Source organism: Hemicordylus capensis, chromosome 5, assembly GCF_027244095.1.
Source record: "Hemicordylus capensis ecotype Gifberg chromosome 5, rHemCap1.1.pri, whole genome shotgun sequence".
NCBI lineage: Eukaryota > Metazoa > Chordata > Lepidosauria > Squamata > Cordylidae > Hemicordylus > Hemicordylus capensis.
Window position 1 is genome coordinate 78,873,155 of NC_069661.1, and position 144,179 is coordinate 79,017,333.

The 144,179-nt window shown below is 43.5% G+C and overlaps 2 protein-coding genes and 1 long non-coding RNA gene across 7 annotated transcripts; 2 read left to right on the forward strand and 1 right to left on the reverse strand.

Annotated features, from left to right (window-relative positions):
• Window positions 1-22,116: 22,116 nt before the first annotated feature.
• Window positions 22,117-52,584, reverse strand: FBXO8 (F-box protein 8). The gene is made up of 6 exons (XM_053256166.1): window positions 52,359-52,584; window positions 38,111-38,447; window positions 33,563-33,689; window positions 31,282-31,400; window positions 25,923-26,119; window positions 22,117-22,761 (listed from the first exon to the last, which is right to left on the reverse strand). Exons 2-6 carry the CDS (start codon window positions 38,437-38,439, stop codon window positions 22,574-22,576), a joined length of 960 nt encoding a protein of 319 aa, XP_053112141.1. The 5' UTR covers window positions 38,440-38,447; window positions 52,359-52,584; the 3' UTR covers window positions 22,117-22,573.
• A 30-nt stretch (window positions 52,585-52,614) lies between these two features.
• Window positions 52,615-89,308, forward strand: CEP44 (centrosomal protein 44). Of its 5 annotated transcripts, none has more exons than XM_053256164.1 (11): window positions 52,615-52,833; window positions 54,735-54,865; window positions 55,412-55,559; window positions 56,889-57,035; window positions 65,170-65,274; window positions 72,935-73,063; window positions 73,799-74,014; window positions 75,619-75,694; window positions 86,271-86,392; window positions 86,708-86,745; window positions 87,434-89,308. In XM_053256164.1, the coding sequence occupies exons 2-11, from the start codon at window positions 54,777-54,779 to the stop codon at window positions 87,480-87,482; spliced, it is 1,119 nt and encodes a 372-aa protein (XP_053112139.1). In that variant the 5' UTR covers window positions 52,615-52,833; window positions 54,735-54,776; the 3' UTR covers window positions 87,483-89,308. The 5 variants fall into 5 exon arrangements, with proteins under 5 accessions (XP_053112139.1, XP_053112136.1, XP_053112140.1 ...); XM_053256161.1 differs by lacking the exon at window positions 52,615-52,833 and adding an exon at window positions 52,840-52,991; XM_053256162.1 differs by lacking the exon at window positions 52,615-52,833 and adding an exon at window positions 52,998-53,252.
• Window positions 89,309-134,291: 44,983 nt separating this feature from the next.
• LOC128327847 (uncharacterized) lies at window positions 134,292-139,062 on the forward strand. Its single transcript, XR_008308832.1, has 3 exons — window positions 134,292-134,439; window positions 137,648-137,711; window positions 138,859-139,062. It is a non-coding gene; the product is annotated as an uncharacterized LOC128327847 (long non-coding RNA).
• Window positions 139,063-144,179: the final 5,117 nt, after the last annotated feature.

Here is a 144,179-nt window from a genome sequence, read left to right on the forward strand (position 1 = left end):
GAGGAAGAGCGGGATATAAATGTAATGAATGAATAAAGTGACTGCCCATAGATCTCTTATCCTTCCCAGGGTGGCCCTCTTGCAGATGTTGGCCTACAACTCCCATCATCCCTGGCTATTGGCCACTGTGGCTTTGGATTATGGGAATTTAGCTTCCATTAAGATCAGAGAAAATGCAGGCTTTACTAGAACAAACCTGATCGCCCACTCCCAGGTGCCATCCTGGAAGCTGATCTGAATAACACTGCAGGGCAATGTGCATTTCTCAGCCACCTCAATCCCATGGGCAGGACTGTAGCTATAATTGAACAAAGGGATGGCGGGGACACATGTACCTGGGCCCCTGAGGGGGGCAGGTAGTGGCTGTGCAACACCTTCCTCTTTTCTCTCCCCGTCCTGCCTCGCCCAAGAAGAAGATGGTCGAGCAAGGCCCATCTTCCCTTTTTGTCCCAGGGCCCACTCCAACCTTGCTACGTCCCTGTCAAGTTTAGCCCATGTCATTCCCAGAGATACAACCCATTCCCATTTTTAATCTCTCTGGCACTAGTCAATATAGTGCCAGAGCCCTGGTGGAGATCTGGATGAGACTTTTGATTTGGGAATGGAATTCCTTCATAGGAATTCTGGAACTGGATCAAACGAATAATCTCCCTTGGAAAAGGTGGGTGAGGGAAGGAATAGATATACAATTTGTTCTGACTGGGTTTCTCTGCTTAAGGAGAAAGGGATGGGGATGGTCTTTTACTAATCTATTTTGCAAATATGCTTTGTAGATATTTTGGGCAGTATCCAGACTAGTTTGTCATGACTGAACTCCACTGAAGTCAATGAGACAAATCGCTCATGATCAGAGGAGGTACACCTAGGCAGTTTTAGAGCCTGGACCTAAAGGCCTTTGGAGCCCCCCCCCCCCCCCCGCAAATTAAGCATCATTTTTTAACACGTAGGTTCTTGAGGACACAAACCCACACCACCCAGGACAGACTAAAGAGGATTTGGGGTCCCCAGGGGGTGTGGAGGCCCTGGACTTCAGCTCTGAAGTCCAGGGGTAAGAGCGCCTCTGCTCATGATTCCCATTAAGTTCAATATGACTTAGTCATGACTAAATTTAGCCTGGATGTTGTGGTTTTTTTGTCTTTGCAGGCTGCAATCCAAAGTGTGTTTATAAGAAGTAAATCCAGGTGAACTCTTTGGGAGTTAAACCCATTTCTGAGAACACCAGGTTTAGGGGTGCATTATATCTCCAGAGGCTGTTTACTGTCTGTTTGAAGCCAAAACTATGTAAGAAGTTCTTCATGTTTAATTCCAATCAGTTTGGAGGTTGCGGCCAGAATGCCTCCATTTTTGGATTCTGCCTGATGCATTAGGACTGCAAGTATCATAAGACAACCTTGTTACCTTGAATTTTAAAAAGGAATCCACTTTAAGCTCTGTCCACGTAGGTTATAAACAGTGTTCTTTCTAATTTTTTTCATCTGGGCGTGGAATGGGTTTTGTTCTGGTTGGCAGTATCAAGGCATAGTGTGCACATGTGCATTCACAGTGGGATCAACCTGAGTGGGATCTAAAATTAGCTGAGTGGACATTAAAATAACAACTCACACCTTAGAGGGAACATTGGTTATAAACATCTACTAGTTAACAGGATTGTGCATCCCTTAGTCATCTTTAACCATCCTGTTGAAGTCCAGTCAAGTTAGTTAAAGGGTGGGCCCTACACCTCTCCCCCCGCCCCGCCGCCGCACCCTATGCTCAACCCCATGCTCATGTATAAACTACATATTCTAATCTGCATGACCATGTTGATTATATGGGCTGACATGATGAGGAAAATTCCTCAAATTAGTCAAATTGGCAACCCATAAATTAATCCCTGATAACTTGGCAAAGAGGCATCTTTTAATGTGGTGATTCTCTTCATTTAGCGGGGGGAGAGTAACTGGCCCTATCCACCCCCAGCACAGTACTTCCAGTGACTGTTGCTGGTGTCTATCTTGTGTTTATTTTTAGATTGTGAGCCCTTTGTGGACAGGGATTCATCTTATTTATTTATTATTTCCCTGTGTAAACTGCCCTGAGCCATTTTTGGAAGGGTGATATAGAAATTGAATGAATGAATGAATGAATGATTGAATGAATGAATAAATAAATAAAACAAGTTCGGCATTGCAGAGACTGAGGCAGATGGTTCCGGGGTTTTTTTAAACCAAAAGGACTCAAAAAGTATGATCTCATTGGGTATTTAATGTGAATTAGTTATACTGCTTAAATAAATAAGGATGGATCACTCAGGGAATCTACCAGATCTTTTCTGATTGCTATAAGCAAATAATTCTGAGGGGGGGGGGCTACATGATACAAATACAACGAAGGACAGTGTTAATCACACAATCAAGAGAACAGAACATGAACAGAATTACCCATTTACAACAGAAAATGGACTAGACTGATGATAGCAGAAAATCTGATTTTGATCAATTTGCACTGGGCTTTCCTCAGCCTCACTACAGCTATGTTTAATTAGCATAGCCATAGCACAATCCATCTTTTTTTAGGCTGTATACATTGGATCCTACATAGGAATCCACAGCTTTTTGTATCTCTCCAACAGTAGATATCTGCCAACTTGTGATAACACTTCATATATTTGATGAAGTAGACTCTAGTCAATAAAAGCTTATGCCTCAATAAATCTAGTAAGATGTCAGATGACACTTGGTTATAAGGAATCTGATCTCACAAGATGTGTTATGATGTCCGCAAGCTTAAGTGACATTGAGCCTTCCGAAATTATTAGATGCACATAACTAATAATATTCTATGCCAGATTAACCCACTAGCAAAGGCAGCATTTGCTATGGGCCCTGCACTTTCAAGGGTCCCGCACTAAATTTTCGCATTGCAAGCTTTTCTCCTATTCCGCCCCTGGCTCTTGGAAATTTCTTGTCATGCTCGCTTTCCTTATGATGCTGGATGAGATGGTGATGCCCATGTGCCACCGCCCCGCCCCTAGTACCCTGAAAGGTGCTAATAGCCGTATCCACTGTTTGCACATTAAAATAGTAGCTTTTTAAAAAGCCGATCCAAGGAAAAATGATCTGCTGTTAATATCAGAGCAAGATTTATTCTGGGGATGAATTTGAATAATAATATATTTGTTTTCATTTGTTTCATTCATTCATTCATTCATTCATTCACAACTCAGTGAATTACTTTACTATGCAAGTAAATTATGTTTTAATATTTATGTGCATTTTTAAAATTTAGGGCCCCTTTATAACATACGCTACAGGCCCCGCACTAGCTTAATCTGGCCCTCATAATATTGTATTCATTTGTTTAAGAAGATGTCTATCATTCTTCAAAACTGAATTCAAGGTGGTTCACAACATGATTAACACAATAACCAATAATCGCTATCCAAATAGAATCTTCTTATTCCAGGGCCATATATCTCTGAGTTTCAGATGCTGAAAGGTCATGCCCTTACTGTGAGATTCAAGACACTTGTTGCTGTTGGAAGCAGAATGAGAAACAATAGGCTCTGCTCTGATCCAGCAGGACAGAAGAGCATGCTCTAAAACATGAGTTCCTTATTTGTCCTGTGGGGAATTTCTCTGCCAAAATAATAATATCACAAATCATTGCTTTTGCACAGGGCCTGCTGCAGCCCTTCATCTTGGACTCCCCTGAGTAGCAAGCGAGTGCTCTGCTTAGCAGACCCTCCGTGGCACAACTGAACCAGGACCTCAAAGGCAAAGATTTATATGCTGGTGACACTGGCCAAATGGACAAACATCAGAGGTTACATTGCAATGCTGCCCTGGCGTTAAGCAGTCTAGCTTTCTAGTAGCAAGGACATTTCTTTGCAAAGAAATTTAAATCACATTTTTAAATATAATAATTTTTAAACCACATTCATAAAATCAACACCATGAAGGCCTAGTGGTTGGTAATTACTTTTTTAAAAGGCTGCAGTCCTCAAAGTTGTATACTTTACTAAATATATGTGGAGAACTTTAAAATCCCTAGTAATAGTTTTAGTTGTATGTATGTATGTATGTATGTATGTATGTATGTATGTATGTATATCCCAGCTGTTAATCAAAGCAGATAACAATAAAGAAATACAAGATAATGATAAGTAAAACAAAGCATGACAGAATAAAACCACCAGCACTAAAAATAACCAATCACATCACTGGGTGCAAAGCTAGCCAGTAGCATGACCAGATGCAAAGGATGACAGGCTCTTCTGTCTTCTCTAATATTTGTGTTGAAGGAGGACTGTCCTTCTTCTCATCATCATCCTGACCATCCCACCTGAAAAACTTAACTTTACAACTTGTCCTCTTCTACACAATGCCACAGAAACTCGGCTCTCCTTTACACCTGATTGCCCTAACTGCCCCGAACAGCATCCAGACTAGGCTATGCAAAACAGGACCATTTCACTTTGGGGACCCCTTTGGAATCTCTGAAGCATCCCAGTTTGTTTTGGTCCCTGCTCTGAGGGGATCTGCTTTGCTTTGAGCTGAACCAAATGGTGGCTCAAAGCAAAGCTTCTGTCCCCTGCCTGCCTGCCTACTTATTAGGACCAGCAGGGGTGAGAGGGAAAGACCTTACTCTTTCTCTTCATGAGAATGAAGAGTCATCTTTTGTGGCATGACTCTTAAAAGGATGTCCTTTTCCCTTTTGCCATGGAGCTTCAACTATGGCTCCAGGGATTTGTAGCATTTTCTGAGGCTGCATCCATTTGAAATATGTCACTTGTTTATGTGGGATGCAAAGCAAAAAAGAAAGAAAGCTGTCTATCATAAGTATATGTTCACACCGATGTTGGACTCATATCTGAATTTTATTTATTTATTGTTTTACTGTTAAATTTATACCCCACCTTTCATTAAGAAAATCCCAAGGTGGCTGGGATTTCCATTACAGGACAATGGAAATACAAACAAAACCCCATTTGAGTCTGCAATCCTGTATGCACTTACTGGGGAACAAGCTTCATTCAACACAGTAGAACTTATTTCAGAATGAACAAGACTGAACAGCAAGGGGCTCCTAGCAGATTTGAATAACTCATTAGAATGTATGCAGTCATCTGGGGATATGGTAGCTGCTTGTAAGAACTGCATGCACTGGCCACCTATGAGAATGCACAGCCCTTGGGGCAGAGACCTTTCTTTTCCTTATGTTACTTTATGAAGCCCCATGTGCTACTGACATATACAGAATCATGCTTTTAGCATTCTTCACTAACACATTTCAGGTGGGCTTGTGATGGAGAGTAAAAAACGGGGTGCCAAGGCACACACTCATTCCCGGTGTCCACCATCTGGCATGATTGTCTGAATCATCCCTAATTGTGTTTGGCGACCAGAACTTTCCTGTACTTACGGTAATGATCAAGTTTATAGAAGTGTCCAGTTGCTTTGCACTGACCTCCATTTCAGATGAATTGTGAAACAGAAAGCTCAGGGTTCTTGTCCCATCTTCACTGGCAAGCTTCTTAACTGGAAAGGCTCTTCCCAGGCTCAGAGTTGCTAGGGCAGGATGATTAATTCTTCCTGGGCCAAAGTTGCAATCCCGGGAGGCTGTTTTACTTAACTCTGCTTTATGGCAGCCGCTCATGCCCTTGATGCTACTACAGATAACCGGCAGGCGCTCTGAGAAAGGGAAGCAGACAGGCCTGCCCTGGAGACTTTGGGGGAAAGATTTGCTTGAATATCACTGAAAATCTAGCAAGAATTCAAATGAGGAGAGAGAGAGAGAGAGAGAGAGAGAGGATCAAATCATTTAATAATTACCTTATCGTAGTTGAGAAAAACACATACTGAAAGTTGTGATAGGTCATTATTAACAGCATGGATTTAGGCTTTTTCTGGACACCTGTGTTTTTAACAGCTGTCTGATGTGAAGAAATTCAACAGGTAAAGCTTTCTATATAACTATATCATAGAACTGCAAAACATTTAATGAGTCAGCTTTTAAAAGTTATTCTTCATACCAATACTCATAAAAACTGCAGAGGGCAAGCACCATCTTAAAAGAAGGATTCTGCTTTTTATCTCATGTGTAGAAATGACTCTTCTAAGAAAAATGCCTACGATCTCTCTCTCTCTCTCTCTCTCTCTCTCTCTCTCTCTCTCTCTCTCTCTCTCTCATATCTAAAACCAACAAACAATGCTTCTTGCTTCAGAAGAAGTCAGAATAATGCTTCAGAAGAAGCAACAATAACTTGTTTTTACCCAGGTAAAAATGGATGCAAATGTAATCAGTAGACTGACTGACTGATCAACCGAGATTCGTATGGTTAGCACAACCCTATCCACATATCTTGGTAGTAAGTCCTACTGTGTTCAGTGGGGCTTACTTCAAGTATGTATAGGATTGCAGCCTTAGTTGGGTGACAGTCCTACTATAACTCGATGCTAGGCATCAACCTGGAGTATTTTTTCACATTAAACAGCTGTGACAGGCACCAGAAATAGGTGGCAACCCTACATGGAGTGGTTGCTATTATTATTAAGAATAATAAAGCACTGTCAATGTGCTTGCAGCATTAAAAGGTATAAAAGCAGAGGTCCCTCCTTGCCCAGAGGACTTACAATCAAAACTTTGACATAGGAGAGATAACAGTAGAGGTAGACACAGGAAGAATACAGGTTTTTGAGTTGCATGCACTTGATCTTAGTTACAGTAGGATATGGGGATTACAGTATCACAGAAAAGATGGGTTTTGAGGAGGGAGGAAGAAAGAATACAGGTGTTCTGGGAGGCAATTCCAGGTGCAGCAAGGGATAAAGGGCGGAATCATCTGAAGGAGCAGAAGACCTCCAGACAGCCTGGCATGGTTTGTCTGGAAAAGCAAAAGTCGTAGGTGGGAATGATGTTGAGATGAGAGCAGAACAATTGGCTGGACAGGGAGGTTTTCTCTCATAACTCCTCTCTAATTTCAATGGGGACCGGGGTGGGGGACACCAGGGATAGACTGGGACTTCTGTTGGTGTACCGATCACCCCGCTGCTGAACAGAGTCCCTAATTGAGCTGACGGACTTGGTCTTGGGCTTGGTGTTGAGTCCCCCAGGCTTGTGGTGCTGGGGGACTTCAATGATCATTTTGGGACCAATTTGTCTGGGGCAGCTCATGACAACTATGGGTCTATCTCAAGTGGTTTCGGGACCGACGCACATTGCTGGTCACACACTTGATTTGGGCTTTCACCCTGATCAGGGTGGTGTTCTGTGGGTGGGGAATCCTGTGATTTCCCCATTGTCATGGACGGACCACCATCTGGTTAAGGTTGGACTCACAATCACTTCCCACATTTGCAGGGGTGAAGGACCTATTAGGATTGTCCGCCTGAGTTGGTTATTGGATCCAATAGGATTCCAAGAAGCCTTGGAGGGCTCTGTTGTTGAGTGTTGGCTCTATCACTGATCCTGTTGATGCCCTGGTGGAGAATTGGAACAGCAAACTCACTGGGGCAGTAGACATGATTGCTCCTAAGCGTCCTCTACAAAGTCCAACCTGCTTCAAAACTGGCCCCTTGGTATACAGAAGAACTATGGGGACTGAAGCAGTGAGGTAGACTACTGGAGTGCAAGTGGAGAAAGACTCAGATTGAATCCGACAGATTGCAACATAGAGCTCATTTGAAGACCTATACTCAGACAATACGTGCGGCAAATAAGCGATTCTTTTCTGCCCATATTGCATCTGCAAGTTCACGTCCGGAGGAGTTGTTCAGGGTTGTAAGAGGGCTAGTATGTGCCCCTCCTCCCTTGAATCAGAATCTGGAACCATCGATTACTCGCTGTGATGTGTTTAATGAATTCTTTGTGGAGGGAAATCTCTCGTATTTGGGCTGACTTAGACTCCATCTCCACAATTACTTCAGTGTATGATGTGGAAGTGTCCAGCAACTCCTCATGCGATTAGGTTGTATCAGTTCCAGTTTGTGACTCCTGAGGATGTGGACAAGCTGATTGGAACAGTGCAGCCTACCACCTGTTCTCTTGACCCTTGCCTGACATGGCTTATACTATCTGGCAGGGTGGTTGTTGTAGAAGGCCTGGTAGAGATTATAAATGTGCCTCTGGGGGAAGGTAGGATGACTCCTTGTCTTAAGGATGCAATTATTAGACCGCTTCTGAAGGAGCCTACCTTGGATCCCTCAGAGTTGAGCAACTCCAGGCCTGTCTCCAACCTTCCATGGCTGGGCAAGGTAATTGACAGGGTGGTGGCCTCCCAGCTCCAGACAGTCTTGGAGGAAACTGATTATCTTGACCCATTTCAAACTGTCTTTCGGGCTGGCTATGGGGTGGAGACTGCCTTGGTCGGCCTGATAGATGATCTCCAATTGGAAATGGACAAAGGTAGTGTGACTCTGTTGGTCCTTTTAGACCTCTCACTTTCAATACTATCGACCATAGTATCCTTCTGGAGCGTCTGATGGGGTTGGGAGTGGGAGACACTGCTTTGCAGTGGTTCTGCTCCTACCTCTTGGGCAGCTTCCAGATGGTGTCCCTTGGAGACTGCTCTTCTTCAAAATCTGAACTTTTTAATGGTGTGCCTCAGGGCTCCATAATGTCTCCAATGTTGTTTAACATCTATGTGCAACTGCTGGGAGAGATCATCAGGAGATTTGGTGCAGGGTGCTATCAGTATGCTGATGACACCCAAATCTATTTCTCCATGTCAGATTCATCAGGAGAGGGCATAACCTCCCTAAATGCCTGTCTGGAGTCAGTGATGGGCTGGATGAGGGAAAACAAACTGAGACTGAATCAAGATAAGATGGAGGTACTCATTGTGCACGGTTGGAACTTGAGAGACAATTTTGATCTGCCTGTTCTGTACCAGAAGGAACAGGTATGGAGTCTAGGGGTGCTTCTGGATCCAAGCTTCTCCCTGGTGTCCGAGGTTGAGGCAGTGGCCAGAAGTGCCTTCTATCGGCTGATACGCCAGCTGTGTCCATTGCTTCAGATGAACAACTTCAGAACAGTGATACATCTGCTGAAAGCTTCCAGTCTGGATTACTGCAACACGCTCTATGTGGGGCTGCCCTTGTATGTAGTCCAGAAACTACAGTTGGTCCAGAATGCAGCAGTCAGGTTGGTCTCTGGGTCATCTTGGAGAGACTATATTACTCCCGTATTGAAGGAGTTACACTGGCTGCCAATATGTTTCCGGGCAAAATACAAGGTGTTGCTTATAACCTATAAGGCCCTAAACAGCTTGGGCCCTGAGTATTTAAGAGAACGTCTTCTTCATGATAAACCCCACTGCCCATTGAGATCATCAGGAGAGGTCCTTCTGCATTTGCCACCAGCTCGTCTGGTGGCTACTCAGGGATGGGCCTTCTCCGCTGCTGCCCCGAGGCTTTGGAATGTGCTGCCTAGTGAAATAAGAGCCTCCCCATCTCTGACAGCTTTTAAAAAGTCTTTAAAGATGCATCTGTTCACCCAGGCTTTTAATTAATATTGTTTTAATGGTTTTAATGCTGTTTTAAAATATTGTTTCAAAAATTTAAAATTGTTTTAATGTTTTAAACTTTTTGTTTTTGTTTTAATTAATGTTTTACTTTTTCTGTTTTTATTTTGTTGTAAACTGCCCAGAGACTTAAATTCTGGGCGGTATAAAAATATAAACAATAAATTAATAAATAAAACTTTACATGCAATTGAGATGGTTACGGTTAGATCATCACTTCCCAGGATGGATTTTTTTTTTTTGCTCATGAGTATGCACTCCCATGTTCCCATCTATTCCTGCATCTACTTCTGCTTTACATTACAATAAACCGAGTTTAGTTGTGATGTCTGAACTGCCTGATCTCAGTTTATACTAACCTACTTAACTGAAATAGATGCTATTCCCACGATCCCTGGAAAGCGGGCTAAGGGAGCTTAGCCCACTTTCCAGGGATTGTGGAAACCACCAGGCTCACAGGCAAGCCTGGTGCTCCCAAGGCGGCCAGCCCTCCCCCTCCCCTTAAATGAGGTTAATGGAGCAAGTGCTCCGTTAACCTCATTTTTTTTTGCTTGTGTGCTGCTACAGCACATGGCTACACACAAGTAGACCCCCAATCAGGAGGCTGCAAGCAGCCTCCCAGGCTAGCAGGGTCTCTCCAGGATGCCCCACGCACTCACGTGGGGCATCCTGGAACTTCCAGGGGCTGCACAGCCCCCGATCCCCGCAGCCCCCTGCTGGCTCTATGACGGAGCCAGCAGTCATGTGGGTGGCTGATCTGCCCACCCAGGGCTGCCTTTTGATCATCTGCAGGGAGAGCAGGCTAAGCCCGCTCTCCCTGCAGACCCGGAAGAAGCTGTTCTCACCGATCATGAGAAGAGCTTCATAAACTAAATCTGAACCTAAGGTTTGAAGATCATAGTTTATTTCATGTAAGTAGGTTACAATAAACCTAGATTGGGGCTATTCACACGATTAGCAAAAATCGGGCTAGTTGAGCCTAGCCCAATTTTTGCTAATCGTAAGAACCACTGGGCTCAGTTGCGAGCCCGGTGGTTCTTGAGCGGCTAACCCGCTCAAGTAGCCCGCCCCTTAGCCCGGGTTTGCTAAGTGAGTGCTCCGCAAAGCAGGGATATTGGATCGTGAGTAGCTCATGAGGAGACCCCTGGAGGGGAGGCGAAAAGCCGCCTCCCGGCTCCAGGGGTCTCCCCAGTATGCCCTGTGTGCTTGCGCAGGGCATACTGGGACTTCCGGGGGCCGCATGGCCCCCGAGCTCCCCAGCCCCTGCCGGCTCCATCTCGGAACCGGCAATCATGTGGGTGGCCGATCCGGCCACCCAGGGCTCCCTCTCTGCTCATGAGCAGGGAGAGCAGGCTTAGCCCGCTCTCCCTGCTCATCCTGCAAAACCGGGTCTCACGGATCGTGAGACCCGCCTCATTGTATTGTTGATATGTCACAAATTATTCTGGTTTATTATAACCTAATTCCAGGGGCAGCCCTTTCATGAGGCAAGGTGAGATGGCTGCCTCAGGAGGTAGATTATTAGAGTGCCTGTTAGGAGGCAAGATGCCCTCTGCTGCCATTAGAGCAGCTGCTCCAGACCAAACTGACCATTATATGCTTTGCAAGAAGAGCCTCTCATCACACTCCTTGCAAAGCTTGCAAGAAACACAAGGATAGAAGAGGAGACTGCTGGCAACCTACCCTCCTCCTTGTACTACTTCTAGAACTTTCCAAGGTTGGTTTTGAAAGGGGGCTAGCCCCAACCAGGGGCCTGGGGCAAGGTAGCATTTGGTGCCTCACTTCAGGTGCCACAATACCTTGGGCCACCCTGCCTAAATAAGTAGACATAGGAGGGGAAAGTATCTTCTGCCGAACTCTGGTGCTGTCACACAGAACAAGGCTTAACCATGGTTGCATGTTACATCTGAATTAGCCTACATCTGAAACTATGTAGATTGTGAGGCTATTCTCACGATGGGGGAAAACTGGGCTAAGGGACATCAGCCTGTTCCCCCCCCCCATCGTGAGAGCCACCGGTATTGCGGGGGAGCCCCATGGTTCAACAGCGTCTATCCTGCCAAAGTAGTCCTCCCCTAAAATGAGGTTAGCGGAGCAAGCACTCTGCTAACCCCATTTTCTTAATCGTGAGATGCCGCAGTGCGGCTCCATGCTGCAGCAACTCACGAGAAGACTCCTGACCAGAAGACTACAACATTTGTGCAGGGCATTCTGGGACTTCCGGGGGCTGGGCGGCCCCCAATCCCTGCCACCCCTACTGGCTCCACGACAGAGCTAGTAATCATGTGGGCAGTTGATCTGGCTGCCCAGGGAGGGTGGAATGCTCATTTACAGAGAGGGTGAGTCGGCTCTCCCTGCACAAGCTCTATGTGTGGAGAGCCTCATTGAGTAAAGGACGCCCTACAATCTTAATCAGTCCTGGCCCACTGGTGGCTGGTGCCCATTGAGGCTGGTGCCCATAGCCCGATTTTGCCCCATCATGTGAACCACCAGGCTCAGCTGTGAGCCCAGTGGTTCCTAGGCAGGTAACCTGCCTAACTACCCCTGCCCTAAAACCAGGTTTGCGGAGCGAGCACTCTGCAAACCTGGTTTTAAAGATCGTGAGTAGCCATGGCGTGGCTCCACGCTGCAGTTACTCATGAGTAGACCCCCAGAGGGGAGGCAAAAAGCCGCCTCCTGGCTCCGGGGGGTCTCCCCGGTATGCCCTGCGTACTCGCGAGAGCTGGCAATCATGTGGGCAGCCAATCTGGCTGCCCAGGCTCCCTCCCTGCTCATATGCGGGGAGAGTGGGCTTAGCTCTCCCTCCCCGTGCACTCTCCAAAACCAGGTCTCACTGATTGTGAGACTCGGCGCAATGGTTCTCTGTTCCACATGGGTTCACAGTCAGGGTTGTAGAGAGGTTGATCAACCCTGGGACAAGAAGTGAAGATGGACACTCTGCCCTTTCCTTCTCTCTCCCTCCCCCGCATCCCCGGTCTTTGCTGTAGAAAAACAACATGGAATGAAGAAAAACAAAACATGATCAGCATTCCCTTTCTCTTGCTCCTATGCCAAAACTCCAAACCAAAAAAAACATACACTGATAAGGAGCAAGCAGGTTGCCAATGAGTCAGAGAGATGAGAGAGAAGAACAAAGAGGGTCCCTCTCCCTCATGGTCCCAGAGACAGTTGTGTGTCCCCCACTCCCTATTCGATTAATGCTAGTCGCTTGCTCATGGGCAACAAACAGACCACAAGGGAGACACCAGTAACAGCCACTGTAGAGATGCCATGTTGGGTTGAATGAGGACAGTTGCTCCCCCGGCTAAGTTTAAGAGAGATGAGACTTTAAATGGCAACTCTTTGCACAGTTAGCACAGGGTTTAGTTTGTTCTTCCTGTCCAGATCTTCACAGTTGACATTATTCAGGCAAAAATCTTAGGGGTAGGTTGGCTTTTTGCTGACCACTTGGGTAGAACTGAAGCTACATAGTTAACTGTGAGCTAAAGGACTAGAGCAGTGGTTCCCAACCTAGGTCCTTTGTTGCTGAACTACAACTTCCAGCATCCCTAGCCACAATAAATTGGAGCTGGGGATGCTGGGAGTTATAGTTCAGCAACATCTGGGAGACCCCAGGTTGGGAACCAAGGCTCTAGATACTTAGAGGCTATTCACACGATTGTTGAAAATTGGGCTAGCCTCCACTAGCCCAATTTCCTACAACCGTGTGAATCACTGGGCTCACCTGCGAGCCCAGTGGTTCTTGAGTGGTTAACCTGCTTAAGTTGCCTGCCCCTTAAACTGGGTTTGCGGAGTCAGCGCTCCTCAAACCCGGTTTTGGGGATCGTGAGTAGCTGCAGCGCCTCACGGGTAGGCCCCTGGCGGGAGGCTGAAAAGCAGCCTCCCGGCTCAGGGGTCTCCCCAGGATTCCCTGTGCGCTTGTGCAGGGCATACTGGAGCTTCCAGGGACCACGTGGCCCCCAAACTCCCTAGCCCCCGCCAGCTCCATCACGGAGCCGGCAGTCATGTGGGCTTAGCCCGCTCTTCCCGCAAAACTGGCAAAAGCGGGTCTCACTGATCGTGAGACCCGCCTCTTAGTGTTTTTGACCTGAAATCTGAAAATTAAGCAGCGGGGAGGGATCTGAAATGGGAAAGTACAATGTTAGCTAATCCATGGTGATTACATCTTTGAATTTAACCTCTTTATTCAACCAGACTGTGCATATGTATATAGATATGTCTAGTTAAAGGCTTTAGCTTGCAATGTTTTCCATTATTTCCACAGTCCTTTGATCACAGTGTTACATTCAGGATAATAATGCATAAGAGATGATCTGCAGGATTTGATACCCAGGTTTATGTGTGATTGAGAGAGAGAGAGAGAGAGAGAGAGAGAGAGAGAGAGAGAGAGAGAGAGAGAGAGAGATATTTACACATTCAGATTTGTTTTGCAGAAAGTACATATGAAACTCGACTCAGCAACAGGCTCCCTTATTTAAATAAGTGAATGGCAGAGAGAATCTTATTTTCCCTGATCCAACATAAGCTACATTTTTGTTTATGAGGGGGGAAAAAGAGACATGTAATTTATTTCTCCTTTTTATGAAAAAAAAAAAAAAACTCCACTCAGTACTGATCACCCAGCATCAAAACAGAGCAATTTAAGTAACAAATGGAGGTCCTGAGGCTCTGAACATGTAAGTATCTGAATTTAGCATTTAACTGTCAGCAGCCAAAAGACAATACCATTGACAAGTACCTGGCGCTGGCTATCCAGCTTTATTTTTTCCTGGAAAGCTGTTTGGGGCGACAGTGTGGCGTCCGAGTTTCCCAGGTTGTTGTGCTGACATACTGCAGTGGCGGTAGAGGGCAGGAGTCTGACAAAATCTCATTAATCATTTTAAATTAAATCCAACATTCCTCTCCAACGTCGCCAAGGAGAAAGCCAACTTTTACAAATGAAAATGCCTTTGGAAAACGATCCGATATCCCAGCCTTTTAGTTTTCCAAATAAACAGATTTGCGATGAACACACAGAAAGGAAATAATGTTATTTCTAGCCTAACCTAACGATGGGGCCTAATTTTCAGGCATTGCTAGCACTTTCCTCCACTTCCCCACAACATTTATTTATTTAAATTATTTAGATTTTAAATGCTATCCCAAGAGCTCAAGATAGAGCTTAGTAAAACCAACAATATAAAATAACAAAACACAAAAGTATAGGCGCCCATGTTCGCTTAATCCAAGCCCTGAACCAATTTTTAGCTTACTCATGTTACTTGCTTCTGCAAAATGCTCAGACTTGGACATTGATGAGCTTCCTGCAGGCAGGTATTCCAACTGGGAAAATGCCAGGCTGTGAGTTCTCATCTTGTGCAATTGGTATCTGAGGCATGAAATACCTGGTCAAGAAGCAGATGGAGTGGAGGTGATATATTTAAAGTCTTAAGGGCCCAAGGGTTCCTTATCTGCTTCTGGAAAGAATAACCTCCAGGTGACCGGGTTTGATCAAGGGGAAGAGAAATGTATCTTCTCTTTGAGGCCACAAGCATGGCTAGCATTGGTATATGTAAGCAGGCAAGAGAGTAAAACATTCTTGCGGTGTTACACTTTTGTGGACCTACCTGCAAAGGCTTTACCAGCAACCAGCATTGCCAGTTGTATACAGGTGTAGACCCCACAGTGTTGCTGTAATAAGCTGCCATTGATAACTACTTCAAAATGCACTTACATAGAAAGGAAGACTTTATTGATTAAATACATAAATAGGTACTCTGCTAGTTTGAATTTACCAGCATCTTTGTGGACAGAGGCTCAGCTAAAAAACGACAAGAAATCTACCAAACTTCACTTTATTGCATCTCCATGCTAAGGAAAGTTTGATTCTGCTGATGACTTAGCTGTTAAATGCACTGGCTGACATTGTAAGAAAGTAGCATATAATAGGAGGGTCTGCAGGGATGTACGAGAACCCTTATGCAACTCCCCAGTCTTGTGCTTGCACTGTTGTGCAGAAGGATGGATATTTTCAAGTGCTGCCTATGCTTTGGAGACTCTCTATACGAGCAGAAACATGTCACTGAAGGTCTGTGACATGTTTCCATTTTTACAGGGTGCTTCCAGAGCATGAGCCACACTTGAAAATACTCATGCTTTTGCACAAGCACTCGGCAGTATTAGCTTTCTTCTGCAACAGCATGAGCACAGAAAGGACTGGAGTTGCTGTACATGGGACCCCAGCATGTTCCTGCAGACCCTCTGAACGAGGTCCCTTGTGCTACAACTCCAGTCCTTTCTGCGCCCATGCTATTGCAGAAGAAAGCTAAAACTGCCGAATGCTGCTCATGCTTTGGATCGCTCCCAGTTCTGGCGCTCCCATTCAGCCCAACCCTACTTTTATCCCCGGCCTTTAGCCAGAGTAAGGGTGCGAGCATAAGCAGCCCGAGCACACACAGAGTTGGGTGCCTAGAGCACCTGACTCTCAGGAGAATTGCATGGTGCACTGTGGTTATCTGGAGGCCGGGACAATGGGTCTCAGCCTCCAATGATCCTTGCTGATCATGAGGGCAGAACACAGATTGTGTGGGTGCACAATGGTATGCCCTACGATTGGTTTTTGCGGGGAAGGTAGGTCAATTCCTGCCTTCCCCCCCACCCCAGTCACGCCTTAATATCTGTAAAAATGGTGGTAAACCTGCATCTCAAGCCAGACTATTGGATCGCAGAGCAAATGAATATGCCACTCAGTAGGTGCAAGGGTATAGATATAATTGAGCGAAAGGGTTCAAAGAATCAGCTCCTGAGAGGCCCCCAGCTTCACCCCCTTCCTATTTTCTTCATTATCTCCCTCACTTTGAGGGGTCACCAGAGAGAGGAGTGAACACGAGCATCTTCTCCCCAGCTATGCCCCTGAGTAGGTGCACGATTCCATACACATTCAGCCACCACAGTGTTTCTGTCCACACATGCCTTGTTTTGTTATAAATGGAATACTAAAGCAAAGTTCATAACCAAACTGGTATGTTGAACATCTGGGTCTAACAAGCCATTGAGTTCAGGATGTGGTGAGGCAGCTGGGTCATTGCTTTGTCCCAAATGTGCACTGTAGATGAGTCTTTAATAACTGATTATGGGCAAAACCGCCCAAATAGTTTTTGTTTCAGTTAACACATTTGCCGCCTAATTTTTTTAAACCTGTACACATACATTAATAGGAGATCTATTATTCTCTGGCTGATAACATCAAAAGCGAACGTAAAAGCACAATGGCACAATCTTGATTCCAGTTACTACTACAATAATAGCAAATAGATACAAATGTCAGTAAATTATTCTTTAACATAAATATGAAAGCAAATAAATGTAGCAGAAACAGGAAATCCTTTAAGTCTGTCTTTTGTCCATTTTAATAGTGCTTTGGAGATTAGAGGAGACAATTTTCCAAAAGCAATAAAAATCCTGGTAATCAAGTCTAAAGCTTATTAGGTGAGATATTTATTTAAAAACAAAGCAGGGAAGGGGAGGGGGGGGAATCCCAAATTCAGTCTGAAATTCACTAGAAAGCAAGGCTGTCTTCCAACAAAACCCAAACCTGCAAAATTTTGAACTTAAGTGTGACTAGATTAGATCAGAGGTAGGACCAGTTTCAGATTTCTTTATTATCAAGTCGAAGCCAAGTAGATTTTCCAATTGGTCACCAAGCATTATTCTCAGTAATTTAAGAGAACGTCTCCTTCGCTATGAACCACACCGCCTATAGAGATCATCCTGAGAGGTTCATCTGCAGTTGCCACCGGCTCGTCTGGTGGCTACTCAGGGACAGGTCTTCTCCATTGCTGCCTTAAGGCTTTCATGCTCCTTGCTGAAATAAGAGCCTCCCCATCTTTTACAACTTGTTAAAAGGCAGTCAAGACACATTTGTTCACCCAGGCTTTAAATCAGATTTACAGTTTAAATAGTTTTATTGCTTTAAATAGTTTTATCGTTTTAAATTTTAAATTATGTTTTAACCTTTTTACTTGTTATTTTTATTGTTTTGTTGTAAACCACCCAGAAACTTGCATTTTGGGTGGTTTACAAATATGCAAATTAAATAAAAATTAATTAAAATTAAAATGTATTAAATAAGACTATATTGCCGTATAAAACGATCATATTGCATAGCTCCAAATGTGTTCTGAAATGATCTCCAAAATATCTACAGGGTCTCAATCTACAGGGTCTTTTCAGTGGTGAATGCACATGGATTAAAAAGAAAAAAGAAAAAGCCTGGCACCATTGTTCTTTCATTCACATGCCAGGTTAAGTCTATGCAATTTTCACAAACTTGTAATTAAAGATGGCTTTTACATCCTTTTATGGCTTGCTGGTTTCCCCCCCGCCCCGTGCCACAGCTTTATTCTTTAGTTCTGATCAGTTGTGCTATTGTTTATTTTTTATTAACAGCTCCTAAATTACATTATGCATTTCTGTAAAGAAGAGGCAGGGTAGAACTTTCTTAAATGAACAAAGATTTGAGAAAAACTGAATTTTTTTGTATTAACAATGAAATCCTAATCTTCCCACATTAAAAATTGTTTCAAAACAATTTTCAAAATTTAAGAGATATGTTCATGCATGTTTGAAGTCATGCAAATAAATTGAATCCCTCCAAATATATGATGGGTTCAACTTGTTTGGAGAAACATGGTAGCCCTGAAATCAGTAATAGTGCTAAAGATTATTTTACAAGCTGAAATAAACTAGATCTATTACATGATATACTGAACACATAATTAATCAAAATTCACACATTTTATACATCTTTGTTTTTCGTTGTCATGGATACCTGGAGAAATTTTAAGACCTTGCTTACAAGTTTAGACTCTGCAACTATTCTCCCTACAATGCAGCATCTGTTATGTTCAAGGCAATGGTTGCATGCCTGTATAAAGCAAGACATGGTGAAGATACTACTTCCATATTCTTACTATCTTCTTTTAGGAGAGACTGTATTTTCATCCAAAATTTAAGTGGACCTATCTCATTCATTCAGCACACACACTTCAAAACACCTGGGTAATCAAACAGAAAGGAAAACAGCATTCTAGTATTTTTAAGAGTTGGATAAAAAAGGTTATTCAGGCGTGAGAAGTACTGTCCCTGCTAAATTCTTCTTCTTCTTCTTTTAATCACCATTAAAAGTACAGGAACGTCATCCTCCTCTGCACTGTGTCATTGTATTCAGGAGCTAACAGCCATATCAGTTTATTAATTATAATAATAATTATTATTATTAATAATTCAATTTCTATACTGCCCTTCCAAAAATGGCTCAGGGCAGTTTACACAGAGTGATAATAAATAAATAAGATGGCTCCCTGTCCCCAAAGGGCTCACATTCTAAAAAAAAAAACCAAACACAAGATAGACACCAGCAAGAGTCACTGGAGGTACTGTGCTGGAGGTGGAAAGGCCAGTTACTCTCCCCCTGCTAAATAAAGAGAATCACCACGGTAAAAGGTGCCTCTTTGCCAAGTTAGCAGGGTTCAGTAACTGCCTAAAGATGCACCCACCCACCCCGCCCTGGCTCCAATGCTATGCAATTTATTGGGCTGTGCTGTTCTTCAGTTCTGCTAGTTCAAATCATTGCTTGCACTTGTACCATTCAGCTTATAACTCACATTGCCCACTAAGACAGCTATAAGCTGTAATGGTACCAAAGGTAAGGAATACTGACAAAGGAAGAGAGATATTTAACTGCTAACATTGGATCCAGAGAAGTGCAAGTAGAATGCCACTCATGGAATGGGGTTTTCCTGCAATCCCTGGCACCCTCCCAAAATGCAGTTCCTTAAGCTTGTAGGGCCATCCAGAATAATGAGGCTCAGAGCTGCAGCAGGAGGTACAGGCCGACCTCGCTACAAGCAGATTCGTTATCCACAATTTCACATATCCACAGTTGGGGAATTGATATCCAGCCACAGAATAGGTGGGGGAAAAACCTGACAAAAAAGCAGTTAATGTTTCATTTCTGCAATTTGGAGATGGAGGTCGTTTACAGTAGCCTTTTTTGTAAAAAGGGAGTCATTTTGTGGCTCATTTAGTTAAAAAAACAAAACCTTTTCCCCATAAACAAATAAAAGAATTTGGACTTCTTGGGGGGCATTCTTTATTTCACCATTTTAAAGTTTTTTGTCTGTTCATTCCACAATTTTCAACCTGCCGGGAATCTAACCTCCCCAATTCCCACAAGGAAATTAACTTGTTATTCGTGGTTTCATTACTTGTGGTTGTAGGCAAGGAATGGAATGAACTAGGCACAACTAAAGAATGTTTCCCACCCAAACTCATGCAAGTGCACAACTCTGTTTTTGTATTATCTCCATTATTTTCAATGATTAGGAAACTTTTATTCTCCAGGCAGCTGCAATTTTGGAAGCATCCAATTAGGAACATAGGAAGCTGCCATATACTGAGTCAGACCATAGGTCCATCTCGCTCAGTATTGTCTACACAGACTGGCAGCGGCTTCTCCAAGGTTGCAGGCAGTAATCTCTCTCAGCCCTATCTTGGAGATGCCAGGGAAGGAACTTGGAGCCTAGATGCTCTTCCCAGAGTGGCTCCATCCCCTAAGGGGAATATCTTACAGATAATCTCTCTCAGCCCTATCTTGGAGATGCCAGGGAAGGAACTTGGAGCCTAGATGCTCTTCCCAGAGTGGCTCCATCCCCTAAGGGGAATATCTTACAGATAATCTCTCTCAGCCCTATCTTGGAGATGCCAGGGAAGCAACTTGGAGCCTAGATGCTCTTCCCAGAGTGGCTCCATCCCCTAAGGGGAATATCTTACAGTGCTCACACTTCTAGTCTCCCTTTCATATGCAACCAGGGCAGATCCTGCTTAGCTTAAGAGGACAAGTCATGCTTGCTACCACAAGACCAGCTCTCTTCCCTTCTAAATCAAGTCCTGTTTGGTACATTGCATCAGCTCTGAGGAGAGAGATTCCTATCTGGGCATTTTTCATTGGGAATGATTATAATGAAAAATGGGCAAACAATTCATTACAATATCAAAATCAACTAGAATTGTATCAAATATTATTGGAGGTTGGGGGTTTGCTGGCTGATTTCTTAATTAAGATCTGGCTTTCAAGAAGAAATTGGTGACTTTCCGGGCAGCTGCAGTGTTTCAAAATGTCACCTTGCTTTTTCTGGTATTGCTTTACAATTTATCTACTTAATTCTGTTTATATACTGCCCTTCCTAAAGTGGCTCAGGGTGGTTTACATTGAAATCAAAAACATATAACAAAACCAAAAACCATTCAAAAGCAGATAAAAAGTTAAAATTAAAACCAGATATAATTAAAAACCAGGCTAAAAAGATGGGTCTTTTAGGGCTCCTGAAGACCTCCAAGGAAGACAATCCTCTCATATCCGTGGGGAGCATGTTCCACAATGCACCAAGAAAGGAAGCAATGTCATGAGACTGTTCTTTTCCTGAGGCATTACTGGGGGTGGGTGGGTGGGCAGGAATTGTTGCACCCTGTAATTTTAAGCCATGGACACCCCCCACCAGGTAATGCACCAGGAAAAGGACACAACATCATGGCACTGTTTCATTTCCTGGTGCATTGTAGGGCAAATTGGGGATTTGAAGCACCATGGCTGTGGCTGCCCAGAAGGCTGCTAATTTCTTCAGATAAGCTGGCCTTTAATTAAAAAGGTAACCCCCCGTCACCAACCCCATCCCAATGCATCAAGATGATGGCCGAGCTACTTATTGACTCAAAATTATCCGGACCACCCATACATCATGTGCATGATATGAGAATGCCTTGGATTGGGGCAATAATTTGGTCTGTGCACAGAACTAGTTTTCCTAGTTCCGTTCAAATTCTTGTCAGGGCAATGAAAATTGCTCCTCTTTACCTTTAAAAACTGCAAGCCGATGGCAGCCTGCCATTACAGTGAGGTCTGTGCCGAGGCTATTTGCATCACCTGTGATGAAAATGGCCTCTGTGCAAGCCTCACTGTAATAGCAGTCATGTTTGCACAGAGGCCCAAAGCTGGCTGCAGGCATGACTGGGCCTGTGATTTGGGAGGCTGGCGGTGGAGCTGGAGGAGCCCCTGCTGCCACCCCAGATGTCATTCCTGTTGTGATAGCCATCTAAATTATTCATTCCCCTCCGCTCCCATCCCTGAAATCACTATTGCCAAAACCCTTTACTTGCGGGATTTCCTTTTAAAGTATGCCCATCAAGCCAGCTTGTGAGTTGGGGCTTCGAGATGGGTGTGTGTGGCTTGTCTCTAAATCGGACTGGCCTCATTCTTCAGGGGGGCGGATCAGCTCAAGGGCAAGCCTTCAAATCTGGCCAGTTTAACCTCGAGCCAGTTTGCACATCCCTAGTCTGTACACAGTTCTACTATAAAGCCCTACTGGTTGAACATTTTTAAATTTCTAGGCACTATATGTTAAGGCACAAAGACAGCAATAGACTTAGTTCTACCAAGCTGGTGATCGTAAATGGTAGTTTAGAATCTAGAATTGCTTGTGTCTGAAATAAATCTTTTGCAGGAATGTGCACACCAAATGTACTATCCAACACAACAACTAGAGCAGCCTCACAATTTAAAGAAACACAAACTCATATTCTAGAGAGAAACAGGAAAAACTTTAGTTAAAATATTTTACAATAAAATAATTATGGTTATAAATCTCTTTAGTTAAATATGTACACATTACATGGTATTTAAAAAAAGAATGAACTGGTTAAAGTGTTCAAGCAAATCTACTGCACAAGTCCACCATCTTGTCAGTTTAAAACCATAATGTCAGTTTAACATTCAGAAATTGTAATGTGTCAGACAAATGGCAATGTTTTGTGCAAATTGTAAGCAAAATTAAGAAAAAAATTCTGCAAAAAATTTTTCAGTTCTCATGGTAAATGGCTAAAAAAAGGTTGCTTGCATACATTTTGATTGCAGACAGAGGTTAGAATGACCAGCACTAATATAACCCCCTTATCTACCAAAAAAAATGAACTCCTTAGATAACTTTAATTTCTTTTAAAACTACAAATTCTAAGTCCTAGCAAATTGTGCTTTTTTTAGGCAGCCACATGGCCTATAAGGTAGATATTGTCATAAAGGTGCCCAACAAAATCTTCGCTAATGTTCTGAGCAGCACGCCGCGTGTTTCGGATAAATTCTCTCTTTGACATTTTATTCTTCACATGAGGGCTAGTAAGATCAATGGAAAGCAGTATCAAAGAGTAGCACAGTACATACACAGCATCTAAGGGTAAAGGAGAAAAAGAAAAGATACTGTTAAGGCATGGCTTAAAGAAAGACTCTGAATGCAATTTACATTTAAAAATATTGAAAGTTTCCCCTAAAACAATCTTTGATTATTCAGGGCACAATCCTTAAAATGGATCAGTAAATATATGGATGGGCCCAAAAGTTCATCAGATCAACAGGGGTGGCTGGCCAGATGTCCTGGAAAACTCCATCATTACTATGGATGTACCAGAACACGATTCAGCTGTCCAAATAGCCGGCACCTCCCTTTAAATTTGAGGGCTTACACAGCCCTTTAATGTGAGGGAGAGCAGGACTGCACCAGCTCCTCCTGTTTTCCACCATTGCTGCCATCTTGGCAACCCCACCCAGCTATGCCTGCGCACCAGCAGGGTGTCTCTCAGCTGCCCCTGCCTGGCGTCGGCATGCATATGGCTTCTGAGCATTTATTCACATTTTGGCACATCCCTAATCATTACTTGCTTGTGAGATAGCTATCCCCACTATCTGGTCTTCTGAACATTATGATTCTATTTTTAGCTTATTAGACTTACTCTCCATGAATTTGTCTAATGTGTTTCTAAGGTACAAATAATTTAAAAGCAAAAAAACAGAAACCCTAGCCATTCATAACTGTTGCCGATCAGGACCACCTGAACTTTGCAATTACCCTGCTCAAACTGATTCACTAAACTAGGTTACACTGTATGTACTATTTTTGGTACCTTTAAAAACAGACTGGATCTTGCTCAATTTTTTTCTCCACATAAGCTCAGACCTAGCCCATGCCTTTGTTTTAGGACATGTTCCTGGCTGACATTTTAATGAAGGGTGTGTATGTCAAGGGAATTTGGGCGTGTGACAGGAGTCTTCATGCAACTCCGCATTTCCCTCTGCAGTACTGCTTGTGCTCCAGAAGGGTTCTGCAAGATCAGAAACACATCACCAAGAGTCAGGAGAAAGGGGGAGTTGTGTGAGGGCTCCCACACTGCCCCTGAATTCCCTCAACGTGTGCACACTTAGTTGGTGAGGATGTCAATCTGTCTGCAATAAGTATCTGTCTAAGAGAGGTAATGGGCACTCCTCAATTTGCAACCATGAATGGACTTCAGATAGCAGGTCAGTAGTTTCTAGCCTTAAGAGATGTAAGTTTTAGGCTGTATAGAAATATGATAAATAAATAAAAAATATAAATACTACTAGTCACTCTTTCTTCAAGGTGTTATACTGTGCCTGAAAGGGGTTAGAGATGCTGAATGGTCTTGAAGCTTATACTACTATCTAAAGCATCATTCTGGAGCGTAAGGAGAAACAGCAATGGCAGACAAAAAAGCATGGAATACACACAAACACACTTCTGAATCGACACCTGAAACCCTGTATGCACACAAATTAGGTTGGTTATTTACTGGAAGTTACAACGCTGTTTCAATTACAACCCTGTGTATAGCTAGTTTTAGTATAGCATACTAAAAGTGGAAGGGCATTTTAATTTTGGTATTCAATTGCTTTATACATAAATTCTAAATCTAAACTTTTACCAAGATGGCTTGCTTGGGGGAGGGGGGTCCCAGGAGCACCCTTACACCTGCTTTGAAGCTACAGGTTTGTAGTTTCCACTTTTGCCTTCTCAGAACTCATGGGATCATGCACTCACCATCTGGTTCACATGAGCTAATTCATGGGGTATGTCATCTGGCACGTAGCTTGGGAAAGGTGGCTCTAGGTCAAGTTAACCCATGACAGCAGGAGGATTATCCCTCTGCTCACCTCCCTGATTTCAATCCAGGTGAGGAAGCCAGAGTAGACATGAATTATTTAAGCACTGTTCTGTGAGCCAAATGCTCTCTCCCTATGTTGGCACATCAGATCAGTTTAATCCTATCACCTTTGCAGGAATGGATATATAAGAGGTAACAAGCTCATCTCCTTCTCTAACAAAAATGCTAATGGCTGGCTTGGGTCATGGGAAGCAAGCTTGTAAAATATTCTTAGACACTCCCAAAGTCTCCTGAAAATACGAGATAAGCTTTGATGTACCCATTTCATTCCACCCTACACAGGTTCCTTAACTTATTCACATCATCGTACTGGTAGAAGTACACCCAGCAAATTTTGAGAAGGACAAGGATGTACTCCTTTCTCTATCCCCACACCTTTGTCAACAGAAAGGTATGGGCAGCATGCTGCCTCAGGGCAAGATGTTCTCTATTTCTAGTCAAGACACAATCAGTATCTCTTCCTCAGATTCACCAGTTTTGTGTCTGTACATTTGGGCATTAGCTACACCACCTTGCTTTGCCCAAACTCTTGTTCCGCTCGTCACCTCCAGTTGGGCCCTATTGCCAGGCCCAATCTGTGCAGCATGCTTGGCTGTAGCAAGAGACTGACCAGACTCCTGAGATCAGACTCCCTTTCTGGCTCTCTCTCCTAGTTTGGCGCTTGGGTCCCCACTCTCTCCTTTTGCCTTCCTGCTTGCCCTGGAGGAGAGAGGTCGCTTGACATTGGTAGAGCTACAAGGGTCCACACACCCCACTGGATGAACTTAGGCTTTACTAATTTCTGCTCCAAAACCTCTTGCTCCTCTCCTCTTGTTCCCCTCCGCCCAAGCCAAAGCTGTTCTCCAAGACTGTGTCTCTGGTCAGCCTTGAGTGGACTTAATTCGGATCTCAAGCCAAAATGCTTCTTCATGCGCCTCAACTTAATCCTGTTTGTTTGTCTTGTTAGTTCTGCTAGCTAAATATTGTATTGCCTATTCATCATATTTCATTTCCTGTACCCCTAAATCCTAAAATAAACCTGATCTTATTTTTGAACAACACACACTCTGTCAGTTCTTTCTGAGACCAAAGCTTTGCACAAATTTATTCTGAGATGGGTTGCTCCATTCACGTTTGCTATTCCCCCACACAAGCCCAAAAGGTAGTCAAGCGTGTTTGCCAATTCCCCAGGAGCAGTCCCATTAATAAAACCTATTTACTTGGAAGCAAACTTCATTAGTTTTATGACTACACCTATCTATAGAGTCAATGTTCTCAAACCAGGCTAGATCTAAAAGAATAGCCTTTGCATATTTACAAAAAGTTATTCAGGTCTCAACAATGAAAAAAGTATTACAAGCCATTTAGAAAACAGACATGCTCCCCACCGTCTTACCTGGGCTAAGGCCAAGCTCTCTCATCAAATCAGGGTTGCAAGCGCAGAATCTGTGTGAGAACTTTGTAATAAGAGTCTCAAGATATTCACCACGCTCTTCAGGGGCATGAATGTGTTTGAAAAACATTCTTAGTGCATTTGGCAAGAACTGGTTTCTGAAGTTGTGCAGTGTTACAAGGTCATCTAACACATCTCGCCTAATTTGAGAAAGGAAAAAGGAGAAAAGAAAACACTGAGACAAATGGCGTTTTAAAGCATTATGGAAGATGCACATTTAGAAGCAGTGTCTAGGATGGTTTGGATGCAGATGGGTGAGCAGAAAAATCTTCCACGTATATGAGCTGAAGTCCAAGTTTTTGCCAATTCCTCCATCCACTGGATCCAGCTAAGCTCCCCAAAAATGCTCCTTTGGTTGGGTGACTCTCTAGAACTGTATGGAATGTGGATGGGGGTGGGTGGGTCAGAAACCCTGCCTTGTGTGAACAGAAGTGTTCTGCGCTTGTACAATGCACCTTTGGATGCAAGGGAAATAGTCTTTCCTTATTTGTAAAGGAAAGACTATTTAATCAGAAGCAGTAGCATTCAGTTCAGCTATACTTACTTAATAGGGACAAAGCCCCATTGAGTATAGTGGGGTTTACTTCTAAGAAAACATACATAGGCAACTGGCATGAACTGAGCTTCTCAGGCTTGGAGGCTGAAGAACTGGGCTAATTTGAGGTGATTAGAGAGGATGTCTGAACTGTCTTGAAAAACTAAAAATCAACAAATTGCCAGAGCCAGATGGCATCCACCCAAGAGTTCTGAAGGACCTCAAATGTGAAATTGCTGAACTCCTAGCAAAAATTTGTAACTTGTCCCTATACCAGAGAACTGAAAAGTAGCTAATGCAAGTCCGATTTTCAAAAAAGGTATTCAGATGTGATTCAGGAAAATACAGGCCAGTTAGCTTAACTTCTGTGCTGGGTAAATTGATGGAAAGCATACTTAAGGACAAGATTATTAAACATATGGAAGAACACGCCTTACTGAAGAAGAACCAGTATGGCTTCTACAAGGCCAAGTTTTGCCTCACTAACCTTTTGGAGTTCTTTGAGTGTCAACAGGCATGTAGATAAAGGTGATCCAGTTGACATAGTATACTTGGACTTCCAAAAAGCTTTTGACAAAGTTCCTCACCAAAGGCTCTTGAGTAAACTTAGCAGTCATGGGATAGGGGACAGGTTCAATTGTGGATTGGTAACTGGTTGAAGGACAGGAAACAGAGGGTAGGAATAAATGGAGAGTTTTCACAATGAAGGGAAGTTAGAAGTGGGGTCCCCAGGGATCTGTATTGGGACCCGGGCTCTTTAATTTGTTCATAAATAATCTAGAAGTTGGGGTAAGCAGTGAAGTGGCCAAATTTGCAGATGACACTAAACTATTTAAGGTAGTGAAATCCAAAAAAGATTGTGAGGAGTTCTAAAAGGATCTCTCTAAACTGAATGAGTGTGTGACAAAATGGCAAATGCGGTTCACTGTATGCAAGTATAAAGTGTTGTATATTGGGAAAAAACTCCAACTTCACATATACACTGAAAGCATAGAAGCTAGAGATCTTGGGGTCGTGGCTGACAGTAAGGATGTGCATGGAACAGGTTCGGAGGCCCTTTATGGGCCTCTGAACTGGTTCAAAAGACCGGTGGCTCGACCGGTTAGAAGGTGGGGGAGATCTCTTTAAGGACAGTGGAGGGTACTATTACCCCTACTGCAGCATTTCCTGTTAGCGCTGCCTTTTAAAATGGTCCGGTGGGGCGGCAGCATACCTCCTTGTCACCCTGGTGCCTCCCCAGACCAGAAGTGACTGGAAGTTGCTGCTGCACATCAGCACGTTGAGCTCGTACACATGTTCCAGTCGCTTCCGTTCTGGGGAGGCACCAGAGCAGCAAGGAGGTATGCTGCCGTCCTGCCGGACAGTTTTAAAAGGCAGCGCTGACAGGGGAAATGCGGCAGGAGCGGTAAGAACACCCTCCCCATCCTTAAAGATGTTTTCCCCAACCTTTGAATCGGCAAGCGCCAGTTCCATGCACACCACTAGTGGACAGGTCACTGAAAGTGTCAACTCTGTGCGCGGCAGCTGTGAAAAAGGCAAATTCCATGCTAGGGATCATTAGGAAGGGATTGAAAATAAAATTGCTAATATTATAAGGGCCTTATACAAATCTATGGTGTGGCTACATTTGGACAAATCTATCAAGGGCTACTATTTAGGCTACCTCTAATCTCAGAGGCAAGATGTCCCTGAATACCAGTTGCGGGGGAGAAACAGCAATAGAGAGGGAATGCCCTCACTTCTTGATTATGGCTTCTTAGAGGCATCTGGTAGGCCACTGTAGGAAACAGGATGCTAGACTAGATAGGCCTTGGTCCTGATCCAGCAGGCTGTTCTTATGTACTTAATGTACAGAACACACAAATATGATTCTTATCCAATGGGCTTCTAAAATCTAGGACAGAACAATTTCAAAAGAAAAAGGGTAGGAAAGAGTATTCTGATACACATACAGGTTTTCAGGAGATGTCATGCATCAATAATGCAGAAGAAACTCAACTGTGAAATCCTAGCAGAAAATGTAACTTGTTCCTGATATCAGGCTCTGTACCAAAGGACTGGAATGTAGTCAATGTAACACCATTTTTCAAAAAGGGATTCAGAGGGGATCAGGGATTGCAAATAAAACTGCTAATATCATAATGCCTTTATACAGATCAATGGCATAACCACATTTTGGAGAACTGTGTACAGTTCCAGTCACTGTATCTCAAAAGGTACATTATAAAGATGGAGAAGGTACAGGAGAGAGCAACCAAGATGACCAGAGGCCTAGATCACCTTATTTATGATACAAGGCTACAACATCTGGGGTTTTTTAGTTTAGAAAAAGGCGACTAAGGTGAGGCATGATAAAGGTCTACAAAATTAAGCATGGTGTGGAGAAAGTGGACAGAAAAGTTTCTCCCTCTCACCACACTAAAACTAGGGGTCATCCAATGAAACTTATCAGGAAATTTAGGACTGACAAAAGGAAGAACGTTTTCAGACAGCACATGATTAATCTGTAGAACTCTCTGCCGTGGTATGTGGCCACCAGCTTGGATGGCTTTAAAAGGAGCTTAGATAAATTCATGGAGGACAGGTCTATGAATGACTACTAGTCTTGATGGCTATAGACCACCTCCAGGCTCAGAGGCAGGATGCCTCTGAATACCATTTGCATGGGAGAGACAGCAGAGAGAGGGGGCATGCCTTTATCTCCTGCTTGTGGGCTTCCCAGAGGCGTCTGGTGGACCACTGTGTGAAAGAGAATGCTGGACTACATAGGCCTTGGGCCTGATCCAGCTGGGCTTGTTTTTTTTTTTTTTGGTAATGTTCTTAAAGACTTTTCACACTAGGCTACATAAGTGATGAGCAATACTCATAAGAACAATAATTCCACTTCTAAAATACTGAAGCAAGACAGAATTGTAAAGCAAGTTTATATAGGCAAAGAAATGCCACCCAAAGGTAAAAAAACAATGGTCCTTTAAAAATCTAATGAAATATGTAAGCTGTGTGGTATTCTACTAGGGTTTGCCTATGTCCATTGGCTGACATGTTGAGCAGCCATCTACTGCCATAAGAGAGCTACGTCCATGTGCAGCAAGGATGTTCTGAGCCCAGCCAAAGTTTTGTCAAGCAGCAGAGTGTGAGAGAGGGTGGGGATTTGGGGAATATTTCTAGTCCCCTTGCCTCCATTAATGGTTTTTGCCCTACAGAAATATGCCCTTAAGGGCCCCACAGACTTCCTCATTTGCCTTAATCCCAATCTCTCCCATTATTTCATCTGAACTCACTGCTACTTTATGTCTGCACTCAAAGGCATACTGCTGCATTATTCCTAGGAATTCCTGAACACCATATATTTACGGTGTGCTTCATCTGAACTTACTACTACTTTATGTTTGAGCTTCATCGGGGGGGGGGGGGGGGGGTTGGGGATTCCTAGAGAGGATAGATTATGCCCATGTGGTATGGGGGAAGCTGAATCCATCCAAAATGTTTGTTGCTGTCCATTATACAGAGATTTAAGATGTTCCTTATTAACTCCTCTTCTGACACCCTTCCCAGGTTGCTCAAGAGATTTTTTATGTGTCCTTTCTTCTTTAGATGTCACCCTTAAGGTGGTCAAATTCTGTTCTATTGCAGTATTGTTACGGCAGCAAGCTTTTTTTTGATTAATTTTAAAATTTTACTGATTATTTATTGGTGGATATTTATCTATATATTTACATATTTCATTGTTCCAATTGTATCTTTCTATGTTATGAGATGTTTTGTTTATGTTATGTTATGCTGAAATTGGGTCACAAATAAAGAACTCTGAACTATGTTTGAGCTTCTATTTCAGTATAAAGGCATACTGTAAAATTATTCCTAGGAAGACCTGTACACCATACAGTATATAGCTAGCATATTTGAAAAACTAAACACCACATGTGTGAACTTGCCTGAGACCTAGAGTGAAGAGTCAATAAGCCAATAAGCAACACTGGCTCTGAACCTAATGTAGCTAAAGAAAATAATTTTGATATGACATGGGAAGGATGTATGTGTGTATTCATACAACTTGCATAACTGAAGGGTCTCTTTCCCTGTGCAGAATTAGCATTTGATGCAGAATAGGAATTCAGCTATAAAGTAGCATCATCATCCAGTGATAGGATAACTAATACTAAATTTATGTTGTTGCAATAAATTTGTAAATGATACCTTGTTGCATAGCGAGCACACTTCATTGGTAAAGTGCAGGGAAAAAAGGAGCAGAAATAAATATGCTGAACTTTGTCATCACCAAGTTATACTACAAGTGCCTCTCATTTACGTGGTCTCATGGATCACGATTTTACATATCTGCGGTTGGGTCTAAGAGACCCAGTTTATTCATGGTTTAAAAAGATTTGGCAAAATTCACCTATCCGTGATTCCCAGGTGGCCAGAAATGACTTCCAATGTCATTTCTGGCCATTTTGCAGCACAGAGCTTTCCCCGCCCCCAACCCTTCCCTGGATTTTGGCAAAAATTCACAAAAATTTGGAAGGTTTGTGGATTTTTTTTGGGGGGGGTGCTGGAGAGCTGAATACTGTGCACTATTCCCTTTATTTCTGCTTTTTGGCCCCCTTTTTAGCTTAAGGATTCCCATAGAGGTACGGTTTTGTTATTCATGCCTACAGGTGAGAACGGAACCCCCGCGAATGACGAGGACCACCTGTATTTGTTTTTACTAATGTCCCATTATTACCCAGTATTTTAATAGGAAATGTGACTATTAAATAAAGTTACCTTTCATCAAGATAGATTCTCAGTTTCTTCCAATTTAGTGTTCTTGTACAGAAGATAAATTTCGCTATTTCCTTTGGTGAATCATCCAATATTCCCTTGGACATAAAATAGTTGACTCCCTGGAACAAAGAAATGTGTGTGTGTATATATATCTATATATGAATATGATTAGCCTCTTTTTTTGAAAAAAAGTTTAATTGAAATGTCAAAACACATCAGATTCAAAGATTATATCATCAGAAATGGTTCATAAGAGTATAAAGAATCTTGAGCTTTCTCATTCCAATATTAGACAAACAATATCCATCCAGGCACAAAAATATCTATTGTGTCCTTGTCCCTGGAATTTTCATAATATGAGAGTTTAATCACAAATATCATGTTCCAAATATATTTTAACTAGTCTAGTCTTTTTGGAGGTGTTGCTTCTTTCCATGCTTTGCAAATGAGTCTTGCTGTTGTTAATAGACAAGCAATCATTGCTACATTGTAGGATGAGCTTTTTATGTTCAGCTAGAGTATTCAGCATGGAGTAAATCCTAATAATGAAGAACTATTATGTTGACATTCTATCAACTATATTTCAATATGCTCAGTCTAACTCATACCCAAACAAAATGAATTGGTGCCATGATGGCTGAGATTTTATAAAACAGCAAGAAACACAATTCCTTCAACAAGCACTTTAAAAAAAAAACCTGTCTCACAATGATGCAGATACAAAATTGCTATAGAAACATATTTATTTAATTTCCTAACTTGGCTTCATGCAGAAATTTTAGCCAAAATGTATTATTATTTCATGTTATTTTAAGAGAGTCATGTTCATATTCTGATGTCTGTAAAATCACATGCAAATAAATGCAGGGCTCTGTGCTTATATATTCAAGAACAGGCATATTATGCATGTTTTGAAGCCCAAAGAACTCATTCCAAATGTTAAAAATATACTTCAGAAAAATCACAGACCCAGCATGCCATTCAATTTGTGATTTATCCAGTTCTTATAAGTTCCATATTACAGAAATATTTCACTGTCTTTTAGTTCCTTAAAGTCTTTACACATGATAATTTGATTTTTAAAACTCTCAAATATCATGAGCCTCAATGTGTTCTTACACTTTAGAAGATCTTTAACTGAAGGGATAATTTTTCCACAAATAAAACATTTGAAAGTTATATCTTATGTCCCAATCCTATGATCTAGTGTTCACTGCCAGGTGGTCTAACACAAGGGTATACCCTGTATTTTCACATGGAAAACTTTCACCAATCCAACAGTAACTGCTGCTGCAGTGTTTGCCATTGCCACAGCATAAAAGAGTGAGGTAACTCACTTGTGTAACAAAGGCCAATAATAGATTTGTTGATATATCTATAGTGTATGACATCCAACAGGCCACTTAATAGCCAGAAATGCCAATGCAACTTCTGCACACCTTTATTTCAAAGTAAGTAGTCCATAGGTCAAGTGGTTCACAGATCAGTGGCTCTACTTGACTTGCCAAGTGCAGGACCTCACTTTAATTATGACAGCATGCCACTGTATGCTGTAAAAGCTGAAGCAGACCTCAAGAATCCGGTAGCTCAATTCAATTTTTTCTCATGCACCATATAACCACAAATATAACCATAAATATAATAGAGTTCTAACATACAGGCTTGCAACCTGCACTTGTAACCTGCAGTACAATTTATATTGAAGCCTGCAATTCTACACATACTGGGAAATACATCGCAGTGAATTCATGGAACGTAATTCCAGACAGACGCGTAGAGGATTGCACTGTTGATGTCTCAAGTGAACTGCTGAGCCAAATTTCAAAGATGCAATCATGTAGTGCACATCTTAGAAAGTTGGCTACTTTTTACAACTTTTATTCTAATACAAACACAGCAGCACAAGTCCACACAAATATCAGTGATGCCTATAAAGTTATGGACATGAAAGTAATGTGGCCCTATGGAGAAAAGCAAAATTGCTCTTCGTCTTGCACCCTTGTTAAAGTAACATTTACCTTTTAAATTGAAAGTCCCTTTTACAACTAAACTTTATAACACCAATAATTCAAACATGACATTAGAAAATGCATGATCAGAAAATTTAAGCCCCTTTTAGCCATGTATAAAAACCCCTGCTCTACATTTTCAGTACTGAAAGTCACACACCATGTGAGTACTTCTATGCTCCAAACAAACAGGATTTGCATAACCCTGACAAATTAACAAGAGCAACAGAACTACTGCCAAAATGTATGAATATTAGCAGCATTCCATTTACCTCTTCAGGATTGGCATTAAAGGTGAGGCTGCCTTCATCCAATTGCATATACAATTTTCTAAAAGAAAATCCAAGAGGCGGATTTTTGTTGTATATGGAACAGTGACCCCAAGTGGATTTGCACAACCTACAAACACAGAAGAAAAAGGATGTTCATTGTAAAAATATGATGCCATGTTCTATTTCATTTTCAGTCTTTAAGAAAGTTACAAGGTTTCAGGATTCCACAGTTGTAAAACAACTTATTCTAGTTATTTCACAGACTAATAATCTACTCCAAATCAAGTATCTTGAGGCATGCTTTTGGTGACGATGGTTTATTATTTGCTTGGTAAACAACAGGAAGATACCTTAATACACTGGATTTGTAGAACAGCAACTGAAAAACTGATTTATGGTTATGACCCAGAAGTGTTAATATACAATCAGTACAAGAGCACCAGAAGATATAAGGGGGTGGGGGAAGTGGAATCCAAACAACATGTGTGCCTAAATCTACATACTGAAGTAGTACAACTGATAAAGGTAAGCACATGTAAGCTTTCATAACACAAGGGCTTAATGGTGCTATCCAGTACTTGCTTTCTCATTAATAATGCAGAGACTAACTAGTTAAGTAATGAAAATATCAGTTGACCCTATCCTTGAATTTTAAAAATAACACTCCTACTAAGCATTAGTAGCGAACAGCTTTTCTTCCAGAGAACTTAAAATTCCATAGAAGAGGAATATGATCCTGTCCAAGTATGTATAGGATTGCAGCCTAGTTTATATATTTGTGGGCCAAACCACGTGAGACTTTAAAGGTGTTCTTTGGCTGTGTTTACGTGCAACTACATAAAACAGTGCACCCACGCTTGTATAGTGCATACACCAGAAACAATGTAAGTTCTGCTGTGAAAATGCTAGTGCGCTGTTTTATGAAGTTTTGCAACTGTGCTCTTGCGCAACACCCCCAAGGCTGGTTTCCATGTGTGCAGCAGCGCTGGACAATCAGGAATGCTGGCATTGCCACGTGCATCATGTAGGCCACTGTGTTTGAAGCAACGTTGAGCTTGGACCTGTGACAGAATCCCCCCAACCACCATTTTTTAATACTAATTTTTAAAAATTCATAATATCTAAGAGGAAAAAACCCTATTAACCCTATTGACAAGATTTACAATAGTTCCAGAATCTAATAAGAATGCATATCCAGTTTAAAACAGCTGGTCATGTAAGTCACAACTGGAGGTTTTTCAAAAGTTGGTTGGTTGTTTTATACCATACAGGGTGAAGAAACGTTGGCCCAGTTCATCAGCCAGACAAACATTTTACTCCTCGAGCTATGGTGGTACACTTGCTATTGGGAAGAAGCTACACCAGTCTGCCACATTGTATAAACACACTCAACGATGATCATATATGCATAAACAAGCATAATTATTCTGTTTCTCAAGACTTCTTATAACATGCATTTGCCATTCAGTGAAATATTACAATGGCTGCCTGCCTTTGAAAATGAATATCATAGCAAACAATATTTTAGAACCAACCTACAATGCCTTTAGTATCTTGGTTTAGATTTAGCACTTTATCTTGGTTTCCTAATTCTAGCTTCTCTGTATGTATGCCTTAAACCACTGGCACCATGGGAATTCTGTGTGGGGTGTGTGTGTAGATAGACAAGAATCTGACATTTTTATTAATTCTATATGCATCACAGTATAATGCAATGTTATCTTTTTGAGTGATCCTCCCATGGATACCAGCTAATCTTCTATGCTAGTGTCAAGTGATAGTATTCTTTTAAAAATGCAAATATATGCATTCTTTGCTGGTAGCTTGCTTATCCTCTTCGCAGGTCAAAGTAAAACTGTATTTACCTGAATCCAAGATAAGGTTTCCCCCCAGATCTTGCTAAATATGAGGGGAATGGGGTGGTCATCTTAAATTCAGAGTCCTCTTTCTTTTGGGTGAATACAGGTATAACCTGTATTTAGCCTTTGTCTTTTAAGGCATCATTTTAAATTCAAAGTTGCCTTCTAGTTGGGTAAATAAGGTACTTGTTATGCTGTTCATAACTCTGCCATAACTTGGTAGGATCTATACTAGATACATTTATGTGGGAAAAACATTGAGTGGCATTGATCCCAAGAACCAAGACTTAGGGCTGACTAATATTGGTGGAGCAATCATTTTCATACAGGATAACTGTATTCAGTTTCCCTGCTAACTGAACAAAAGAGACACCTTTTTAAAGTGGTGATTCTCTTTATTTAGCAGGGGGAGAGCAACTGGCTCTATCCAACCCCAGCACAGCATCCATCCAGGGGCTGTTGCTGGTGTCTGTCTTATGTTTCTTTGGGAACTTTTGTTGACAAGCGGTATATAAATATTCAGCATATCGTATCAAAAGAGACAGACACAACTTGTCCTCAAGAATGAACTGCTGGCATGCAATAATTATGGTGTGAATCAGCCCTACACTGAATCACTGTGTGATCAAAGGCAGCCTGTTTCTCTGGAGGGCAGACTCCATTAAAGTGAAGTTGCAATTGCATCCAGGATTAATGCACACAGTAAAGCCTCTGTGATCAGTAAAGATGCAGATACCTGTATTACATTATGACCAGCTTTCCTTCCTCTAAAATGCATGCTCTCCACTAGAGAAGTGCTTTGAGAATGGGTGTGTGAGCAACAAGTTTTTATCTAGAGTTAATAAATATCAAATGTAATAGCTGAATTATTAGAGAGTCAAGAAGAGAGACACGCAGCATGAAGTTGCGTGCAGTGCTATCTGAGTGAAGTCACTGACTCACCGCCGGCTGCTCGCTCTCTGCAACTTGCAAGTCGGAGCTGGGAGGGCAGGCGGGGCTCTTTTCGACTCTCTCATCAGTACTGGCTGAGCGAAGTCACTGACTCACTGCTGGCTGCTTGCTCTTGCTGCAACTTGAGAGTCGGGGCTGGGAGGGAGGGAGGGTGGGGCTGCTTGTGAGGAGCAATTCCAGGAGGTGGCGCCAGGAGGCGGCACTCGTCGGGCATCATTTTTCACTCAGCTTAGACGAGTTCACGAGTGGATTTCCGCAGCCCTGCATATAACCTAACACACTCAGTCAGTTCAGCCATTACTATAATGTTCCAACTTTTAGAAAACCACTCTCAATATTGGTAAGTTAGCACCACCAAATAGGAGATTCCATACAAGGCTAGTCACTACACAAATATTACACCAATACTGCGGCAGCTTCACTGGTTGCCAGTTTGCTTCTGGGCCATATTCAAAGTGCTGCTTTTGACCTCTGAAGCTGTACACTGCTTGGGACCAAGATACCTTTTGGACCACATTTGCCTATATGAATCTGCCGGGCCCTCAGATCATCCAATCGAGCCCCTCTCTCGGCCCACCATTGGTATAAATGCAGTTGGGGGGGCCCAGGGTTAGAGTTCTCTCAGTAAGTGCACCCAATCTTTTTTTTTTAAAGTGGCACCCCATCTTTGGAATGCCCTCTAAGAAGGCCTTTGTAAGTCTCCCTCTTTGCTTAGTTTTAAGAAGAGCTTTAAAACCCTCTTTTTAAAGGAAGTTTTTAAAGACTGGCTGTGATTATCATCTTGTTTTAATCCTAGCTGCTGTTATACTTTTATCTGCTGCATTTTATTGTGTTTTATGATTATTCGCTGTTTACTCTTTAAAAAAATCTTGGATCTTTTGTTTTTATGCTTTTATTGTAAGCTCCCCTGAGAAGCGATGTGCTGGAGGGGTGGGATATAAATATTATAAATAAATAAATAATAAAATGCTTTATTTCTTCTAAACTTTAATTGTATGAACTGTTGTATTATGAAGAATAGTTTTAATTCTTAAGATATAAAGTTACATAAATTAGATTGTGAACTGCCCAGGGACTTTTTTGTATGGGACTTTTTTGTATAGAAATGTACTAAATAAATAAATAAAACCAACCTCAGTAACTGGGCAAAGAGGCACTTTCCATGCAGTGGTTCTCTTCTATTTAGCAGCATAAAATAACTATCCCTTTGAACCTAAGTTCAAAGCCCTGTTCAGTCACAAACATTGCTGAGAAACCTTGGGCCAATCACATGCTCTCAAGCTACTTCACCAGCTTGTTGGGGGAAATAAAAGCTAGGGAGACAGAACTTTGTGCAACACTCTGAGATCCTTGGAGGAAGGATGGAAAATAAATAAATAAATATGAGCATCTTCCACAAAGGTGGAAAGCACATGCAAACACAGTAACTATCTCTGAAATGCATCTGTGTGACCAGAATGACCACTCCTTTTTTTTTTTTTTAACTCAAAGTCACACTTAACAACTACTGAATTTCCAACACTCTTCCCTTATCAAGTTTAAGTTGGAATTTCCATAGCCAGTACTTGCTCACATGAACCTTAAGAGAGAGTGCAAAAATAGCTTATTAGCCCTCATTACAGTTACAAAGTAACTTTTCACTTCTGATGTTTTGTTTAAACAAGCAAGTGGCATGGACTAGAAATTCTGGATCTAATTGCCTGCTGTAACCTGTGCCCATGACCTCTCATTAACTTACCCTTGCCATAGAAGCTCATCATTAGCGAGATCCTGCCAGACACATGAAGCCAAGCAGAGGTCTGTTGCATTCAGGTATGACAAAATGGTAAAGCTAAGCTCAGGAGGCAACATTTCCAGGTTGATGAACCCTTCTTGTTCTTTCGATTTCCGAGTTCTTAACAGATGGTAAATGTCAATGCCTCCTTGAGTAGGCTTCCGATGGCTGGCGTTTGAAACACTGTTAGCAGCTATCCTTTTACCATGTTCTCTAGAAAGATAGCCTTGCCCTGTATATCCCTGGTGTTGTAGCTGCTGGTTCCTGGCCACTCTCCACAGCCCTTGACCCATCTGCAAGCCTGAAGGTTGTAAACAGGAAAAAGAAGACACAGATTAGTTCTTTTAAAACCTGCTCACTAAATAAAAAGCATCTTTAAAGTGATGGCTCTTTATATTTAGTAGGGAGCAAGCAAATACCCCAATTCAGCCCAGCATCACTGTTCCCTCTAAGGCATGCACACGCCCACAAGTTTTCTGATGTCTGCTCAGTTAATTTTAGATCCCGCTCAGGTTGAATTAGGAAGACCCCACTCTGAATCAGTGCCTTGATTCTGCTGCCCAGAACAAAACTCATTGCTCACAGAAATGAAAAAAAATTAAGAGGGACCACTGCCCAGCATAGCAGCTCTCCAAAGACTGTTGCTGGTGTCGTGCTTGTGTGAGTGTGCGTGCACGTGAGAGAGAGCATGCACACTTGTGACTCATTTGGGTACAAGTAACCATTTATTTATACCTTTTGCTATGTAAACGACTTTAAGAACTTTTTTGCTGTAAAGCAGAATATTTTAATAACAATGTAAAGCAATAAATTAACTCACATTTGTAAGAACAAGAAAACAAAGGCTGCAGTTATGCATGCTTAAATCTTACCAAGCTGATGTACCTGTGTGCAGTATTAAAGTTATTTTCATGCAAAATATTGCAGAATTTAAAAAGAAGAAGAAGAGAAGCATGAAGTATGATTTATAGGAAAGCGAAAAAACTGTTATATAATATCCCTTTTTAGAATAAATGAACTTGCATGTTTAATCATTTGCAGAGACCTCAAACTCTGGACCTCTAAAGACCTCAGACTCTAAGAAAACAATATTAGCTTTCTTAACCTGAACTCCAAAATCCAAGAACAGGTACTGGCATTCTAAAACTTACGATTCTGCTATTTACAAAATAGTGGTCAGATGCACAGAGAGAAAGAGAGTGCTAATACGCAGGCTGTTCAGAACTGCCCATGCCACTGCAGGCATCTGAAAACGTTTTTTAGATGCCTGCAGCAGCATGGGTACGTCTGAACCACCCACATTAAGCTGCACAGCATTCGGCAACTGTGGCCTCGCAAGTTTCATACCCCCTTTACCATTGAAGAAGTGATGAGCTATTGGAAAGCCATCAACTCATCAAGCTTTCAGAAAGCACATACAAGTAACTCAGGTCTTGATATGCAGATAGGATAAAATAATTAAAAGGACAAATCAGCCTTCATGTCAGAAACAATTACAGACAGCGGGAAAAACCACATTTTAGGGATAAGACTGCAACTTGGGGTGTGGGGAGGGAGAATGGAGCAGTTGTCCCAAAAGAAAGAGGTGGTTAGTGTAACTATCTTAGTTTTTGAATAAACCCAAGCCACAGTTAGTGGCAAGCTTCATTCACTCTACAGTACAAAGCTAGGCTTGTAAAGCGCCTCCAATCTGACATATTCTCAAATGTGAGATGTAAACAGTTCACCTAGAAAGACAGAAAGAGGCTTTTCTACAGACCTTAATTAAAATCAAGCAACAAGTGGAGATATAGCTAATATTGGAACCCCAGAGAATTCTACCTACCTATCAGAGAATGGTTGGCTATTTAAAAACCAACCAACCCACACACACTCCTGATCCAAGATTTCAGAAGGCTAGTACTAGAAACCATTGTCAAGTGTCAGCTTGGCATGTCCTAGAGCTGCTTAAATGACCCTGATTATACTGGCACAATTGTGCTAGTATCGTTAAGATGGAGATTGTTTTCAATGTTCCACCATTATAAGCCTTGAACATTCTATTACTTAAATCTCCCCTGCAAATTTGGTGACGATCCATTCAAAAATGGCTTGGATAGAGCAGTTTAAAGTTTTTCTCTTTTGAACAGGGATTTAAAGGGTTGGTGACATTTTTTTTGGACCGAGGAAGTGATATATAAATGATGATTTTGTAGTCCATTTGCATAGCTTCAGCCTTTAGTCTGCATGCCAGAAAAGTGCCTTTTTATATCCCCCCTGGGACCCAATCGATGGTTATTTCACAACTGATCCTCAAAGTTGCATTTTAAGAGATAGAAAAATGAATCTTTAGTGCTAAAAGAGTCTGCACAGTACAAATTTGAGGTTACAGTGCCCACAGCGCTGCCTACAACAAACATGGCAGCTGACTTACCACTCTGCCCCTCCAGTTGCCCTGACCCTGCTCCTCTGGCCCAATGGCCACACCCCAGTGCTGGCCCAATGTAACTGTGCCCTCTTGGTCCTCACTGCTCTGCCCCTCCAGCTGCCCTGCTCCTAGCGCTCAGATGGCACCTGCACATGTACAGCCAGTTACTAGCTTTCCTGCTGGCTACAGGTCCTGCCTCCCACTCCCGCCCCTTACCTGTTCCAGCACGCCCCTCACCCTAGCCGCCAGAAAGTTGGCGTTCCCTACCGGCTGCCCCAGCCTCCAACCCCAGGACTTAGATGGCCTCTGCACATGTGTGGAGGCCATCTGAGCCTTGGGGGTGGGGCAGCTAGCACAGAACACCAGCTTTCCAGGGCGAGCTACATGCTGGAACGGGTGAGGAGTATGTGTATACATGTGCGAGAATGGCTGCAGTGTCTGTGTCTGAGTGTGTGGCTACGTCACTTGTGTACAACTTTTACACTATTTTGCTGATAACACCATCCTGGGGGAAATTAAATCAACGAGAACTGTGAGGTTCATGGGAAATGTCTGGGAAAAGAGTCTGTAGTTTTAGACATGGTTGTTAAAAGCATTGTGTGTTTAAGAAAAAAGGAAAACATGAAGTACAGATTTAAAGTGAACACAAATTACCTGCTGCTTGTTGTGTCCTTATTCACGGCTGAATAATCATGAGGTGGGAGCAACTGTCACTATTATGGAATCCACTAATTTTATTTAATTGTGTTTTTTCAGATGGGGTGTGTGTGACTTTATCTTTGTAAAACCTTCAACTAAGTTTTTAGTGTTCAACATCAGGAAGTTCTACTTTGGGGTCTAGGTAAGATCTTCCCCATAGTGTCTAATCAGATTTTCTGTTTTAAAACAGCTGGTAATCCAAAATCTTTCAGTTTAAGATGATAGTTAAGTTTACATTTGCACTCATGCCCTAAAAAGAATGTAAATTGTGAGGTGTCCATCTTAACTTGCATACTGTATAAGCTATAAATACTTTGTAGAGTCTGGTATATCACGATGGCTTTAGAAATTAGGCTCCATGCACCCACACTTTGCCTTGATCTTTCAGTTAGCAATAGCAATAGCAATAGCACTTACATTTATATACCGCTCTATAGCCAGAGCTCTCTAAGCGGTTTACAATGATTTAGCATATTGCCCCCAACATTCTGGGTACTCATTTTACCGACCTCGGAAGGATGGAAGGCTGAGTCAACCTTGAGCCCCTGGTCAGGATTGAACTTGTAACCTTCTGGTTACAGGGCGGCAGTTTTACCACTGCGCCACCAGGGGCTCATTAGACATTGGGCTGGGGAGGGATGCATCTAGGCAGACATTTAACAGGTGCAGTTTCCTTAATCACTTCCTAGAGATGCCCTTGATGAATTTCTGGCTGATGCAGAACTGATGGAGTGTGGGGATGATGGCCATGTATTTCTGGCCATGGCATATTGTGAGGAAGGAGTATGGGCAGTGAGACAGGTGTAGGAGGGTGTTGCTGGTGAGTGTGACATGGTGTTTTGCCAGGCAGAGTGTAGCCAAAGGTGGTGGTGCTTAGGAACCATGGAGTAGGGTCTGGATGCTAGAGCATCTGTGTGTGGTGTCTGCTGTAGGTAGAGGTATCTATGGTGGTTTCACGGGTGACAGGAAGATGGGCAAGAGATGTGTGTTCACGTGATCAGCAGTGCAAGCTCTGCCACCTTACCTCAGATCCTAGATGACAGATGCTTGCTTTCACCACAGGACAGAACTGATTTCCAGTGTGGCATGGGTTCACTTGATCATACCAGTGTGGGTAACCAGCATTCAAACATTATTCCTGCGATCCCAAGAATCTGCTCAATAATGCTGCAACAGTCCCAGGTACTAGGTGACCCAGAAATTAGATATTGGTGCCACTATCTAAAATAATTTTTATATCCCTCCACATAGGGTGTGGCTAAAAAAATTATTCTGATGCCTTTGACACATCTGCAAGCCATAACATGCCAATTCAAACAAAAGTCTTATCACTTTTCTGGAACTAACTTGGGCTCACACTTTGGGGAGCCTCTAGGGAAGGGAGTTTAACAGTTGAGTGCAGTCACTGAGAGCACCTCTGTATGTGACCTTGCATAAAAAATGTTTCTGTTTTCTGGGTTTATTGTGAGTCAGGGGCATTTTAAATTTGCGAGTCCCTAAAACATAATGAAAACTATTAACGGTTGATACTTGGTGTGTTACAACAACAAACCTGACATACAAACTCCTAACTCAAGGTGTTTTAGAAAAGCAAAGCTTTATTGAAACTACTTGGTGAATGACTCCATATACACACATATTACTACTACTTATGCTAGCCTTTTGCTTCTGTGTCAAGCTGGAGCTCACACAGGCATATCTATATGCTGAAATGAACATCAATTTAATTCAACATCAATTTCCCCCCTTTTCTTCCTCTAGTTTCAGCTGCATCCAAAAAGCTGCAGGTGATGTTCTGCTCATGCAAGGGTGCTTTCAGCTGCTCTTTCCACTACAGTCCCCCATTCTCCATAAAGCTCCCACTAAGGTCAAAGGCTTCTTGGAGTGATATCTCATGAGATGCAAGGGGCTGCACCCCCTTTTTGGTACATATGCACAAGTGTTTTTAGAACTGCAGGTGACAGGGTTGAATACCAGCCATCATTCCCTACACTACAGGGACATGTTTTGGTCAAAGTAAATAAAACATTTTATTAGTTCCAGATTTGAAGGCTACTTACTGAACCAGCTGGTTTAGGACAGCATATATTTTGTTTTCCAGCACTGAATACAAGTAAGGGAGCAATGACATTGCCTATATAAACAAACTGCACTTGGAAAAAGAGTAATGGCAATACATGCTAGGCTGCAATCTTGTACACATCTAGCTTGCTTAAATCCTGTTGCTTTCAGTGAGATTTAAACAACCCAACTGCATAAAGGACTAGAGCCTAAATAACTATTTTTAAGCACTTTTGAGGAAACGCCAGGTTGTTTTTTTTGCTGAAGCTTATCAGTTAGACAAGAAGTCATGACTGAAGCACAAGCATTTAGTAGACATCCAAACTATATCTTCTATTTTAAGCCACTCTGTTCCTGAAAACTATGAGTCCAGATGCCCGAACAGTCAGTTACTTCTGCTGCAGACTGCAATTAAAAACAATATCCTCCCTGAAGTCTAGTTCAGCCACCTTGTAAATTAGGCACCTACAGTAAGCATTTCAATAATAGCTTGTATTTACTAAAAAGGAGAAGGAAAGCTGTGTAAGCTCAGAGTTCCTCACCACTCACTTATTTTAGCAACACTTATGCAGGCAAACTATGAAGAACAGGCTTTTGAGTTCAATCCCAAAGCCCTAAGCTGGTACTCTCTTCTAACCAGTGTTCTCTCTAATTGTTTTCATCTGTGTGTGGAATGACTTTTTGTTCTGGGCGGGAGTAGCAAGGTAGTTCATGCACACATGCATTCAGAATGGGGCCTCCCTGATTCAACATGAGCAAAATCTAAAATTAACTGAGTGGACACCAACAACTTGTGACGCCAGGCATGTGCGCATGCCTTAGAGGTAACACTGCTTCTAACCTGCAAAACAGCATGCCTAGATAATAAAACCTGTTTTAAATATGCTTAAAAGAGAAAGCAGCATTTGGCAGAACACTGTCTACAAACCAAACTACAGTTTTAAAGATCTAAAAAGCACACAAGACAGGAAAAAGGTTATGGCCATTGAGTAAAACAAGTGAAACATTACAAATATGAACTACTGACACAGTTTTTCTTGTCTCCAGAGACCCAGCCCTCCAGAATGACCTGCTGACAAGTAGTCTCACAGCAGAAGCACAAATTGTGTAGGTCAGAAAGAAAGGGAGAGAAGCCTTAAGAGCTTGATTATGAGCCTTTAAACAGCAGAGTTTTGAGACAACAATTTGCAAAAGCACCCTCAGAAACAGACAATGTTAAGTTAAACAGGTGCTAAATCTTACTAGGCTTTATAGAGTAAATGTGCACTGCAGCCATTGCTAATCAAATCAAATCAGATACGAGTGAACATGAATATAGAGACAGCTTGCCCAACTCCCAGGTGAGGGAGATGCAAGAGATCTACTGCAGACATTACGGATTTGGAGAACAGAATGCATGAGGCACTTGTGCCTCTTATTTTATCTGCAAGATCATTACATAAATGATAGACAACCACTTTGGATGAATTCTGCACAGTCCACAGCAAACAGCTGGCATAAGTAAGAACTGAATGACAACAACAGAACAAACTGATTTAAATCAGGTTTGGTTGCCAACTTGCCTGGATGGTTGGTGAATTTGTCAATTATCAATAGCACTTACACCAATTTGCAAGCACTGTAAGTGTTTTGGCTTATTTTTGTAACACAGGCTTCCGATCCTTTGCGGAACCAGATTACATTCTGGCCATAGCCTAGAAACAAAAGATGTGTTCATAACAGCTACTGACAGAACAAAAGCTTCTCTTTTTCAGAACAAAGTAACTTCTTGCTAGGGGTATGCATGGGACCATTTTTTGCGTTTTGGTTCAAATCTTACCCAAACCACCAATCTGCAAATGGCGGTCCGTTCCATTTGAGAACAGCGGTTCAGTCCATTCGATTGTGAATGGTGGTTCGGTCTGTTCAATCAAACTGAGTCGGAACAGTTCAATGGGCTATGCTTGTAAAGGGGAATCCTGCCTCTAAGGGCGGCTGGGGGGCTGTAAGAGGAGGTGGCAGAAAGGTGCCCTCTAAGCCCCAGCACTCTCCCCAAGCAACATGGCCACAAGGTGGTGTGATTCTGGCCTCCATCCAAGCACAGAGGCTGGAACTGTGCTGCTGCCACAAGGGCTGCTCTGCTGGGGGGAGTGCTGGGGTTTACTGGAGCCATCAGCGCCAGTGAGGTGCTGTCTTGCCGCCCCCCCTCCCCAGCTGCCCTCAGAAGCCTTTTAAAGGGAGGATTCCCCTTGGGTTCTCCTTTACAAGCATAGCCCCTCGAACTGTCAAGCTAGTTCATAATAGACCAGGCCCAGTTCAAACTCAGATTGGCTGCCTTTTTGTGGCTGGTTAATGTTTGAACCGGTTCTGCATACCCCTACTTCTTGCAAGCCCAATAAGTAGGGAGCCAGCGTGGTGTAGTGGTTAGAGTGCTGGACTAGGACCGGGGAGACCTGAGTTCAAATCCCCATTCAGCCATGCTACTAGCTGGGTGACTCTAGGCCAGTCACTTCTCTCTCAGCCTAACCTACTTCACAGAGTTGTTGTGAGGAGAAACTTAAGTATGTAGTACACCGCTCTAGGCTCCTTGGAGGAAGAGCAGGATATAAAATGTAATAATAATGATAATAATAATAATTATGCTCAGTACTGCTCTATAGAATGCTTCTCATTTTTAAATTTAAATTAAGTGGCAGGCACAGCAGAGAAATGCTTGACTAACAAGCAGAAGGTTACAGGTTCGAATCCCCACTGGTATGTTTTCCAGACTATGGGAAACACTTATATCGGGCAGCAGCAGTATAGGAAGTGCTGAAAGGCATTATCTTATACTACACAGGAGGCGGCCATGGTAAACCCCTGCTGTATTCTACCAAAGAAAACCACAGGGCTCTGTGGGCACCAGGAGTCGAAATAGACTTGATGGCACACTTTTCTTTACTTTAAGACTCAAGACAGGTAATAAGAATATACTAAAATGCAAGCAAAAATGTACACAAGATAAATGTCATATATACATTTTTATAAAGAGTCTAGTATTGCTTTAGTAAAGTGCTTAAGTTTCAGCTTTTGTGGGGTTCCTAAGCAGGAAAACAGCCACCAAAACTAAGAGGTGCCTGAATCCGACAGCCATATTAGCATAAGAGAGATCTTTATGTAAGGAGAATTAACAGTACAGAATCTTGCAATCCTACGCACTTACTTGGGTTATCAGTGTTACTAAAAACAGTAACACTTTTTTGTTCCGCTTATAAGTACCAACTAAACAGACTGGACAGATAAAACAGATTAACCCACATAACTACAGGCCAACCAATGATTACTATAAAACTATACATTTAAGCCTTTCTGTAGCTTGCCAAGGATTTATCCCCACCCAGCAATTATGCTTAGCTTTTCAGCAATCCAGATGGAAATTTCAGGACCTCACTTTTAGAACATCTCTGGTAAAACCTCATCTTTTATTATAAACACTATCTAGCACAGGCCTGCTCAACTTCAGTCCTCCTGCAGATGTTGGCCTACAAATCTCATAATCTCTGGCTCTTGGCCACTGTGGCTGGGCATTTTGGGAGCTGTAGTTCAAAAACAGCTGGGAGGAATGTTGAGCAGGCCTGATCTAGCACAAGGTAATACAGCAAAGATCTGTAGATTTATACTGTTGGCTTTTGAAACTCGCATCTCTCACCCAGATACCCTCTCTCTTCAATGTACAGGAGTACCTAATTATCTGCGGAGGTACCATTCCCAGATTACCGTGGGTATGGAAACTGCAGCTAATGAATCGAGCCTATGGGATCATGGGGGTTAGACATCCAGACTCAACCCCCCCAACTGCCCCCCCCCAATGCTAAAATGGACCAACTAAAGTGCTCTACTGTGCTCCACAGGCCTTCAGGAGTCCATGGATGCCCCCTGCAAGTCCAAAACTCCCTGAAATTTGGTGGAAAATCACGGTTGTTGTTTTTTTAAAAAAAAGAAATGAACCATAAATGTCTCCCATGCTAAAAATGATGGCCAGAAATGACCTCCAAGGTCATTTCTGGCTACTCAACCTGCAGATACATGACCTTCTTGGCCAGGTTTTTTTTTTTTGCATATGCCAAGGTCGGATGTCCATTACCCGACTGCGGATATGGGAAACCACAGATTTTAAGTCCATGGATAGGGAGGTAAGCCTTTATATACAACACACAGACACACAATAATGTTTTTCCTCTTAATATCTGCCCTAACACCACTGTGGATTATTATAACATTTGTAAATGCATGTATACTCATATGCCTCTGTCACCCCTGCAACTTTCTGCATTTGAAAATATACACCATAATCAATGGAGGCCATCTGAAGGAACGATATATTATTCTGGACACCAGATTGATATTTTTGTCATAAATTCCTGATCCCTTAAATTTATGAGCACACAAATTATATGATAGTGGTATGTCCTTACCAATAAATATTATAGCACTCATTGTAACATGCATTTTTAATGTTGCTATTCTCTTTTGTAGATGCTTTAAAAACTATAGCTATTTATTAGAGTTTACATTTATTATTGTATTATTTGTTAAAGCTTAATTAATAATGTTTTCATGCTTAATTTCTATATATATATTGCAAATTTGGGCAGTTAAGATAAAAACATTTGACCAGAGTCTCAACAGCATTTACTGAAGTGCAAACACAATAATCTGCCCAAATCTATTCAGAAGTATGGCAATGTTCCACAATTTAGACTGATTAATCTGCCACAGCAGCTGTTCCACATCTGATAAATATCTTGATCCTATGCATAGTCAGTTATGCCTAACTTGCATAAGATCAAGCTGTACATCTACAATTCAAAGAACACTGAGACTGCAATCCTACACATGCATCTAGGAGAAAGCCCCTTTGAACACAGGAGAGCTTTCTGGGTAAACATGCACAGGATTGTGCTGTTAGGCAGCAGTCCTAATTTGAAACATGCTTATGCTTGTACTGCACAAGACCAATCAAACCCCAGTCCTAGTCAAGCTCTATGTGAGCTTGACAGAGCCATACCCAAGAAGTGCAAACCATTGGTTGCCACTTTGCACTGGCACACCTGCAAGGTTGCAGCTGTGTAAGAGACATAGGTGGGATATCAGACCAAATGCACTGCACAAGACTCAGTTACAAAGGAAAAGTGCAAGAGGAAGGATGAAGGAGTAGCAATGATAATCTCACACTTATCCATGACAAAACAGGACTAGATCTCATAATGTCCCAAAGCAACACTATGTATTGAAAGCAGGAGTGTTTTACTCAAAACCCAGTGTCTGAAATCCAGACTAACATTGCATGCACTGAATAATGTTGCGTGCAACTGGGCAGACACAACATTTGCCTGTTCTCCCTTCCTTCTGTTAGGGATGTGCACGGAACTGGCTCCCTTCGAGCCAATGGTGGGGCAAGGGTGGCTTTAAGGATGGGGGAGGGTGCACTCCCCTTTGGTGCTCTGCAGATAAATAGTATAAATAGTCCCACGGAGCAGCAGCATACCACCCCGCCCCCACCCCGCCTGTTGCTTCCATGACTGGAAGTGCCTTGTGTGTGTGTGGGTGCGCATAGTGGGTGGGAGCACGTCATGTGTGTGATCTGCATGCGCATGCCTGTGATGCACACAAGGCACTTCCAGTCACAGAAGCAATGGGTGGCAGGGAGGTATGCTGCCGCTCCACTGGACTATTTATCTGCAGAGCGCTGGAGGAGGATGTGGGGTGGAGGGGGAAAGGGTACCCTCCCCCGTTCTTAGCCACCTCCACTCCTACGTTCAAACACAGGGTTCTGAACCTGTTTGGCATACTAAGAATAGAACGCAGAACAGGTTCGTGCACATCCCTACCTTCTGTAGCCCACTTTACCACCCCAAATATGTCCCCGAAGATCTTGTAGTCCTCAGGGGCTTATTTCAGGGAGTCACAAAGGCCTGCAGAGGAAAGGGGGGAAATTGGTGAAAAATGCCCCTTCCCTACTGCATGTACAGAACTTTAGCTGGTATATACAATGTTAGTCTGGGATACCAGTCAGTATTTATGGTCAATATATAGCCCAGTGGAAAAACAGTTCACTCACTCTACAGAGACACAAACAGATGCCAATTATAAATGCCAACCGTGCTACCTCCACTCTTTACAAATATGTAAAGGAAAGCAAAAACACCAGTGCTAGAGAAATTGTACACATAGGTCACAAGTGTAAAAAAAGAAGGGTGCAACAACAGGTTCCAGAATGGATGGCAAAATCATGAATATGCCTTTGGAAAGACACAGTCTTATCCTTTAGTATCGATACATTTTGTTGTAGCGCTCTCAGAAGGGATCTTTTCCAAGCTTGACTCCTGGAATGTTAGGGACTGAATGTAGGACCTTAATCATGCAAAGCATGTGCTCTACCACTATAGGCCTCTCTGCTATAATGGGCAATATATGAATTTGAAGAGGTGACTGACTGACAGATCAGAACAGGAAGTTTTAAAATTTCTTCTGTGTGATGTGCAGTTATACCCATAAAAGTTACATATGGGTATACCTCATTATCGGCAAGGGTTCTGTTCCCACTGTTTTCTGTGGAGAATGAAACTGCAGATAATAATAATAATTCAATTTAATAATAATAATAATTCAATTCAATTAGGCATTGAGTCTATGGGGAATGGTGGGTTAGGTTCCTGCAGGGCAAAGAAGGGCACAAAACAGCAAAAAATGGCAGAAATAGGAGCAAAAAAGTGCCACACCATGCTCTGCAGGACTCTAACTGTCCAGTGCTCCCCCCCTAAATCACCAATTTTGGGGTTTCCCCCTCAAAATATCATGTTAAAAAGATTGGTGGGGGGCAGGAGGACTACAAAATAGCTCCTTGAAACAAAATGGTGGCCGGAAATGACCTCCGAGGTAATATCTGTCTACCTAGGAACTGCGGATATGTGGCTATTAACTCTTTCTGTTATCTGTGTATGCTGAGATCAGGACTCAGGTGCCTATTTTCAGACCGCAGATCAGCGGAAGAGCAAATAGTGGTATCGAGTATAGTGAGGTCCACCTGTACAACTTAACAATTTGCTATAGTGTCTAAGAAGATTTGTGCCTCTTCTTTGAAAAAATATACTAACAACGATTCTGGGGTATTCTTGTGAAGAGGTACATGCTTGTCTTGTATGACTAGGGTTGCCATATTCTGGCTTTCAAAATCTGGGTGCCTAATTTGCATATTATGTAAATTGGCTTGAAAATAATTTTTGAGCAGAATAGTGACTGCATGTTTTGCTCCATAACTCTGCTTCTACAAGGGCTAGAGCGTAGCTTTTTTTCAAAAAATGAAAGCTGAAATCTGGGCGAATCTGGGTGGGTTAAGCAATCTGGGTGAGATGCTTAAAATCAAGGTGAAAACCAGAATTTGGGGGGGTATGGCAACTCTATGTATGATGTTTTGGTGTAATTGACCAAGTAAATCCATTTCTGATACTATATTTTAGTATCCTTTGGTGTCTATTAAAATAAAATACAAAATTGCTACTGCTGTACTACTTGGTAAAATGGCATGCCACAATCAGGCTGCCTTGAAACTACACGTTTTGGGATTGTCCTGTTTAATTCCTGCACATGTAAATTATTTCAGTACTTACTCAACAAATTATTTCTTTATGCTCTAATAGGTTCCCCACTTAAACTATTAATTTAAAGGAGAAACTAATAGCTCACAGATAGTGTCTGGCCACTGAGATGATTCCACCACCTTCCTTTCTTTTACAGATCCTGCCAGAAATGACTTGACTAGCAAGCCAGAGGTTGCCAGTTCGAATCTCTGCAGGTATGTTTCCCTGACTATGGGAAACAACTATATCGGGCAGCAGCGATATAGGAAGATGCTGAAAGGAATAATCTCATACTGCACAGGAGATGGCAATAGTAAACTCCTCCTGTATTCTACCAAAGACAACCACAGGGCTCTGTGGTCCCCAAGAGTCAATACCGACTCGATGGCACACTTTACCTTTACCAGACTTTGTATGGGGAGCGCTGCTTGTCCTCCAGTCAAAAGAAAAGCCTGAGAGACTTGTACACAGCCTCACCATCCTATGTGAAGCAGACAGTACAAGTCTAAAGGCAGGAAGTAAGGAACCAGGGAACTAATTTCTAGTGAAAGGATGTGATCTGTCAGCAGCACTCCAGAATACTTAAGATTCTGTCATTAGGATGTCAATTCACCTGATAACTATTTCATCATAAAACAGCACTTTATTCTGGTCTTGTAGTAGCAAGCATGACTTGTCCCCTTTGCTAAGCAGGGTCCACCCTGGTTCCATACGAAAGGGAGACTAGAAGTGTGAGCACTGTAAGACATTCACCTCAGGAGATGGAGCCGCTCTGGGAAGAACATCTAGATTCCAAGTTCCCTCCCTGGCAGCATCTCCAAGATAGGGCTGAGAGAGATTCCTGCCTGCAACCTTGGAGAAGTCGCTGCCAGTCTGTTAAAACAATACTGAGCCAGATGGACCAATGGTCTGACTCAGTATATGGCAGCTTCCTATGTTTATTCTCAAGCTCTGGACAGTCATCTAATCCTGTGCAAATTTAGGCACGGGTTTGTAGCCATAACTAACTAGACACTCAGTGTGTACCCCCTTCGCCCAGTCCCAGCTCCCAAATCTAGGAGACATGCTCCTCCGGACATACGGATTAGAAAAGCATGCAAACTCCACAGTTTCACTAGTAAGGTAGCGAGTTCACGGACGCAGCTCCCTTACAGAAAGGGCGAGACCGGTTCCGCGCAACTGTACGGATGCTTCCGTACGCCATGCATGGAGAGACTGAAAAAGAGGGGGCATAAATGGACAACTGGTGTGACTTCGCAGAGAGCCCCCTTAAAGCAGTTCCAAACTAAAGTAAGAAAGGTGTATGCGTGCAGGGTGGTGGAGAGGAGAGTGAAGTCCCACCCCAGCCTCACAACTGGCCTCCAATAAGAACTCCGCACAAGCCTTGGCCAATGGTTGCCCAAGGGCCCTGCTGCCCTTTGCCACTTTGGAGCACCGGACTCTTTACCTCTGTTAGCTCCGGTCCCAACCGCCGCCGCGACGAGTTGTGTTCAAATCGGGTGCGCGAGGCTTGCAACGAGTGAGGAAAGGGTCAAGCAGCCTCGTGCCACCGGTGCAGGAAACTAGCTTCCCAATGGGCTTCCGGGTTCCTGCGCAAAAACATGAGTCGTCATCTCTTCCACACGCTCCTGAATGTTGACGTTTGTGGTGGAGGGTGCAGCTACTAACACCGCCGCCACCACCAGTGTTGTTACCGGAAGTGACGTTTGGGCCCATCCCTCTCCTGGAACCTGCGTGCGGATTCCTAGCGGCAGATTCGGCCACCGGCGGGAGAATCTCAGAAACAATGCCCTTTTACCAGCTGAGGGAGGCTAGGCCTTTCAGTCCACAAAATAGAGCATGGTTGTGTGAGACCCTTTATCTGAAGGGGTAGCGTCTGTGGCGAGAAACGAAGGAAGGAAACTACGGGTGCGAAACCAAAGGTACCGCAACTTCGCGCGGGAGCGCTCAAACAGCAGCCAAAGGAGATACCGCCACCAGGGAGCGCGAGGAAGGGGGCGGGGCTTGAAACTAAAGGACAGAGAGGCGAAAGAGTTCATCGCGCCCCTATTGGGGTTTCCAAGCCAAGCGGGGGCCGAAGGTAAGCACCACAGACTGCAGAAGCAGTACTGTAGCATAGACCGAAGTGGTGGCTGCTGCTGCTCCTGCTCCCATTTACGTCTGGCGTAAACCGCTTCATACAGAACTAGTCCTGTACACTCCGAAGGGCCCTCATCGCTGAGTTTCTTGGGGCTTGCTCGCTCCCCGGCAGGTGTGTTTAGGACCGCGAATTGAGAGTCCGAATAGGTGGCTCCAGAGGGAGGAGAGAGCCCGGCCCCCTTGCTGAATCATAAACTGGAAAGTAAGGCTGAAATCTTACGCAGGCTTACTTGGAAGTTAACTCCGCCAAAATCAATAGGATATACTTCGGCGGGGGGAATAGGGAGTGTTAATATGGAATGTACCGTTATTTCTCTCTTAGAAATCTCAGATGGAGGGCCAGTAGCGGCTGGTGGGCAGCGGAGGACCCAGTCACCAAGGCAGGAGCCTGTCCCCTGCTTTCCTCCATGCCAGCGGCTTGGGTAATTTATTCAAGTCTGCCAGCATGGAAGAAAACAGAAAAGGGAAAACAGAAAAGCAAGGCGAAATAATAATATAAAATCTTTATTAGCTGCCCCACAACCAATTGTTCTCTGGGTGGCTTCAACACAATGTTCCCCTCATCCCAAGAAGGGGGGAGGGGAAGAAAATACAAACCAATTTGAAAAATATTTTTTAAAAATCAGATAAATTTAAAAAGCCTGAGTTAAATACAAAGGTCTTCTTCACCTGGAGTCCAAAAGAACAAAAAGGAATGAAGCCAGGCGAACCTCACTGGGGAGGCTATTCCATAAATGGGGTACAACCACCGAAAAGGCCCTTTCCCTTTTCGGTGGAGAAAAGGCAGAAAGGGAATGGCCAGAAGCAGAAGAGAAAAAGCAAGGAATATATTCTTGTGCTCACCAAACAAGTCAGCTAGTAAAAGGTCAGACTTACCATCAGCCATGGAAACCTCCATAGCAGGGAACTTCCTCCAGCCCTTCCTCCCCTGATTATATTTTCCTCTATTGGTCCTACTGGCTGGATCAGCTGCTACACAGCTTCCTAGGGGGCTTCTCTTGGCACTGCCACCAGGAAGAAGGAAAAAATGTGTTTAAAATATACTTCTTTAAACCAGGAAGTGTATTATCCCCATTATTTTAGTTCTTCCTGGGGGCAGTGCTAGGCGAAGCCCCTTAGGAATCAGATTAGCTAGAGCAACTTGAGGAGCAGCTGTTTCAGCCAGTACGGCCAAAAGAAGTTACAAGCAGTGGGAGAAGGGGCTGGAGGATAATTCTTCCTCTGGAGATTTTCCTGGCTGCCAGTAAGTCTGATTTTTTACTAGTTTATTTTTATTGAGGGGGCACAGCCTCTCCTGACCTTACTGACCAGCCACCACTAAGGGCAATGTTTGCCTCCCTCCCCAAAATGCACTTTGTTCTCCCCAGTCCCGTGCCACTACTGAACACTTTGCAGCTTGAACCTATGCAGTTGTATCCTCGGCCGCAAGTCTCGGTGAAATCAGAGATGTTTACTCCTAAGTAACTGAAGGGTTGCGCCTTGCAGTTTCCAACATTAAGACACAATATTTGCAGAACTGCTTTTATGTCTTCACAAGTTCCCTAAAAAACACGCACACTCTTCTCCATCTGAAATGCTTCACTTGTAAATGATGTCGAGGCAAGAATCAGTTTAAACTGGTTTGTAACTTGGATATAAAAACTACCCAGAACATAATCTGATTTTCAATTATTCTGTATTCTAGTTTACGTTAAGTGCCTTTTGTATCTGAAAGAAGGACTCTAACATGGCTACTGGAGATCTAAAAGGAAATTTGCGAAAAATAGAGCAAGGACTTAGGCTTTTAAATTACCCAAGAGATGTGGATTATACTGGGTAAGTGGAGGTGTATATGTATCTTAAAAACATTTTCAACTGTTCCATAGAAATTGGCTTGGTAGGAATATTTACAGTTGTCATAACGGAATATGTTTTTTTTTTTAAAAAACTCCAGTTCTGTCAGACATATGTTCAATACAGAACATACAGACAAACAGAAGACACTGCATATTATTTTATTTACAATATATCTTGATAGCATCAGCTGTTTGCAACATCCTAGTTTGTTGAATGCTTCCTTAGAAGTGGGAAACAAGTACTTATTTGGGATGAGGCTGTTGATTCTGCCTCCATTTCCATTTAAATGGGAAATAATAAAAATTACCAATTATTTCACAAAGACGTGGTTGCAGTTAACAAGGTAATGCCCAGGCAGTGCTTTAATTTGCAGCGCGCCTTACATATGAGTATACACACTAGTATCAACTCTGGAGCTTTAGTGATAATTTGTCATTAAAACGAGTATTTCTGCTGATGTGATGTGTTCCCTGAAGCTTCTGAATTTTCTGTAATATACTATCTAGCACTTTCCCCTTATAACAGATTGGCAAAAGGTGATCCATCTGCATTTTTGCCCATCGTCAGTTATTGCTTCACATCATTCTCAACACAAATAACAGAACTTCTGGTGGAATCAAATGTGGAACTTACAGCAAAGAATGACTCACGGTTTGTTGATGCCATTTATAAGGTATATAAATTAAGGACAAAGATTATTTAGATATACCAGTTAGGGATGTGCACAGAACTGGTTTGGAGGCCCTTTGTGGGCCTCCGAACTGGTTTGATAGGCGGGCGGTTCTGCTGGTTCGACGGCAGGGCTGGGGGGTGCATCATTAAGGGCGGGAGAGGGTGCACTTACCCCTCCCGCCTCATTTCCCCTGCTGGCGCTTGGTTTTGTTAAAGCCCCTTGGAGCGGCAGCATACCTCCCTGCCGCCGCGTCTCCCGGAAGTGACCGGAAGTAACAAACGCACTTGTGTGCACTGGGTACGGGTTTATATGCATGTGGGAGTATAGTAGAGATTATCCACTGTACAGGAAGACCTAAATATTCGCAGGGGTTCTGCTCCTGGCTGCAACTGCAGATATGAAAACTCTGAATATTGAGTCATTGGGGCTATGGGATCGTGGGCATTAGGTTCCCAGTTGCCAGGAAAATGATTGGAAATCGGCAAAATTTTGGGAAGTGCGGGGAGAAGCTCTTTGCCATGCTTCGCTGGTCCCCTAAGTTGTGCTGTGCCCCTCAAATAGCATTTTTCCCCATTTAAAACAAAGCTCTTTTGAGGCTCCAAAACACAAAATGGTAGCCGGAAATTACCTCCTAGGCCATTTCTGGCCACCTATGGATACGTGAGGTTGGCATGTTCCCCTCCCCTTTTTCTCCACGTATACTGAGGTCAGGTGTCTTTTACCCAGCCACAGATACGTCAATCCGCACATAATGAATCTGCAGATATCGGGGTCTGCCTGTATTATTTATTTATTCCTGATTGTCACAAATGCTGTAGTTGGCTCACTATCATAAAATCTGAAATACATTGTGAGAAATCAACTTTAAAGTCCACAACAAACATCATCAATACAAGTCAAACTGCTATGGGGAATTGGAATAAACAAAGCTAAATTGAAAAATAATAAAGTTTCAAATAAAAATGATTTGCATCTCCCACTTTAAATATTAAGGGGGAAACCTTAATTAAGGGGGGGTGGAATTAAGGGGGAACCCCCCCCCCCAAAAAAAACCAAACTTGGGCTTAGGCACACTTCCTCCAAAGAATTCTTAATCACAGGGGCCACAAATGAAATCTATTCAACGCACTCATCTCTTTTTCTCTCATCTTGAATTAGAGATGCTTAAAGCCAGCCCTCAACTATTGATCTTAATAATGTGAGAACCGGAGGTTACAACAATGCAACAACAACAACAGAAAGCACAGCTACTCAGCTAGTTATAGAACAAAATTCTAGTGACTCTGAAAAGTAATTTTTTCTCTTTCTCTCTCTTTGTGCCCTTTGCAGTTTCTTCGTGATCAGTTTCAGTATAAACCAGTATTATCAAAACAGCAGTTCCTCCAATATGGCTTTGCAGAACGAAAAATACAGATTGTTTGCGATATTATTAGTTTGATCTATAAAAGGCATAAAGAATTGAGTAACATAAATAAGGTACTAAGTTATTCTTTTATTTGGTATTCTTCAGGTGAAAATGAGAATAACTAATATTACAGATTTTTAAATATTTAACAGTGATATATAACAATTTTAGGCTGGCATAAAGGTAAAGTGTGCCATCAAGTCGATTTTGACTCCTGGTGCCCACAGAGCCCTGTGGTTTTCTTTGGTAGATTACAGGAGGGGTTTACCATGGCCTCCTCCTGCGTAGTATGAGATGATGCCTTTCAGCACTTCCTATACTGCTGCTGCCTGATATAGTACCAGCAGGGATTCGAACCGGCAACCTTCTGCTTGTTGGTCAAGCATTTCCCCGCTGTGCCACTTAAGGTGACATAGGCTTCTTTAAGTTTAAATTAAGTGGGTTTCTGCCAACCAACATGCAGGCTACTATCACTGGACAATATCCAGTCCAACCTTGTGCCAACATAGCAGGTTTTCAGTCTTTTGATTGTTGTGCTGTTGTGAGATCTGCAGGAGGCATGTCAGCTACCATCCTCTTCATGACTATGTTTTGGCTCAAATGGAGGAAATTGGCATCAAATCGTGCAGACCCATGAATAGCAATAAAAATGCCTTAATTGCTGTGCAGGACAGGCAGCTGTGATGTGGATACACTGGAGAGAAAGAGGGTGGAGACGGGACTCTGAAAATAATGATTTGCTTTATTGAAGGTAATAGGGGTACAGGAAATGAAAAAGTGGTTGGTTAGGCACATCACCAAGTTGCTGTACTACGAAGGGGGATAAAAGTCTATAGGTGAGAGAGAGAAGAGGCTGTGTGTTGTATCTCTGAGACCTTTTGAGTATAGGGTGGGCTAGAAATGTAAATAAATAATAATAATGATAGATAAATCAATAGTGATATATAAATCTACCTAGATATCGCTCGAGTGAATACTCCTTTCTGGGAACTCAATAGGAATTACTGCTGTTGATATGGCATGAATATTAGTTATGTTTAGGTTACGTCTGAGTGGTGCTTCCCTGTATGCTCCATGACAAAAGATATTCAAAGAGGGAAATCGCTAGAGCAATCACCTGGACAAAGGGGAGAGAGGAGCAAACATTACACCCTCTGACACAGACTTGCTCAACTCTGATAACGATGGGGAGGAAGAGTTTTGCTCAGTCTGGAGAACTCTTATCAAACCAAAGGGGAAAGAGTACTGTCATTCCTTTCTCTCCCAGTAACAGAGGGCATCCCTTTAAATCGGTTGTGATGCCCACTTGCTCCATAAGAGGATCTCGTGACCTTCTAGCCTTCTCATGCTGCCTCAGTGTAGCTCCTCCCCAGTTTCGATCCTGTCTTGCTCCCACATGGATCTCTCTTGAGCAGCTCCAGACCTTTTTTCGCCTTCAGGCCTTCCAATTTTCCATTCCCCCCCACCCTGCTGCGTTTGTCTTCATTCCTTCTCCAACTTCCCTTCTGTGGATTCCTTCCTTTAAAAAACAACGCCTCTGTTTTACTTCTTCCATTTCCTATCTACTCTCCTTTCTCTCCTCCTTTCTCTCCACTGCTATCCCTCCATATTGAGACCATGCAGCGACGAGGACCCACGCCCTCCCTCTTGGAGAATTCCCCGACAAGGCTGACAAGAAGGATTAGGACATGTAGGGACCGTGCTAATGCGGCCCAATCAGGCCCAATCCCTGGAGCAGCCAGGCCCCGTGAGCTGTAGATGCCGACAATCCTCAGTGTCTAGAACAGGCTCAGGCTCTGCGAGGGCCCAGTGTTTGACGGCTAGAGCAGTGCAGACCAGACCTCCCCAGAGCAGGATAGCTTGTTGCTGCCACGCTGCTTGCTGGTAACCATCCGGGTGCTGGTGCACCAAGATGAGGACATGCTCTCTCCGGGGTGGCAGGAGCCCCAAGAGATGGACAATGTGCTCCCGCACCCAAGGGAAGAGCCTCACTCTCCGGTGCACCAGGAACTGGCCAGCCCACAGCCACTTCTACTCAAACAGCCCATTGGGCCTCCAGCGCACCTGTCTGTGCTGGACCAGCGCACAGAGCTACCCGTCCTGGCTCTATAGCCTCCAGTAAGTGAGCTGCCTCTTTCGTGCTCACCTGCAGTCCTGATCTTGCTGCCCCCAGAGCACGGAGCCATGGAACCTGGCGCTGCTGTCTCGGCTCCCACCCTTCCTGCACGGAGCAGTTTCCAGATGACCTCTCCGACTGGGTCAGGCAGCTTGTGGCTAGAGAGGTCTGCCACCCCGGGGTTCTCCCCGTTGCCCAGCCAGCACTGCCAGCTCTCCCCAAACCTTCAGAGCTGTCCCACCCTGGCCTTCCACAGGAACCTGCCCTTGTATATCCACCCCTTGCTGCTCTGGCACAGACATAGCTTAGGCACCTGAGCTCCCAGTCATCAGTTCTATCCAGCCCGGCTAGAATAAACATTTCTCTCTGTGAACAGGACCGCTTTAGACTAAGAGTGCAAACGTGCCATCATTGCAGACTCAGGGGCAGGTCTTCCAAAAGTGATTGCCAATACTCGCCTGACCCTAGAGATCATCATAGAGGCAGACCATCCTGTTACAGGAGCAAATCACCTCTGAGACCCAGGAGATCCATGTCCCGCTCCCATTGCCCCAGTCCCCATGCCAGAGCACCAGACGGGCTGTGGAACTAGAACAGAGTGATGCCCAGTCCCAGAAGAGAGTGCTCTCCTAGCTGGTGGTTCCTCATAGGCCTTTGGGCCCTTTTTCAGAACCTTTGGCTTCTGAATTCTCTCTCCCTGGCAACCCATTGCCCAGAGATGGTCCAGGAAGTGGTATACTTCCTATACCTAGGAATCCTACTGAAACTGGTGCCAGCTCTGTCCCAACACCCCAGCTTGTAAGGAATTCACCTATCCACCAGTCCCCAGTCAGGATGCACTCATCCCACTCTAACTCATGCTCTGGGTCAGAACCTCCAGACAGGGAGGAAGGGGAGTAGTCTTCGGATGGGGATCAGGGAAATCCCAGCCCCACCCCTCCAATTGTTTAAGCACGAAGATTTTGACATCCTTCTCCACAAGGCATGCAAAAGCCTACACTCGAATCCAGAGAAAGATCATTCTCAGCCTCCCATGGCAGAAATGTTCCCCTCATCTTCCTCCCGTGCTAAACCTGTTTTGCCTTTTCCAGGCCTGTTTAAAGAAGTAATTGGAGAGGTGTGGGGACACCCTACATCATCGAAGGCACCTGGCACTCTTCCTAAAAGATTTTTTAACTTACCTAAGGACTGGATAAGTCTTTAGGACTAGCCAGTAGTTTCTCTGGTCGATGCACCTGTGTCCTCTCTAGTATCAGGTGCACTAAAGAGAGGGAAGAACGTCTCAGGTCAACTGAGGATAGAAAGAGCTACTATTTATTGAGGAAATAACACAAAGCTTCAACTTACGCCCTTAAGTGTCATCAGTTGCCACATCTTTGTCAGAGCCTTTATGGTATGGACCAAAGACATTCTGAGCCAGTTACCCCTAGGCCAGCATAAACTCAAACAGGGCCTAGCTAAGATCTCCAAAGTGTTGGCCTTTATGGCAAACGCCAGCCTCGACACCATGCAGTATTTTACACGGGCTATTGCAACAGATGCAGTAGTGCGTAGGTGGCTATGGCTTAAATCCTGGAATGTTGACTTTAAATCTAAAATCAACTTGGCTTCATCTGCTTTCCACAGTGCCAAACTACTTGGGGCTTTACTCGATCCACTGCTAGTGGAAACCAGAGATAAGAAAAAGGCCATGCTGTCGTCTTGGGTCGGGGGGTGGGCAGGCAATTGTAGCACCCTAGACGTTCTTTCATTATAATGGCTCCTTTCATTCTGGCAGAGGCTCCTACTCGTGACTCTGGCTGCATCCACCTGGCCTGGCACCAGCAGTGGGGTTCTAGATTCTGACAGTACAGTAGACTTAGCCAACCAAACTGGGCTTTCAACATCCAACTGCCTGCTTGGAACCTTGGCTGAAAGCAGACCTAGCAATGATGCCGGACCACCCGCTGGTGGGGGTGGGGGTGGGGGATGGCTCTAGGAATTAATTCAACAGTGGCACCTTTCCACACAGGACACCTGGGTCCTGAACACTCTTTGGTATAGCTACTCCCTGGATTTCCAATCCTCACCAAGAGAGGTCTTAAGATCCCCCTCCTCTCCAGGAAACCAGAAAAACACATCTTGATGTTGCAAGCCATCCACCACCTTCTGCAACTCTCTGCAATATTTATTTATTATTTATTTATTTGATTTTTATACCACCCTTCCAAAATGGCTCAGGGCAGTTTACGATTAAAACAGAAACCATTAAAACCAATTTAAAATTTTGTATTTTTAGATTCCCTCCCCCTCAGTCTTAATGCTACATCAATTTTAATCTCTGTAATACTGCAACACTTTCCTTATATTGCATTTACTGTATAGTATTACTGTTTTACAACTTGTGCTGGTCAACGACCGTAATAAAGATTATTATTATTATTATTATTATTATTAAAACCAATAACAGTTAAAACAGAAATATAAATATAAACATCAATTAACAATTAAAGCATCATAAAAAACAAACCATCAGAACAATTAAAACCCTGAAAACCAGGTTACAATATTAAAACAATTAAAACAAATTAAAAACCCTGAAAGGCCAGGCCAAACAGGGAGCTGGACATTCACCAGGTCATCGACATCTTCCACAAACACGGCTTCCTCATCAATTACAACAAAAGCTCCCTGGTATTGTCAAGGTCCCTGGTTCATCTGGGTGTCACTATTCAGACTCTGCCGGGTCTCATTACATTGACTCTAGACAGGAGGACCAAGCTTATGTGCTGATCCAAGGCAGTTCAACCACACCAACAGGCCAACCTGATTATCTTGGCTCAGCTCGACATCGTCCTTTGGGCCAGGTGATCATACTGCTCCAGGTCTTTCCAGTGGGCCCTCCTGCCATATCAAGACAATATTCTGGCCACCAAACGCATCCAAGTTCCCCTGCAATGCTCTCTTCATTGCTCTCTGAATTGGTGGCCGTCACTGGCCTTGGACAAGGGCACTTTCCTCAAGGTTCCACAAGAAGCTCATCACGACCGATGCCAGTGCCACAGGCTCGGGAGCCCACTGTGGCCACCGGTTCACGCAGGGCACATGGTCCACCCCCGAAGCCCACCACAGTATCGACTGGATGGTGCTGAGAGATGCCTGCCTGGCCCTCATCTACTTTGCAGACATAGCAGGTTGCCACGTCTTGATCTGAACAGACAACATGGCTACCAATGCTAACATCAACAGGCGGTGGCACATATTCCTGGTCCCTCATGGAGGAAACCAACCAGCTCCAGGTGGGCCAAACGTCACCAAGCGTTCCTCCAAGTGGAACATATGTGTGGGCAAGACAACACACAGGCTGACTGGTTGAGCAGGCATTGTGTAGACCAGGTGGAATGGCACCTCCACTTGGAGGTTTTTTTGGGTAATTTCTCAGCACTTCGGCCACCCGAACCTCAACCTCTGTGCGATGCCATCCAGCAGCCAGACTCTGGCCTTCTTTACCAGGTACTGATGCCCTCAGGCAGCAGGGACAGATGCCCTGGTGACACCTTAACCTCCCAGTCTCAACTATGCTTTTTTTCCTACGTCTGTCTTATGACCTCAAGCCAGGGACTCTCTCGCAGTGTACCCAAACGCCAAGCATTTTTCTTAAAGGAGCATCCAACCTTGCCCTTTCTGCTGTCCATAAGTTTCCCATCTGGAACCTTAACAAGGTGCTCAATACTCTCACTCAGGCACACTTTGAACCTTTATGCTCTACTTCACTGAAACTTCTCACCTATAAGGTACTTTTCCTGGTGGCTATCACTTCCTCCAGGAGGGTGTTGGAGTTGGGCGCACTGTCCATGCACAAACACCTCTGTGTTTTTCAGCAGGACTCAGTGGTCCTAAGACCAGACCCATCATTCTGACCTAAAGTCAATTCCTCTTTTCATTGTAACCAGGACATCACCCTGCAATCTTTCTGCCCCGAACCCATTCATCATAAGGAGGTCCTGTGGCATACTCTGGATGTCAGATGGGTGCTGAAAATCTATCTCTGCAGGACAAAAGGGTTCTGTCGCACTGACTCCTTGTTCATCTCCTTCCAACCAGCTTCCATGAGTAACAAACCATCCAAAGCTTCCTTGGTGCGATGGATGAAGGCCTGTATCACCATTGGCTATGAATCACTTGACTCCACCTCTCAGAATCGTTGCATATTCTACCAGAAGCGCGGCTACCTCATCAGCTTTCTTGGCTACACGCCAATCGAGGACATTTGCAAGGCTGCTACATGGATGTCAGTATCACCGTTTGTGAGACACTAAAAGCTTTCAGTACATCAATCCGCCCAGGCAGCCTTTGGGCGCATGGTGCTGCAGCAAGTGATTTCAATCTAAATTATCTCCTCCTTCCTCAGTCTAACATAACTTCCCTCCCTCTGACAACCACTTTGGTATGTTCTATTTAAAGGGATACTCTTCATTACTGGGAGAGAAAGGAACATTGGTAGCCTTACCGTGAAGGTTCTTTCTTCCCAGTAGACGGACGGTATCCGACCTGCCCACGATGGTGGGTCTGATCTGATTTGGCTAATCTGGCTATTTGATTGATTTTTTTTTTACAGTTGTTCATTCCTGAAATGTTTGACACTGTTATGTCACTAACAGTCTGTTTCATATTTGTGGTTAAGTTTCTATCTACTCTCTACTATTCTGCATTCTGCTCTTCAGTCGACTCCACTGACTCACATACACCTACCAGCACATCTTTGGAGCTACAGCTTTTCCTATTGGCACATCATCGTGAAACAGTCTAGAAACTGGGGAGGAGCTACACCAAGGCAGCATGGGAAGGCCTAAAAGGTCACGAGATCCTGTCTTATGGAGCGAGAGTCACAACAACCCTTTTAAAGGGATACCCTTTGTCTACTGAGAAGAAAGAACTTTCACAATAAGACTACCAATGTTCCTTTCGCTTTTGTACCTTAACAAACAGGTGGGTTTTCTGTATTTCACTTGCTTATGCCATCATACAATCTTTGATTGTAGACCTGTTTGAGGCAGGTCTTTTGCAAATGGACTTGAGTATTGCCTTTTTAGGAAAACCCCTTGTCAGAATGATCATTTGCCTGGAATGCAGTCAGCATTCCTCTTGCAAGCAATAATAGAAACAGAAATGGCTGAGGCTTGAGTTTAGTGTGCTGTCGAGTTGGTGACGACTCCTAGCGACTACAGAGCCCTGTGAAGTACCCTGCACAGAGTCCTGTGGTTGTCTTTGGTAGAATACAGGAAGGGTTTATCATTGCCCTCTCCTGCGTAGTATGAGAATATACCATAGTCTGGGAAATATACCAGTGGAGATTCGAACTGGCAACCTCTGGCTTGCTAGTCAAGTCATTTCCCCGCTGTGCCATTAGGTGGCTATACTGAAGTACCCTGCAAAAAGGCAAAGCAAGTGGGTCTGGTAATAGTTTTCCTGAAGAAATCTCATGCAAGATAAGTTGCTCCATAGTAAATATGTTCTAAAAAGAGAGGGGGGGAAACCTTGTTTTTTGTGTACAGACTTTTTCATTCATAACAAAAGATAGGAATATTTGAGCTTTGTTATAATGTGTATTTACCTAGAGAATGCTTACTTGCAGTGTCATTTTTCACCTTCTACAGTTTTTGTTAATGCAATATAAGAGCCAATATTATTATTTTTTAATGAAGATATATTCTCCGGGCTTAAATAATTGTGAGGTTTTGTTTTTGCTCTCCATTTCATACATAAACCTGTTTATTATGCATAGGTTGAAATGGATCTGACATTTTTTTCCTTCTGTTTTTGATGTAAGTTAAGGACAAAAGTCAGTTATGAGTTAGAAATCCATCTCCCCCCATTCCCAGCACTTAATCTACAATTAAACTATGTTTGACTTTAGTCAGTTTGAGCTTCTTTTGCTCAAGTTTGCTCAAACTTCCAGTTTGAGCAAAGATGTTATATTTCGATCAAATTGACCAAAATCTGAAAGGATGCAATGTGTGTGTTTGTGGAAGGTCCTAATCTTAGATTACTTCAGCAAAATGTCTCACTATTCGAACAGGTAAATGTTGACATCTATGTGTGTGTTATAGGTGAAATCACAAACAAGAAAGAAGACACATTGTGTTACATCCCAGCTATATGTGAACACTCTTAATCTTGATTCTGCAGCTATCAGTACTACCAATTTTCAGGAGGTAGGAGAACACAAAATTATATTAGATGAGCATCTAAAATACAGTAGTTAAGTGTGAGTTTTATACAGCAAGTATTATTATCTATATTATTAATTCTCCTGTGTGTGTCTTAGAATGTGCGTCCCGGCGCCTGGCTGGGCGGCGGAGTAGCCTGATTGGCTAAGACACACCCAGGCAAGCAATGACGGCGGGCCTGGCTGTGGAGGCCAGCAGCAGCGGTGGGGCCCAGCCCTGGTGGTCGTGGGCCCAGCCGCAGAGGCCAGCGGCGGCATGCCCACTGTGGAGGGTGGCGGTTGTCCGGCTGTGGAGGGCGGCGGCAGGCCCGGCCATGGAGGCAAATGGCGGCAGGCCCGGACGCGGTGCAAGAGGCTGCCGCACGCCCAGCTTCAGAGGCCAGAGGCGGCGGCGGGTCTTGGTGGCTAGGTGAAATGGACCCACCAGCCAGAGCCGCTGGACCTGGCAGCGCTGAGGCGGTGGAGAGGCCGTGGCACGGCCGCAGCAAGGAAAGGCTGGGCCCAGGCCAGCTCGAGGAAGAGCCCATGGGAAGAGCACAGAGATAGAGAGAGGGGGTGCGAGAGGGAGCCAGTAGGGAGACATGTGATTCTGGAGACATTTGACAGGTACATGGCAAAAGGGAGCATTTAAACAGTTGGCCACTCACTGTATGTGCCACAGTACCTGCAGAGTAGAGATGGAGACTGAGGGACTTGATGTAAAGATTGACAAAAAGGACCATGGTAGGGTAATGGGGGGGACGGGACTGAAGGGCGGGGGGGAGCCATGGAGAGCCAGACTGTAAGGAAAAACAATTATGACTCCCCCCTACCCCCCCCCAAGTACTGAGGGTTGGGGGAAGGGGCCAACAGTAGCCTCACTTAACACTCAGCAGGGACTTCTAGGGCCAACACTGGGGCAGGAGGTGGGGAGGATGGAAGGGGAGACACTGGGGCAAGAGAGAGGGTTGGAAGGTGAGACAATGGGGCAAGAGGGAGAGGGGGAGTACTGTGTCATTCCCCAGCAGCTGACCTGCCCACCAAGAAATACCCCCCTCCAAGAAAACAAACCCTGGGGGCTTTAAAGGAGAACACTGGTGTAAGAGGGGAGGATGGAAGGTGAGACAATGGGGCAAGAGAGGGGGGGAAGTACTGTGTCATTCCCCAGCAGCTGATCTGCCCAACAAAAAATAAAATAATGATAATAATAAATCCTGGGGGCTTTTAAGGACAACACTGGGGCAAGAGGTGGGGGAGATGGAAGGCAAGACAATGGGGCAAGAGGGAGGGGGGAAAGTACTGTGTCATTCCCCAGCAACTGACCTGCCCACCAAAAAAAAACCAACTCCAAAAAACCCCAGGAGGCTTTTAAGGACAACACTGGGGCAGGGGGTGGTGGAGGGGGAGACACTGGGGCAAGAGGGAGGTGGGGTAGTACTGTGTCATTCCCCAGCAGCTGACCTGCCCACCAAAAAATAAAACTCCAAAAAGTAAGTAAACTACCGCACAGATGCTCTGTGTGAGTTCAGCTAGTTATTTTACATTACATGATTTTACATTACATGAAACTAAAAATGCCTTCTTCAAAAATAGGACTGAAGAAATTCTAAACATTTATTAAAAGCTTAAATGAAAATGATCAAAGTATGCTTAAAGCAAAGATGGGCTCCCTGATTTTCACCTTAAGTGTTGCAGCCAATTGCACTCTAAAAAAGTTTGCTCTGAACAGCATGAGGTGTGGTGTGGACGATTGCAGAGGAATGCTCAGATGAGGGAAAGGCAGTGGCAGCTTTAGATAGAAGGCAGATATACTGTATACACTCTTAACCCGGTATTTTCAATGAATTTTACATTCTGCACCCTGAATTGAAGACAGGTTAAGTAGTCAGACCAGATTACATGTTTTCCATAAAAAATAGCCAATTTTAAATTTTGCAGTGAACCACACTAAAAAATACATCTGTGCAGAAGGTGATATTTCTAGATATTCTGGCCATCAAATGCTCTGGATTTTTCCCTTTGCTGACTATTTTTAGCAATAGTAAACTGACTTGCTGACTGAGCAAGTTGCTTGGGAAAATGCCCATCAGATACAGAATAAGAGTTTGGGATCTCTTAGGTTTGCCTTCCTAATGAATATGAAAGCTCATCACTTTATAATGACCCGATATAGATAGATTCCTAGTTTTCACAGACCTCTCTGAAGCCATACATTTTGATGCAGAAATCTGCGTAGGTAGTCTTTCACCTCACCAAATCCATGGCTGGCAGAATAAGGAAAAGAATTTCTGAACTGAACCGTTCCTTGCACACATGTTTTAGGTTGCTGAATACAGCACTCTTCTTACTCCATCCCTAGACGCTTTTCATGCATTCAGTCTATGTACAGAAAAGAGTTTTTGCACCTGGATTATCCCTAACTTGATCTAGACATTAGTATGAAGATTGTTAAGTCGCGGTCTTCGGTCAGCTTCAGTTCCACAGTACATTTTTAAAAATACTTTTTTGTTTGGCGTCTCGCGTTTTTGTGTGCATATATAGTATATCTCTATATATAATTCTCTTGGGGCTGACCCAAAAGAGAACTATATCTGGAGGCCTGGAACCATTGCCTGGGGAGCGAGCAGCAGCGAGGGAGGTAGGCGGGAATTGGCAGACTTGGGGAATGGAGGAAGAAAGGCTGAGGCGGGGAAAAGGAGGGAGAAAGGAGGCAATCAGTGGAGGAGAACAACAGGGAGGGAGAATCCAAAGAGCACCCTCAAGGAGCTGGTAACGAGGACTGAGGGACCACGAAGTTTGCTTGCTTTATGAGCCGTTGGCCAAGCGGGGACGAGGGGACAGCTGGGGACGGTAACCAACTGAGGGACCGCGAAGTTCGCCTGCTTTGCAAGGGGAATGTGGTGCCTAGCCTTCTCACGGGCCTATTTGCTCTGTGCAGGTTCAGCTAATGGGACAGGTAAGTGGGAAATGGGAGAGGGACATCAACGAATGAACTGCCGTCAAAATTAAGCCCCAAATCACCAGTAGAGTTAAGGAGAGAAAGGAGACGACAACACTGGCTAGGGTAAAGCATATTTAATATAGTTGTGGGGGATCAACAGTGTGAGTGCCATTAAAAAGTGTTGGGACTGTGAGGGCGTGCTGCTGACCTTCCCGCCTCAAAAATAAAATAACCAATTTGGCCATTGTTCCCAGCCCCCCCTCCCCCCAAAAAACACTTTGGGATTGTGAAAATCAGAACAACCAGTCTTCCACAGCCCACACCACCAAAACAACAACAAAACCCTCAGCTCCCAGTCACCCCTTCAACCCCACCCAAACCTGGCAGCCCCCCCCCAACCAGACAGTTTTCTTGACCCCTCTCTAGCTTAGAACAGTTAGGACAAAGAAACCAGCTAAACCCCAAAAAGTGAGGAAGGAGGAAAGGCAGAGGGGAGGGGGGAGGAGGAAGAAAGAAGGAAAGGCAGAGTTGCGGGGGAATGAGGAGGAAAGGAGGAAAGGCAGAGTGGGGGGGAAGGAGGAAGAAAGGAGGAAAGGCAGAGTCGGACGAGTGGTATGGGGGGAGAGTGAGAGCGAGAGTGGTGGGGGAAAGAGCAAGAGAGGTGTGGGGGAGGGAGAGAGAGTGGTGCCAGGGAGACCAAAAGAGAGGTGGGGGAGAGTGCGAGAGAGCGAGCGAGAGAGTGGTGGAGAGAGCGAGAGTGGTGGTGGAGAGGGTGAGCGGAAGAGTGGGGGGGAGAGGGTGAGTGGGGTGAGCGGGAGGGGGGAGGGGAAGAGCAAGAGAGGTGTGGGGGGAAGAGAGAGTGGTGGGGGAGAGCACGAGCCAGAGTGGTGGGGAGGAGAGAACGAGCGAGGGAGTGGTGGGGGAGAGAGCGAGAGTGGTGGGGGGAGAGGGAGAGCAGGAGAGTGGGGGGAGAGGGCGAGTGGGAGAGTGGGGGAAGAGCAAGAGTGGTGTGGGGGGAGAGAGTGATGCGGGGGAGAGAGGGTGGTGGGGGAGAGCGAGCGAGAGTGGTGGGGAGGAGAGAATGAGCAAGTGGGAGTGGGAGAGTGGTGGGCGAAAGGGCGAGCAGGGGAGATGGGGGGATGCCACAGGCTCAGTGCACTCCCGCACAGATCCTCTGTGTGGGGTCAGCAAAACCCGAAAAAGTAAGTAAACTACCGCACAGATGCTCTGTGCGGGTTCAGCTAGTTTTTAAAAATTGGGTAACTTGGTTCATGCGGAATAGTCATAATATCTTACAGATATTGTTACGCACAAAGAGTTTCTGCTTTTTACTTTCTGTTTCCAAGCTCCAATTCTTGGAGTCACTCCTAATCAAACTTTATCTAGAGGCTCTACCGATCCCCAAATGGCTAGTTGGTTGGACAGCTAGTTGGTTGGACAACAATCCTCTCCCAGAGTGTTCAAGGAGATTACTCTCTCTGGGGAGATTTACCTGCCAGCCTAATCTAGATAATGTTTCTGCAGATCAATATGAAGCTTCCAAATTAGTGTGCCAATGTACCCTGAATCTTAACACCAGCCCTGCTGGATCAGGCCCAAGGCCCATCTATTCCAGCATCCTGTTTCACACAGTGGCTCACCAGATGCCGCTGGAAGCCTACAGGCAGGAGTTAAGTGTGTGCCCTCTCTCCTGCTGTTACTCCCCTGCAACTGGTATTCAGAGGCATCCTGCCTCTGAGGATGCCTCTGAATACCAGTTGCATTCCAGAATTTTATACACTCTCAGTTGTTGCCTAAAACCCCTTAGCATAGGTTCAGTCCATGGATGTGTGAGACACAAGGAACCAAACCAAAGATATTTCTTATTTTACTTAAGGAAATAGATTTGGAGAGGTACAATTGTTATAAGGTCCTGGCAAGCAATTCTTTTGCCTAACTCTAATACAAGCAGGTTACCTAGCAGGGGAAGGGAAAAGGGAAAGAGAGGAGGGCATGGGGAGTAGATAAAATTTGTTACCAAGGTGCAGGGAAATCCTGAATGACCAGTTCAAGGTCTTGTCCAATGATTACAGATAATAGGGTTCAATGAGAAAATGGATTGCAGGTGCTGGGGTGTGGTGACGCTGCATCGGAGTGCGAGAAGATGCATCATCTGGACTTGCCTTTCTGGACCCTCTAAAAGTTGGGTCTGGAGTCTTCTGTTTTTATACTCTTCTCTTGGTCCTTGACTGCTCTTGGGGTCAGTCCTTACATTCATCACAACGTATTGGTATGACAACTCTTATGCCAGTTGTCTGGGCTTGGGTCTTCAGATGCTCTTTAGATGTGTTCCCCTCATCCCGTCAGCATACACAACTACTTATCTTCTGCACCCCCAGACATTCAAATCAAGTTGTTAGTAACTTTTCACTTTACTCAGTCTTTGGCCTTGGTGGTTAGACACTAATTATTCAACAGTCATCACTTTTCTTTTCTGGTCCTTTGGTCACAAAGCCTTTATCTGACTTTCAAAATAGGGATATGAGGAAAGAGGGGACATGGGGAAGATTACAATTATTTGAAGTTGCTATTGAGAATAATATGCTAGGTGTCTTGAATAGAATACAGTAATTTATCATCAGTACAAAGTTGTAGAATTAAAGCTCACTTCTCTCTCTAAGGTGAATGCATAAAAGTGGCTAACAAGATATCTGAGACCCTGCCTCTAGTAAACTTGCGGTTTCACCCAGCGAAATCATTCATAAACCTGTAGCACTCTCAGTGTCTGGTAACCTTGATCAAGTTTTCTTTTTCTGTGGTTGCTACTGATACAATAGTTTGCTATTCTGCTTGACATGAATATAAAAGAGCTGCAAGGGTAAAATGGTCAGCCAAGAAAATAATACATAAATGGCTCTTAGAAGCAGGGATACAATACATCAGAATACCAGAATAGCCAGGAAGACCGGAAGAATACCAAATTTTGCATGAACAATCCTGCCACTGAAATTAGCAGAATGCACCACTTTTTACACTAGAATATGCTCACTGAATGATTTAAATAACTTGTAGTCTGTTGAATAAATTGTGGATATAACGATATTTTGGCTGTTCTCAACAGATTTTTAACACTCAATAATCAGATCAATAATTCCAAAATGACATCATTCCCAAGAAAAGATGATCTTTCTAGATTCACATTTACTGTTCAGATCTCACCATATATGGTAACTGGTCAATAAAATGAATAAAGTTTGAGGTTGAGAGTACAAATTTCCAACTGTTCTCTTACTTCACTTTTGAAAGCACATTAATTAAAACAAAAATTTCTATGATGTATACAGGTGGTCAGTCCTCAAACAGCTATTTTGCCCATTCGTGGTCTGCTACCTCACTCATAATAGGGTTGGGTGTTAATGAAGTAAAATCAAATTCTCTTGAGGGAGAGGATTTTCTATGTGATTATCTATTTTTCCAATCCACTCATTACTCATTTGTTTTCCTGCTCAACTCTTGTGAGCTCTTCAACCTTCTCCCTATCCTCACCAGCAGTAGTGTATATATTTAAAGTCAGGGATACCTCCAGATTTAGTTATTGTGGGTGGATAGTTCTGGTTATTTGTGGTTTTCTCTTTCCCCCCAGCCCAGCCCAGCCCAGCCCACCCCAGCTAAATTGCTATACAGTTTAAATAGCCAGTCTTCCCACTTCTCAGCTGGTGCATGGATAGAGTTAAAGAAGTGTGAGAGATGCAGGCCTCGCCTACTAGTATATTATATTGCATCTTTCTTTCATCACAGAAATCAAGGTAGTGTAGATGTCACCCATCTGGGTGCTGATTAGATCTAGACATGCTCAACTTCAGCAAGGTGGTTGTATCAGGTGCCACCAGACCATGCCCTCGGATGTACTCCTTTTTGTTACCAAATTGTTTGGCTGCCCTGTCTGGCTTGGAGTATGGAGCTTTGAATCCCACAAACAGCTTGGCTGGGGAGGATTCTGCAACTACTATTGTGGATGTTTTTGTTTAATTTGAAATCTGTTTCATAGAAGAAAGCATAGGAAACCTAATCAGTTATGGTTCACATCCAGATAAATGTTTTGTGTACCAAAAATGTTTCATGTGCGCTACAGGAGAAGAATGGCTTTTGCTGATCTCCCTTTCCCTCTGCATCCCACTGTGCCTCCTGGAAACAAGTCCCTGAGAGACATACAACTATTAGAGACATCTTTTGGGGAGGCACAGTGGACCCGAGAGTGGACGAGTGCAAAGTGTTCTGCATGTGCTGAGAGGTTTGTGTCTGTGCATGTGCAGTGTTAGTCTGGATGTCAGCCAACACATTTATTTTTGGCCTTTAAATGTAATGTGATCTTGTTGTTCTCTCCAATACAAAATTGATCTTGAGGATACGTATTTTTCTTTTCACTATTGCCGATATCCCTTAAGTTTTAAATTCAGTCTATCCAAAGTTTATTACATTTAAAAAATAATGTATATCGTGCCTTTTTCTGTTAAAAACAGACCTGAGGCACAAGATGCTGAATCAAAAGAAGGGTGGAGCCCAATTTGGCCTTTAGGCTTGAAGTTCTCTGTTCCTGTTCTACTAGACAAAAAAATAATAATAATGTTTCTGTTTTCACTGTTTCAAACAGATTATTAAATTTGAGTCTTTAAATCAAAGGGTGTTCTGGTATTGACTGTAATGATTTTTGTTAAAATGCACTTTATGTTTTTTTTAACATGCAAAGAAACCTCAAGTAGAATGCCATACAAGTCCACTTAATGCACACATCCCTGAAGATAAAATTGATGATGTAGTTGAGGAGGAGAGTGAAGTTGTTTGTGATGCTAAAATTTTGGACAATGTACATGAAATGGTAAGGCCATGTTGAGGTTTTTTAATTTTTAATCAATTTCTTGAAATTAGTTGGGAAAATAGTGTCTGGCTTGTAGTAAAAGGAATTATTCAGTCCTTGTCAGGAAAGGAACCTTGCAGTCCTTTCCTGACAATATTGCTTGTGCTTAATTATGTTACTATCTACTTGATGATTGATATTTTATTTGATGAGTGGGTAGATTAAGCTCTCTCTGATGGGGGAAAAATGGTTGAGAGACAATGATCTGCTAGAATCTCAGTTGATGACTGGGATTCCAGTACCCTATCAAATGAAATTAAAAGAAGCTGCCTCAAACCATCCTGTAATTTCTAAATAAGTAAATGTTGATACACTTAATAAATGGTTTCATAGCATAAGCAACTAATTGGGGAAATCATATAGTACTGCAAGACAGTAAAAATTGTTGTCTAAAACTGTTATACTTTGAAGTTATGCCCTCGAGTCGGTGTCGACTCCTGGTGACCAGAGAGCCCTGTGGTTTTATTTGTTAGAGTACAGGAGGGGTTTACCATTGCGTCCTCCCATGCAGTGTGAGAGGATGCCTTTCAGCACCTTCCTATATTGCTGCTGCCCGATATAGGTGTTTCCTATTGTCTGGGAAACCTACCAGCGAGGATTCAAACCAGCAACCTCTTGCTCACTAGGCAAGTCATTTCCCCACTGTACCATTAGGTGGCTTGTTATACTTTAGGTGAACAAAATACTTAATTGCAGGTCTCAGAGGAGGAGAATAATAATCAAATGGAAGAATTAAAGAGCCAAGTTGCTGAACTGCAAGAGAAACTGAATAAACTGAACTTAGTGGAAGATAAGTTACAGGTTTTAGAAGAGAAACTTCAGGGGAAAGTTGTTATAGATGAGAAGGAATGGAATAATCTGCTGAGCCGGGTGTTGCTTCTTGAAACACAACTGTTACTGCAGTCCAAAATGGTATGTTTCACCATTCACATCCATCTCCAGAGAATAACAGAAATGTGAAACCTTTCATTTTACTTGCTAATTTTGAGAAAATATGTGAATACTTAACTAACCTTATACTCAAATGGTACAAAATGATTGTCTTATCTTTAGGGAACATGCCAAAATGATATTTATTACTTCTTCCACCATAATGGCTTTTACTGTAAAAGCAAGCAGGATTCTTTTTTGCAACCCCTCTGAAGTGCAATTTTTTCTTTATAATAGCTGTTCCTTTTCCCAATACCTCTGTTGGCTTCAGTGGCTGCCATTGTGAACATTTTGGTTACTAATGCATTTTAATAAAAGAAAGAGAGAGAGAAAAACACCTTTTTGTGAGTGCTTGTTATGTTACCATGTATACTATTCAGAAGTTCAGCCTGGATAAGGCTGCACCATCCCCCCCCCCCCCCCCGTATTCCTTGGCTTTGTCTCCTGCATCTTTCATAGTTTATCTGAATAGTATAAATGGCTAACATGCATTATTGATCAGATGATATAATTCAAATACCTTGTACAGAGAATACTGAAGTATTTATGTTACAACTTGGAATGGGATTATTTATTTGGCAGCAATGGATTTATTTGGCAGGAATGGGATTATTTATTTGGCAGGAATTGGATTATTTATTTGGCAGCAATTTGGCAGCAATGCATGTGGTCATCCACATGCAAGTGTAAACACAAGCCACTTTCCTAGTCTCCTCCTCCTTGTAGCTCCTTAAGCCCTTTCAAAAAGCCATGTGTGAAGATCTAGGGACTCTCAGTAGTAGAGATGTGCACGAACCTCAGTTCGTGGTTCCTGCTGCAAAGGAGCAGGAACCACGTGTCAGCGCCTCATGCAGGCTGTGGTATGGAGCGCCACCACAGCATGGAGTGGTGGTCACACAGGTAAGGACCTGCTGTACTTGCTTTTAAAAGGTGCTGCTCGCCCTCCCCTGGCACCACTCTCAAACTGCCGAACCGGTTCATGGTTGAGCTGAACTGGAACGGAACTACGGAACAGTTTGATTTCAAGCCCTGCACGAACCAAGGTTTATGCAGATCCCTGCTCAGCAATGGCACAAGATGAGGTGTAGGTGGCTGCAGTTGGAGGGGGAAATGTCCCAAAACTGGGTGGAGGTACCTTTGCACCACATGCAAAAGGCACCTCTGCTCAGTTTCTGGGGAGGAACAATTTTTGATACCACTCTGCCAGAAAACCCTCTGTGCCACCTGAAAATATGTACCTGAGAGAAGTTCTGTTAGGCTGCTCTCTTGCTACACCAGTGCACCCTTGCTCTGCATGTCAGCCAGCAACAACAAATTATGTTTTTATAATGCTTTTGAGTGTTCAAAGTACTTGATGCATATACTCTTCTTTAAATCCTTACAATGCCTTGTGAGTGGTGTTGTGCACTTAGAGGCTGAGAGGGAACAGCTTGCCTCTGGCCACTTATTGAGTTTATGGCAGAGGTGAGACTTCCTGATTCATCGTTCATTCTCTTAGCCACTGTGCTACACCAGCTAAACAACAGAACTACTAGTTGTTTTGTTAATTCACTGTTGTAAAATGGCAAAATGTCTTCTAATTTCAGACTGACATATCTGCAGAGTTTAATATCATGAATGAAGAAAATGTCTCTAGCAGGAATATGACTCCCATCTTCCCTGGTGAGCATTTTGATACTGTTCATTCTACGGTTAAGCATGTGTTGTAACTTCTTCAGTTTACATTCATTGTAAACTGAAATCTGGGCTACTTTCAGACATAATTTGAAATCAGAGATGAACGAACAAGAGGTTTGATTTTGTGGTCATCCACTTGTGTGAAACCACAGTTTCATCACCTAACTGACCCAAGGTTTTCAACCCCAAACTATAATTTAAACCTTCGGTTTATGGTGAGTTTCATTGCCAAAACCTCGGGTTTGAAGATACTAGCGTGTTGTCCAAATTCTGCTCCTGCTATAACCTGGAGTTTGTGCCAAAGCTTCTCCTTCTACTATTGAGAGACTGGCTCAGAGGAGCCCAGAAATGTGTCAGTTCTAGGATGGCTATGCCTATTCCTGGCTGCCTCTTGGAGCCGAGGTGTCACCACCTGCCATCCTCCCCCACCCCCACTGCTTACCAACGGGGACACTGTGTCTCCACTCACAGCATTTAAAGGGAAATAAGCACATTTGCGGATGCCGCTTTCTGCTGTGTGTTTTGGGACTAGAGTGCTCCCTGCCATGGAAGGAATATTAGATGGAGACGTTGACAACAGGAGAGGTTCTCCTGTGTTTCATCACTGTGGTGCCTCATGGGAAAGAGCCATGTGGCCCTTGCGGCACAAATTATGGAATGTGCCCCACAGCTCTCACGTCTCTATCACCCCCAGCACCCCCATCCTCCCATCCTTAGAAGTGGGGCACCTACAATGTTGTGTTTCAATATGGGCTGCTTCCTCCTACAATGATGCCCCTCCCCTTCCATGGCACTTCTGGAATGCACTATGTGACTCCGGGCTCCCTAGACTTCAGAAATAGTCAAGATGGCACATGTGCAACTGGCCCAAGGCGTTAATGCGCAATGTCACCATGATGCAAGGGATCATCATGATGTGCCCATGCACCCTGGGGCAACACACTTCTCCTTGGCGGCCAGATGGTGGAAGTTTCTGGGAGCACAGAAAGGGCACAGCAGGGATGTATTTTGTGGGTTTTACTTGGTGGGAAGATGTGAAGAGATGCAAAGAACTGCCTGCTCGTTCTGTGCAAGCACCAGTACTGTACTCCAGACACTGTGAAGAGGGAATTCCATCTACCAGGGCAGAGTTGGGAGAGGTGACATTCAAGCTGCAGTGGGGGTGGAGAGATCTGTTTGTTTAGCATCATCCTTCAAGTGACCATTGCTTTACATTACACTTACAATGGCCAAAAGTGTACGTATTAACACCTAAAAATGGGGATAGCGTGGGGTGGGGTGGGTCTAGAACCAGGTGTTAGTTTTTTGTTTTTATTTATTATTTATTTATTATTAAACTTTTATACCGCCCTTCCAAAAGGCTCAGGCCGGTTTACATTAAAACACCATTTTTGTTTTTAGATAAGTGCTGCCCTGTGTCTCGAGTTTACTAGAAAGCTTTGCATGGCCAGACTTGTCCCCCACAAGCCCCTCCATGAATATTTCAGCACTCTACATACTGAGTGTCCTTGGTACTATATCCTGCTTGGCAGCTACTTGTATGAACGATGCCTGCATTAAGGGTTTCAAGGGCAAAGCATATTGATACTTCATATACAGGTGAAACTCGAAAAATTAGAATATCGTGCAAAAGTTCATTCATTTCAGTAATGCAAATTAAAAGGTGAAACTGATATATGAGATAGACGCATAACATGCAAAGCGAGATAAGTCAAGCCTTAATTTGTTATAATTGTGATGATCATGGCGTACAGCTCATGAAAACCCCAAATCCACAATCCCAGAAAATTAGAATATTACATGAAACCAATAAAACAAGGATTGTAAATAGAACAAATATTGGACCTCTGAAAAGTATAAGCATGCATATGTATTCAGTACTTGGTTTGGGCCCCTTTTGCAGCAATTACTGCCTCAATGCGGCGTGGCATGGATGCTATCAGCCTGTGGCACTGATGAGGTGTTATGGAAGACCAGGATGCTTCAATAGCGGCCTTCAGCTCTTCTGCATTGTTTGGTCTCATGTCTCTCATCCTTCTCTTGGCAATGCCCCATAGATTCTCTATGGGGTTCGGGTCAGGCGAGTTTGCTGGCCAATCAAGCACAGTAATCCCATGGTCATTGAACCAGGTTTTGGTACTTTTGGCAGTGTGGGCAGGTGCCAAGTCCTGCTGGAAAATGAAGTCAGCATCCCCATACAGCTCGTCTGTGGAAGGAAGCATGAAGTGCTCCCAAATCTCCTGATAGACGGCTGCGTTGACCTTGGACTTAATGAAGCACAGTGGACCAACACCAGCAGATGACATGGCTCCCCAAATCAACACAGACTATGGAAACTTCACACTGGACTTCAAGCATCTTGCATTGCGTGCCTCTCCATTCTTCCTCCAGACTCCGAGTCCTTGGTTTCCAAATGAGAATCAAAAGTTGCTCTCATCAGAAAAGAGGACTTTGGACCACTGAGCAACAGACCAGTTCTTTTTTTCTTGAGCCTAGGTAAGACGCTTCTGACGTTGTTTGTTGTTCAGGAGCAGCTTGACAAGAGGAATACGACATTTGAAGCCCATGTCCAGGATCCGTCTGTGTGGTGGCTCTTGATGCACTAACTCCAGCCTCAGTCCACTCCTTGTGAAAGTCCCCAACACTTTTGAATGGCCTTTTCCTGACAATCCTCTCCAGGCTGCGGTCATCCCTGCTGCTTGTGCACCTTTTTCTTCCACATAACTTTCTATTAATGTGCTTTGATACAGCACTTTGGGAACATCCAGCTTCTTTTGCAATTACCTTTTGAGGCTTTCCCTCCTTATGGAGGGTGTCAATGATGGTTTTCTGCACAACTGTCAAGTCAGCAGTCTTTTCCATGATTGTGATTCCTAATGAACCAGACTGAGAGACCATTTAAAGGCTCAGGAACCCTTTGCAGGTGTTATGGATTGATTAGCTGATTGGAGTGGGACACCTGGAGCCTAGACTGTTGAACCTTTTCACAATATTCTAATTTTCTGGGATTGTGGATTTGTGGTTCTCATGAGCTGTACGCCATGATCATCACAATTATAACAAATTAAGGCTTGACATCTCACTTTGCATGTAATGCGTCTATCTCATATATCAGTTTCACCTTTTAATTTGCATTAATGAAATTAATGAACTTTTGCACGATATTCTAATTTTTCGAGTTTCACCTGTAAGTCCTTGAGAGCTGGTCCCCACACCATGACTGCTGTGCGTGCACGAGGTTGCTGACCACACCCCTCCTGTGCAGTGTTGGCCAGATGTGCATACGACAGATGCTCCCATTACCTTGTGTGGAGACAACAGGTTGGTGTATCACACCCTGCTCCTCAAACCCCCTGCTTTGGAGGTTGACACTAGCCATGCATTCCCAGCTTCCTTCTACCACCTTGCCGCCCACTAGTGGCACTTCCAAGAGCAGGCAGGCTGGGATGGAAGCAAGAGGGTCTGTGTCAAGTTGTGGATGTATGTAAAGATGGGTGTTTGTTGACTTCCAGTTCGTGTAGTCACTACTGCACAACTAGTTCAGGAATGAGGCCATGTTCAGCAGATGGCACAGAGGGGATTCCAACACACCGGTGCCCAGTGCAAGGAGAGACTCTAGCACCTGAGCAAGAGGTTTAAGGAGGTGACCACCCTTAACAAGTTGCCAGGAGTGGAGCCGAGGACCATGCCCCACAACGGCCAGCTGACATCAGTTTTCCTGGATAGGAAGGGCCACTGCTGGGATTTGGCACCCTGTTCAAGATAAGAGGCAAAGGGCAAGCCAAATTGTGGCAATGGCAACTGGGAGCAGCAGGCCCCCTGCGCAGGGAGCTGACCCCACCACCGCCCCTGCAGCCACTGACTCCTTTGCCTGTCCTGGTGGTCCAGTAGCAGCCATGACAATGGTGCCCCATACATCCATGCCCATGTTCCTGGCTAGGGCAACAGATGTTCCAAGGTGCTCTGGGGTAGCAGGCCAATCACATGGGCCTCAGCCTACCATGCAGCATGCAGGTGTGCCTGCTGCCGAACCTTACAGGGGAGGCAAGAGAGTGCAGTGCATCTGTACTCATGCGGTTTATGGATACAGTGGGACAACTCTTCCAGTCCAGGTTCTATTCCATGAGCTCAGGGGATGACAACAAGGAGACACAGAATCCCTACAGCAACTCACACCCTTCCAATACTTCAACAAGAAGAGCCAGCGTTCCCTGCTAGAGTGGGAGCATGTGCAGAATGCCACACTTTGCACAAGCAGCCCCCTGGTGCAAATAATGGACATGCAGTAGTTAGAGGAACTGTTCTCACAGATGTGTTCCCCAGGATGGGCAGTAGGAGAACCTGCTGGGGATTCCAGCCAGGCCCACTGCTGGAAGAACCGGCTAGTTCTTCTTACTACACACATGAGGAGGTGCATCACCCTCTGCAGAAAATACCTGGTGAGTGTGCATGTCTCCCCAAAACAGAGACATTGGGGTGGAGGTGGTATTGGGGGCAGTGCTGGCTGTCCCAGGGCACACACATGTTCCTGCTAAAACATCGAGATCCAATGCAACTGCTGCAAAATTCCCTGCCCATCCACAGAAAAACACCCTGTGGCTTCCCACTACAGCAGAGAGGTGTCCCTTATGCATGCACTCTCCACCTGTGCAGTTACTGTGGGTGGGAACCACTTACCTCTCTACCTGCCAAAATTGAAACCACTGTGGCCTCCCCCTCAGAGTTCTTTAAACCTTGTAGACTTTTTGCTGCAATGGGGGGAATCTTATAGGTGGCTTTCCTTCCCCTGAAAACCTAGAAAACAGCCAACACAGTTTGGCAGCTCTCCATGTGGGCAATTTCTGCACAAACAATTCATCCACATTAATCTATTTGTCAACACAGAATGTTACACCTATGTGCCTTGGGCCAGACAGAGGTGCTGCTGTGAGCAACATAATGGTGGGTCCTGCTTTTCTGCCCAATCTCCAACACGGAACATGCTGCACAGCTAAGGAACAGGAGGCGGGTGGACTGCTTGCTGCTTGTAAGGGACCTTGTCTCCCAGCATGTGGAGAGCTGCCAGGCCACTTGCTCCCTGTTCAAAGTACTGGACCACAATGAGGAGGACAGGAGGGTCTTCCAGCATACGATGCAGAAGGTGGGCTGAGCATGCGGTGCAGGAAGTGGTTGGTGCCATGGAGCACTCAGATGCCAAGAGGAGGTTTGAGAGATACATTGCCTTCCTGGAGAGGATGGCTGAATCTATCTCTAGAGTTGTCAACCAGGTACCACCTTTTCCTCTTCCACAGCAGCAACTGTATTCAGTCCTAGTTGCTGGTGCCTGTGTCCTACCTGCCCACATACCAGGGGCATTTCCAAGCCACTCTGATCTCTCAAGCTCTGCTGGCACCCTTCATGGGTCCACTGTCGGGGTGGTCCCAAGCCACCTCATCCCCTACACTCCTGCAGGCACCCTTGAAGGGTTCATAGGGTGGACATCAGCCCTCCATGCATGCAACACCCCTGAAGGTCCCAAGCCAGCACTGTCCTCACAGCCACCTGTCAGCCACCCATCACAAGGAGCATTGGCCCACTGCACCAAGTATGCTGCTGGAATCACCCTCCTTGGGTGGAATGTCAGGAGAAGGGGCCTCTGAGGCCACTAGCACAGAAGCCCCCATAAAGGAGAAAGATGTTCCAGTGCACAAACAAGCGTGTTGCAAAAGGGCTATGTATGTGCATAGTGAAGCATGCTGTCACCACCCCTGCATCCCCACGGAAGAACTGGCCAATGTTCCTGGCAGGCAGCAACTCCCTCTCATACTCCCCAGGCTTCCAAGAGCCCACAGTAACTCCCTCCTCTGCTGATATCTATGTCTGGCTTCCTCCTCCATGCTGTGAAGGACCAGCGGCTGCCCTTTCCATGGGTGTGGGGTGGGTTGTGAATATGTTGTCTTCCGCCCATGCCTTGCCTGGCTTCAAGGGAATATGGCCTGGGGTGTGTTGGCCTTCTGGGTGCCCCCCTACATCAAGTACCCTGAGCACCCACCAATTAAATCTTTTGTGCGAGGTCTCCCCTTTGGGCCCATCTACTGTTGCCCTGGTGTGCCTGGGATTCATTCTGCCAGCAGTTTCTTGAAACATGGCCTCTGAGACCACAGTCCCTTTTGCTGCAACTGCACCCAATGTAGCCTATGATATTTGGTGGCCAGGGATACAGCCTTCAAAAGTAGCTAGTGATGCCCTACCATGCACCTTGGAGTGCCTTCAAGAGGAACTTCAACTTCCAGAAAAACAGCATGTGAATGGTGGTGGAACAGGCTTTTGGTGGACTGAAGGCCCGCTGGCATACCCTGTACACCTTGCTGGATGTGGAGGAGTATATAGTCTCACAGGTGATAGTGGTCTATTGCAGCCTTCACAACATCAGTGAGTCCAGAGAAGATGCCCTGCTGCTTGACCACCCAGATCTGCCAGCCCTCTTGCAAGCAAGAGCAGCAGTTGTCAGATATCCGGGGAAGATAGGGATGTGGCACCTGGTCCTACTCGCTTTCACAAGATACACATGGAAGTATCTTGCAATGGGCCACCAGGCAGATAGGCAGGTGTGTGGTGTTGGAAGGGCACATCGCTCTTAAATCGGGAGAAGCTTGGATGCTGCCAACTGGTGCAGCTGTGGTCCCATAATGGATAAACCTAGAATACAAGTGTTCACTTGTTGCCAAAGAATTGTGTTGTGTGCCTATGTCGATGTTACCTGCCCTTTAACTAACCAGCATGTGTGCGGGAGGGGAGGGTCTGCACTAGGTGTAAATCTTTGCTTCTCCTCTGCTGGCATTGGACTGCTGAGTTCCCGCAAGGGCTTAGTGGGGTTGGGGTGGGGAGACCTGACGTCGTATGGGGAAGAGGTCAGCTGCTTTGTGGAGCACATCAGGAAAGAAGGTGGGTGGCATGGAAGGGGTTGCTTTGGACCCACAGGAGGAATGCCCTGTTACTGGGGACTATAGGCAACCAATGTCCTTGTGCTAATGCCTGGAGCAGAAATCATTAGGAACAGGTAGCGGCAGGTGTGGCAGAAGCTCTTGTAGTCTGTCATTATACAGTTACAGTGGGAACAGAGGGACCCAATCCTCCCTTCATTCTCTTTCCTTTTTAAGAAATGCTTATCAAGCTTAAAGAGGATGGGTGATTTTGTGGGAGAAAAAGACACCAACCGGTGGATGGGATCAGAAGGTGCACTTAGTCTGTCTTTGAACAGTTAAGGTGGGAAGAAAGGGGCCCAATCCTTTCTTCCTGGCGGAGAGGGGAGTCCCTTCTTCCCCAACTGTGGAAAACAGTTTGTCTTTCCCCAGGCAGATTAAAAGAGGACACTCACAAGGGGAATGCATTGATCCTCATATTACTCAACCATTTGTATGGCTATATTTTGATAAATAGCCATAAAAATGCTTTGGCCAGCAGTCCAGCAAGCAGATTCCCCCTAGGGAAAGTCCCCTTGCTCTGTGGCTGAGATTGAATGGTGGGGGGAATCCACACTACAATCCTTTCCAATGCTGTGATTGGAAAGTAGGTCTGGAGACATCCTCCCACCCCAAAGTCTGGTGGTCACTTCTCCTGAACAAAGGTAGAGGCCACATAACTATATGAGGCGCTGCCTTTCTGGGCAGGTAACATCTCCCAGAGAAACCATCGGCAAGTAATTTGATGAGAGCCACCCTGGGCTGCAGCAGAAGTGGCTGTGCAGTTGTGTCATGGGATAAAGCTTTCTGGTGAACCATCCACCCAGCCAACAGCCCACCCACCCCTAGCACCAAGTTCGTGATTGCTGTTCTGTATGCATCCCCTACAACCCCATTGCTATCTCAAAGTGCCCCTTGCCATTTTGGGGTGTCAGTAATAAAGCATGACTGCGTGGCTTGGAAGTTCCTGCAAAGACAGTGGTGTAAGTGGTGTGAGGAAGGGGTTTAAATGTCATTGCGCTGCTGAAGGTAGCTGTCAAGGCCAAAGAGGCACCATCATTGGAGGCCGTGATGGGTTGGATGTGGGCTAATAAACTGAAATTGAATCCAGACAAGACGGAGGTAATGTTGGTCAGTAGGAGAGCCAATCGGGATGAGGAGATTTTACCGGTTCTGGATGGGGTTGCACTCCCCTTGAAAGAGCAAGTATGCAGCTTGGGTGTACTACTGGACCCGGCTCTGCTTTTGGAAGCTCAGGTGGAGGCGGTGGCCAGGGGTGCCTTTGCACAGCTTCGGCTAGTGCGCCAGCTGCGCCCCTTTCTCAAGAAGGCAGATCTGGCCACAGTTACCCATGCCTTAGTCATGTCACGGCTGGATTACTGTAATGCGCTCTACGTGGGGCTGCCCTTGAAGAATATCCGGAAACTGCAGCTAGTGCAAAATGCAGCAGCTAGGGGTTTATCTGGAGCTGCCCGGTGGGAGCACATCATACCCATTTTGAAAGAGCTGCACTGGCTACCAGTTTGTTTCCGGGTCTAATTCAAGGTGCTGGTTTTGACTTTTAAAGCCCTTAATGGTTTGGGCCCGGGATACTTGAGGGACCGCCTGCTCCTTAGGGTTGCTGCCCACTTGATGAGGTGATCTGAAGGGGCTCTGCTCCAGGTGCCGACAATGAGAGATGCTCGGTTGTCGTGCACGCGGGACAGGGCCTTCTCTGTTGCTGGCTACAATCTGGCTACATGAGTGGACCATAGCTTGCTGGAATTTGGCCTTGGTAAACCAGAAAGAGGGAGGGGCTCCTCTGACCAGAAGCTGGAGGTTTCCGGACCATGGTTGGCTGATCATCTGCAGGATGATTCCTGGCTTTGACAATTAACCTCAGGTACATCAACTTTGAGCCACCTAATGGCGCAGTGGGGAAGTAACTTTCCTAGTGAGCAGGAGGTTGCTGGTTTGAATCCCCACTGGTATGTTTCCAGACTATGGGAAACACCTATATTGGGCAGCAGCAATATAGGAAGATGCTGAAATGTATCGCCTCATATTGTGCGGGATATGGCAATAGTAAACCTTTCCTGTATTCTACCAAAGACAACCACATGGCTCTTTGATCGACAGGAGTTGACACTGACTCGACGGCACAACTTTACCTTTTACAACAACCTTGGTTTCCCGCCCTGGTCAATTATAATATTTTCATGTAGGCAAAAGGAGCTCTCACTCTCTGTGTGTAACTAAACCTGTTGCTTTATTTTTGTGGGGGGGGGGCCTGATTTTTCTGCTGCATGTAAAGAACATTATCTAATGTTAGCTGATATCCAGACTAACGCTGCATTGGCACACCATGGGTTTTCCATCACAAAAGGGAGGAGGGGTGATTTTCGATGATCTCCTCTTTGCTCTGCAGTGAACTCTTGTCTCCTGAAATTCTGTCCCTGAAGATCCCCCAGCACTGAAGGAGATTGTTTCAGGTGTCTGCAGGGGGTAGTACGATCTCTGAAAATCGCCCCTCATTCAAAAGAAAACTGTGGCATGCCAGCAGAGGGTTAGTTTGGATGCCATTATCTCCTCTACCTATAGAACACTTTTATGGAAATTTGCCTGTTATAATTTCACTTTCAGCAACCTTGTTTTCAAAGGCAGAATTTAATCATTGGCCTGCCAAAATGACATTTATAAAGGCTAGGTATATTCTCCCCCACCCCTTTTTAAAAAGTATTTTAGTGATGTTTGCTAAGAAGAAGCTTATGATAGATCTTTGAGTTTTGCCTATTTAAAATATATTCCCACCTAGCTTTAAGGCTCTGAGTTGCTAATAAGCTTAAATAATCTATAGCCTGTGTCCATTCTCCTCTGGCCTATGATAACAATTGTTCCATTAAGATTTAGATATTACAGTCCTCCATTTTCTTATCTGATGATTTGCAAAGCACATCCTTAAGGCTTCTTTCTAACCCTGCAGAAGTAACTGCAGGAAAACAAAATTACTATATCCTCACGTCTCCTCTCAGCCAAATATCTACTGTATGATTGGTGTGCTGTCCAAGTCTGCCTATCTGTAAATTCATTCCTAGTCTTTGAGAATTGGAATTGATTTATCATGATAGAGTACAGCTGCTGTCTGTTGGCTCAGAGATCCGGCAGCAAGTAATATCTCTTTTATACAGTGTTTTCTCATCTGCTCTTTTCTGATCTGCTCTTCATGGAAATATCAGTCTGTTTCTAGGGAAGGGTTTTTTCTTTTTATTTTCTGGGCTTTTTCATTATTGTTAGTGTAGAACATTTTTAGGGTAACGTCAGAATCTTCCTAACATGCAGTAAGTAAGCCTGCACCATTCATATTGCCTATAAATTGGTTTCTGTTGAATAAACATTGACTATATTCTATGGCATCGGCATCAGTTGTCATTGAGAAGTAATTGTGATAAAATAGCTGCTGACATTCATGCTAAGTTAAGCAATAGTACTACTTAGGAGTTACTCTTGAGATTATAAGGCACTAGCTTTGATAGTTCTTTATACATCTCTTGTCAATATATTCTGCAAATCATGGTATGTGTGATGGCTGACCTGATGTGAGAGAGCAAAAAGGCAAAGGTGATCTTTATACTTCTTCACAGAGAGAGAGAAGGTGGAGCTGCCAGAGAGTCTTCATCAGTCGTCTGGATACAGTTCTCTGTTATCTGCAGACCCATCTCCCAAAGCCATGGTAGTTAATCATGGCCCGTCAGAAGTTTCAAAGGTAAGTTAACTGGCAAATGCTGGCTGTTTTTGCTTTTGAAGATCTAAAGAATAAAGATGCTTATGCTTTGTGGGGCTGGTGATAGCAGCAAAACGTTCCTTCAAAACATTTTGGTAAAATAAGTGCTTGTATAATTTGTGTTTTACTAGGAATTGTTCATAATTCAGGATCTTTTTCTTAAATTGCGTGCAAAATGTTTGAGTTTGAAAACTAGTAATAAATTTTTGACACATTGGAATATTTTCCATATATCAGTATTGTGTTTCTCAAACTTACTCTGAAGAATGAATTTAACCCATTGCTCTTAAATTGTAGGAGACAACAATACAAAGAATGGAAAGAATAAGCAAAATGTAAGTGATAGAAAAAGGGCAGAACAAATTTATTTCTCAGTGGGGAATTGTTTTGGCTTAAAACATGTATAGAAAGTACATGTGTTTTCCAACCTCAAAGGTCTTTGCATCAGGTGTGGCATTTCCTAAAGACTCTCCTGGATAATAAATCTAGCTACAATTCTATGTTTGTGGGATGAGGCACTATTTTTGTTTCCAGAATCCAATATAGGTGTGTGTAGTCTTAGTTGCTAGTGATCAGAGTACTGATTTTACGTATAAGAGATTATATTTTCAGGTAGCAATTTGCTGAGTGATGTTTTTCTTCATACGCTTCAACTCTTGCACCACAAATTATGGTAGCTTTTCAAAACCTGGTGCACCAAACTTGGAAGAAAAAGTGTATTGTGAACGTGAAATGTTCAGTTGCTGTATTCCACTTTAGTGTAATTCTGTTTTACTAGGAATTGTTCATAATTCAGGAACTTTTTCTTAAATTGCGTGCAAAATGTTTGAGTTTGAAAACTAGTAATAAATTTTTGACACGTTGGAATATTTTCCATATATCAGTATTGTGTTTCTCAAACTTATGGGTGTTCGTTATAAACAGAAAAATCCAGTTAGCACTTATTTAACTTTACAATGTAATAAGAAGCAAATTTTGTTTAGCCTGTTTACCCTGTTTAACCTATTTGTATAACATCTTTAGGATTGAAGAAACCTCAGAGTTGTTGAAGACCTCAAGTACCACCTCTTAGAGTATTCTACTTATACTCTATTCTACTTATATAGCCAGATACCTGAAAGCAATTATGTATGTCTGTAAAAACGTTAGAGCTATTTGAATCTTCTTTGACTTTTTGTGACTCAAATTATCCAAAAACTATTCATTTGAATGAAAATAAATATTTTGCAATATTTTTGTCACTGACATAATTTGTACATAACTACATGTACTTATTTTGTGTGTATGTGGTGAAGTTGTTCCTGTAGTCTATTTTTGTATTGACATTTCGTGGGTACTGGGCTAAGTAATATGTTTTTTAAAGTGCAGGCTCAAGGACCATGGTTTACATCCTGTTGGAAACACTCCAACTGGGACTTGCATATTGCACCCAAGAGAATTGCATACATACCATCCTGCCATCTGTAAAGTTGTACAAGCCTTAATGAAAACCCAAGTACGCATGTTGTAAATGTGTACTTCTTAGGTGTTTTTTAATATACATTTTTGTGCTCAGTCAGAAAGTACCAACACATTGTAGCTTCCATTAAGACTGACAAAGTGAAGGCCATTTTGATCCGAAACATTAAAATATATAAGTAGGTCAACAGACTTTGACTGGGAAATGTGTTGAGGGTTTTAGTGCTGTATTACCTGACACATTTTAAAACCAGCAGCACAGATGGAGGCCATCCAGTCAGTATACAAAGATATACAACACTTTTATGATTTGAAATCATTTAAAATGACTCTTCAGAGACATACGTTTACATAAAACAGCCATAAGTATGATACAGTCAAATGAAAAATAGGAATTGGAGAAGAGGAGAGCACTTGAGATATTCAGATCTCTAAGTTGCTGCATAATTACTTGTGCTGCACAGGGAACCTTTTAATCAACCGGAATTAATTTCTGTAAGTTCATGTGATAAGATCTTTCAGTGACATTGACATCAAAAGATTTTTAATGGAGTGGTTTACAGATGATGAGAGAGCAGCTGTTTCCTTTTTGTTGTAAAACATGATTTATTTTGTAACTTGAATGTGTCTCTATCTGAATAGTATAAGAGCTAGGATAAATTATTTACACAGGAATTTTTAAAAATTGCAATTCAGTACTGTGTTTAACATCTGTTTTAAAGAGGAAAATGTTTCAAAACAATATTGCAGCAAAATCCCATTCTTTAAATTTTGAAAACATTCGTATTCTCAATATAATAATATAGTTCATGTTCACAGTAATCTTGCCTCAGTTGGAAGGTGAATTCATTTGCCAACCACTCATGATTTTCCAAATTTCTTGTACTTCTAAGCAAATAAATAAATAATTTTTTTAAAAAAATCAGCTCTTTTCATAGGGAAAATTAGTGGTCTTTAAATAATGTTAGTTCCCTTTTCTTTAAATCCTTTCCCAGTACATCCTCTTTGTAAAGGGGGATCAGAACTGTGGACAATGTTCTAATGTAATGTGAATATCCCATAAGTGACATGAAGACAGTTACGATTTTACATGACTTAATTCCTTTTCCAATCCTTAATACTGTTTCCTTTGTTCTTGTGCTTTTATTTATGGAATGTATTCTATTTGACAAGCATAAGCTTGGGGGCGGGGGGGCAGATAAGCATGTGCCTTTTTGGATCCTGGCCTATATCTGTAACTTTTCCCCCAGCAGTAAAAACAGTTTATTGAACACTCTAATTTGTGAAACATAGTAGGATACTGGCTCCACCTTGTGGTGTATACAAACTTCCTGTGACTTTAAAAAATGTGTTTAATTATTCCATACATAGGTGAAAACAAAGAATATGGATAAATATCAGGATACATATTTCAAGAATTAAACATTTCTTAAACTGTTATCAATGATGGCTTGCATGTTTTCTGCATTAGAAGTACAGAACAGGAACTGTTTCTGTACAAGAGGCTGCTTTGGAGTTCAGCAAGATTGTTACTGAGGAGTCAAAACATGCATGGAGAGGGAAAAGGCAGCAATTTTTGCTGATCTCTCTTCCCTCTAAAATGTTCTTGGAGGTCACACATCCCTTGGGGTTATACTTTGGATGACATGGTTGGCTTCCCAGGCCAAAAGAGAGGTAATTGGAATTCACCCACACACACACTAGCACCAGCACACCATTAGTCTCAAACCCTTCAGAAGCACTGGTGCTACCCTGGCTCTTCTCGCTTTGCCCCAGTGCTGTGTTAGTCAGGAGGTCAACCACTCTCCATAGCAGGCCTGCTCAACTTAGGCCCCCCAGCTGTTTTTGGACTACAACTCCCATAATTCTCAGCCACAGCAGCCAATAGCCAGGGATTATGGGAATTGTAGGCCAACATCTGCAGGAGGGCCGAAGTTGAGCAGGCCTGCTCCATAGCATGATGTGGGAGTTTTATCACCTATAAAGGAATCTAATTTTTCAGTCAAGTATTCTGGGCTATTTGCAATCGATTACATACATCTCTCTAGACTTCTTCCTTAAGAATATCTGGTCCACAAGGATTGGTATCCATTGAGCTGAAGAAGTCAAAAGCTTGTGCTATGTGGTATTAGCAACACTTTTCCTTTTATGTACCACAGGCCACAGAAAGGCAGGGTTCTTTTCTGTAACTGTAGTTTGAGTGGTCTTCTGTGCATCATACTTGGGTTTGCACTTTCACAGAACCAAGTTTCTGACCTTTCTAGAGCTTTACCAAATAAGAAAAAAACCCAGGAAAAAGGCCCCTCTAGCTGACAGCCTAGCTCTTTCTCTGTCTTTCACTGACTGCCCCAGTGGCTACTTTAATTACCTTCTTCAGCTTCCTCCTTACAATATTAAGTGAGGGAACTGAGAGCACCTTTTAACCCAATTGGAGTTTGAGAAAGCAGAACTGTCATCTGCATAAAGCAAAAATCACTATTTATTTGCTAACTTTGGTGGATGGTAAGATGGATTATTTAAATGAGAAACCATGGGATTGATATAAAAAATTAAACAAGGGTGCCAAAGTGCACTCTTGTGTGACACTTCTTCAAGTTGGAATTTCTTTCGTGAGGTGACCCCAACCACTACAGCGTACTTTCAAAGAGGAATTTTCATGTAGTTTGTACATCAGAAGTAATAGCCATTTGCCTATGGAGGAGTGCTACCAAATATACTGCAAAATATGACCTAAGGGGGAGCACGAAAGCTCCCCTACATGAAAGCCGGCCTGTTCTTCCCCCAGAACATTTTCTGATTCAAGCCAGTCCATGAATTTTTCACTCAGGTGTTTTGCTTACAGCTTAGTGATAACACTTAGAAGGCTAATAGAAAGGAGGCACCCAGGCCAGGGAACTCTTGTCCTCAGCTCCTGAAAATACCAACAGCCTGAGACAACATTTTATTTATCTTCTGTAATTTGTTTCTTTTAATATTGTAAACTGCTTTGGGTGCCTTTGTCAAGGCAGAAAGGTGGTATAAGAATGTAGTAAATAAATAATAATAAATAATAGAGCAGCAATTGCCATGTAGATCCTTTTCCTCCTTCTTATAAATGGGAACTATAATAGCAATGCCCCCGTCTTTTGGAACCATGGCAGTGCAATCTTGTAGGGAAGAGAGCTGGTCTTGTGGTAGAAAGCATGACTTGTCCCCTTAGCTAAGCAGGGTCTACCCTGGTTGCATATGAAAGAGAGACTAGAAGTGTGTGCACTGTAAGATATTCCCCTTAGTGGATGGAGCTGCTCTGGGAAGAGCACCTAGGTTCCAAGTTCCTTCTCTGGCATCTGCAGGATAGGGCTGAGAGAGATTCCTGCCTGCAACCTTGGAGAAGCCGCTGCCAGTGTAGACAATACTGAGCTAGATGGATCTATGATCTGACTCAGAATATGGCAGCTTCCTATGTTCCTAATCTATATAAGTAAATAGGGAGGCCAAAATGGGAGTACACTACTCCAGGTTGCTATTAATAACCTCTACCATACCCCGGGGCTTTACCAGGTTTGAGATGTCTGATAAGGGCTTCCGTTTCAGAGCAAGTAATAACTGAAGCCCAATGGGGAAGCAGCTTGGCATTGAGGTTTAGGACAGTGTTGGACAGGTCTTCCTGTGCATCTCTCTCTCTATAAAAGGCTTAGGTGGTCCATGGCAAATGGTACATGGCAAGCCCCGCCCACACAGTGCTTTACCAATCAGAGGTAACAGAGCACAAGGATTGGTGATTGGGCAGTGGGAATTCCATATGCAGATAGGGAAGAGGAGCCTGTGATGGTTAAGGTCAGTTGGAATGCAGCTATTGCTGGTGGGAAGATTGTAGAGGAGAGAAGAATCTATATATATAAAAGGATAGTGGTCAGGGGTCTATAAAGAGAGGGGTCACGAGGGAGGAAAGAGCCCCTTCAAGAGAAAGAGGCTGCCACTGTGCGAATTAGATGAGGAAACAAGATGAACAAGATCTGTTAATTCAGGAAGGGAAAGAGAGAAAGAGGAGGAGAACAAAGACAGAGGGGAAGAGCAGAGAGAGAAAATGAAGGGAGGGGAAGAGAGAGAAAAGGAAGTGCGAAGTATGGGCCTGGGCCTGTCAGCGGCCTGAGGCGAACGCGGTAACGAGTGGCCATGGTGGCGGCAGCAGCAGCAGCGAGGAAGGGTCCGGTTAGTCGTTCCGCTGCTCAGAGCTATAGAAGCCATTGGCGGGGGGAGGCACGCCTGTCAGTGTCCTGAGAGAAATGAGCAGCCGTGGCAGCAATGAGGAAGGGCCCAGTCAACTGCTGCTGCTACTCCTGTGGGGAGGAGGAGAAGTGAAGCTTGGGTGAGGGTGGGGAGGTATCTGGGCTTAGGGGGCTGTGGCTTGCCAGCAATGTTGCAGTTGTAACCAAGAAGGGTGAGGAGGACGGAGCAACAGGATGGAGGAGCAAACATGAGAGATGAGGGGAATGGAAGCAATGGGATGGAGGAGGAGGATCAGGAGCACAGCTCAGGTGAGGGTGGAGAAAACACTGAGGTGAGGAGGCTGTAGTGGGGAGTGAAGGGAGCAATCAAGTACTGGTGTGCAGATGCTCCACAGGTTAAGCTAGTAATGTATGAAAGTGATCCTCCCAAACACTCGCCAGAATTAAAGAGGAGGGGAGTGCTTCAAGTTTGCGGCGGTTGCTCAGACTGAGAGAAAGAGGTAGGCTGTCAGCTAGAGCGAGCCTTTTCCTCCCCCCGCCTTTTTAATTTGGTATAGCTCTAGAAAGGCCCAAATCATGGCTCTGCACAGGTGCAAACCCAAGTATGATGCACAGAAGACCACTCAAACTACAGTTACAGGTCAGAACCCTGCCTTTCTGTGCCCTGTGATACATAAAAGGAACAGTGTTGCCAGTACCACATTGCACAGCCTTTTGACTTCTTCAGCTCAATGGATCCCAATCCCTGTGGACTAGATGTGCTTAAGGAAAAAGTCTAGAAAGATATATGTACACCAGTGCATTAATCACCATAGTTACTGAAGATACAAAGCAAGTTCAAATGACAAGTTTAACTGGATTGGGGTTAGATTTCTACCCCCCAGCTTCATAAACAGCAACCTCCTGCAAAACCAGCTATGCTCTTGTCAAATGCTTACCTGCACTCTGGTACACAACATATCTACAAGAATGGCCCCTCACCTGTTATAATATTTATATTATTAATAAAAATATGGTGGCAGAAAAACACTCTCCTGTTGTGGAGTGGTTTTTATTCCATTTGTATGTCAAGCCATTTGGGATTAGAGAAAACACCCTGCTTCCCTTTTAGGAACTGCAGTTTTGTTTCCCCTTGCAAGCTCAATTGACCTTGAAAGAGAGCATCTACTGTAAAAGATAATCTAAGACACTGCATAGTTCTGTGCTCCCAAGTTAGAGCAGATGAAACTAGCCCTTCCCAGAATGTCAGGCACAGAATGTGGAACAAGTAAAACATCCCAAAGCATGTGACTTTGCAGAAGTACCGATTTAGCCATCACAACAAAATTGAAAGGATCACAACAGCAGCAGCCACAACAACATATCATCTTTATTAAGCCTGGCATCAGTAGAGCAACCCTCCACAGTATGTGTCTGGTCTTTTCCTACTTTTTCTAGTGGATACAACCTAAAAGAAGGGTAGAATTGGTGCTTGGCTCCAGATAGAGCGGGCAAGAAGATGTAGAGGTGGAGTGTGTGAGCAGTCTGCTGAACTTCCCTCACCTACCAGTGAAGGTACTGGGAAAATGGATCACATGACAAGCGGAAGTGGCAAAAGATGCTCTACCAGTCCATCACATGCGTCATACATGCTCTACCAGTCCAATGCATATGTCATACATGAGCACAGACGGATAGCATGTGAAACAATCGGAGACAACATCAGACCCTCACACTACACCCTCTACCTAAATCACCCAGAAAGGGGGAAGCAACACTGGGACATGTTGGAGTGGAGAAGGGTCCTGACATGCTGCTTAGGCCCACCCTGGACCAATGTGAGGCCTGGCCAGAGTGAATGATGTGTGTCACGTGATGGGAGGAAGCTGGGCAACAGCAGGAGCCATCAGGCAGTGATGTAGTAGCTGCTGTGAACCATGGGAAATAGGAAATGGAGGATGAAGCCTTTGAAAAGATATGTTGACGAGATTAAGGTATTTAAGGTCAGTGTGCACATCAGTAATGAGGTGAGGTCTGGGTCCTCCAGTGTGAGGTCAGACTAAGAAGAACTTAGTCTAACAGGAGGAGACAGTAAGTGAAGCAACTGCCTCACCTACAATCTGGGAGAGAGAAAGCAGGACCATAAGGGAGTTATCAAAATACTGCTAGAAGTCCTGAAGAGCCACTGCAAGTCAGAGTAGACAGTGCTGCTCTAGATATACCAACAGTAGGCATCAGCTTCCTATATTCTAATGGAAGCACCTTGACCTAACAGAACTGAAAGTGTATCTTTGCCTGCTAGTCCTGGCTGGTGTGTTTCATGCCAGTCATGAAGTGCTGAAGGAACTGTGGGCTGCACCTTTGGGGCTTTCCTACTTCTGTGCCACAATGCGGCTGAAATCGTTTGACCTGAGGACATCATAAGTAATTTAAAGTTTGATGACGCAGCCACAGAACAGGAGAGAAGAGTAATTATGAAGCTGTAGTGGTGTGCATGGAACCGTGGAGGTGTGACTCAGTGCTGGAGGGGGGGTTCTTTAAGGGTGGGGGAGGGTGCACTTGCACCCCCTCCACCACACTTCTCCTGCTGGTGCTCGGTTTTCGGCAAAGTATTTGGGGCTGCAGCATAGCTCCCTGCCACCCCTGCCCCTGTTCCTGGCCAGAAGTGGCTGGAAGTACTATCTGTGCATGCACCCAGCACGCACACACATGCACATTGCGCCTGGTGCGTGCATGCTGTGCACATTGCGCATGTCGCACGTGACGTTACACACATCCCGTGTGATGGGCGCGACGTGCATGTGCGCACACCGGGTGCACGAGCATACAGTACTTCCAGCCGCTTCCGGCCAGGAACGGGGGCAGGGGTGGCAGGGAGGTACACTGCCGCCCCAAAAACTTTGCAAAAAATCGAGCGCCAGTGGGGGAAGTGCGGAGAGGGGGAGGGGAAGTGCACCCTCCCCCACCCTTAAAGAACCACCCACCCCAGTGCTGAACCTTCGAGCCGGCGCCACATTTGAATTGGTTCAGAGGCCTCTACAATGGCATCCAGACCGGTCTGTGCACATCCCTATGAAGCTGCCACCATTAGAAGTATCTGGACCTTGTTTATACAGCAGCTGCAGCAGTGCAACATTCCTGGGCCTGTCTCATTGGTTGGTGAGTAGCTGTTAGGCTTTTGAGGTACGGTCCCTTCTGGAAACACATGCCAAACAAACAAAAGAAGTACAATGTGAAAATATGGCGGTGCATCCCCCATGTGTTGACACATAATGTCTGCATTGGGCCAGTAATGAACTGGTTGTGGTATGAATCCCACCAGGACAAGTGAGAAAAGACCAGAGATGTACTGTAGAGTGTTGATCCACTGGTGCCAGGCTTACTGAAGCTGATGTTGCTGCTGCTGTCATGATCCTTTAAGCAACTCAGGAGCAGTGTCCCACAAATGTGGATATATGGAGCAGGAAGAAAAACAGTAGGACAGAAAGAGTTATATTTTTCGTAATTTATTTTACAGCAGGAAAAAAGATGTCTTGGGGAAAACTGTGGTTGTAAAATGGACATTCGGTGAAGGAACTAAATATTTCATCAAATGAACATCAATGCAGAATACATGCAATACATCCCCTAGTTTTTATCTAAATATGCTGAGTTTCTTCCTGTAGCAGCAAATTGAGTTTGTTTCTCTCTTTGAGAAACAAATCCCAGAGAAAAGGAAAAAGAAACAGCCCTGGTATATGCAAAATAATCCCTTGTGCTCTATGTTTACAGATTTTTGCATAACATATGACTGTTGTGCTAACTCATGATTGTTACAGACCAGGCCTGATTTATATACTAAATATGCTCATTGGCTAGTATACAAAATAGGTCTGGCTCAAGTTCTTTTATATTAGTGACCATGTATGATCTGGACGCATGGAAGAAGGAGATCAAACCAGTCCTCAAAGAGGTTCAATGGGCTTTATTGAGTATAAAGACTAACAACATAATCTAGTAAGCAGAAAGCAGAGCACTCTATCAATATTGCTAACAGTATTTAAACAGAATATCCTAACCAGTACCAATATTCACCCGTGTGCCTAACTAACATATGTGTGTGCCATTAAATCTTCCTAGAGCCTAATACAGTTCAGATACAGATGGAAAGGGGGGGGGGGTTGAGAGAGGCTGAGGGCTGGCATGGTTTGGAATTAGTAGGGGAAAAGAGGGGGGGGGAGGAGAAGGAGGGGGAAAGGATGGAGGGACCCAAGGCTTGTAAAGGAGCAGCATATTTACCAGGATCAGAGACTTGAGCGGAGATCTTTTCAGCTGAGGTCTTAGGCGGAGACAGGAGTTGTTGCAGTGCTCAGATCAGGCAGCTTGGGCAGCAAAACTCAGGCATTGCTGTAGTTTCTGTTCATGGACAGAATTCCTGCTTTGCCCCGCGGCTTAGCAGCAAACTCTGGGATCCTCGTGAGCAGCTTTTGCTGTAGGCAAAAGATTGCTAAACTCTCTGTCTAAAAGCCTCCTTCTTATAGTGTATTTCTCTTTGATCTCTCATAGGTCTCATCTTCTCCTGGGTGTCCAAAAAGGTGACAACTGGCTGCTACCTTCTGAACAAAGTCTTGATTATTCAGGATATTGGCCAGTCCAGAGAGATCTCTGAATCTCATCTTCTGTAAACTCTGTGCTGAGAAGGGAAGGGGAGGGGACATTGCCCACAGCAAATCTGCATCTAAGATGCTGCAAATTGCATCTTCCCCCAAAAGGTGTTAAAATTCAGAGGAGTTAGTAAGAAAATTAGTTGTGAGACAGCAATTACATTATTTCTTGTGTACCTCTTATCGAGTGTGTGATTATATTTAAAGTAACATGAAAAAGGTGTGCGAGGCGTTCAATACATTGTAGCATCAGTGATGTAAGATTTAAAGTCTACAGGCGGATCTCTGTATTCATGTGGATCGCTATAGAGAGCAATTGAGATATCCCCCTTGGGCATAGCAAAACCATTATTGACAACGATTCACAAAGGTTTCTTGCAACAAGAGAGCAGTCTGAGTCACATTTTTAGCATATGAGTAGCATTCAGCATTCAGGCCTGGCTTTTGTGTTTCTTGCATATCCATTTTAACAACACAATGCTGGGTTGTCTCCTCCCTTCACAGAGCAGGGAGCAGTATGCCAGTTCACCTCGACTTCAGGTATTATTTCATTTCTTAATATAAAATGAAATCAGACACAGGCCTATATTTCACATACTTCTGGCGTCCATAACATGATGGTCATGTGCAGTGTTCCCTCTAACAGGGATTCCCAGATGTTGTTGAGCACAACTCTCAGAATCTCCAAGCAAAAGCCATTACAGCCGGGGATTCTGGGAGCTGTAGTCAACAACATCTGGGAATCCCTGTTAGAGGGAACACTGATCATGTGTAGCTCAACTTCTAAGTTTAACCTTTACTACCATTTACCACCATCACTACTTTATTGTTGCCGGGATGCTTGAAAACATACATGTGAGCATCCTGATTGAAGCCTTGCACATGCCCTGATGCACATATGGATCTCTCTTGTATATAGGTTGTCCTAGAATAAATAGCATTCTGGATTAGAAGTTCCTTTGCCGTCCCCTCATGGTAATTAATGGAAGTTAATTGTTTGTAGTTAGTGCCCAAACAACCTCTTTCTCATATTGCTGCTCTTCTCAAAATATCAAAAACTTTTTAAAAAATGTCCTTAAAATTTAGATATTAAGCAAAACTAGAATCATTCTTCAAATATCTAGCATTATTGTAGAAGCTTGCATGACTTGTGGTCTACAATATTGAAATGAATGGCATTCCAATGCTCATTTACAGCACCCATGAGAAACAGGGTAAGAATAAATAGGATCAAGCAACTGGTATTACTTAAGCAAGTCTACTTGGCATCTGGTTTGGGACTGAAGTGGAGAATATAAGACTAGTGAGGGAGGGGTTTTTTGGTAAATAGAGAGATGCTGAAGGTTTTCTTTAAGCTTGCACAGCACATGGAGTTGAAGTTTTCTGATCATACTTTATGACTAAAGTGACATTCTGGAAAATGTATGGCTTAAATAAGAATACCGGCAGAGCTGTAAGGCAGTATGTTAACATCAAATTAATTACAGGACCTTATAAATCAGTCTGGAAAGAGGGAGAGGAAGTGCCAAGAAATAAATACTCCTACAGTGAACCTACACTCAGGTCTTGAAATAACGCGGCTTTACACAATATGTATATTCATGTCAGTTGATTTTTAAATCTGTGTTTATATATTTGTGGTCAGGCTGGAAGCATTAATCAATTAGTCTAGTTACTTGATTTAAGTCATTTATCAAAAAATGTGGATTTTTTAAAAATGCAGGATATTGGAAAGACAGAATCATTTGCATCTAAGCTGTCTACTGAATCTCTGAGATCTTATACCCTTGCAAAGTTTCTATGCTAGCTGGTCTTATCCTTCACTTCAATGTTGGTTTCCTCTGGAGCATGCAACAGCAACGCGTGTATACAGTTGACTCTGTCACTGAACTTGGTTGGAAAGCCCTTATTGATCAGAGCTCACACAAATGCTAGGCGTTGTTGTAATGTAGTGTTAGTGGCTTGCCAGATGAAAGATAATACAAGATAATGATTGAAAATGAGAAGAGGTTCCAGGCTTCTCCAAGAAGAGCGGAGAAAGACCCCTATCTGAAATCCAAGACTGCTTCTGCCAGAGAGCACTGTTTTCTTATCAGTGCTGGGTATTCCTTGGATATTGCCAGCATGGTTGCTCTATTCCATTTCAACATTCATATTAACATATATTGGTTAGCTTATACAACTGCTTTTGGGAATCTTGCCATTGGGAACTCTTTTTACACCATCTTCCTGATGAAGAACTTCTGCATTACTGCCAAAGAAACTCTGGACACTGCAGAAGAATTTGCTCAGTTCATACAGAGCATTGGCTGGACATGCTGGCCCTTTTGATTGCACCATATAAATTGAGAGTGCACCCATCACATCTGACACTCTTCCAACTCTCATGAAACCTCTGGGTGAGATTGTCAGGAAGTTTGGAGCAGGGTGTTTACATGGATGACACCCAAATCTATTTCTCCATCATCAAGAAATGGCATAACCCCTCTAAATGCCTGCCTACAGGCAGTAATGGGCTGGGTAAGGGATAATAAAGTGAAACTGAATCTAAACAAGATGGAGGTACTCATGGTAAGGGGTCATACTTCGAGGGATGTGATACATCCTCTTAACAGATGTGCCCCATGATCAGTAATGATGTTGTGCAATGCCACAATGTAAGCAAAATTGTGTTTGCTTACAACTTGCCCTGTTACTGTGTCCGCCTGGCATGGTGGCACCCCTTTACTTCCACGACTTGATTTTTGACTTTCCTCCAGCACCTACACTGTTGACTCTGCTTTTAGCTGTGACTCCCTTACAAGAATGTCTTCCCAGTCAATGGAGAGGAGATTAGTTCTGGTTTGGGTACATTCCTGATGCCCCTAGATCATTTATGTGACTGCAGTGGATTAGGAAATGCCAGTGTAGTCACTTGCTGCCTCTAGACTTACACAGCATCAGAAAAGGCAGCTTTTTCTATGCCCATTAGAGCTGGAAGAAGTCTCTTTTAATGAGCATATAAGGAATGCCAAGACCTGCAAGGCCAGCTGCCACCCTCAGATAAGGATCATAATGAGGATCAGGATGAGTCATACTGAAAATCATTCTCCTCTTTCACAGACTACTAGGAACAGAAACCTTTCTGCAAGGTCCTTTTGTCTTAAGAGAACTGAGGAGTATCTGAAAAGACCTAGCTATTCTGCAGTCCAACATACTGCAAGTTCTTTTGTTCAGAGCCATCAAGAGTTCCCAGCACAATGGGCTGACCCTTGGCCATGTCCTGAGGTCACGTTGTGACTATAAGACACTCCCCCCCTCCTTCTTTGGGGCACTTGCATGTATTGGAATCAGCATCAGTGGTGCACCGAGGTAATTTGGGCACCTGGACTGCCCCCACCTTGAGCCCCTGCTGCCACCTCTGCAAGCCACCTGCCGCCATGACCCCCCCCCCAAGCTCAGGCTCACCCCCCACCCCCCTTCCGCACACATAGCAGTTAGAATACTTACAAGGCCCGGCAGTTTGGCCTTGCAGCGGCAGCAGCGGGGGGGGGGGGCTTGTGGTGGTGGTGGAGAGGTTCACAGAAGCGGTAGCAGCCCCCCCCCAGACCTTGGAGGCCACGGGCTGGGGCCCCATGGTCCAGGGATAAGAGTGCCTCTGATCAGCATCTTTCTCTCTGTGTGTGTTTTAATTCGCTTTATCCTAGTTTTTTTTCTTTTTTAAACAAAGCTGTGGCATGTTTTAATGACACTGATTAGTGTCTGTCTCTTTTCCTGCTGTCTAGAAAGTAGTACATTTTAGAAACTGAACATAGGTGACATAGCCTTTAAGGATAGCCAGAGTATATTTCTCCTCTTTAAGCCACAGGATTCCACTTAAAGGCTGGCATAAGGGAAATTACTCAAAGTAATACCATTGAAATTAAAAGGACAAGTTGGGCATTGCCTTATATGTCCTTTTAAATTCATAATGATTACTTTCCCCCCTCATGTCAGCCACTAACCCTTTCTTACTCTATTCTCTACAAAGTAGGCTTACATTACAGGATTTCTACATTGTTTTCCACCCAAATTTTGAAAAGTATCTTTCTAATATGCTCCCCCTAAACACAAATTTTCAGGAATTGTTCAAGTACTCCCTCTTTATTTTGAAGCAAGTCCCATAGAATTCAATGGAGTTTACCCTGAACAAGTATGCATCTAGAATGGCAGGATGACAAATCGAAATGCTACTTGAAAAGGGGTTTGCTAGGTATGTACTCAGCCCAGCATCCTCTTTCCCAAAGTGCTCAGCCAAATATTTCCAGTATGCTCCAAAGAGGTGCAGCAGTGAAACCCCACACACCATTCTCACCCACTGCCAACAAAGTAGTATTCAGGTGTAGACTGGCCTTGGACATGGAAGTTCTACATCAGAGCCAAGCTGCTTGTGAAAATTGAGATTTCACTTCCTCCAGTTTACAGCAGATGCTAGTTTATGGGTGCTGGGCAGAAATAGTTCTTGGAACTTCCTAGCCTTGGTCACAATCCTACACATTTCCTCAAAAATAAGCCCAAGAGAAATCAATGGATTTTTATGCAGTATATTCTTCTATGCTTTGCTGAAGTTGTGTGCGGGGAGTAAGTCCACATTCTTGCCTAGGGTTTCTGTTGGTCTCGATTCTATGTGTGTTTCCTCAGAAGTAAACCCAAGTAAAGTTGACTGACTTCTCAGTAACATATTCCAAGATTTGCTGGGCGCCTTTTCTTCCCGGTTGGTTGGTTGGTTGGTTGGTTGTGCTGTTGAGTCGGTGTTGACTCCTGGAGACCACAGAGCCATGTGGTTTTCTTGGTAGAATACAGGAGTGGTTTACCATTGCCTTCTCCCACGCAGTATGAGATGATGCCTTCCAGCACCTTCCTATATCGCTGCTGCCCGATATAGGAATTTCCCATGTTCTGAGAAAAACACCAGAGGAGATTCAAACCGACAGCCTCCTGCTCTCTAGGCAGGTTGCTTCCCCGCTGCGCCATTAGGTGGCCGGGGTGAGAAAAAAAGGGGCAGAGGGAGGAAACAAAAGCCCGGGAAGGGAGGGGAGGGAATATTTGTTTAACTATTCAAATGCCTGAATGCTCATAGACTCTAATGATCAGGCAGCAATGTTCAGAATCCCAGGAAGTCACGCTAGCCAGGACTTGCCCCTCCCAACTGTGGCTTCAGAATGTTCCTTGGACAAAATCAATGTTAAATGCCCTTAGTTTATTTTAAACAGTTAGTAGATGGATGCATTCCCATCCCAAGTAGGAGGGAAAGCAAACACTCAACCTCCCAAACTCTGCTTTTTACAGTGTGCTGGGCATATAATCTCCCGCATCCCCATCCTCCTATTACAGAGCTTGAAACCTGCTGTGGATTTTGCAGTAACCAAACTTTCCCATTGTTGTAGTGCACTGCTGTTAGAGCGCTAGAACACCAAGATATATCTATCAATCTATCAATCAATCAGTATTAGATGGTGCTCTGGAACAGAGGTAGAATTTAGGGTGCAGGAAGCAAGCCTGTCCAGGAATGGAATGGAGAGAGACTCCCTGAAGTCACTCCTAGACAGGTAGCCACACCTTCATCTCACACTTTATCTCAGGAGTCTCTTCATACCTCTCCTGAAAAATGCTGGTGTATCTCACACAATCCCCCAAAGTATTTTTAAAAAGACACATATATTACACATTAATATAATATAATCATCATGAAAAAAGCTGAATAATGCTTCTGACTGTATGAACAGGCTACCATATTAAAATAGTTGTAAATGCCCCTGACCCTAGTCTGCACTTTCCCAACCCTAATCATAGTGAAGCAGGAGTAAATCGTCATTTGGAAAACCTCCTTGTTGCATTTATAGAACCTTCTTCCTTTTGCTATGTACACTGCTGTGTGAACTTTTGGTTGGAAGGTGCTATATAAATATTAATAACAAATGCATGAGAAGAGCTAGGTTTTTTCAGAAGAGACTTTCCAAAAGGATTTCAGAGTACAAAACTGATCCTGAGTCATGTGTGATGTGTGAAATACTCTCTAAGGGCAACATTTAGTCCTCCCTTTATTGATTCAAGACAGGGCCAGGTTAATCACTGTACTAGAGTGAGATTTATTGCCAGCAATAAAGCTGGAGAAGCAACCCCACCAGCTCTTCTCCTATTGTCCCAAGGCTGATTAAGGAAACAAACAAAACAAACCTCCATGAAGCTGCTATTGGGAACATGGATTGGAAATTGGCGGGCGGGCGAGACAGAGTGCAACCCCCCCAGGGTGTCATTTGGATTTTCCTATCGGGCATCTAAAGTATCTTGTAACATTTTCTTTTAAAGGAAGAAATTGCTCAGTGCTATAGGCACTGAATTCAGTGGCCAGTAGTCAATCCAATCCTGAGTTAGAGCACAGTGGGACACAATAAATTCATTATTATTTGTGGGAAATGAAGCAACTTACTTTGTGTAAGCAACACAAAGCAACTTTGTGAAGCAACTTACTTTGTGCAACTTACGTGTGTGTGTGTGTGTGTGTGTGTGTGCCCATCCATTTCTCTTTGCTTGCACAAGTTGCTGATATCTCCACCCCTCTTCCTCCTCTGTTGCCTTCTCCTCCTCCACCACCTCCTCCTTTAAGTTGTAGGCAGCTGGCTTGGCTGTCCCTCACCATCCAGCCCTTCCTCCCTTCCTTGTTGTCCAGCCTTCCACATCCGTCTGTTCCTCTCTCACCTCCCTCCCTCCCTTGCTGTCCAGCCCACCTGCCCAATCATCTGCAGACTAGGAGAAGCCCCAAGTTCGCCACTCTCCCTGCTCACTGAACGGAGGAGACGGAAGTTGAGTGGGCCTTATGGAAGCTAGTGATGCTGCCACCACTGTGTCTGCAGTGCACGCTGGCCCAACAATCAGCTGTTTGGCGGTGAGGCTGTGCATTGGAATCTCTGCATATGGGCCCCTTCCTCCCTCTGTCAGTCTGTTTGTGTTGTGGTTGCTGAGAGCAGCTCCTGTATGCTCACAGCCCACAATGGCTCCAGTCACTTTCCACAGGAGTTGCCCAAAGCACATCCTCTCCAGTGGCAGCATGGGCAGTTCCAGAAAAATGGCAGCTTGTGTTCCTGGAATGCATCTGCCCCCTGGGCATTCCTATGCCCCTTTGAATGTGGACAGCTTTGGGGGCCATTATATAATATATTAGCTAGTCCTCAGCATTAGTTTAGTTTAACTAAGATAACAATGATAAGCTACAAGCAGCAAGCAGGGGAAAGGTCAAGATAAATACATGTAATCAAACCACAATATGAGGAAACATTTCAATCTTAGCTAGCAGAACAGATGTGCTAACCACAAGTTAAGAATGCAGCACAAACACATTAGTCATATAGGATTTAGGGTATTCTTTATAGGAGTGTAATTGAGACAGGTCTGAAATTAGGGGAACCAGTTGATGAAAGATAAGGGGAAAGAGGAAGAGAGGACAAATTTAGAAGGTCCCCCAAATTTATGAGGCATAAGTAAGTGAGATATAAAAAGAAGGCACACATCATCTTTCCACCATTAGGCAACTAATAGTCAACAATGAACACCAATATGATTAGTGATGCCAAGATATTGCCAAGAGAATCAGTTATGCGGGTTTATGCCTACAGATACCTTACTAATGTATTTAGATTTAATGTAATGTTTCTAGACAAAGAAGGGTTCTTACTATGGCTCAAAGTAATGTTCTTTCTTCAGCAGTGTTTTCTGGCAGGTTCTGAAGAATTCTGTACTGTGAAAAATCATGACCCTGTGATTTAGGTGCTGTGAAAACAGTGGAACATGTTCTTTTACATTGTACTAGATTAATTCATGCAGAGCATCTGCATGCTAGAACTTGATTGCTCCCCTCACCCCCTGCCACAGCCCCCCCTCACCACAGAGATCTCTCCACTCTCACCTGAGCTACATTCCTCCTCCTCCTCCTCCTCCTCCATCCCATTGTTTCCATCTCCCTCACCCCTCTTGGTCATGCCTCCATCCCTTTACTCCATTCCCCTAACCCCTCTTGGTCGTGGCTGCAGCATTGGTGGTGCCTATTGGCCAAGCTGCAGCCCCCTATCCCCAGAGACCTCCCCACCCTCACCCGAGCCCCACTCCTGCTCCTCTCCACAGGAGCAGCAGCAGCAGCAGCAGAGGTTCACCAGGCCCTTCCTGGCTGCCACCACTGCCATGGCCACTTGTTCCCCTCAGGCCGCTAACATGGCCGGACCCGTCCCTTGCCTGCCTACTTCCCTCTGCCAATGGCCTCCATAGCCCCAAACAGCAGGAGTGGTTGACTGGGCCCTTCCTTGCTACCAATTGGCACCACGATGGCTGCTCATTCCCCTCAGGACGCTGACAGGCTTGGGCCTGTCCCTTGCCCTTCCTTCTTTTTTTTCTGTCTTTCTCTCTCACTTCCTGAGTTAACAAATCTTGTTCATTTTGTTTCCTCATCTAATCCACACAATGGCAGCCTCTTTCTCTTGAAGGGACTCTTTCTTCCCTCATGACCCCTCTCTTTGCAGACCCCTGCCCACTATCCATATATATATATATATATATATATAGAGAGAGAGAGAGAGAGAGAGAGAGAGAGAGAGAGAGAGAACTCTCCAATCAAGAACATCTTCCGATCAGTAACATTTGCATTCCAACTGACCTTAACCATCACAGGCTCCTCCTCCCTATCTGCATATGGAATCCCCACTGCCCAATCATCACAGTGCTTCTGTTCATGAACTCTCATGAGAGCTGCCACGCACGGGATTAGCCACTGGTATGCCTTGGAGAATTAGTCAGTCAGTCATGTTTATTTACAGTCATAGACCAACATTTAAAGCATACATAATAATACACATGATATAATAATAATATACACATGATATAAAAAGAGACATAGACTCATCCTAATCAGCAGTTTCCAGTTTGCATAATCTGCTTTACCATCTGTTGTCTAGCATTCTTAGCTACCTCACATAACTTAGCAACTTTAAATGTTACTTCCTCCTTCTGATCTGAGAGCAGATAGTTGACGTAAAATACATCTGTATGTCCTGGGAAATCAGCCAGTAATGAGGAAATATAACGAGTTCGAAAGTCCCGATAGAAGAGACAGCGGAGTAAAATATGAAAGATAGACTCCTGTTCTCCAGAGCCGCAAGGGCATAGTCTCTGCTCTTTTGGTATCCCTCTAAATTTACCTTCTAGTTCAGCTGAAGGCAACACATTAAATCTGGCCAGTGTGAACATCCTGCGGTACTTAGTAATGGTAATCTTGTCCAAGTAATTTGCAGGTTTAGTATTATACATTTGTAGACCCAGGAAAATTTCTTTAGAGATTAAAGATCAATCAGTCTGCATTTCCATGTCATAGATCCACTGCTTTAGTATCAGTCTTGCACGAGAAAAACCCATTTCTAATAAACCATCTGGACTAAAGCCATATAAACTTATTTGGCGAGATATTGACCGCTTCCAACTAGAGTTAAATTTATCAATAAAAATTAGGTGAGCAAGGCCTGTAGAGAAGAAAGACAATCTTAACCAGAAGCTCAAAATGGAAAACCACATCCGGGCTTCCATCTTAGGCATACCAGTTTCAACCCTCAATATTACATTGGGAACACATCTAGGGATCTGTAAAATAGATCTCAAAAACTTTGTCTGAACTACCTCTAGAGGTATGCAGTTAGTATATGGGCCCAACTGCGACCCATAGAGCAACTGAGAACAGGCTTTAGCTATAAATAGCTTAAGGGCGGCTGGTACAAACTGAGCCCCATCTTGATGGAAATATGATTGGATGGCCAATGCCGATTTACGTGCATTTTGAGTAACGTATTGCAGATGTGCTTGGCGTTTCTTAGAGGCCTGGAAAACAACCCGTAGATATTTAAAGGTCTTAACCTGTTCTAATTTATGTCCAGCCAAAGACCAGATCAAGGTCTTCGGGTGTTTAGCAAAGGCCAGAATTTCGGTCTTGCTATAATTGATTTCCAGAGCATATTCATGGCAAAAAGTAGCCAAAGAGCAAAGCGCTCTACAAAGACCAACAGGAGTCTGAGATAAAATCACTGCATCATCTGCATAAAGCAGAATATTAACCTGTCTATTGGCCAATTTAGGTGGATGAAAAGATGGATTAGTAATAATATCCACAATGGGGTTAATATAATAATTGAAAAGAGCTGGAGCAAGTATACAACCTTGCCTCACTCCTCGAAAGGTAGGGATTTCCTTAGTGAGGATTCTAGCTGAACTGCATCGGACCTTCAGACGTGAATTCTTATGAAGTTTATAAATTAGAAGTAGCAAACGTCGATCAATGGAGGAGTTAAGCAACCTTTCCCATAATTTGTCTCTGGATATGGAATCAAATGCCGATTTAAAATCCACAAAGGCAGCAAAAAGATTGGAACGGGATAAATTAGAATATTTCTCTGCTAGATGTTGTAAGACTAAAGCATGCTCAATAGTAGAATGATTGGCCCGAAAGCCTGCCTGCTCATCAGCCAGCACCTGCTCTTTGTCCATCCAATCCTGAAATTTGTTGAGTAGGTGAAGTGCATACATTTTGCCAATAGCATTAAGAAGGCTAATAGGGCGATAATTAGATGGTAAATGTCTTTGGCCTCTCTTGTATATAGGAATTACAATCGCCAATCCCCATTCACTAGGGGGCGAGGTCGTCTGGTCAATAGCTGTAAACAAGGAGGCTAATACCTGCAGCCACCAATCCATGTTATTCTTGATGGCCTCCACCGGCGAATTGTCTGAGCCGGGGGCCTTACCAGTTTTAAACTGATTCACTATTGAGGCAATCTCTGTGCATGATACTGGAGTCCACTCAGGTAATAAGTTAGGGTCCAGTTCCTGTTCTATTCGTAAGAATGTTGTAGTTGTTCCCTCTCTAGCATATAGAGCATGGAAATATTCAGTCCATTCCCTTAGAGTATTATATAGATAGGAGATATTCTGTGAAGAAATACCTAATTATCACTCTCCTCTTATTAGTGCCACCAGGCCATTCTGAATCAGTTTATTCTACTTTTCTGCTTTCTGATCAGAACCCAGATATTATTTGTAAGGTTGTCAAATTTTCTGCAGCAGCCTGTGAGATTCAGCAGGACCTGGTAACTTCTGATTGTTGATTTTTGGTTCACGGTTATGTTATAATAGTACATTATATTTTATTTAGATATAGTTTGTTAATTGTTTGTATTAATTCAGGGCTGGTCAATGACCAAAATAAAGACATCTATCACTGTGTGCCCTTAGACACAACACTGTCTAGTGTGGTGTCTGGCACTGGACAAATCTGAGGGATTTTTTCATTTTTAAAATAGCAGCAGCATAGGCCTTCATCCAAATCAAAAGTGCAACAGTGAAGTAGGGGCCCTTAATTCTGAGGCCAGTTTCCCCCTGCCAGGCTGCTATGGGCTCCTAAAGGCAGCAAATGGCACTTGCAGAGGCCCATAGCAGCCTCAGGGGGATTTTTGGCAGGAAAGCAGTACAGAATTTAAAGGATTAAGCACCATCTATTTCCACACCATGGTTCTGATTTGAATTGGGGCCCTAGCAATGATGCATTTAACATTACATCTAGTTTGGTTCTGACAGACATCTCTACATTTTGCTACCTTGAAACGTCCCAGTGAAATATATTTTAGGTAATTAGTTCAGCAGAATATTTTGTGCTGGAAAGCTAAGCTTATGCATAAATCATCGCAGGATTAGTGTGCTAATGGTAGTGTTTCTTATGATTTCTGTCCCCATCATTGGCACATTGCCTGCCACACATCTTAAATTCTCAACCTTTCCAGTGGAAAGCGTCATTAATCATAGCCACTTGTTCTGGAATAAATACACAAAGTAAACAAAGCTATAGTCACAGAAAGCACAGCAGTGTGCAGACGGGACGTGGAGCTTATTGAGTCGATCACTTGCAACCTGGCACTGTAGTGTGTTCCTGGAGCATTAAAGTTAATTTTCCTCCTAATTAGATGGATCTGAAGCATATCATTGAACCCTTTACCCTCCTGGGCCCAGAGCCTAGAACATTAGGCTAGTGACTAGCTCATTTAGTAATTGAAGCAATCAGTCAGAGTAATGAGGGAAGGTTTTCTTATGGATGTGAAGAAATGCTTGTAACCAAATGCAAACTGAATGTAGGCTTACCAAAGTCAATGAATGAGTGTTGCCCTCTTGGCAACTTAACATTTGTTTGGCTTTCTTTAATAAGTAGTGCTTGAAACCTACACTGTTCACATTTATAAAGTTAGTGTCTTGAACTAAATAAATAAAAATAAAATTAAAATAAATGGAAAAAGAGAAAGAAACCTTGAATGATCTTCAATGCCATAAGTTGGAAGGCTTCTAGTAGGCCATAAATTAAATGGAACGCTGCTTCAACTTGGCATTGTTACTTACCTACTGTATACTGTCCAACTCAGTTTGTGAGCTGAATGGTGTTCCAGCTTTCATTTATCACTCCTGAATACCTTTTTATAGCTCACTTTTCAAATCTGATTTTCAAGGTCGTTTGACACCCTGTCCCCAAGGTGAAATATGTCAGTGTGCTTTTTCTTGTACTTTACATACACATTCTTAAGCAGGTTACATTTAACACAAACATGTGCAACACTCAAATGTTGCTTGAGTCGAGCAAGGCCTGTATCATTTGCTGATTACAGAAAATGATTTAGAAACACCTGGCTTCAAGATTTATATCTGCGCTTAAATCCTGAAAGCACTGGCATTTTATAGCTCTTTAGAGAGAAGGCAGGATCTACATTAGCACTTGTTAGTGTAACGGTTAATGCATTGCTGACCAGAACTTTTTTTTTTAAGGCTTAAGATAAAATGTCAAAATTGAGAGGAAGATCTTTAAAGCTTCATTAGGGTGGGTTTGTTTTTTTTAAGGAATTGTGCTGTTAATTATATTATTCTTGCATTTTGTGCACATAATCATTTTGGAGTATATTTTGTTCCATTAAGGTATGGCATAGAGTGTTTTTAAGATATTGCTTCCTAGAGGTAAGCAAGAGATCTATTGTTAAACCTTGCACTCCATGTTACCCTGAAAAATGCAACATTTTCCTTTTAATCCTGCTGATGCTGATATTAACAGATTAACAGTTTCCCCTTTGATCCATGGAAATTTAGGAGTATTGGGCTAAAAGCAGTCCTAGTCTAATGTTATGTAGGTCTAGTGAAGCAGTCATAAACGTTGAGGACAATGGGTGGGAACTGTGAAAGATTAGTCACTTTCTGGCATATCTTCAGGCATGGAAATGTTGCAAGGCCAGAGAGGTTAGAAAAAGGGTCCATTTCCAGGTATTTGCCTGCCTCATTTTTCTGGTACAAGAAATGTTGATCTGTGTCTGTCTAGTAGCCTTTTAACAAATCTCAGATATGGTTCTGTGCCTTGGAACTAGAGTATTCCTGAAGATTCTCTCCTCACATATTTTTCCAATGTTTTGCACAATATCAAGTCATGACATTTCTAGGATTGTTCCCAACAGTCACTTGGAGATGGATGTCAATTCCTGGAGACAGCTACAACTATTGTTTATATACTGATTTTTCAACAAAAAGTTTGCCAAGCAGTTTAGAGAGAGATTGAGATTGAGATTGAGAGAGATGGTTTTCTCTCCCCAAAGGGCTCACAGTCTATAAAGGAACACAAGGAAGGCACCAGCATCAGACACGAGTGATACTGTGCTAGGGTTGAATCGTGCTAGTTGTTCCCCCCGTTTTATAAACAGAATCACCATTTTGAAAGTTGCCTCTTTGTCCAGTTAGCAGGTAGTTTGGAGGGCTGGTCTTGTGGTAGCAAGCATGACTTGTCCCCTTAGCTAAGCAGGGTCTGCCCTGGTTGCATCTGAATGGGAGACTAGAAGTGTGAGCACTGGAAGATTATTCCTTTCAGGGGATGGAGCCACTCTGGGAAGAGCAGAAGGTTTCAAGTTCCCTCCCTGGCTTCTCCAAGATAAGGCTGAGAGAGATTCCTGCCTACAACCTTGAAGAAGCTGCTGCCAGTCTGTGAAGACAATACTGAGCTAGATAGACCAATGGTCTGACTCAGTATATGGCAGCTTCCTAGGTCCTATGTTCCTATGTACTTGGACCAGGGTCATATTTGTATATGGTGGGAACCTGATTTATCTTATCTGGGTGAAATATATGTTTTATTATGCAAAGGATACAGTATTGTTGAGGACTACTCCGAACATGACACGCGGCAGGAAAGTGTCTAATCTTTTGAGAAGACAGCTTCTCACATTGGAGGAATTTTTACAAGTTTCCATCATCCTTTTGATCAAATGGTTTACAGAATAAATCTAAGGACTGTCTTCCTCATAATCATTTATGGAAGGAACAAAGTTTAAGGACATAATTAATCTATCCTGCTAGCTAGGCCATGATATCATGATATTTTCAGTAAGCAGTATTTTAAAAAAAGACTATTTTCTGCATTTGTTAAGAAACTCTTCTTGTGCCAAGTCTAGTTTATATTACTGAGAATAACTTTTTTTCTTCAGCAGCCCACACAACTTCAACTCTGTTCCCAGCTTAAAGAATGAGTAGCCTTTTAAGACCTATTTGTCACTGGAAAAACTTTTTTTTGGACATTTATAAAAAGTGTTTTTTCATATGCAATTTTTAAAAAAGCTTTCTTTTTAATTTGCTAGGGTTAATTTTCAGCTTTTACAATATTTTGTCTGGTCTCCGTCCAAGTATACTTGTGCCCATTTAGGCTGTCTTTGCACCTTCATATTTCTGGTCTGTTGAGCAGTCAGAATCAGAAAGCACTGGGCAGAGTTCAGACGGGACTCACATTCATCAAGTGACAGGGCTTCTGTGCCAGCATTAGCCAGCTGTCCATTTTCACAAAAAGAGTCCTATTGAATTAGGCCAAAGCTTATCTAGTGCAGCTTCCTGTTTCCCACAGTGGCCAACCAGATGCCTCTGGGAAGTGTACAAGCTGAAGATAAAGACATACCCCTTCTCCTGCCATTACTCCTCAGTCCCCTGCCCCCTAGGTCCTGTCTTCCTGTCAACTTCCCTCTTTTAAAAAGGTAGAATTAATGGTAAAACCATCACCTTAAGTGGCACAGCGGGGAAATGCTTGACTAACAAGCAGAAGGTTGCCAGTTTGAATCCCCTCTGGTACTATATCAGGCAGCGGTGATATAGGAAGATGCTGAAAGGAATCCTCTCATACTGCGAGGGAGGAGGCAATGGTAAACCCCTCCTGTATTCTACCAAAAAAACCCACAAGGGTCTGTGGGCACCAGGAATTGAAATCGACTTGACAGCACACTTTATCTTTAGGGAACATGCCATTAATGTGTGATTATTACATCTGTCAAGGGAAGGTTTTTGATCTTTACTGATATTGGGTTGGATCCAAAATACTCTGACAGAAAGAGCCCTTCCTCTGGTGGAAGTGAAACTTTAGATTCAATCCATTTGGCACCACAAAACAGTGTTAAAGCCAGCATAAATTAAGCACATTGTACAAAAATGTATATAATTGATTGTATAAATGTATTGTTTAATTTAAATTAGATTCTAATTCACGTGCCTCTTTTTGCAAACGATAGCACTCGAAGTGACTCATAATCTGCAAAAAGAATGTCAAGAACAAAAATTCAGACAATAATAACAACATATTAATAAACAAAGAAGCTATTCTGATGATCATCAGAAAGCGGGCTAAGGGAGCATAGCCCACTTCCTGGTGATCGTCAGAACCACCGGCCTTGAGGGCAAGCCTGATGATTCCAAGGTGGCTAGCCCACCTAATTCCCCCTCCCCTTAAATGGAGCAAGTGCTCCATTAACCTTGTTTTTCTGCTTGTGTGCTGACGCGGTGCACAGCAACACATGAGTAGACCCTGATCAGGAGGCTAAAAGCAGCTTCTGGGCTCAGGGGTCCCCCCAGAATGCCTTGCGTGCTCACACAGGTCATCCCGAGACTTGCAGGGGCCGAGTGGCCTCCGATCCCCACAGCCCTCACTGGCTCCATGATGGGGCTGGTAGTCGTGTGGGTGGCTGATCCAACCACCCAGGGCACTGTGAGACATCGTCTGAGGAAAGAGTGGGCTAAACCCGCTCTCCTCACAAACCACCTCAAGGCGCTACACACTAATTGTGTGAAGTGCCTCAATTTGTTGCCATGGATGGCTGCACCCCTGTATTATTTCCACATGGCTGTGGTGTTTTTGGTAAATCCATTCCTTGATCCAGGCCAGTTTTTGAATGGGGCTTTAGTTACTTGTATTCCAGGCCTGGAGTAGAGGCGGGGCTAACAAACAGCCAGCAGCAAGGGCCCTGAAAAGCAGTCTGCACTTGCTTGTCTGTAAATAACATCTGTTTTATTAAACTATTAACATTCCTGATTCAACTCCACTGCCTTGTCCTTGCATACCAAGACTCTTTCCCTTGGATTCTACAATGGCACTCTCCATTATGTCCAAAAACTGACTCCCAGGCATGAGAATGCAATCAGTCATCCTGATCTGAATGCATTCCTGATGCCTTAGACATGGCAAAGGGCTGAAATGGGCCAGTAGGGAACCATCCGGGTACTACAGAAGCCTGAAGCTAGGCTAGCTAGGTGCTCAGAAGAATGAAAACTGATACAATTAATATGCAATTAATATACAATTAGAAAAGGAGAGCTGGTCTTGTGGTAGCAAGCATGACTTGTCCCCATAGCTAAGCAGGGTCTGCCCTGGTTGTATCTGAATGGGATATGTGAGCACTGCAAGATATTCCCCTCAGGGGATGAAGCCACTCTGGGAAGAGCAGAAGGTTTCAAGTTCCCTCCCTGGCTTCTCCAAGATAGGGCTGAAAGAGATTCCTGCCTGCAACCTTGGAGAAGCCGCTGCCAGTCTGTGAAGACAATACTGAGCTAGATAGACCAATGGTCTGACTCAGTATATGGCAGTTTCCTATGTTCCTATGCATAACAGTACATACTGGTTGTCCCATACAGTGTGTTAATACTGGTCAAGGACTATAAAGGAATTGAACTGAATACTAGTTTCCCCAGCCTAAGGGACTTATAGTAAATTGCACAGGGAGGTATGCCAAGAGTGTCCAAGGCCAGTTCAAGCTGCTCTTGATAATGGCCTAAAACCATCACTGGCGCAGCAGGGCAGCAACCTGCTTAGAGAGCAGGAGGCTGTTGGTTTGAATCCCCACTGGTGTGTTTCCCAGAATATGGGAAACTCCTATATTGGGCAGCAGCAGTATAGGAAGGTGCTGAAAGGCATCATCTCATACTGCACGGGAGATGGCAAGGGTAAACCACTCCTGTATTCTACCAAGAAAACCACAGGGCTCTGTGGTCACCAGGAGTCGACACCGACTCAGCAGCACAACCTTTTCTTTCCTGAAACCATCACCCAGTGAGTCTGAGTCATGCTGGAGAATCACTGCCAAAGTACCCCAACAAGGTAACAAAGTACCATTGCCTAACAAAGTACCCTAGAGATGGGTGCACTGTACCTGTCTTTTTGTACTCCAGAACCTCTGAACAGGAGTGACACCCACTCTGTCCTGAAGTAATCCAGTCTTCTGTTCAGAGCAGTTAAGGCTTGTTACTAGTATGGCTCCAGACTCAGTTCTGTCCCGGGGGCAGGAAAAGGCTTTAAAACAGGCTCCCTTTTCCAGCCCCAAATATGCCCTGTACCTGAATCCAACAGTGTGTCCAGTCATGTGTCCGTTCATGTGCCCAAACCCTGATTCCAGGTCAAGGTTTTTCTTGTTCCAATCCCCTTGGGTGTGGGATTCTTGCCTGTTCTTGCATGTGAAGCTCAGGCTTGAGCCTACCGATCACAGAAGCATCCGCCATCATGTTTACAGCCTTCACTGCTTCAGATGAAGGCTGTAAATGTGACCAACCTGCCTGGGGAATGAATAATTGACATGCTGTGTGGGTGCATTTTTACAGGCTGTACTCTTTCATTATAACATCTGCGTATGACCAGCCAATTAACCCACATCCCATCCATACTCTATATGATGAAGAATTATAGTGCACTTTCCATGCATGAGTGTGTGTATATGTACATGTGTGTGTGTTTGTGTAGATTAATGCTCATTTATAAATCAGAGAATTATAAAGAGTACTTGATGTGCCTTGGTTAACTGAGGCTATTTGAGATGTATATCTCCTTCGCACCCCAGGGATTCACTGTTCACTGTTCTAAAAGGATCATCCATTCTTTGTGATATTCACATATAATGCTCTTAACAGCACTCAAGTGCATTGTGGGGAAAGCAGGTCCTAAAGACTGATGCTAAAGTGATTTATAGAGAAGGACATGATGAATTATCACCAGTGCGCTCCTAAAAGGAAAACAGTGTGAAGCAACTGCAGGTGCATAGCATGCAGTTGCCTGAAAAGAAACCAAAGCTATAAAAGAGATGCTCAGCCATGTGGTCTTAAAAATAGAGTTTCTGTCTATATAAATCTGGAGTTTGGAGAACTAATGACCACCAAGAGGATGCAACCCATTTGCAGGCTAGTCTTTTCCAGTGTTGATTTGCTGCCCATATATCTCAGGCTACAGTTATGGCACCCCTGTGGCTATATCATAACGCTCTTTTTCACATAGCATCCAACTCCGTTCTCCTTTCACTATGTGTTACATAGGTAAGACAGAATCATCTGCTAAATAGTCTGTTTAACACTTGAAAGCTTTGTGCAATACTGAAAATATTTACAAAGGGAAAGGAAATACTAAAATACTGTGTCACTGTAATATGAAAAGATGAAAAGTTATTGCAAACTTTAGTGTATCAGACCCACCAACCAATATTGCTTCCTCTTGAAGAGCAGCTATGTGGAGCATGTGTGGAAGCAAATGGACTGCTGACCCAGAAATTTTGAATTTTCCACTCTCTACTTCAATTGGTTGGCCAGATTTTGTTTCAGAGTGGGTCATGAAACACTATAGGAAGTCTTAGTTTAGCTCACAGGTGTACAACTCAAACGTCCCAGTGGGCTAGAACCAACCGTGACTTGGTGTTCAAAGGCCAAGGTCAATTTTCCATATAGTACATTATTTGTCCTATCTGTCCACTACAATTAATTATTTAAAAATTAATGAAAGTGTGGGGGCAGCGGGTTGGAGTCAGGGGGAAAGGCAAGGGGAAAGACGGATAAGGGATAGTATTAGTGGGTAGAGTCCAGGGATGGGATTAGCAAGGTGGGTGAGGAACATCTGGTCTCAAGCAGACAAATGCATTGAGGCTGCAGCTGTTACTTATCACAGGACAGGCCAAGAGCTCTTCACAGCTCCTGCAGTTGCTATAGGACTTTCCTTTCTGTGGGTCAGCAAAAAAGTTCCTTTGAGCCAGTTTCAGCCCCCATGCCTTATGTTGTGTGGCCTGGCTTAGCTGAACAGCCAGTGGGCAGCATCCAGATTAGTTTGTCATGACTATGCATCATTGAAAACAATGAGAGAAGTTAGTCATGACTAACTTAAGTCCCATTAATGGGACATAGTCCCATTCCATGGGATTTAGTCATTAGTCATTAATTGGATGCTGCCCATAGAATTCAATTAGAGCAAAGCCAGTTAGAAGTCGGGTATAGCTGCTTCTGCGGCCATCACCCCCCCCCCCCCGCCCCGATCTGTCTGTATCTGGACCATATTTGAAAACAGATGCCTATGTTTTCCTTCTAAATATTAACAGATCAATAGAAGCGTGCAAAACTGGTTCAAATCCTGGTTCAAAATCCAGGTTCAAACTCAAACCAGTTCAAACTCAAACCAAACTGGTCTGAGTTTGGTTGGGGGGGAAAGGTGACCGGTCCAAAGGGAACTGGGCCCACTCTGTTACGAACCAGCTCACCGGTTTGAGGGATGATGCTTGTAAAGGGGAATCTGGCGAGGCAAAGGGAAATCTTGCCTTTAAAAGGGTGGCCAGTGGGATGGCAAGAACTTAACGGTGGAAACCTTAAACCCTGGTGGTCTCCTCAGTGTGGCGGTATGGTTCTGCCTCTGAGGATGTACAGAGGCCGGAACTGCACTGACACAACTCAGGCTGCGCGGCTGGGGGAGCACTGGGGTTTAGAGGAGCCGACACCAGTAAGGTGCCCTCTTGCCGCCACCCACCCCAGCTGCCCTTAGAAACATTTTAAAGGCAGGATTCTCCTTTCCTTGTAAAGGGGAATCTTCAACAGGTTCCCTTTTACAAGCATAGCCCCTCAAACTAGATCAACCCATTTCGATTGAATGTACCAGACTGCTGGCCAGTTCAACTGAATCGGTTCTTAGACTGGTGGTTCAATTTGAATTTGGTTCGAATTTGAACCAAACTGCCAAAAATGGTCCCATGCACACCCCTACAGATCAGCCTTCCAACTTACCTTTCATTATTCTTGTGTGGTGAAGCTGAGAGTAAATTAATATAGAAAAAGGGTGAAACAAATATTATGAAAACTTTTTAAAAAGAAGAAGAGAACTCTTCCTTATTATTGATGTCAAGTTAGTGTGATTTGTCTGTAAAGTAAAAAGTGTTTTATTCCCTTTGTCTTGCTATGAAGTTAAATCTAGGGGGAACCAAAACCTTGCATGTTATTTTGAAAGCTGCTCTTAGCCTATATGCAAATACTTTACAGTGACGCGACACTGCCACTTTTAATTATAAAAAGAGAATTTATCTCAGTCTCAGCAAAGAAAGCCTATTAGAGACAGTATGGCAATTAACGAATCCAAATACTATTCAGCTGCTCCTCTTACAAATTAGAATAAAAATGTGAACACTACAAGAACAATACATTTTTTGTTAGAAGAAATGGATCTTCAAGGGGAATCAAATAGTATTGTGAACTTTGAAAAAGTTTATTTCAAGATGAATATGCCCATTTCCCACCAAAGGAAGTGCATTCAGAACTGGTTTATACATAGAAAGAAAGAAAGAGAGAGAAAAGAAAAAGAAAAAGAAAAAGAAAAGAAAAAAGAGTAACTATCTTTTCCCCTTGAAGAGCTCGTGCTTTTAACATCTCCCAAACAAAACTACAACAAACCACACAGCAGCGTAGGGAGGCTGGCAGTGGCCCATGTGTGGCCACCGCCATGGCACCCTGACCCCACCCCCCATGTCTGATATCAGACGCAGGGGCCCAGCTAACCACGCCCCCACATCTGATGTCAGACACGGATGACGTGGTCTCACTCCCAAACGGGGCCGCATGACCCCGTTTGGAAGGGAGATCAGCCCACGTTGCATTGGGCAGCGTGGGCCGGAGCGACTCTCCTTGCCTTAAAGGCATGTAGAGCCATTCCGGCCATGCTGCCAATGCAGAGCGGGCTGATCTCTCTCCCAAATGGTGCCGCACAGCCCCATCTGGGAGGGAGATCGATCTGCCCCACTGCGTTGGCAGCGAGACCAGGAGTGGCTCTCCATGCCTAAGGCAGGGAGAGTCACTCCAGCCCACACTACCCAATGCAGCGCGAGCTGATCTGTCTTCCAAATGAGGCCGGGAGAGTCACTCTGGCTGCGCTGCCAATGCAGCGCAGGCTGATTTGGGCTTCAAACAGGGCCATGCGGCCCCATTTGGGACTGAAATAACACCCCCGCGTCTGACGTCAGATGTCAGACGTGGGGTCTGTGTCTGGGGCCCTGCTAGCAGTCCCTGATTGGTGGCTGCCTGGGTTCTTTGAACCCGTCCACCCAATGGTGGCTCCGCCCCGAAACTACAGACCAGGCCCATTAGCAGGTGAAGCTTCCTCCACCCCCACTGCCCCATTGGTGCAGCTCTGTTCTGGAAAAAGATCAGCTCTTGAATTTCTGCCTTTTGCGTAACTGTTCAAGGCACATGAGCACAGATAAAGCAACCTTAGTAATGGAGGAAAGAGAGCAACACCCAAACAGCAGCAAAGGAAAAGAAAAGGTGGACTCACATCAGGAGTAAAACCATGTGTGGGATTTCTTAAGATCAAAACACTGGCAATCAAGGTGGTGACCTCAGTGGTTCTCAATCTACTAGAAATTTATACTCACTGACATGCTCCAGTCTCTTTGTTTGGTGTTGAAGAGAATATGCTAAGAACATTTAGCAGCTGAGCACTTCATGCATGCTGTTCTCAAAGTGTAGAGGGGAAAATGCTGTAGCCAGAGAGAAGCACACAAGAATGGATCAGACCAAAAGGTTTATCTGGTCCAGCATCCTGCTTCCCATGGTGGCCAACCACATGCCTCTAGAAAGCCTACATGCATGATGGCAGCAGTCTTCTTATGCTTAGCCACTCACCCACTCCCAGCAACTGGTATTCAGTATGACATGCTGCCTCTAAACATGGAAAATCCATATAGAATAATGCCTAGGGATTGGTCCTCTCTGAATTAGCCTAATCCCCTTTTAAAGCCATCTAAGCAAATGATGATTGCTTAGATCTTGTGGCAGACAGCAGTGAATTCCACAAATTAATTATGCAGTGTTTGAAGTACTACTTCTTTTAAAGCAAAAGCAACAAATCCTTCATGCAGTCCTATGCACAGTTATGCACATTCAAATCTGGGAAGTTGTGGAAAAGCAATAGAGAGCACTTATAATGATGCAAAATTAGAAAACTGAAAAATAAGGCTGGTATAATAAACTGAACTGGAAAGCATGCAGTTGTTTATATTTAATCACAATATTGTTTAATAAACTGTGAGCCTTTTAAAATGTGGTATCTAATTAACGAACAGGATTAGCTGTGAAGTCCTCTGTACTATCCTCTGTAACAGAACAGAGTTAAGATTACTACGCTGTCTTCTGATGGCACAAAGGAATTTTGCAATTCCTTTTGGGTTTTTTTAAACTTGTCCCAACATTATGATTTGGCTCTTTACTTAATACTTAAAAAACACACTACTGAATTCTAGTTTTATGTCTAATCAAGCTGGTTAAAAATAAAGGGCTTTAAAAACTAAATTTCAAACTCTCTCCGCATCTGTATAAAATAAAATAAAATAAAATAAAATAAAATAAAAGGCATCATTTCCCATGCTTTCCCAATAGGAGAATTTCCCCACATTTCAGGGAAATTAATTAACTTTTCTGTTTTTTTTAATTTATCTGGTAGTGTGGGTGAGGTTTGGAACCTACTTATGAGAACAGCATGTTTCTATCTTTCGTGGTTTGGTTTGGGATTTTCATTTTAGTAGTGACTGAGGCCCAAGCAGTTTTATATATTTTTATATATAGATATATAGCCTTAGTAAAATCCATAAAGCTCTGCTCTCTCTCTGTGTGTGTGTGTGTGTGTACACATACATGCACAACATTCCATTTTCATTTTATAACCTAAGTTGCTTCTTTATCAGTCTGTGGAATACTGTGCAACCTGGTTTATGTTTCCTCTACTGATGAAAAGCAGAATTTGCCACACAGCAGAAAAGCAATGTTGAGCTTCATATTCTCTCTCCTTTTAGTCATCTCGTCCTTCGTCAGAGTGTCTCAAATCAGCCATCACTGTCTTCCTCTCCTGTAAGTCAAGCTCTGTCTCACTGCTAATCTTTCTTCCTCACCCCTAATAATCTCCTGGGGCTCATATCTAACAAAGATGTTAACAAAATTGGAACTATTCCAAAATGGCTCCCTTTGCAGCATTCTGATGTCTACAAGAAGTTGAGTACTTTTTCTGCTGTGGGCAATAACATAATACTGTCTCAATAAAATTCTCCATACTTTTCATCAGCAGAGGCTTGGTTTATGATCCCTGAGAATTATTTTGTGGGATGGGTATACTTAAAACAGATTGATTTAAAAAATAAAATAAAATGAGGAGACAGAGTAAAATTATACTAGAGCAAACCCAGGTTAATGTGTGAGAATATGAAAAAGCCATTTAAAACACAGCCAGTAAAATGGACATAAAGTTCATCTGGTTTATTTTCTCCTCTTATCATCTATTATTACATTTCATTAAAGAGGGAGTTAGTACCAACTGTGACAACACCCTGTGTACTTTACTGGGGAAGTATTCCAATTGAGGGGAGCTTGGGCCCCTTACTGAGGGACCCTTACTGATGGGTCCCTCAGTTGCTGTTTTAGAAGGCTACAGGAGGCCAAAATTGGTGGGAGTCAGATGGTGGGGCTTTCCCCCCCAAAAAGGCCCCCTAACGTCTCTTCATAATCTGAGAAATACATTGGGGATAAATTTTCTTTCCTTCTTTCTTTTTTATTTTCTAAAAACTTCATCTATTTTTCAAAAACAGATATACAACACAAAAATAAAACATCCATTATAAATAAGTTCAGAAATCACCGAGGCTGAATTCTCCAGATGGTTCTCTAATGAGAACGCTTGCCTGGTAACCTTCCTTGACTAACCTGACCTCCTTTACCATGGACAAAGAGGAAAGGGTGAAATACTAGGCAATCCTGCAAGAGCAGAGTGTAGACATTGTCTTCATTTTGACTAGTAGTTAATGGTGATTCTAGTTATCATATTTCCCAGACAGCACGGCCACTTTCAGACATAATGGCAAACTGGAGGCAAACGTGCCAGAGGTTCATGGGAGTCTGAATGCGTAAAACTGCAGTTTTGTCACCAAATTGTGGATCAGTTTTAGCCCCCAAACTTTAATTTGTACCTTAGGTTTGTTTTGAGTTTTGCCACTGAGACCTCAGAGTTGAAGGCAGCGTCATGTCACCCAGATGCAGCCACAGTGGCCTCTAGTTTGTGCCACTGTGACCTCCAAAGTTAAGGGTCCTCCCTCTCTCTGACTCTATTGGCTGCTGCAGCTTTCCTGCTCTGCAGTGAAGCAGCTCAGTGACTCAGCAGGGAGCAGCCCCTTCCTCTTCCTCCAGATCCAGAGGGAGTGTTTACCTGGGCTTTAAATACAGTTGATTTAAACTGTATCCCTTCCTTTTGCTCTGTCCTCCATCGTCCCTCCCCCTGTCCCAGCCGATGGGGACAGAGTTGCCCTGACAATGCTTCATTTGGAAAGATAAGAGAAAGGAGATCAAAAGCCATTCAGAAGGCAGTGTTGTGAGCCACACCTGGTTTCGCACTCTGTATATGCTCAGCGGGAAAGAAGGAAAGTCACATCATACATAAACTGAATTGGTTCTTGGCGATGGTGACTATGTAGGATCTGGGCCTGCAAACAGAGATAGAGGAAGACACACTCAGAAAGTTCAATGGGCTTTATTATAGAAAGTTGCTCATCAGGATAAAATTCAAACAGGTCATCCAAATTAAACTTGTTTCTGATTCAAGGTCTAGTGTAAGGTGCCTAGCTATCACATGTGTGTGCACTCCATAATTACAGCTGTCTAACAAGTCCTAATAAAACATTCAGAGAGAAACAGAGAGAAGAAGAAGGAAGGGAGGGCTTAGGAAAGAGATGGCAGTGATAAGTAGGGAGAGGTAAGGGGGAGCAGGCTGAGCTGTTCATTGAATAGGTATCTCACCAGGTTCATGAAGAAGGCTTCAAAGGACTTGTTCATTGCTGGGGCTTGGGAATGATACAGGCTTCAAGCAGTCAAGGAGGCTGGTGGTAGATGCTCAGAGCAAGGCAGAGAGGGTGCACACCATGGCTGGTTAGTCTTGACTTCTCACTGCGCAGCAGAGGTCACAGACAGCCCCTGCCCATGGAAAGAATTCCTGCTTTAGCCCCATGGCTTGAACAGCAAACTCTGGGATCGCTCTTGAGCAAAGATATGCTGGTTAGGCAAAGCTAAAGCTTGCTGATTTGCCATGTCCAGAGACCCCCTTTTATAGCAGCTGTATCCTATAGACCTGCACTAGGAGTTCTTTCAAGATAGCAATTTCAGTCATGGATCTCCAAAGTGTCAGTCACTCTTATCATAACACTTCTCTCTCATGACAAAACTCTTTCTTTGTTAGACCAGTTCAGAGCAGCATCCTCTGCATACTGTCTTTTTTGTTGTCAGGAAGGAATTTGTTCCTCTGTTTGTTCTCCAACCATCTGCATTTCTTGAGTTGTTGGTCTGTCTTGACCTGAGAGGCAGGCTTCTAGTGCCTCTTGCTCCAAAGAGTGTTAAAAAGTCAAAAAGGCTTGTTTAAGAAGGAAGAAGCTAAGCTATACATGTGAGACAGCAATCAAATTACTTCTTGTGTACATCTACCTAGTGTGTGATTATAAAAAAGAGTGTTCAAGGTAACAGCAAAAGGGTACATGTTTGAGGCTAGTTAATCAATGCATTTGACTAAGGAAAAACAATATAGGTGACATCAACATGGCAAGCATTCTGTCAGAGGAAGTAAGGGATTAGCTTCCAGCTTGTCTCCTAGGAGTTAATCATTTGACTCAAAGTTGAGTGAGGCCTTGCATCAGTGTTTCTCTCAATGGAATTGCTGCCAAAGACATACAGGTCTCAGCCTGGCCTGCTGGGCTATGAGTTCTGGCCCAATATGAGTGGCCTGCTGGGCCGTAACAGCAGTGGCAGTAAACCAATCATCAGGGGGAAAACAACAGATGACAAATAGAGCCTGCCATGCAGTTCAAACCAGTTTGCTTCAAACCGGTTTGCTTCAATTCAGTTAGATTGTGGTCCGGGCCCCTTTCCTCAAGGCTGGTCTAGTTCATGACTGAACTGCTCAGACCAGACCAGTTCACTTCAAACCATTCGTGCACATACCCCTAATCCAGAGAAGTTGTTCTGTTTTTGTATATTGGTATATCATACTTGGCATAAGTTCTTTTCACTCTTTTTGTGACCCGATAGGTTTTATATGCCATCTTCCGTCATCATATTTACAAAACAGCACTTAATCATTTCTCTTCCTGCTCACTGTTCTTTGAAGCAAAGCTGTTGTTCCCAACACTAGATCAGCAAATCCCAGTGCTAAGTCAACACCAGATGATCCGTGCTTTTAACTGTTTATGGGAGATGGGCTGGAAGAGTTTCAGAGCTGATGGCTGTATTAATGTTTGTTTGTTTGTTTACATGTTATATCCCGCTCTTCCTCCAAGGAGCTCAGAGCGGTGTACTACACACTTAGGTTTCTCCTCACAACAACCCTGTGAAGTAGGTTAGGCTGAAAGAGAAGTGACCGGCCCAGAGTCACCCAGCAAGTATCATGGCTGAATAGGGATTTGAACTCAGGTCTCCCCGGTCCTAGTCCAGCACTCTAACCACTACACCATACTGGCTATTTGTTGAATCAGAAAGATGAATAGATAGGCTATTAATATTTAGTTAGGAGAAATAATTATCTTCATTAGATGCTCCCAAATATATGTAGATTATAATATGGTAACACATTTTAATTGGCTGTTTAAAAGTAACTGCTTTTTAAAATTATTTGTCAAGTGTCCATTCTGTGAATTCTAAAAGAGACTGAATATTCTGGAGAAAAGGAGATAATTTATTCCGAATGTTTTAATAACAGGTAGGGTAGCGATATAGGAAGATGCTGAAAGGCATCATCTCATACTGTGTGGGAGATGGCAATGGTATACCCCTCCAGTATTCTATCAAAGAAAACCACAGGGCTTTGTGATTGCCAGGAATCGACAATGACTCTACAGCAGAACGTTTGCTTTAGGGAAAATATATTGCTTGCAATTGCATAAATTAAGTTGTCCATTAGGTGGCACTGCAAGAACTTTAAAAACTAAGCACTCTTGGCTCTGAATGACCAGTTGAAATCTCTACATTGAAACAGTATTGTGCTCTGTACTATTGTGAAATAATATGCTTGACAGTTAGCAGTCTGCTTCTCTTATTATGACTGTTTGATTGGTCCTTTGGGGTTGGGGATCTCCAGTTCTTAACCCTTAAGTAAAAGTGGTTTGGAATTTTCTTCTGGTTTTAAATTTCAAGTCAGTTTGTTTCTCTTTGTACTCATATGTGCCAAAATATGGTGGAGGGTTCAGGAGAAGGCAGGTGTTTTATAAAAGGGAGGGTGGCCAGGTCCACATCATCAAAATACAGGACAAGGATTAATTTAAAAAAAAAAAAAATGACACAGTCTCCCAAAAGAGGACTCTTCTTTATAATAGAGGGCATATGGCCAGGGGCATATCTAGGGTGGGGCAGGCAGGGCACGTGCCCCGGGCGCCACTTGAAGGGGGGCGCCATTTCTTAAAATTAAGAAAATGGCCACCAAAACCAAAATGGCCACCATGCATGCTCAAATGGCTTCTAAGAGGCCCTAGGCCATGCCATGCCTCGCAGAGGCCATTTGAGCATGTGCAGTGGCCATTTTGTTTTCTGAGGCCATTAAAAAAAAAATCAAATGGCCACTGCATGTGCTCAAATGGTCCCTGTGAGGCCCTAGGCCTTGCCAGGGCTCACAGAGGCCATTTGAGCACGCACTGCAGCTTCCAAAATGGCCACCAAGCCGATCTTTGCAGGCCTGAACAGGCCTGAAAATCAGCCCGGGATGGGCTGTGGTGGTGAATTAAAGGCCAGCGGGGGAGGGGGAATGGTGAGTTTGTCTTTGAATCAGTGTGAAATCCTTAGTATAAGGCCCACTGGGAGTTTCTTGCTCTCTTTCTCTCATTTTAACTGTCTTTCTGAAATACTAGAATATATTCCAAGTGGTGACACAGTTTACTCTGCATATCCTTTAATTATTTTCAGAGTATATTGGAAAAGTCAAGTTCTCCATTTATTTTTAAAACTTATGTAATAGTGATACTACAATGCAGAGTAGAGAATTAGACAGGCACTTCAGTTTAGTTTTCCAAATATACTTCCACATAGTATTTGAGTCCCAACATACTGAAATTTGTAGTTTCCCAGCATTTTTGGGTCTGGCTACGTCCACTGCTAAATAGTTTTTGAAATATTAAAAGAATAACGAGCTTGACTTGTATTTTTGAGCTGATATTATGGTAAAGTTATCTGAAAGATGGGTGTCAGATGTTTGGACAGGGGGCGCAATTTCAGTGCTTGCCCTAGGCGCTATTTTCCCTAGATACGCCTCTGCATATGGCCTCCCTAATTCAGGTAGTGTTCCTAGATGTGGACTTTTACCCTGGATTTGTGACTATTTTAAAGCCACTCCAACTATTTCTGTGTTGGAAAGAGTGTCCGGAGTTCCAGCAATCCTGCTACAAGCATCTCAGAGTGGCTCAAATCATTTAGTGGCTGTTACCTGTGAGTAGGCCCATTTGAAAGAAGTGGCTTAGTCGTGTGCAACATTTGCCATGTGGTGGTAGAAGCAGCTCATTTGTATGTTGCTGCTATGCTGGAAATTCCCATCCCATTTCCCCAGCCAAGTGTTTTTTGCAGCAGCCTGCCTCCTCATTTTCTCAGTGAGTCACTGTGACAGCCCAGTGGCCCCTAGGAAGGGCTTCTTCTTCTGACTGTGTCATGTGTCAGCTACTCTGGAGCTGTGTGAGCAGCCAGCAAGCTCTCTCCAGGTCAGGAAACCTATGCTTCCCCTATATGCTTCCCACTCTGGAGGGGAGGCTAGTGTTGAACAGTGGAGAAGCCCCCCCTCCAATGAAATTAAAATGCAAGATTTACCCCATGGGATTCTGTGATCCAGAGGTTACTGGTGTTGAACTGTGTGGAAAGGGTTCTGTGGTGGTTTCCCTCACCCTTGAAAATGAAAAGAAAATGCACCATTTCTCCCATGGGATACTGTGATCCAGTCAGAGGAAGGCTGGTGTTTGGACTGTGTGGGTAAAGGGGTGTACGAGTTATATTATTTCTCAAGTTATCTTGTTTTTAGCAAAGCATGCATGTATTATTCCAATTAGCATATATAAATGTTACGCATTTTTAAATGCAAAGTGGAGATGTTTTTTGGTGAACAGCACCACCTATTTCTACTTTTTTGGTGCCAGATATTGACTATTTTCACCACCTGGATGTGGCAATTCAGGATCAAGTTATTGTGCACATTGAAATATTTTATTAAAAACAAGCTGATCAAGCTTTTAAAAAGTGAATGGCCACTACTTTGTTAAACTGACTATACCTAATCTTTTTGGGGGACTGGGGAGGCTGGGGGGTGGGCCATTTTAGAAAAATTGAAGTAGCATTAAGATTACTACATCCACTGCCTGATTTTAGAGTCAGTGCTGTTGATTTAGGCCAAAATACATGTTATATTGATTGTGTACATTTGGCCTTGTATGTTTCATTTTGCTAATTTAAATACTGGGGATCAGGACCATGGCCTGTGGGGTGGGGTAGACTTTAAAACTTCTCTTCAAGGTCCTGATCCAGATCACTCCTGCACTGCTGTTTTCTCTAGGAGCAAAGCTGCCATTGGTGACAATGGGGAGACTCAGATGCACACACTCCTTTTCAGTCACAAAACTTGCTGGATTACTTTCAGCCAGTCACCATCTCTCAGCCCCACCTACCTTACCAAGTTGTTAGGAGGGTAAAAGAGGGATCCATGGATACCACCTGAAGCAGGAAAAGCAGGCTGGACAAATCAACAACAAGGATGTATTGTAATTTGAATATTTAAACTAGGTTGTGTGTGTTTTTAAGTGTGTACATTTAAAGTTACTTGTTGGGTAGGATCAAGGCAGATGTCTGAAAATACGTTACTGGGATGGGATGCAAAACCAAAACAAACCAAAACAAAACAAAGCAAAACACCACATCTTTGAACAGAGTGGATTAACAATAGCCTGGTGACAACCTTAGAATTAGTCACTTTGTTGGGAAAGAAACATTTATTTATCTTAGCAATAGCAATAGCACTTACATTTATATACCGCTTTATAGCCGGAGCTCTCTAAGCGGTTTACAATGATTTAGCATATTGCCCCCAACATTCTGGGTACTTATCTTCCCTTCTGGGGAGGGAAAAGAAGGATGAACAGAATTTGTCAGTGCCAGTTCCATTCTTTTTAGTTGCTACTCATATGGTTTTAAAGCAGGGATTATCAATTTCAGGTTTTTTGGAACATTTTCAGTAATTTAAACGTTTACTATGAAAGTTATATGAAGACTTGGGCCCAAATCACATTGCTCTTGCTTATCTCCCATTCATTTGAATGGGCATTCTTAGGAGAAATTCCCAGAAGGTTTGGCCTTGGATGTGTATCACAAGAACTTTTCAATCTCAATACCAAACAGCTCCTAGAAATATTTTATTAATTTATTTAACAAATAAAATATGTTAAATACATAAATACAAATAGATAACCAATGGGACCATTCCCCATTCCCACATCTAGGAACACAGGAACGTAAGAAGCTGCCTTATACCAAGTTGGACATTGGTCCATCTCAGGGGTGTAGTCACTATAACAGAGCAAGGGAGGACCAAGGTGCCTGGGCCTGCAGAGTCCTGGGCACTTCCAGGAGCCCCGTAGGCTATCCCCTCTCCCCTGCGTCAAAAAGACAGGCCGCCATCTGCAAAAACGGAGTTTCTCCCCCACCTGCTGCACCTCACTGCCGCAGCTGTCAACAGAAATGTGGAAGGGGGTTAATCACCTTCTTTTCCTGTCCTGCCTAATTGGCTCTCCTGGAGTTCTGTCCCTTGAGCTCCTCCCCTGCTCAGTATTAGAATACAAATGCAGAGCAAGGAAGCTGCGAGGAAAAACTGAGCTCCTCAAACATAAAGAGAGAGAGAGAGAGAGAGAGAGAGAGATATTTGTTCCTCTTGCTTAAGTAACTTTGTTTCTGTCTCCCCCTGCACCCCTTTTATGAACTGTGTGTGCATGTGTGCATTTGAAAGACAGTGTGTTTGTTTCTTCCTCACCTACCTCCCAACCCATTTTGGAACTATAGCCTGTATATGCATGTGAGAGAAAGATACACACACACACACACACACACACACACACACACTTTCCCATCTTCTCCTCTGTGTGAGTGAAAGAGTGAGGGAGAGATTTTTAAACTTTTTTAAAAACACATTTTCAAGGTGGCAACTGTAAGCCCAAACTATTCTAAAATAAATTTGTAAAAACCCCTCTTATTTGTAAACCCTAAGAAACTGGAGTACATAGGAACATAAGAAGCTGACATATACCAAGTCAAGACCATAGGTCCATCTCGCTCAGTATTGTCTACACAGACTGGCAGTGGCTTCTCCAAGGTTGCAGGCAGGAATCTTTCTCAGCCCCACCCCCGAGTTACAGTACTACCTGCATATACTTCATAACCTTGTGGGTTTCCAAATCATTGTGTGTAAATCTTTGTAGATATATCATGTACAAACAACCACTTTGTATATAATTGTGCTCTGGCAACGTACTGTATGCTTTGGTAGTTTGTTGGTTCAATAAAAAATCTTGTCCTATTTTTTTTTTTTTTAAATCTTGTCCTATCTTGGAGATGCCAGGGAAGGAACTTGGAACATAGATGTTCTTCCCAGAGCGGTTCCATCCATCCCCTCAGGGGAATATCTTACAGTGCTCACACTTCTAGTCTCCCATTAATATGCAATCAGGGCAGACCCTGCTTAGCTAAGTGGACAAGACAAGTCATGCTTGCTACCACAAGATGAGCTTTCTTCTGTAATTCCACGTATGCCATTCTGCTGTCCTGTTTGAAATCAGGTTGGTGGATATATCAAACTAAATTGAAAGCAAATCTGTGGCTTTCCCTCTGCTTGATGTATAATGTAGTTACATATGTTTCCTGCTTAAAGGGATCAAACTGGACTGCTTGCTGCTGTGATAGGTGTGAAAAAACTAGTTGAATTTGCTTCTGAGTTCACATGCTTAGGATTGGAATGCATGTGGCTAAAAATCAATATCAATATGTATATGTTATAGACACATATCCTGTGCTTCCTCCCAAGAGTTCAACTGGTGTGAAAAGTAGTGCATTCAGCTAATTTAAATAGCAGGATTGTCCACACAAAATCTAGCATTTGCAAGTCAGTGACCTGCAGGTCAGTGAAGTACATCTGGGATTTCTTCTAAAATTAAGTTATTTTCAGTGTGTCTCCTTTCTTATGTCTGGAAGTATAGGGCTACCTCTGGCCATGGCTCATTTTGTTATCCTTGGTGTACATATTTCGCTAGCCCTCAAAAGTCAGTCCTTTCTTACTTCACCTCATGTTGTATCCAGAGTCTTTGGAGCAAGACCCCTTTCAGAGGTGTGGTAGCGCTAAACTGTAACTCCTAGGACTGTCTGCTAGGGATGTGCACGGACCGGCTCAGTGGTCCTTTTACGACCGCCGAACCAGGTCAGATGAACTGGTGTTCAGCCGGTTCAGTGGGGGAAGTTACCTTTAAAGAGCGGGGAGGGTGCTCATTCCCACCCACCCCCGTTTTCCCTGCTGTCGTGAAAACCACTGGCGCAGGGTGGCAGCATACCTCATTGTTGCCCTGGCCAGTGTCAGACCAGAAGTGGCCAGTGCATGTGTGTGTGTGTGTGTGACGTGTGCATGTGTGCCGGCCACTTCCGGTCTGACACTGGCCGGGGCAGCAAGGAGGTATGCGGCTGCCCCCATGCCAGCGGTTTTCATAACAGTGCAGGTGGTGGAAACACAGCAGAAGAGATGAGCACCCTCCCCACTCCTTAAAGGTAACCCCCCCCCCGCTGTCAAACTAGCCCAGGCCCAGTCTGTGCACATCCCTACTGCCTGCTACTGCCTGAATAAACTGTGTATGTGTGTGTGTGAAACACACACACACACACACACACACACACAGTGCACAAATGGCCAAATAGGGATAGGAAAATTGCTTGGGTTATATGTATGCATACATCAGACCATAGTAATAGGCATATATGTTAAAAATGTTTCTGAGCTAGGGGAATATGTGTGCACAATTATGTGTGTGAATGTTTATGCATATATGAAGAGGCTGTAATATTATATGCTTAGAAGGGAAAGAAAGGTCATGCTAAGACTCTTGTTTTCATCATGTCCAGTTTTTCTGCAACAAATATATGGGGAACAGAGGAAACAAAGAAGATGGGGCACAAGGGGGCTCATCTTCACTTTTTGTCCCTAGGCCCACTTTCCCATCTATCTCAGTATTGTCTACCCTGTCTGGCAGGGGCTCTCCAAAGGTTCAGACGGGACCATCTCCCAGTGCTACCTGGAGATGCTGCCAGGGAGTGAACCTGGGCTGTTCCAAATGCAAAGCAGATGCTCTACCACTGACTATATGCTGCTAGCAGTGCTCAAATTAAGGGCGGGGCAGAGAGAGAGCAAAGGCAACTTCCTTCCCTTTACGAGTGGCCCCTTGAACTACATTTTTAGAAGACTACAAGAGGCATGATTTGGCAAAAATTGAGGGAATGTAAGGAAGTGGGGTTTGTGAATTTCATGAAATACCCCCTTACCTTTTAGCCCATAAATTGAGCACTAAATCAAACCATGTGATTCTTTTGCAGCTACCTCCTAACACTAGAATCTCTCTTCAAGATTCTACTCCCATGCCTACAATACGATGCTTCTAGTACAGAAGCTCCATACCTATGCAGGTCCTGTTTATACAAAGACCTCATTAAGGTGGCAATAAAGAAAGGTAATGCTGGGGAGAAACAGGAGAAACAGGAAAAACAGTAAACAAACACTAACAAGAGCTCTCATAAACTCCTCTCTTGACAGAGACCCACATGCAGTACAGACTTAATGTGCTTCTGATTCATACGCCCCAGTTTAAAAAGAAAGAAAGACAAAAAGAAAAAGCATTACTGAAGTGGACCTAATGATTGTTGTAGTAAAAATGAGATCACAATTTCCACGGCAATTTAATACTTCAAAGGCAGAAAAGTAAAAAGACTAAAGAAAGATAAAACTGGAACAAATTGAATGTGTAAAACTATGGGATGAAATAAGCTGTTATGAACTTTTATTGGAGTGTTTGTCAAGGCCGTATGACTCACCTTGAGCTCTGCCACGTGTCTTGTGGAAAACTTACGGCAATAAAATCTTTATAGCACCCACAATTTCATATTTAAATATATATTAACCACGGTTATTTTACATGGTATGTTTTTATACTTAATTGAAAAGTATGACAGAATGTGATTCACCTAGTATGGGATTTGGCAAGTTACTGATGTAATATCTGAGTTTCAGAGGAGTTGCAGGTAGTTGTTGCAGATAGGAAGTTGTAACGTCAGAGGAGTTGCAGGTAGTACTTGTTAGATAAGGGCTAGGACTTAGCTAAAGTAGGAGAATGGTTGAAAGTATCCATCAATTTGTTCATATAGTTTCCTTGACTAGTCATGAAGCTGCTCTGTCCTTACTCCTTTTTACTTATTTGCTGTTGGGCCAGCAAATTGGCTCTAGGATTGGCATACTGGCTGGCTGACATCCAGTGCAGCTGTGTCATATCTCCATAACACGGTGCTGTGGGGCTGGTGTGCCCTAAAGAGATAGGATTAGAGCTGCAAAAAAGAAGCAAGCGGCTCTTCCACAGATTTCCCCATTATACCCAGAGCTGCTTGAACATCCATTCATTCTGGGCAAGCCAAACACTGCCTTTAAAGAGTGCAGCAGCCTGTAGCGCAACATTGCAGAGCTGCAATGCTGTGCTGGATGTTGACCATTATTGTGACGTTTTTATTACTTTACTGCTAGATGTGCGTTGATCTCATCCCCATAGTTAAAAAAAATTGTGGGGGCCCTAGTTAAAAAAACCTGTGAGCATATGAGGAAAATTACTCAAAGTAGTCCCATTGAAATGAAAAGGACAAGTTAGGCATTGTCCTTTTAATTTCTATGGGACTACTTTGAGTAATTTTCCTCATCGTGTAGGCCAGATCCGGGAACATGACAAAAATGTCTGTGTGCATTTATGAGCCCTGCTCCATAACAATTCTCCTGCTATTTCAGGGACTCCTTCCCTTTACAAAACATAATTAAGGTTGCTTTTTGTTTTTTTAAGCTTTTTGTTTTTTTAAGTGAATTCTCCCTGTATAGCACTGCAAAACATTTCTAGATGTTTGTTTTAAAAGCCTTTGTCAATTTCATTACAAAAAAGCCTTTGTCAAGCTGTTGAAGGCATATTCCACTGAAAACAGAGTCTCCCATTGGCTATGTAACCTCCAAAATGTCATTATAACAAGAACAACAAAATCTATTATAGCTGTATCCTATGTATGTATACCTGGAGGGTCCACTGAGTTCCATAGGACTTACTCCCAAGTAAATCTGCATAGCACTGTGGCCTTAGTTTTTAAGGTGCCACAAGATTTTTTTCTCTGTGTTAGCTGTAGCCAACTAACATGCCGGTCCCTCTGCAATACATTTAATCTGTGTGTCCAGCTGACATTTACACCCAAAGTACTCAAGAGATTCAATTAAGATAAGGAGCTTTCCTGTTTGTGAAATACAAGTTATTTCATTTTCCTGACTGATTCGAAGAGCGAGAGAGGGAGGGATAGGGAGGGAGAGAGAGTTAGTTCTCCCTTTATTCTCTACTTGAAAGGTAAACATAAAGCAGGAAGGAACAAAGGTCAGCCCCATGTCAGAGGCAGAAGGCAGCACATGATTTCTTATGCATTAATACAAATATACTGTCGGCTAACAGGTTCAAGAGTGAGCAAATCACTAGGAACTATAAGCTAGGATGCGAAGAATGGCGAGATTAGTTCTGTGGGTGAAACAAGGAGCTTCACCCTTTTCTCAGCCAGCAGCTTTTCATGCGGCATAAGAAAGTGCTTAAAGGCAATTTAGGGACATGGGAGACTGCTTTATACTGAGTCAGACCATTTGGCTGCTCTGGCCCAGGATAGTTTACACTGATTGGCAACAGCTCTCCAAGATTTCAAGTACAGGTAGGAGTCTTTTCCAGCTCAACTGTAGATGCCAGGGATTGAAGGGGTAGATACTCTAACACTGAGGTCTGGCCCCCACCCATAATTCATAATACGGCACTGGGAATAGTTGTTTCCAAAAATCCCTCAAGTTCCAGTGAGCTGTGCAAGGTCATGCGTGAATACTAGCCATATTTTACATAATATTTCCAATGCGGCTTATTTCAGGGTTTTTGGGGAATGGCGACATTTTTATTTAAAATGCAGGTGTGATAGTGAGTCATGAAACTATATGTAAGTGCATGAGAGAACCACAACCTCTAGAACTGCAGAAGAGGCAAGCTTTTCAGTTTAATCAGCAATATGAAGTGCTGCAGCAGAAACTTCAAACCAGCCTCTGGCTACACATGTGTGTCTCTGTTTCAATAGGCCGCAGGCAGAAACCTAAGAGGTATACCATATATACATAAAGGGAGCCTTGCTTAATTTGAAGGCCATAAACAGGAAAGCTACTTATCATAACTAAATCTCTTGAGTGCTTGAGGGTCCAATCTGATCTTAAGCATTCCAATGTCTAATAATTTGCTTTTGTCATTGTACTAGAAACTGCCTTGAGCGATTGCTACTGAAGTGTAAATGACAACTGGGAAAAGTTGTTTATCTCAGTCCTACCTGCCAGGCAAACATTATTATTACTGTTAGAAGTTGGAGCCATGATAGCACTAACAGTTGGCTCTTGGAGCACTCAGATGCCCCTTAGAATCCCAGTACTGCACAAGTGCTCTTGAGTGGTATTTTCACTCTAGGGCAGGCCTATTTTCACTCTAGGGCAGGCCTGTTCAACTTAGGCCTGCCAGCTGTTTTTGGACTACAACTCCCATAATTCTCAGCCACAGCAGCCAATAGCCAGGGATTATGGGAATTGTAGGCCAACATCTGCAGGAGGGCCGAAGTTGAGCAGGCCTGCACTGCCATAACAATAGCAATGGTTGCTGTCCTGGCATGTCAGCCCCAGAACCAATCCACGAGATGTCCACTTGCGCTAGACTTGAGCTCTTTGTGCCCGATTTTAGGAGTTTTAGATCTGATCACCATAGCTGAGGTATGCAACTGATGCCCTGAAAGAATATTTAGATCTGTGCACAGCTTAACCAATACATGCCAATAGAGCATGGTGGATTGATAGGGATCAACAAATAAAGTGCAGCTAGGCCTCTGGTTGCCTTCTTGAAGAATGGTTGTGGCACTTTCCACATAACTGGGTGGGTTCAAGCTAGCTGACCACAGGGAACAAGGTTTAGAAAACCATAGTTGAAATCTGCCAGATAGTCGTTATTAGGAGATAAACCACAGGATGAGTTAAAGGGGTGAATCAAAAAACAACTTTACCAAAAATGTGTGAAGGGGAGGAGGGAAATCTCATGACTGGATTTACCAGACTCCTATCTGAGATTAATCGGTTTTACAGTCTGTACAATTCTGTAGGCATTCTCAGGATCAATCCCTGACATCTCAGGTAGGGCTGGAAAAGACCCCTGTCTGAAACCCCGGACTGCTGCTGCCAGTCAGCATTGACAATACAGGGCTAGATGGACTGATGGACTGACTCAGCATACAGCAGCTGCAGTTTATCATCTGTATGATTAAGAGACATCCACTGGTAAAGCAGATATATTGTGGAAGAGAACGAAGCCAGATTCCTTTTTAAATCGTCTGTCCTAATTGATGCTTGAAAGCAGGCCAGGCCAGGCCAACAGATGAAGATACAGTCTCAGCAACCTGTTGGATGACTTTACTCTGCACACGTCTTTATGGGCTATCAATCTGGCTCTGTGCCACTGCCCAATAAAGCAAATACTCCATTGTGCCAGCAGAATGAAAGTGATGAAAGTGAAACGTTTGCTGAGGGAGGTTAGGTACTTTTGTTGCCTTCCCCTAAGCTATTGAGATGGAGTCTCAGAAAGTTTTTTTTTTAATTGATAAATGGTTAGTGTATTTGTAAGAAACACTTGTAAATTTACTGTTCCAGAGACTTGCTATTCTTTATGTGCCAAACTCAGAAAGCCAAAGCATAAACCTGTATACAAAAAGCTATGCATATACCTTCAGAGACAAAGCAACTCCTATTCTGAACAGTTCATGGCCTGCATAAGTAAGTAAGTAAGTAAGCAAGCAAGCAAGCCATTGCCTGCTGGAAATGTCACTAGAACTGAAGAAAAGATGAACATGACTAATCAGCACTCAGAGAGAAATTAGAGAATGTTAAAAATCTGATCTAGCTGGATTTAGGAGGATCAGGATCATGCCTCTGGTAAGGAGGAAACAACACTCCCATAGGAACCACTCAAGTTACGATCTTCTTCTAATTCTCTATTCCATACTCATGCATGCTATCAACTCAGAACTTCTGGAAAAGGGGCTCCAAGCCCCAAGGCTGTGAAACATATTCCCAGAGGAAGTTTGTCAATATCATTTCTCCTGATAATGATAATTTTATTTATTTATTTATTTATTACATTTATAAACCGCCCCATCCAGAGGCTCTGGGCGGTGTATAATAACGTTTAAAAAGACATAAAACCCACAATTCAAACAATGCTAAAACAATATAAAACCAATTCAAAAATGATTAAAACTACTTAAAACCAATTAAAATACTTTTAAAAACAACAACACTTTATAAGCCTTGGAAGGCCAGGCCAAATAAATAGGTTTTTAGGGCTCTCTTAAAGGCTGACAGCAAGCCTAAACTGCGGATATCTGCCAGGAGTGCATTCCATAGACCAGGAGCAGCTGCAGAAAAGGCCCGGTTCTGAGTTGCCACCAGATGTACCAGTGGCAACTGGAGACAGATGATCTCAACGTGTGATGGGGATCATACCGAAGAAGGCGCTCGCTAAGGTAACCCAGATCCAAGCCGTTCTGGGCTTTAAAGGTAATAACCAGCACTTTGTATTTCACCCGGAAACATATTGGCAGCCAGTGCAGCTGTTTTAAGACAGGAATAATATGGTCTCTCCAGGTTACCCCAGAGACCAATCTGGCTGCTGCATTTTGGACTAAATGAAGTTTCCGAACTACGTACAAAGGCAGCCCCACATAGAGCGCATTACAGTAGACAAGCCTGGAGGTTACCAGCGGATGCACCACTGTTTTGAGATCGTTCTCTTCAAGGAATGGACGCAGCTGTCAAATCAGCCAAAGCTGATAGAAAGCGCTCCTGGCCATAGCCTCCACCTGAGATACCATGGTGAGGCTTGGATCCAAGAGCACTCCTAAGCTGCGCACCTGTTCCTTCTGGGGGAGTGTAACCCCATCCAGTACAGGAAGATCTAACTCATCCCTTAAATTCCGATCCCCCGATAATGATAAATTCCATTTCAATAATGATGATAATGATAATATAATAATAAAAAATATAAGAACTGGTAAGCCCATTTATTCTCTTTGAAACATATAGAGGTACTTCACATGATCGGTGTGAAGCACCGTTCGGGATAGTGCAGGGAGAGCGGGCGTATCCACACATAGGCAGGGAGCTGCCCCTGGGCGGCCGGCTCTGTCACAGAGCCGGAAGGGATGTTGGAGGCCTCCGAACCGGTCCCTTGACCGGTCCATCCATGTTGGAGGCCTCCGAACCGGTTCGGAACCGGACCGGTCCGGCGGTCTGGCACTGAGGGGGGTCTACCTTTAAGGGTGGGGGGGAGTACTTACCCCTCCCGCCGCTCTTCCCCCTCCGGTGCTGCATTTAAACTCGAAGTTTTGGGGGCGGCAGAGTTCCTCCCTGCCGCCCCTGCCCCCGTCGTTGCCCGGAAGTCTCGGAAAGACGAGCATGCGTGCGCGCTGCATGTGACGTATGCAGCATGTGCGCACACACGTGCTCGTCTTTCCGAGACTTCCGGGCAACGATGGGGGCAGGGGCGGTAGGGAGGAACGCTGCCGCCTCCGATTACTTCGAGTTTAAATGCAGCGCTGGAGGGGGAAGAGTGGTGGGAGGGGTAAGTACTACCCCCGACCCTTAAAGGTAGACCACCCTCAGTGCCGGATCGCGCTGCGGTGGTTCTGTGCACACCACTACGAGCCGGCAGGGGCGGCAGGGATCTGGGGCTAGTCAGCCCCCGGAAGTTTCAGGATGCCCCGTGCAAATGTGCGGGGCATTCTGGAGAGACCCCCAGGGCTGGGAGGCTTGTTTCAGCCTCTCAGTGGGGGTATTCTCATGTGTTGCCATGGTGCGGAGCCATGCCGCAACATCACACAATCTGCTTCTGCCGATGAAAATATTAATTTTAAAATATAATTTTTCTTTATAGGTCTGGCTTTATACCAGGACTGCTCAACTTCAGCCCTCCTGTAGATGCTGGCCTACAACTAGAGGTGCTTTACCCTTGGACTTTGGGGCCGAAGTGCAGGGCTTCCACAGCCCCTGGGACCCCCCAAATCCTCTTTAGTCTGTCCTGGGTGGTGTGGTTGCCTGTTGGAGCATGGTGATGCTTAATTTGCAGGGGAGGGGGGTCCTGTAGGTCCAGGCTCCAAAATTTCCAGGCCTTTAGGTCCAGGCTCCAAAATTTCCTGAATGTACCTCTGCCTACAACTACCATAAACCCTGGCTATTGGCCACTGAGACTGGGGATTATAGGAGCTGTAGTCCAAAAACAGCTGGGAGGCTTTTGTTGAGCAGGCCACTCCAAATCCAGGAGTCATCTATATTTTGTCCCTTGTTCTTCTCTGTCCCTATTATTTATTGCCTGCTGCCTGGTTAAACACCAGGAATGATACTACTCCCACCCCTGTGTTCTATCGTGGCTTGGCATTTTGGCTTTACTATTCTAGACATCACTTGAATTTCTGGAAAAGGTCAAATCTTCATTGTGTGATTATTTTAAAAAAAATGCATAGCTGAGATAATATCTGGCTATTTCGCAGAAAAGCAGGCAGACTCACAGTTTCTTTTCATTTCCTCAACTGGATTGATGCCAGTCTATTTTATTTGCAGATCGTTTCTTAGTTGATTAGCTCAACACTGGCCTATTTCTCTGGACAATTTATGTATTTCCTCCTCCCTCCCCAAATTATCTTCCTAAACTAATTGGCATTACCCTGCCCATTCTGTCCATGGAAGGCCTACACCAATAGAAATATAAATGCATTGCAGTTATATTTTAAGTCCAGGATAGAGGTATTAATTACCAGAATCATAGAATTTTAGAGTTGGAAAGGACCCTGGAGATCTTCTAGTCAAGCTCATAGCTCAGTGCAGGAAACTGTTGCAGCACCTCTGATTTATGGCTCTATGCTTGATTCAGCCTCTGCTTGAAAATCTCCAGCCAAAGAGAGCCTACAATTTCATGAGGCAGACTGTTCTACTGTCGAACACCTCTTACAGTTAGCAAATTCTTCCTAATGGCTATTATAAATTCCAAGATGATGATGATGATGATGATGATTGATGATAATAAGAAGGCACAGTCAGTTTTCCCCAGGGTTCCACCCACTTTTATTCCTTTTGTTCCCGTCTGATAAGGATGAACTCCAGCATAGCTTGACCTCTTTCTTCCTTCTTCCACCTTCTGAAAGATGAAGTTGTCAACAAGGCAGATCAAGGACCTCCCACTCTTAGCAAACTTTGATCCAGTTCGAACAACACGGCAACCCTCAGTTACACTACCCTGGTGTTATTCAGGGTCTATAATAAAGAACAGAGGTCTATAATAAATTCCCACAATGGTATGCATCGCTTGTATTTCTCTTGTCTTTTATTTTCACCCAGATTTTTGTTAGAGATATTCTAACATTTATTAGACAGTAGCTAGACAAAAGAAGAAGAGCTCCTACTTTGAAATTAACGATTCGCTGACATGAGGAAAATAACTCAAAGTAGTCCTGTTGAAATTAAAATAACAAGTTAGGCAATGCCTAACATCTTTTTTAAATTCAATTGGACTACTTTGAGTAATTTCCCTCAACCAGTCAGCCACTGTCTATATATTCTATTATGTGAGGGCTACAGATTGCTGGCTTCATCCTTGTCTCCCTCAGTTGCAATGAACATAAGGATGCTGATGAGGGCAGAAAATTGGTTGTTGGCAGTTAATCTTATCTTTTCTTAAAGGGTTACATTTCTTCACTGCCCAGCACATTCCTCAACAAACCAATCCACAATTTCATCACTATTGTCAAGGTCAGTAAACCAAACCTTCAGGAGAACGTAGAATAATCTGGCAAATGCTTACAGTTTGAACCTGCTCCTCACTTTCCACCCTCTCTACTTCCACATCCTCTCCCAATGTCCCTCCTCTTCCTCCTCCTTTCCCTTAAAAAAAAACTTTTTAAAAAATTGTTTTGTTTTGATTGTTTTTAATTGTGTTTTAGAGCATTGTTTAAATTTTTTTTAATTGTTGTGTTTTACATTTCTTGTTTTTGTTTTTAACTAATGTTTTACTGTTGTTTTTATCTGTTGTAAACCACCCAGAGACATAAGTTTTGGGTGGTATAAAAATATTTAAATTTTTATATATATATATATATATATAGAGAGAGAGAGAGAGAGAGAGAGAGAGAGAGAGAGAGAGAGAGAGAGAGACTGTTCTTACAATCAGCCAAAAGCAGGCTAAGAAAGCTAAGTCTGGCCCCGGATCCCGGTGGCGCTTTGGCGGCAAACCCACCTGTGGAGCCAGCCTCTTAAATAAGGTTAAGGGAACAATAGCGCTTTTAGCCCAATTTTTAAAATCATGTGCCGTGCTGGCTGCCAGCACGGCTACATGGATGGGTGCCTGCCTGTGCCTGCGGAGATCTCCATAATGCACTGCACTCTCTCCCGGTGCATTTTGAGAGTTCTAGGGGCCAGGACAACATGCCCTGGCCCCCTGACTCTTTGTGCTGCCTGGGGCAGTGGCGGATCATCTGGGGGTGCGATTTGTGCATCTAGCTCCCTCAAGGGATCGTCTGAGGGAAAGGTAAGGTTACTGGACCTTCCTCTCTGCCCACCCACCAAGCTCTTCTCTGGATTTTTTATTGGGCTTATTGTCTTTGGTGTATATGTGTTTAGGAAATCTGTGAAATATTTACAACTAGCTGGTGTTCTCTCTCCAGCACTCCTTTTCCACTCGAGTTTAGTTTTTTGATCTCAGTCCTCAAAATTCCCACTTTGATCTATGTATCAGAAGGGTATAGTACTCCTCATAATTAATAATAATAATAATAATAATAATAATAATAATAATAATAATAATAATAATAATAATTCAATTTCTATACCGCCCTTCCAAAAATGGCTCAGGGTGGTTTACACAGAGAAATAATAAAGAAATAAGATGGATCCCTGTCCCCAAAGGGCTCACAATCTAAAAGAAACTAGAGGTACTGTGCTGGGGGTGGAGGGGTGGTAGTGGATAGGGCAAGTTACTCTCCCTCTGCTAAATAAAGAGTATCACCACGTTAAAAGGTGCCTCTTTGCCAGGTTAGCAGGGGCAAGTGACATGCTCAGTGGAAGAGGAAGGGGGATCATAGGTGGAGGCAATGAAACTGCAGCTGCCAGATTGTCTGAAGTGTGATTCTTGGCTTCTGAGCTTACTCTCGGGTAAGCCTACCTTCTGTTTCACTTGACGTCCAAATGGGCCCTTAGACTTCCAGCAGATGTCTGAACAACAGCTGAGGTTGCCTATTACTACTAAGATTAGCCTGCCTTAAAAAATTCTAAGGAAAACCATCGCCTGGGGGGTTTAAGGAATATGAATATATCTTATTCATATACCCCCAGCTTCATTTCTTCATAGATACCCCAAAAGAGGTCTCTGGCAATCAGGTAGGGAGTTGTCTACTCCTTATCTCAATGGTTAATAACCCCTTGGACCTGGCATCATCCAACCACAGAGTGTGTGTCTCTCTTTTCCCAGGTGAGGGCTGAGATTGTCTTGTTGGCTCTGGCACTTCAGTAAGTAGATGGTAGCCTTTTCTGCTCATACACAAACCTTTTCAATAACTGTAATTCAAGTTTTCTATAAGCAACTGTCATTGTTGGTTGGTATCTATGCTGACTGTCATAATTCAGGGTTGAGTATAGTATTTAGCATTAGTAACAGTAATTAGTAATGTAGGAAAGGATATTTTATCATACTGCTTCTAAATAAGAAGTAAAACATGAGTCAGTGTGGGAGTGGCTTAGGTGACTCAGGAGGGTCACAGAAGCCAAGAGATGATTCACCAAAACTGCTAATAAACATGATCCTAATGGATATCTTGGAGCTATTTGTAGTGTAGCAAAGCAAGTGTAGAATCGTAGGTTAAAGAGGCAAAGGTGGTGTAAACAGAATATTGCTAGCTGACTTCAGTACTTTTTATTTTTAGAAAATACTGATATGGTTGCCATGCCAGCTTTCCCCCCCAACTCTTATTGTGCTAACTACTGCAAGATTTCACATGGCCTCTGAGTATAAACATAGATCCCAGTGCTTCTGCTTTTATTTTTTGCAGAATATTAGGGCTTCCCTAAAAAGGATTGCGCCTTGTAGTCCATGTGTACCTTGTGATCCATCTACAAAACTTGCATGGTTTGGAAGCTGGTTTCTGTGATTTTGCTGTTTTTTTTTTTCAGTGAAACTGTAGAGTTTAAAATAAACTTAATTTTAAGGATATTTTTACAGTCCTGGATTTCCATTTCCAGGCAACATAAGGCAGTAGATGACATCCTGACCAATGAAGTGTGTGCACTTTAAAGGACTGTGGGCTGCAGCAGGAGCCCTCACACAACTCTGCTTTTTCCTCTGTACGCAGGCTGTTGTGCAAGAGCCATTAGATTTTTGAACGCTGCTCGAGCTGTGGAAGGGCTCCGCAAGATCCGAAACACATCACTGAGGGCCAGTGGTGTGTTTCCTTCCCAGAGCCTCCCCAGAGTGTGAGGAGCCCTCAGAAATCGAATGGCTCTTGTGTGACACAGGAGGTTGAAAGGGGGAGTTGTTGAAAGAGGGATTGTTGAAAGGGGGATTCCTGTTGTACCTCCACAATCCCGCAAAGCATGCTTCATTAATCAAGATGTCAGCCAATATGTTTTTCATCCTGGGTCCTCAAAAGATGTGTGCCTAGGTCTTAGAGAGTCTTGATGTGTTGATGTATCAGAAAAATAGTGCCATAGATTTGCTCTCTACGGCATCCTTTGCTACCGTTGAGTGGATTGTTAAAATTCTCCATAGCACTAAGAAACATTTGTTGAAATGAATTTATTTCATGAGCTTTAACGCTGAAAAGATGGGATTGGTTTCTATTTCAAATACTATTTATTTATTTAACATATTTGTATATCACCCACGATCCAAGTCTCTAGGCTGATTATAACAATAAAACAAACCGAGAAATTATAACAGTTAAAACATATAAAAAGATCAAATTAAAAGATCTATAAAACTACCAAATAGCTAAAAAGCTTGGCAGAAGAGAAGTGTCTTTAATTGTTTCCTAAAAGCCAACAGGGATGCAGCAACTCTAATCTCAGCAGGAAGTGCGTTCCACAGCTCTGGGGCAACTACAAAGAAGATTGTTCTTTGAGTCGTCACCAGACAAGCCGGCGACCTCCTCAGACGAAGCTCTCCTGAAGATCTTAATAGGCGGTGGGGTTCATAACGAAGAAGATGTTATTGTGTTTTAAATTCTCTTAAATACCCTGCCCAAGCCATTAAGGGCTTCATAGGTAATAACCAGCGCTTTGTATTGACCTATTGGTAGCCAGTGTAAGTTTTTTTAAAAAACTGGGGTGATAGGGTCTCTTTGGGATATCCCAGAGACCAATCTGGCAGCAGTATTCTGCACCAATTGCAGTTTCTGGACTATGTAAAAAGGCAGCCCCATGTAGAGTGCATTGCAGTAGCCAAGCCTGGAGGTTACCAGCATGTGCACCACTGTCTTAAGGTCACTCACTTCTAGGAATGGGCTCAGGCATTCAAAATGTTGGAGTTTGCATTTAAGTTTTTCTTTTAAAGTAATTAGATTTTTGAATCCTTAGGGTTTAAACTCCCCTACTCATATAACACAATAATTGTGTAGGTGGTTGTGCCTCTGAACCTCTGCTGTGCAGATGTGTCCCCAAATGCAAAACTTGTGAAAGTTGTATATTCCTGACTTGCTTCCCTGCCAAAAAGACTACTGAGGATCTCTAGACTAAATGCTACAGCTTACCTATCATTAGGAACACAATCTTACACCAAGTTTTGAAGTGGGTCAAGTTATAGGAATCACTTGCAATTATGTTCCTGCGACACAGAAATGCTGTAGTATATCATACTATAAACAAATGTCTGGCATGTATCTCAGCTTTGTTCACAATTGCTTTTCCACTACATTATCTAGAGTTTTTCTAGATTTGCCCCAGGACTCTGGAATGAAATTAGAGTTTCTCTTTCTCTGAATGTTTTTAAGAAGGACCTAAAAGCGTACCTGATTAGTCAGGCTTTTTAGTTTATAGTTTTAAAACTTTGGTTTTAGAGTTTTTATTGTATTTTAAATTGTTTTAATTATGTTAATGTTTTAATGGTTTTATATTGTGGACTTTTTTTTTGTATGGGGCGATATATAAATTATTTATTTATTTATTTATTATATAAGTATATCCGACCTTCTTTTCTTTCCTAATAATAGAATATGGATGTTGATCTCTTAGATGTACCGTCATGAATCAGATATGCTGAAATAATACCATCTGTTCCTGTCAGTTTCTCCCCCTCATGCCTTCTCCACTTCTCTGTTACTCATCTGAGAGTTTTGTGTCTGTGCTTTGTTTTGTACCCCACCCCATCCGATCAAAGGGTTTGTATTAAATATTTGATTTCCCCCACTCTGTGCGAATATTGTACAAGT

Bases quoted from the DNA above. Each gene is read 5' to 3' on its own strand.
- FBXO8 (XM_053256166.1), bottom strand. From the start codon at position 38,439: ATGGGTCAAGGGCTGTGGAGAGTGGCCAGGAACCAGCAGCTACAACAC. The intron at 33,690-38,110 runs GTAAGTTAATGA...CTGTGTTTGTAG, and splicing joins GATGAGCTTCTATGGCAAGG to GTTGTGCAAATCCACTTGGG. The intron at 31,401-33,562 runs GTAAATGGAATG...TCTTTGTTCCAG, and splicing joins TTAATGCCAATCCTGAAGAG to GGAGTCAACTATTTTATGTC.
- CEP44 (XM_053256164.1), top strand. From the start codon at position 54,777: ATGGCTACTGGAGATCTAAAAGGAAATTTGCGAAAAATAGAGCAAGGA. The intron at 55,560-56,888 runs GTATATAAATTA...TGCCCTTTGCAG, and splicing joins TTGTTGATGCCATTTATAAG to TTTCTTCGTGATCAGTTTCA. The intron at 57,036-65,169 runs GTACTAAGTTAT...TGTGTGTTATAG, and splicing joins AATTGAGTAACATAAATAAG to GTGAAATCACAAACAAGAAA.